The sequence below is a fragment of the Suillus subaureus genome (genome assembly GCF_016647635.1).
Source record: "Suillus subaureus strain MN1 chromosome Unknown BJ212scaffold_45, whole genome shotgun sequence".
NCBI lineage: Eukaryota > Fungi > Basidiomycota > Agaricomycetes > Boletales > Suillaceae > Suillus > Suillus subaureus.
The window spans coordinates 1-115,076 of NW_024538601.1; the positions used below are offsets into that span (position 1 = coordinate 1).

Below are 115,076 nucleotides of genomic sequence, written 5' to 3' on the forward strand. Positions count from 1 at the left end.
TGACAGGGATAGGGACGCTGCTGCTATCGAGAAGGCCGGTAGTACCAATACCTCTCTGACTACCGAAGAACCATCAACAATGCACGCCCAGGTCACTGTTATGCATGCCCAAGTCACTGCTTTGCACGAGTCATCTCTCAAAGTAGCAGTCGATGCTGCAACTATGGCTGCTAAAGCGGAGGCTACTGCCGCTGCTTCCGAAAAATCAATGCAAGCTTCTCTCAAGGCAGCAGCCGACGCTGCTACTGTGGTTACTAAAGCAGGGGCTGCCGCTACTTCCGATAAGTCAATGCAAGCCACTTGCACCAAGGCTTCCATCCTCACTCGTGGTGCAGAGCCCCAAGCTTCATATTTCTCGCAATCGGATGCAGTCGCGACGGATGCGCTACGTACGAATCCTGCCAGCTCAGCCGCGACGCGTCAAGTTGCAACTGCTACTAGTGCAGCATCAGTATCACGTGGGATCCTCAGCATGAGGTCCAGGGTTGTCAGAGCTGCACCGCGTGGCGGACTTTCTATTACTCCTGGTCGGGGCGGCACTCCATCCCATGCTCAGGGTACAACTACCTCCGGTGCAGGGGTGTCTAACTTTGGTACTATTAGCAAGCGGAGTCGAGAAGAAGTGCCAGAGGCTGAGGTTGAGGATGATTCTTTGGTGAAGTGGCTGACCACATCGAAATCGCCGTGTTGTTATCCGTCGTCCTCCATCATATGATTAGCTGGACTCGTGTGATGTGGTATAGGTTTCACATCTCATTATAATTTAAAGTTAATGCATCAATCAATCTTGCTGTCGATTTAATTATGTGCATTGCGTCGTAGTTACAATGGACCTTGTGATATGGGAAGATAACCCTGATGCTCTAGAAAGATAGTCCGACCCTCAAATCGACTCGTCCATAAGTTCTGACTGCTACCGTTATTGTCTTGCTTGCCAGGTCAAATTTATTCCACGACGTTTCTATGCAATTTTCATTGCACGAAAAGTAAAAATACTGACAGAAATTGCTTGTGCGCATAAATGAGCCCAGTAGCCCCAAGCCGTCACAGGCATAGTGTCAGCAACGATTTTGGAAGTGCGGAGAGTGGGAGTGGAGATGTCCAATTGTGGAGAGTCGCCGGGTCTAAAGGCTTTCTTGACTTACCTACCATGAGCAGCAGCTGGCGAATAAGCAGATAGCTTACCAGGCTAGTGGGGGGCGCATTGCTTAGTGGATATGCCACCAATCCGTGGAACTGCTTTGAAGGTTGGCAGTTGCTGGCCTTAATCAGAAGGTCGCGGGTTCGAATCCTGGGTTTTAGTGGGCGTCAGTTGAGTCCCGCAGTATAGTTTACAAGGCCAGATGAAGAACAGCCAATGTTGTAGTTATTCCTCTAGCGTTGTAAGCTATCTTTTTTCGGGGGGTAGAATATTGTGGCCTGAGACCAAGTCAGCTCCGGTGGGCCCGTTAGGTGCGCCGAGAATTGCACCCAGCAATACACAGGGATGTTATTCTTAAGTTCATTAACTCGGATGCAGAGGTGTTGAACGCTTTTCCCTTTTGATAGGCCACCATGATCATTGATGGCAGCCCTTGCGTCACGTACTTCTTTTGAAATTCAACTCGTCGTCCGTCGGACTAGTCCCCGGTCCAGTCTCATTCATCATGGTAAGAAGATCGCTTTGAACGCATAGGTCATCTAATAGAGTAAGGGCGCTCGCGCTGGATGTATCGTGGTCGAGAAACATGATATTGAAAGAATTGAGTATTGCAAGAGGGGTTGCCAACAATCATTTGTGCTTACATAATTCATTGTGTTCATGACCACGAGCCTTTGAAGCACATAGATGAATGCTGTAGACGAAAATCACGAAATGGCGGGCAGTCATAAATAGACCATAGGGGACAGTATAGCATCTATGTCAAAGCTATGTAACGAGTCCTGACCACCAGCCTGGTCAGATGGACGGTATCAGACTGTATAGTCCGGACAGCCCAGCATTCAGATCGCGACTATTATAAAAAAAAGCTCATACCCAATTGGAACCAGTGGACGAGCGATCGTTAAGGCGAGTTACTCGCACCAATACTGGAAATGTATGTGTTTGTGTTTATGAATACAGCTTTTAAGAGGTTGCGACGCTCGAAAAATGATAACCTGACGCACCGCTCTCGTCCGCAGCATTTTCGACTGCCTGTGTAGTTCCAGATGTCCATCGTGAGATGTGCCTGGAACGAACTTATGATATTGATTGCGTCCGGCAGAGCCCTCTGAGTAGTCTGCCCGAGGGACGAAGTGGTACCACTTGATAGAAACTACGATTTCGGGGTATGGCAAGCGTGTTTCTTCCATTATAATTCTTCTGGAGAATATAGGGATATAATCAGCACTGTAAACAGAACAAAGGAATTGATTATGGCGGGCGTTTATGGACAGGCACTGATGGAAGGAGCGAAATGAGTAGCAACATAGTATGAAGCAAACGATATATAGAGCCTACATGGATTGGGTTATAAATCAAGCTCCACTCACGACACATAAGATTAACGACGGCAGCAGAGTGCGCTCCTCGTAAACTTCAAACCCCACTGACCGTCCATCTTCCGTCTAGCAACATGTCAGGATTGCTCAATGTAGCAAAAAAAGCATATCTTACTGTGAAAACGCGTGCGACGCCGGCGCCACCACAAACCATGCGAGTGCACACGAAGAAAGTGTCGGCAGTCGCGTTCCTTAAAGATGGACATCGGATCGTCACTGCTTCAGAGGATAAAACCCTGCGAATCTGGGATGTGGAGAAAAAAATTAGTGGGAGGGCCATTTGAGGAACATAGCGACCATGTGGTTTCAGTTGCTGTATCGCCAGATGATAGGCGAATTGCGAGTGGTGGAGGAGATAATGGAGCCATCATCATCTGGGACATCGACTCTAGCGAGCAGATGGTATTCAAATCATTGGTGAAACATACAGGGCGGGTTTGGTCGGTGTGTTTCTCTCCTGACGGACAGAGACTCGCAAGCGGGTCATTTGATAGAACGGTTATTATATGGGATGCGGAGACTGGCGCTGTTCTCTCAACACTCCAAGGCGGCGGTCCAGTCTTCTGTGTCGCCTTCAGCCCCGATGGGCTAAAATTAGCACACGGAACACGGCGCAGCATTCGGGTTTGGAGCACCGATAACGCCGAGCTTCTTCTCAAGATCCAAGCTCACCAAGATTTCGTTGCAAGTGTTCTGTGGACGCCCGACGGCCAGCAACTTGTCTCTGCATCACACAACAAGACAATCAAGTTTTGGGACTCGTTGAATGGGACCCAGATCGGTCAACCTTGCACTGGTCACACTAAGGAAATCTACTCGCTGGTCATCTCTTCTGATGGTTCCTTCATTGCATCCGCCTCATTCGACAACACTGTGCGCCTGTGGAGCACAAAGTCACACCAGCAAATAGGACAGGCATTCGAACACGCCACATCAGTCATCTTCGTCGCCATCTCTCCCAACGGAGAACTGCTTGCAGGTGGAGACCATCATGGGAATCTTCAGCTCTGATCCATCGAGAACACACTTTCTGCAGCATTCGGGACGGATCCCTCATATGATTTCTACTTTGCGCACCGCAGTAAAGTGAAGTTGGGCCACAACCTCTATGCGGAAGCCCTTTCGGACGCGAACAAGGTGCGGATGATATACGTCGTCGTTTTAACATTTGTGACGATGTTCGTAGGTCATTGAGCTCAACCCTTCATCTTATATCGGGTACGAACTGAAGCATGCAGCTCTTCATGGAGCACAGCACTATGATGATGCATTCGACGCCTTCACAATTATGCTCTCCAGGTTGGATGATGCATCCGACCCGCGGATACGACGTAAGCCCCAAGCAACTCAAGTGCCGACTTAAAGATGAATTCCATTTTCTGCAGAACTACGCCAGAAATACGTCAGTCCATCTGAAGTAGAGGATGCTATTCGACGAGCCATTCATGCTCAACTGGAAAACGCTCCACTTCGTCTAATCGACACCACCACTGGGCATGTATGTGATCGAAATGCCCAGGTCAACGGCTTCACGGAGAGTACAGAGTGCAAAGAACTTTTGTATTCATTAATGATGCATGCGCCCCTCCAAACGGATCTCATCAAGAAGCGGTCATCAAGTGCTTCAGTTGGGTCATGTTGTCCCACAGGTGGGGATCCAAGGAGCCGCTACTGCACGATATTCAGGCCAGGAACATATACGGCTTGAATCCGGTCGGAACCATTGTGAAGTTGCAGAATTTCTGCAAAGTCGTTCGCGACGCGGGGTATCGCTGGGCATGGAGCGATACATGCTGCATCGACCAGTATAACAACGTCGAGCTACAAGAATCAGTCAATTCCATGTTCGTCTGGTATCACTACTCAGCGCTCACCATCGTCTACCTATCAGATGTTCCTCCTTCGTCAGAGTCTGGCGCGCTCGCAAATAGCATTTGGAACACTCGAGGATGGACCGTTCAGGAGTTCCTCGCTCCTAAAATTGTTCTCTTCTACCAAGCAGATTGGACCCTATATCTCGACGACCGCTCACGCAACCACAAGGAGTCTGTCGCTATTACGCAGGAGTTGGAGCGTTCAACTGGCATAAATGCGCGGGCGCTCGTGGCCTTCCGCCCGGGGATGAGAAATGCCCGAGAGAAACTTCGATGGGCATCAACGCGTGTCACTACGTTGCAGGAAGACATCGCGTATTCGCTGTTTGGCATCTTCGGCGTCCACCTTCCTGTGATCTACGGAGAAAAAAGACAGAATGCGCTCGGACGTCTCTTACAGGAGATTATAGCTCACTCAGGCGACATCACAGCCCTAGACTGGGTAGGACAAGCGTCCAAGTTCAACAGTTGTCTCCCAGCCGAGATTTCCTCATACAAGGCTCTACCGTGCATGCTACCATCTCTATCTGAACACGACATACATAATTCGGTCTCCGCACTACGAAACAATATTGTGGCTGTGGAGTCGGCTTCGAAATTGTATACCATTCTTGAGCACCTTGGCGTTCCTCGTTTCGCAAACTCCAGACTGCAACTGCCCTGTATCACATTTCCTCTCACAGAAGTCAGGCGGAGTACTGGCGGAGACGGGGACAAATGTTTCACATATGAAGTCAAGGCAGACGGACTACAAGACCTGCTGGTCACAACGGGAGACAAGCTTGTTCAATTCTCGCCTGCAAGACGTACTCGGCAGACATTCTTGTTCGTCCGTCCGTGGAATCGGTATGATCTCGACTTTACAGACGAGTCGCAAAGCGTGGACGATTGGCCTGACGAGCCTGGAGATGATGAACTGGTCACCAGAGGGTTGAGGTTGCTCGTTCGCCTTTCTCGTCCTTTTGGTGCACTTTTGCTAGCGCAACAGCGTGGTGGGGAGTATAAGAGAATTGCCTCGGATAACAATATCATCGCACAAGTCAGGGACACGACTTCTGTTGATGACATGATGGACGTTAGGACGCTGGAGATATTGTAGCTGCGAAGCTTCACGGGACATTTTCACTTCATACCTTGACAACACTTCCACATGAACGATATCTTTGCGTCGTATCAATCCCGATATCGTATCATATATTGTCTCACACAAACAAGCTAATCCCAAAATCAGACGTCCTGGGGAAGAGGATAAAACTCCAGTGCAGGCGCTTTCTAGAATTGCGCTGTTTGCCTATCTAGATGCTCATCCTCCCTTCCAGTTTTTTGAGAAATAACATCTAAGGGAAAGAGGGCAAGGATCCCATCTTGGATGAAGGAATTGAAAAAAGGTTGAACGCATTGCTGGTGAGAAACATGGCTCGCATGAGCGCTTGAGGCGCATCAAAGTTACTAAGGCTGATCACGTTGGTCCAGCACTGTTACTGCCTTTGCGACCTTCGTTAGTACTTCGACTTGGTTCGATCAAGTAAATAGCAATCAAGTAATTCATTAGCGCTTGTTTCCCGTCTGTGATATTCAATCTAATGCAACTCGAAACTTGCGCTACCATAGGCTTCGCTACCGAGGTCAGTTTGTTGTCAGGCCAGAACACTGGAAAATTCGCAAGTCAGTAGTGCGGCGTAATGTAAGTCGCGTTCTCATCACTGTCGTTATTTTCGAAACTCTTTGTGAGGGCCTCGACTGTTGACAACCATAGAGACTTGAAAACTCCCAAACTGGCAACTGCTGGTGTGTGCATGTGACCAGCAGCGCTGCACCTAGCACCGGTCAGCACTTCCAAGGTGCAGTTTGAGACAGGGATTGATTTACATAACCAGGAAGACAGTGCCAGTGCGGCTCGATAGCCTCATTCAAGTCAGACGGCATACCCTGCCGCTCGAATCTCTCTGTAAGGCTGATGGCAAGGTTATTGAGAGACATGAATTAGTGGACATGACCAGGGGGACGGAGCAATAGCGCCGCACGGTAGAGCTCAATAACCTCATTGAGGTCAGACATCATGCATCATGCCCCGCTGCTGGAATGAGTTTTGAAGGCTGAGGCAAGAGACATGGATCGATCAGTATGGCCAGGGGACAAAGAGAGATATCCGATTGTAGAGAGTGGCCGGGTCTAAAGGCTTTCTTAACTTTCCTACCATGAGCAGCAGCTTGCGAATAAAGCAGATGACTTACAAGGCCAGAGAAAGCACAACAACCAATCTTGTGCCAAATTAGCGCAAAATTGGCTGTTGTTTTGAAGTTGGTTTACTCGGACGTAGAGGAGTTGGACGCTTTTCCCGTTTGATAGGCCACTATGATGGCAGCCGCTGCGTAGCGTATACTGCTTGACAAACCAACTTTCTTTTGAGTCCTCTATCGTTGGGTAGATGCACCGACCCCGTGCACTGAGGCTAGCGTAGATTCCATATTCTGAAGAATGGCCTTTGAACGACACACGTCGTGCCAAGGCGATTCTTCGAGATCAACTGGTCGTTCGTCTCCGGCCCAGTGTCGCCCATCATGGTGAGAGGGTTGCTTTTGAATGCATAATCATCTAACAGGGCAAGAGTGCTCGCGCTGGATGTATCATCAGTCTGAGCGGACGTGATCAACAACGCTGAGGTAGAGGATAACATTAAAAACATCAAATGTGTGAGTGTCCGAGACGGAAAGATGTAACCGGTGACAACAACTTCGATAAAGACGACACATGGTGTCGAAGGTGCCAAGGTTTGATAAGAACTTGAAAGGACAGGAAGGACCAAAATTTTTGGCATTTTTCTTGTCTTAAATGATATTTTGTTCACACTCTAGTAGGGCTAAAATATTCGTCATCACAAATTTATCTTGTGTTTCGGAGCCTCGAGCCTAAATGTATTCCTCCCTAGATCACCGATTAACGATGATGAACGACGAACGATTTTCATTGGCCGGCTATGTTACTGATGCACTAGATGAAAAACATGACTAGTATTTCATCTAGCTACCATCTATCAAGCTTACACCCTTTTAAACATGCTCATAATCCACTGATACTCCCGGCCACGCCTTCAACTGCATTCTTAAGTTTATGTGTCTCACGGACGACACTGTCGTTCTCGTCCTCAGCACACTCACTAATGAATGTAGCGGTTTCTGCTACGAAACCTATCATGGTGTTAGCATTATCCTCCTTGATGGCATGAATGACACGAGTACGAACCAATGAGCTTCCCACCCTGTTCGCGCCAGAGGGCTTCTGAGCAGGATAGAGCGAATATGCGCTCACGAGCATCCTCTGCGCGAGTGTGCATGAGCAGGTCAAGGTTGATGGACTTGAGTAAGGAATCATCCACGGCCACGCTCGTCATGGCAATCAAGCAGTTCGTTAGTGCTTGTTTCCCGTCTGTGATATTCAATCTGATGCAACTCGAAACTTGCGCTGTCAGAGGCTTCGCTACAGAGGTCAGTTTGTCGTCACGCCAGAACACTGGAAAAATCACGAGTGAGTGGTGCGGCGTGATGTGAGTTGTGTGTTCTCACCACCGTCGTCATTTTCGAAACTCTTTGTGAGGGTCTCGACTGTTGACAACCATAGAGACGGATTTTGAATGGACCCTGTGGCCAAAGACTCCAATATGTCGCACAAAGCCTGCAGAAGCATCGTCATGTAAGGGTTCATCAAGCCCTGCACTAGATTAATAATGGCATATTTGAAAGATGTGTTTCGAGCGCACCTTGAAATAGTCCAACAAGGCAGAGTACATGTGACAAAACGTGACCTTACGCTCAATGTTTTCTGTACGATGCTCAGAAAGAGAAAGACGATTCTGATAGGGAGTAACTCACCACTCTCAGCTGCGAATGCCCAGTCATACAAACGACGGAAAAACGGTCTGAAGGCCGTCTCGTTAAGCTTCACAACAAGTTCCAAGAATGCCGAAATAATATGAGGTTCTCCCTGGCACCGGTTAGTCTCACCGCAAGTCACAACAAAGAGACTCACATCTCTGGAACCAGTCGTAGACTTCATATTCACGCCAAAGCCGTCGAGGAATACTGAAAAAATTGAACGGATATGTTCCTGGATGTCAGGACGTCGAGCTACCCGAAGACTGCGTTTGAAAAAGACAAAAAATGCGACGAGTCTATCAACATGTTCCTGTCACAGAACATTAATATTCCAAATCATGTTCATTTCACGAGGTGCATGCCTTTTTCTGAGATTTTTCCAAATTGGGCCACAGATCGCAGAGTACCGGTAGTAGCATGTTGCTGGGATCTTCTTTGCAATAGCTTTCATTAAACCCTGTCATGGGACCACTCAAAGTGACAGAGTATTCCAGATGAAGTTTGACGATGCCTCTGAGTTCTGCAGCACCGTAGAAAGCAGGAAGCGTCGATACCAAGCCCTGTAGGGTAGAAATTGTACTATCCACTGAAGATTGCGCTATTCGAGCAGAACAGTCAACAGCTGTGACGCGAGTTTGCATGGGAGACAAGCCGCTCACCCATTTTGCCACTCAATCCTTCTTGGAGGACTGATGTACACTCTTGTGCAATCTCTCGGAAGTGAGGTATAAGCCGAGGTCCAAGAGAGGATCTACGAATTCTTCAGTAACGTGAAACACAAGGGAAGAAAGGCCCCATACACGTAACACGGTAACACAGCTACAGCAGATTGCAACGATGCACGTGCTTTGATAATTTTGATGACAGAAGGGACAGTAGATACCAATGCTGACTCCTCCCAGGACAAATGGAGGAGCCGATCGCTCTCAAAGCATTGAGTGCTGAATTGACTAGTACACCGGCTGACTGGCGAGAAACGACATCCCGAATGCAATCGATAATCGATATAGCAGTCTTCTGTTGTTCGCGACGGACTGCTTCTGTAACTTTGGGTATCCTCTCTGCGAGGATTTCAAGAGCACCAGCTTTGATCTGGAAACGAGATGAGAAAGAATCTCCTACGGAAAATGTAATCCTACCCTAGTCTCATCTGATTGCAGCATGACTAAAGCTCCGTTCAGGAAGTCTGCTGCCCCGATGGCATTCATCACTTTTGATGTGGTCTGTTGTGTGACCGACACGATGTCTGAAATGTTGCTGTCGCCTTCCATTGTGCCAAGATCGACCAAAAGAGAGACAAGTTCCGTTGTCGCGTTGTCGCCCGTTGATATATCGGTGGAAGGCGTGGGTGTGATGGCATAGCCGACAAACATAATCAGCGCCTGAGCACGTCGCTTGATGATAGAGGACGATCTCGCAGAGTGCTCATCATCGCTGCAATGGATGTATGAGTACGAAAGTGAGAGAAAAGTGATCGGTTCTCGTACTGAACATAATCCAAAAAGGTAGCACCTGCCTCGTCAGGAAATGCGATATTGCGAATAAGCCTTTTCGCTTCCCGCAACACTTCTTTAAGAACCTGTGGGGCGTCAGCCGCATCCAGACTCTCCACGGAAAACTTACATGAAGATGTAGCTCTCGGGGGAAATGGCGTAGCAGTAATATCGGGAGTCCTAACGAGGTTGAAGCCTCATCCTCATGTTGCCGACTCACCCGATTAGCCACCCTGTCCACCAGCGACATGCAAATTGGGGCCAAGAATTCTTGAGGCCCAAGCACATCGGCGAGATGTATGAAAAAGCTAGCTCGTATATCAGCACTAAGTCACGAGCGTCAGATCCTTGATGGACATACTTTTGTCGACGATGACGTGGGATATGGTTGGACGCGTCCGTGAAGATCCGCAAGAACTCCGTAGCACCAATGTAAAGTTCGAGTCCAGGAGGGTGTCGGGATTTGAGCGATGACACCATGACAGGAACAATGTTCTCGATAGTCTGTAGGTGAATATAAATCAAACAATACATCCCACGAGCCACAGATATGCTTACGTTTTGCACCACCTTGAAGCTGTACGAGTCGTCACGATGGAACACATTGGTGCCCATAAATGTGAAGATGGGCATGATGTTATGAAGCACTGAATCGGGCGTGAGTCGAGCCAGACTTGCCATGAGGAGGAGTGCCTGATGGAACGTCTGCGGGTTTTCCGATACTGTGACAAGGTTTCAGTCAGCACAAAAAATCAGAAAGTAAACCAAACCTCTGATGATTTCGACAAGAATGTCTAATCGTATGGGTCTAGCAAGAGGCTCCTTCTCATCGCAGTCAGAGAGTTGCCATTGTACGCGCAATATAATTAAATACCGTGATTTTGCTCGCTGCTTGTTCCACAGCAGCCATTAACATCTGGCAAGGATAGCTCGTATCGGATGGAATCGGCGAGTCGTAATGGATAATTTTGCCAAGAGTGTCAAGGAGCTGTGTTAGAAGGTCAAGTGACCCAGGAAGTTCCTTCGTTCCGAGAACTTCAGCAAGGAAAGTAAATATCGACATTTTTTCCTCGACATTTCCGTGAGACGAGCTGTATCGGAGGAAATATGAGGACAGGACGCAAAGACAAAGTAAGGACGCATACTTATCGAGCTTAGCACGTTTACTAGCAGGAGTATCCGGCTGAGCTCCATTAGGTTGATAAACCACGAGCAGATGATTAATCAGATGGACGTCCTGGAGAAGGTTGCTCAGAAGCTCCTTCGCGCACACATACTATTATTGCAGTTAGCCCTAATTCCGGTTACAGTTGGCACGTCACCATACCACTTCATTGCCCAGCGATCCTGCTGACAAAAGGATGTCGCAAATTTGAGCCTGCCGTGTCATGTCGAGATGCGCAAAAAGTCTCTCTTCTAACGCGCCTGAAAAAAGTTTCCTAACTGCAGCGATTGCATCTACAAGGCATTAAGCTACCGCCATGTGAAAAAGAGAAAAATTCTTACTTGGCTTGAAGTATGTTTGCAACGCCAAACCGAACACCTGCCAAACTGAATTTTCAGGGCCTCCATTCAAATCTCCAACAGGGACGCTGAGGAATGTAGATGCTACGAGAGCGGTGTACCGGTGGAAGTTGACGCCGAATAATTTTGAGATGGGAGCTGGATCCTTGGCCAATGTCTCCATGGCAGATATCACCATGTGCGATCTTGCAGTGTCTGACACGTCCTCGACAGACGACATGATGGATATGCGAGCTTCGGGCACTGGATGAGTGACTGCGTGCGACAGCAAGTAACAGATCACTCGGCGCCTGTATCTGAGTCAAGAAAAAATAAATAAAAAATGAATACATGGTTACGAGGCAAACATACTTTGCACTGGCAGCGGCAAAGTGTTGTTGGTGGAATACTTTGATATAATTACCGTCTTGCGCAAGGAGAGTGCGGCATTCGAGGAGGGCCTTCAAACAAGTCTCGAGATCCTTTGCGTCAAGGTATTGAAGGTGCGCTAAGTAGTGAAATGCCCGTGAGGTCGGGTAGTATGACAGGTATAGGAAACTTACTAGACTCTGCTCCGTATATAGTGTCCAGCCCATAGACATGTTTCCTCTCCGAGGTAGACGCCAACACCGAGATACACTCGAATATCAAAGCACGTCCTTGCTTGTCTGTCCGCGCATCCATGAGCACCGCTATGAACGAAGGCAATACTGTCTGAAAGTCGACGGCATTGTGAGAGTTGTGCCCGCGTAAGAACGCTAAAGCATGCAAGATCGCACGTGTTCGCACGCGCTCCAGGGCTGGAGATCGCGAAAGAAGGACGCCAAGTAAGAACATAAGAGAAGTATCTCTCAGGTTTAGAAAGAGTGCCTGGATGAGATGGGTAGACAACTGCGATGGAGTGGCACTTCCAGAAGCGACAGCGATAACGTATAGGTCCTGCATGAGAGTAACGTAGCGGCCTTCAATGCTCTTCTTTTCAGATGGCAAATCATTCTAGTATGTAAGTGAGCAACTGGTAAACAGTCGGGCTTGAAAACGCACCAATGATGAAGTTGTAATCCAAGTAGGTGTACGTGTGTCAACTAGCCGAACAGCTGGGATCAGCGCCAATATGGACGCCTGAAGAAACATCACGGTGATTCTTCCTCCAGGCTTTGTCGCGACTTTCATGCCCAGCGTACCATCATTGAGTCCCTGTCACATATTCAGCACATTGAAGAAGGGGACGAAGATAGTCATGCCTCTTGTAAGTTCGTGCAGCTATCTGCGAGATCACCGAAACCGTCAACAGATTGCAACTTCATCGCGGCCAGAGCCTGCAAGGCTATGTCGACCTGCTGTCCACATGACGTGTTGAGTAGCAAAACGCGGACGACTAGGTAGGCAAGGGCGCGACCGTGTGGAAGGAGGTCATGTAGCTTGAAGAGAATGAGGGAAATATCGCTTGAACTGTCATTGGAAGTAAGGATGTTCTCTGCGAAAAAAATAAGCAAATGATGACATCACAGGAAAATGAACACGCACCTGCAATTTTGGCTGCCACATCGAGATTGGCCTGGCAAATTTTTTCCATATCCACGTCTGCCTCGTCGCTCTCCTCATCCTTCTTGCCACGTAAAAGGTCAGCCTTTTCCCAGATGTCCACACAACCTCTCAACCATCCAGTCGTAGTACCCCCGACCTCCTTCAGTGCCTTCCACACTCTTCGCGCAGTCCTGAACTTTGATTTGCTGGCAAGCAGGTACGGAAATAGCACACGTTCTTGTACGGCTTGTGATAACTCCGGGTAGGTCTGACTAAAATGACCGGCGAGAAAAGCAACGTGCGCAATAAGAACAGTGCGAGCTGGTGGGTCGGGAACAATCTGCGAGACGACGGTATCCAGGAGTTTTTGAGGGGTGATGCTTGAAGTTACCGTCGAGAGGAATACTTCAGGCGAAGAGTACAGCGCGTGGAGAACTCCAGCGTGCGTATCATAGACACGAGCGAGCAGAGCTGATTGTATTGAGGCCTTAAAATACTGATGTTAGTAAAAAAAAATTAGGGACAGCGACGTCGATAGCACTACCCTATCAGATGCCTCGAGCGTCAACCCCCCTTGTAAAATTTTGTACAGCTGCTCGACAGCTCCGACGCGTGCCTCCTTGGTGGAGCTTGTTGAAGCAACAACAATCTCATTGACGTTGGTACTTTGAGCCCACGGATGACTCTGAAAAGGTGCTTAACCTAATATATGTAATGACACGCTACGGAAACTTACCACTGAAAACGAGATCATCAACTCATCCGCTTTCTTCTTCCGCTCTTTCTTTTTTGTTCGCTGATCGTCGCCTTTATACTCGCTCTCTCCTTCATCGATGATTTCGCCCACGGCATCACGAAGAATATCAACGTGACGTTGATGGACGAGAGACAAGAGTGCACGCGCAGCATTAGTTGTTGAAGTTGCGACAGACTCTTCGTTGCTGCCAGCGAGAATCAATCGTATGAGCGAGGACACCAAACGCTCAAGCAATCTCAGAGGGGTACCCGTGGCACTAAGAATCGCAGCGTAAAGAGAAGATACAGCTGGCTCCTCGAGTCTGGGAGATAATTAGACCTTGTCCTCAGTGGTTGAGCTAGCCTGAACACACCGGGGTTTGAGACATTTAAGGAGCGGCAAGATAAACTTTTCCGCTCCAACAAACTGAACTGCACTTCGAAGTTCTTCCGTAAATGTGCTGCGACCACAATCTCAACATCAAATAAACACCATTCCCAAAGTTGACTTACGGAATCTTTAGACATGAATTTCCTGTGCTGGCGTGAAAAGCTTCAAGCTCTTCTTGAGGTGAGCATACTGCAATTGCGACTTTGATAAATTGTTCGCTAGATCTGTTGTCCTTTGTATTCCGTTTGCCCTTTGAAGCAGCCGAAGTGGCCATTGCTCCAACGATAGCTGCCACGGCAGCAGATGACAGTGAAACTTTATGCGAGAGTGTGGAAAGCAGTACGTAGCTGCCAAGCTAAGGGAAGGCATCATGTTAGTAATACTAAGGCGTCGTACTGGGGAGACTTGCAGTTGCGTTGGCATCACTGTGACTAGTCTGAAACGGCGCGAGGAGAGCCGACAGCAAAAACGCAACAACGCCTTCATCTAGAGTCGGCGAAGATGCGATATAGTCGTGCATTGTGGCTGCATTGAAAGCCACGAGTGTACGATGAGAACATGAGCCTGAAAGCGTTATGTTGGGGCTAAGAGTGAGTTCGGACACATTCTTACCTCTCATCGCAGTTGGAAATAATGATGCAATAAATCTTGCCACCGCCTGGTTGGCAGCCATGGCTTTGACCATCGAACTCCGTGCAAGAGGCGTTGCTGCTGATTTAAATGGTAGCAGAAATGAAAAGATGGAGGAAGAGCTGAGGATGGATGTCAAAAATGAAACTGGCACGAGCGAAGCGAAACGAAACGCACGATATGTGTAAGATTGAGAGCATTTTGACAAAGTGCGGGGATTCATGATAAGGGAAAAAGAGGGAAAGAACTGCATCGACATTGAATTCATTGATGCTTCAAGGACATTGTCAATTGCAGAAGCTCAGAAGATGGTACAAACACATACCGAAATCTCCTGACCAGCCACTCTAATACTTTGCTTGTGGGTGCCTCCATGAGCCACGGTCCTAACAGTGACAGAAATGCATTCAGCGTGCGATCGAGGTTCGCGTTCACTTCCCGAGATTGCATGGTGCGGTCGACATTCCTTGCAGCCTCGGAAAATAAAGTTTGGTCAAAGTCCACAGACAAGGAAGACCCATCTGAAGCCAATTTTATGGTTCGCGCAGTGAAAGCAGGAGACAATGAGGATAATTGCGCGAAGGCATTGCTAGCAAGTGCATGGATCGAGTCGAGGTCATGGATATCGGCATCTCGACCAGTGAAAAGATACGACTCTGTTCGTCTCCGTTTGTTGGTGTGAGCGTCGAGAAGGGATGCATTTAGAGATGCAGACGCGACCAACTGACTCGCAAGCGCAGACGGCATATTACAACACGTCCGAGTTGTCTTAACCAGATCTTACTAGCCCTCCACAAACGCTATGAGTGACTATTATGATCATTCGCAACTGTCTGGATCAAAAAAAATGCTGACGTAACAATAATAGTCCGCTTTCGGTTGAGTAAATTTGTCATGTTCACTCATCAGTCAGAACTGGTGAAGAGATTAGATATATGACTTGAACATCTAAGCCCCTCCAAAACACATTACACAGGGCAGTGGACATTGTGATCGTGATTAGCTTGGCGTATACCTTTCATTGACAAAAAGACTCATGACAGTGGCACGGTGATATATCGGTCTGGTTGACGTGTTTGATTGAAAACACTCGCCCGCCCCGAGGAACAGTCTCACCAACGTGCGTGTATCTCATGAGGTTGGTTGCTAATTGGTGTTTGTTTGTCTTCAGTTCGATCAACGAGAGTCTGATGAGAAAAACTTGCTAAAACGATTTTCAGATGGCGCCGTAGAACATTCATTGAAGGACATATCATAAACCGTGTTGATGACTTCTGCAGCCCCACTGAGGTGTAGGACATGGGGAACTGCACAATGGAGCGCAATGTACGTGGGGCTGGGAAGCGGAATGCCAGTTTGAGAGTAATCCTGGAAATTCCCCATACCCATAGGGACGAGAGTCGGGACGGAACCAGTGCACTGTATATTTGTGCAAGACATCCTTTCAAAGGCATGAGTATCTGGAATTTCACGACAAAACATAGCCATACTGTGAGGTGTGGGCACCACATATAGCTGTTGAATGTATCATGCATTGTCGTATCAAGTAATATTCCATTTTCTGCATTATCGGCGATACCAGCTAGGTCGTCCATGATCTTCTCAAGGAGCTTGGTAAAATGCTTAATGATGTCGATCATGCCCGCGATTCGCTGCAGAAAAATCAGCTGGATGAGTACAGCAGTTTGACAGCTGAAAACATACATTGCATCCGGAATGCTCGTGAACAATACATCTTCAGAGGATGTGAGCAGCATGGAGGAGCCCTTCACGGCCCTAAGTACTGGGGGGATATGGACCCTTCTGTATATTGAAGGTTACAGTGACCACACACTTGTCATCTCGTTCGCTAATCTAGACGGTCTTCAGATGAAGATCCTGCAAAGAACAAGGCGAGACACTGCAGCATACAAAATTCCGGAATTTGGAGCCTCACGATGTTGTGGGCACAGTATCAGCAACGACTTCGGAAGCACGGAGAGCGGGAGTGGACTCAGAGGACTCGGATTGTGGAGAGCCGCCAGGTATGAAGGCTCTCCTGACTTTCGCACCATGAGAAACAGCTTGTGAACAAAGAAGACAACATACAAGGCCAGAGAAAGAAGAAAAACCAATCATGCTCCAACTTCATTAACTCGGGTACAGAGGAGTTGGACACTTCTCCCTTCTGATAGGCCACTACGATGGCAGCCGCTATGTAACGTACACCATTTGGCAAACCAGCTGTCTCTAAGCCCTGCATTATTGCGTCCAATAGGTCAGATGTTCTGACTCCGTGCTACAGGGCCAATTGAGGTTATCACAGATCCCACGTCCAAAAGAATAGCCTTTGCATGAGGCTTCAACTCGATGTTTGTCCCTAGCTCAGTGTTGTTTATCATTGCGAGAGGATCGCTCTTGAACGCATATTCATCTAATAGGGTAAGGGTGCTCGCGCTGTATGTATTATCGTCGAGAGACATATTGGAAGGATTAAGAGATAGGAGAAGTTGTATGTAAGAGGGGTCGCCGACTTAATATGGTATATCATCTGTGCTTATATAATTCACAGCCGACAGTTACCGGAACTTTGTACTTGCTACCAACTTACTTGAAATCTTATGGCGTCTACAGCTTCTGGTCTTCCCCCACTTTCCTCGAAAGGAGTCTTCTCAGTTTCGTCTTCATGTCTCATAAATGCGCCTCGCGAAGTAGTGTGGGAAGTATTAATGGACTGGAAGTCATATAAGGAATGGTAAATGCTGCGCACTTGACGATGACTGGCAGATCTAACTCTCCATGCTATCACCCAACTGGCATTTAGGAATCCGTTCGTGTAAGCTATGCTGTCCATATCCTTTGCATACCAGTTGATGCGAATGACTTGACAAGGCGAGACCAGTGCATCACAGATGCACGGAAGAATTACCTGCCCGACGAGACTCCACGTGAAGGGTGTTACCTCTATATCCACCCGGTGCATATTCCTCCGTCCTTCAACACCAAGTGGTTGCCCAGCTCTTCCTTTGAGCGGATTTCCACGTTGGATCATGAAAATTATCGTACAGCATGGGCGAATATCGAAATGCCACACTGGTTACTCACCGCGGAACGGTGGCAGGCGCTCGTAGAAGTCGAGGGAGGCAAAACACGTTATGAGACGATTGGGGTATTTGGTGGGCTCCTCGCGTATTTGATCAGGGCCTTTGTCAGGAATGGACTGAAGAAGGGATTTATAGCTATGGCTGAAGGGCTTAAAAGCAGAGCAGAAGAAAGGTACGAGGGGCACACCTGATTGCATATTGTTAGTACTGGCACCGATCAGTTTCTCGCCCGATCCGAAACACAGACTGATATCTATAAAATGGGTTTCGCCGTATCACCGCGGACGCGAAAGCATGAATCAAAATATAGTCAGATGACTGTGTCTGCGATTACGGTGAGCCTGAACTTGTAAGCAGTGTCGTGCACACGATGCATGTCGGACCGTTCATGTCAGGACTATTAAGGGGGATGCTGGCAAGAGCCGGCGGCATTAATTTTGCAGATGGAGTCCCTCTTCATTTTTCCCGGCGCCTGCCGGTCCAGATTTTGTGATCCGCGTAAGGCCATGCAACTTTCAGCTTCTTGAGCTCGCTTCAGCTACTAGCTAGTAACATAGGCCTTAGTCCATTTTCCAAGACGTTCGGATCGACTATATAATTGAACGCCGGATCCGATTCGGATAATTCCTACACAAAAATGAATCGGATTCATAAATGAAATTTACGTTGACTAATCCGAGACAGGTTGAACCGCTTCTGGAAAACATTCTAGACCACGATTCATGCCGTCATATATAATCAGAGACAACCCTCGTACACAACTTTCCACCCTTTTCAGATTACCATCACTATCTAGACCGACCCACTCTAGATTTCTACGATGTCCCCATTATATGATGCAGGATACCCTGTGAACGATCTCCTAGTCGCTTCATCACATTCAGCTACGACCCCTGTTTATTCCCCTCCGTATGATGTGCGCGGGAGACAGCAACATTTCATCGAAACCGCGCAGCAGAGGAAGGAACGGATTGAGTTTTTGAAAAAGAGAGAATGGGCGCGTCGCGTTGCTGAGTGGATTCGAGCGACCAGTGCACGGCAGGATGTGGTTGGTTGTCATCACTGCAAATTATCATGGATTATGTCACTAACGCGATTTTCAGATGACCTTTGGCTGTTCCGGTAGTCTTGCAGCATCATCACAGATGCCAGAAAATAGTGATATTACCCGTTTGACTACTTCTGCCTCATCGCTCTCTTTATCATCGGGCGAGGAAGAGGAAGAACCCTACATCATTTATAGTTCATCTCCGTCATCTTCCATGTCGTCCTTATCCGACGACTTGTCTATTTCCTCGGTCTCCACCTCGCATCCGTCAAACAACATTCACTCACTGTCAAGCTCCATACCCCTTCCCTCCAAACGCAGCCACCGCCGTCGTAGGAGCAGCGCGAGTCTCATGACTCCACGTCGCCGACTTTCATTGTCCAGTATTTACGAAGTTCCGGAGGAAGACTGATTCGCATCCAAATGTTGGACCTATCGGAAGTGTTCATGCTGGGATCAAATTGGTTTTGGTTAAACCACTGCCACGTATCCCCGAGGTCTTCGTGGCGTTACGACGTTGCCCTTTGCTGCTTTTCACGTTGTCGTTCTGCAACGACGTTCATGACCATTTTGCGGACATGCTGACCGCTCTCTATACCTGTGCAAGCATACCCCCCCTTCTCCATCGCCAATATGTGGGCGTCCAGTTTCTTTGTACATTACGTGTGATTGTATTACATTAGTGTTTCAGTAGTATTTTTCCAGCTCAACGTATGTGAAAAAATGGAATGCTTCGTGTCTGCTCTATCTTTGACGGCGGTATGAGGCCCAGATGACAAGGTGAAGTTGCATCGCGGAATTATGCCGCCACCATGAGAACAGCTACTAGGGTATCCTATATCTTGAACTCGGGAGCACCTCAGGATGATCTTGAAAGAGTATAAATTTACCAAGAGAGCAATTCTTTTTTTTCGCAGCGTGTCTAGGTTACCATCAGCGATTCGTACTAATGGATCAATCTGCTACAAAATACTGGATGCATGACACGAACTTCAAGTGAGCGGCCCTCAGTGTGCATACCGATACCACCCGGCCGGGAGGCTTTCTCTTCGATTTGCAAGAGCGTAGCATACATCCCCTCGGGCACAGACTTCTGTAATAAATTATTCAACGGACTCGTAAAAACGCAACGGGTAGACTACGTCAAATATTGTCAAAATCGAAGTCTACTGTATGAATATTGATGAGATATTGCGAGGGATTCTCAGATCTACTTCATGAATACGTTGGTAGTATGGCATAATGAGTCTAGGACAAGCTGTATTGATGTCGGAAGGGGGGCTCGGGTCTCTGACCTGCACAGCGGACACAATGTCCCGAAACTTTGCAGCTGACAGTCTTCCTTTTAGTGAAAGAGCGGACGACAGATGCTAAGCCTTGGGACCTTAGTGTACCGTTGATGTTGATGTATCAAGATCATGCGGTGAGTGATCCGGTCGTTATTTGTTGGCCACAAACAAACACGCAAGCGCTTGCAGCTCTGCCTCTTCCGCATTTGGGATGCTCAAAAAATAAGTACCATGAGCGCTTGCACCTTCCCTGCGCGATATCTCTCCTGAGAACTTCTTGCTTCTTCGATGACATAGTGGGTTGAGTATATTCACAGTTCAGTGCAAACCGTAAGGATAGATAAAGAAATACATTTTTAGTACCCAAGAGCATTTCGGACATTGATCACTTGTATTAAATAGTACTGGCGGGAATTGGGGGATGATGGCATGGATAACACAGCTAAGTGTCAGTGTGCACAACATCCGGTTCTTTGACGCTCAGGCCTACAACGAGTAAAAGTCAGTGACGCCTGGGCAAACTCGAATATTGTCACGCACCCATCTCTGCGTCTCGATCCATCCTATATTTGCTGAATGCTGTTTCTTTGGTTTTATCGAGAGACGATAGCACATCCTCTGCTCGATCCCGGAAAGACAATATAGAACGCGTAGCCTTGACGTGTTCTCGGAAGATAAGGCCGATTAGCATGTTGAGACAGCCAATGGAAAAGAGGAGGAAACCAGAGACAAGGGGGAAGACTTTGACAAAGTGAGAAAGAACAGAAGCTCCGATGCTGTTGATGTACCGGATTAGTTGGTAAGAAACCGATTGGAGAGGCTTGTCAACTTACAGACATTGCATCACTCCCAGAGCACCTACTCCAAAGTTGCTCCCGAGAACGGGGAAGTAGTGATCAAAGAACGCGGCGGGCCAGCCTTGAGAGGTTGAGATGACGCATACTCACACATTGTTTCCAATATCATACCTAGTTCTGAGAGAATCAAGACGACGGCTTGTGCAATGATCAACAACCGATTCAATACTGCCCAAAACACGCCAGCTGGCTGATTAGGAACTGTACTATTTCTAGCCAGCAAATTGAGAACACTCGCGATGATACACCCAAAGAACTTACTGGATGTAGGCATAGTTAGTTGTGGAGTTTGAGTTGCTCCCGCCATTGACAAATGCATTGACTGCCTCGATGTCATCAACCATCACCAGGATGCTGCTGGAAAAAACTAAAAGAAGGGCGATAATGCTAAGAGTGCGGACAGCATTAAGACTGATGAAGATATCTAACGGCCACCATGCTGTTAACTGGCAAGCACATTCCTGGATGGCAGCGACTCACAAGCTTTGGCGGGTAGCATCGCGGGCAATGTAGACGCAACAGAAAACTAAAGTGATACTAAACCGCCAATCACTAGAGAAGATTTAAAAGCTACAAAAGTAGAAGATGACCAGCAACAGATAAAGAAAAAAGGGAACGATAATGCTTTCAATGGCAGCTGAAGTGAATAGAAGGACGCGGAGTGAATTAACCTGAAACTTTCACTGGCCACCGGCCTGCTTTTGATAGAATTCGAACACAGGAGAGTAACTGATCTAGAAAATAAAGAGCCATTGTCCTCACAAGGGTCGCCGTCGCTGTGGACACCGTGTGGGTGACTTTTCACATGCACAAGTCGCAACTTCTGCAAACACAAACAACACACCAAGGCTGTGATGAAGTATAACATTCGCTATATAAGGTAGATTTATAATGTTGAAGCGCCGCGATTGTACTACCCGCGATGGTGAGTGAAATTCAAGTGTGATACTTACTCCCAGGAGCACTGGACATCATTTTAGGTACATTGAACAAATACAAGTCACTGAGGAATCCCCAGCTGTACTTTGATTATTTGACACATTACCTCGCCGTGACCGCGACTATGACATTCGAAAAGAACAATGTTGGTTGTATCTTCGAAACAGCCATGTATTCAATGACTAAACACTATCAATGCGTAATTGTCAGTCACCAAAAGGACCCACATCGCATTGATCTCGATGCGTATAGACGGGATGTGCATTACGTTGTACGTCTTGAAATTGCACTTTTTAAATCCAAATCTAGTTTCCGCAGCCTCTCGTACGTCAGTTATTGCAATTGTCCACTGTACTAGAGAGTTCGTAATAATTCAGTTCAAGATGGAAACACAGGTAGGCACGTCGTCCCATCCTGAGATACGTCAACAGATGACACAAAGGGCCTGTAGGGTATACGGTTTGTGATGTACAAAGGCTACGAGGCAGCGGAGGGCAGTGGCGGAACTTCAGGACTTTCCGCCTGCCGCGGTCGTTGAGATCTTCGCTGCTGTTTATCAACTTGTGCGCGTTCGCGCTCAGCTTGCACGGTTGTCATCATTTCAAGCTGCTGAGTAATGAACTCTTGTGTGTTTGGTCTGTGTGTCTCGGTTAGGATTGACGCTCACAGGGATGTGTAACGCATACCTCATGCGAAGGATTCTCATAATAGTTTCACCGTTCGAGACTTCTTTCTCCTCTTTCTTTACCTTCTTGCGCTCCTTGATGGTCCCCAGATTCCGCTGGTTATAGACGCTCTTCACGCGCTTCTTGACAGGAACCGCTTCACGCAAGCTTTGTTGCATGGCACGCACGCACTCTTCCATAAGAGTATCCCTGCAAGGAAAATGAAGCGCCGTTACCAGTACACGAAACGAGATTGCGTACGTATGCCAATCATAGTACAAGCGAATGGAGACAACATCCCGATATTTCTGGTTCTGTAGCTTTTCCAGCGGAATGCCTTCGCCTTCCGCATAGAAATAATCACGGAGGAACTAGTTTGAAGCCATCAAGAATGTACGCGCACGAGAGTATTACACGCACCTTCAACCACTTGAAAACAATGTCTACCTCCTTGTCACTGAGTGGTTTCATGTCACTCGAGAGCTTGGACAATGGCGGTATGAGCAGACCCTCTATTACGACTAAGATCTCCTTCCAGACCCTCATCATCACCATATCTTTTGCAGTCTCGCTAAGATAGGTGTTGAGAATATGAAGGTTGGCGTCGAAATAATCGAACAGAGGAATGATCGCGCGCTCAATCTCCACGTCGGTGAGCTCCTCGGGCCGAACACGAGATTTCTCGTTCTGAGGAAGAGGTATCTGCACCTCACTAGCGTTGGAGCCCAGTGCTGAGCGATAGAGCGCTGTGACATTCCCAAGTGCCCTGTTGTAATCCAGCCCTAGAGATCCGGCTTTGATCAAGGTTTTGAGGATAGGTCGGGACAGTGACTGCCGTATATATGGTGACATCTAGCAACAAACGAGACTTAGAATAAGAACCCAGGCATCATATTCGACGGCTTACTTTGTCGATAAATATCCGCATCATGTCTCCCTCACTTCGCTTCAGGAATCGAAAAGCCCGGCCAAAGTAGAACTGCACGTCATCTTTCTCCCCTTCCATACTTATTCGAAGAAGTATCCTCCCTTGGTGACCATGGTTGGTGTTCTCGAGGTTCAGCCATACATCGTGGGTCAAGAAATCGCCAAATTCCTTAGGATTGAGGCATATGAAGGACCGACCAACAACGTCATGTTGACCCACAAGCGCGCGATCACGTATACTGCACATTAACCATAAAGGCTTGTCGACCGATATGTCATGAGTCTCTTCCCCTTTTTGCCATATAAGCGAGTCATGTCCAAGAGTTTTGACGGAGACTTACAACGCGGGCTCAAGCTCTCATAAATCGTTCTCGTCTTCACAAGGCGATTCCCAGCCTCATCGCTGAGCGTCACGAAGGTGTCCAGTAATGAGGACGGACTACTATCAAGTGGTATCAAATCCTCCGCCATAACAATCTTCACAGCAAACAGGAATCGCGCCCGCTCGTTTTTGTCGGGAACAGGCGGCCCGTGATTAGCAATCGTGTCAGCGACCTTGTCCACCTGTATCTGGTTATACAGGTTATCAAGGAGCTTCCGCGCAGCTTCGACGTTGTTCAGCTTGACGCAAGACTCTGGGCGGAAGTTGAATGGTTCGACTTTCTTCTCGCCTGTCGTTGTAAGCAACTTGGCTTTCTCGAGCCAAGCGGAGGACTTCTGCGGCTGCAAATAGTCCGCTGGGCGCGGAAACATTTCTGTCATGAAAAGCTCTTCAACAGAGCGACAGTATTGCTCGATTGCCTTGGATATCGTCTAGGAATAACGCCGTCAACAAACGCTATGTGACCAAAATGTACTGAATCAGCACCTTGGAGAGACTGGTAAGGAATCTCGCCTCCTGATATTCATCTGACCACTCGAGGTCCTGCAAGAAAGATATTGGACTACGGAGGGAGTCAAAGAGATCGACGATAGATGCACTGTGCCCTTCTGTATTCTCTGCCTCGAACTAAAACAGCTTTAAGTGGAAAATAGGACAATACAAACACAGCACAAACCTTGTCCGCCGCTATTGCCTGATAACTCTCGTTCAGCTTAATCCCAGCGACTGTGAATGAGACTTACAGCTTGCACCCATTGGCCGGTCTTATTGTCTGTGTCGACGAGCCATTGATGAACGTACGGCATGAAAAACTGCCCAAGATCAAACTCCAGTTGTCCCCTTGCAAACATTGAGCTTTTCGCAATAAACCCGTGAAAACACTCACTGAGGAGCAAATGCCTTGTACATTGACAGTAACGCTTGCGTTCGTCGGTAGAGTGAGAATATGTCTTGTATAGGCACGTCTGGAGTTGGACCATTCATCGACGATTCATACAAACGCTTCGAGGAGTTCTGAAGTTCGCTGATAAACAGTGGAACCTGGGCTTCCACCACAAGAGAAACTAGATCTACCACTCTAAGCACATAACATCAGTATCGCGAAGTCAAGCTTCGTGCAAGGTCGTACCCGACAAGGGGATCAGGAAATCGCTTGTCCAGCTGTTTGGCTGCCTTCTCCAGTTCGTCCGTCATCAGCAGCAATGGTAAGGCCCGGTTGACTCCGGGAGTTGCTTGCAAAGTATGCATCTTCTCTTGATAATACTGGACTGAGACATCTTGTATGCGAGTCGTCAAGTCTGCCAAACGGGCACTGATATCTGCCTCAAAACGCTCGATGAGTCCACTCTCCCGTACGTGGTCGAGAATAGTGAGATATGGCTGAACCACGCTGACTTTTAGGTTCGGCAAAGCATCCACTGGCGTGATATAGAGAAGAGAGGAAGATGTTGTAAAGTCCACCATAAATGGATGCCAATAATTCTGACTATGAAGAAACTGAGCGATGGGTTAGATAAATCATGCGGATTAACCACGCACATCATGGATGGGCCACTTGTCAATCTCGAGATCTTGCAATAACTTCGTGATGCCTTGCAGGGCCTCTGGTATGCACTCCATGGGAACGTCGCTACGCTCATATAGCTGTTTGATCTGATCCAAAAAACACGTCACACGATATGTATGGTTTATGCGCCAACGCATCGCACACTCGTTTATAAGTTCCACATGGGGAGGGCTGAGGATACTCAAGGGAACTTCATCAGCGTCGTCCACTTCGGGGCTGAACATAAACTCTAGATCCGTGACGAGACAGTATTCGATGAGACGCCTGTAGAATTTCTTGGGATTTGGCGGAATAAACGTAAAATTGTGGCCAACACGAATCTCTTCGTCATCGTCCCCCTCGTCGCCGTCGTTCTCCTCACTTTCATCTGCAGCTCCGAAGAACGAGTGTCGGCTCCCAATCGAAGTGTGTCGCTTCGCTCCACCAGGAGAGTCGATACGAGTAGAGCTTGGACGAGCCCCCGATGTGGGATAGACGGAACCATTGTCTGAAGGCATGGACTTAGCAAGTTCGGGATTAAGCGACATCATCGCTACCATGAGCTGGGAGAGAATGGAGGTTTCCTGAGTGCGCCAATGATTCCACGCAGTATCACTACTAAAGTCTTCCCTTCTACCGGGGAATGGGGCGCCAGAATTGATATTCTTCAGGCAAGTCTGCGATACGTGCACGGTCAATACATATCTCTTCTTTTACATGGCGTCTCACCTTGAGGTCTGTAACAGCAGCCTACTGATGTTCAGTAGCAAAATATGCTGGGAGGATATCACTTACCTTCTCTGTACATGTTTTCCGCATCCGATCCACCTCGCTCTGCATGGCGCTCTCAGGAATCTTGAACAGGCGTGCCACGATCATCACAAAAGGCATATCTGAAACGCTTTGGCTGATGCTTGGCTGTGTGCTGATAGAATCCCGCGACGCGGATGCAGAGTCGTACCCCGAATCATTCGAAGACTGCGACGGTGCAAGTTTGGCGTGATACATATCCAAGCGTGAATTGAGCTCGGGCGAAACATGGCTGAGAGTCTTCAAGCAATCCCGAAGCATCCTCACGAACTGTGCAATTTGGTTGTTCACCTCAACCTTCCATCCATCATCAGCGAGTGTGGGCTCCTTCCTGAGCACGCTGGTGGCTTGTGAGGCAAACATCAAGATCAACTCCTCTATGCTCCTGTTCTCCTTCATCTGCTTTCTGAAAGGGTCCCCCATGAACTGTCCATAGAAGACGGCCATTGTTCGCCTTGTTAATTGGTCAGAATACCTGCGACCTTAACGTCAGTATATAGTCCTAGAGCACAGCACAGTTATGCCACGGACGCAGCATCTTTCCCCATTGCTATATTCTGCAGTCTCTGCTCCAAGACTTTGAGGAGTTTCTCTGGAAACTTGACACTCTTCGACCCATCCCTGAGGTCCTTGAATATATCACCTATGGATACAATGGAGTTGGATATGGCTCCTGAAAATTTCGAGTGATGTTCCTTCTCCTTTACCTCGGAGGTGTTAGCGTGGTGATTCGATACTTTCGGCTGGATGACATAGCTGAGGATACTGCAGATGACATAAAATACGTGAGATTGGTACTGGTACGCGGGGCAAGGGTACGCACGCTACACGAAGGACATATCTATGTCGCAGATCCGAAGACAGTCAATTACATGAAGTGGCCGATGTTGACTGATTAGCATACGTACTCAAACAAATCAGTCGTCGTTGACACGATACTTGGAGATGCGTTTCTCGTGAGCACTGCTATCGTAGCTCCGCTTGGACATGGGTCACAGCCGATATCGAGTTCTGAACACGGCACAGACGACCAAGTTTGAATAAAGGAGTCGGATTCCGATAGATAGGCAAACGATGATTATCACTCTCAGTGGAAGGAGGAACTGAGATATTCACAAATTGATAAAAGCTGTACCACCAGACGGTTGTATCATAGGCCACTTCGGCCCTTGGCAAGCACCGACAAACACACATACCCGCAGCAGAATGCCCGCTTGAGCACAACTGCACACATACATAGAGATCAGCAGATGTGACGCAAACTCCATCTATTCCATCAATAATTAGTATGAGTATCATCTACAATTCATTGTGTCCTGGCTGTCTATCTCCAGGGGTCTGCGTTGGTTCAGTAGATGACGACCCATTAGCGTCACCAGGCTTCGCGGGCGTCTTTTTGACTTTGGGTACCTTTCTCCTCACCAATCTTTCCAGGTGCTGCTCCAACGTCTTCGCTCGCTGCTGCATCTCCTTAGTGTTTATCGCTGGGTCTTCATTCATCTTTGTCTTCTTTTGCCGCTCAACGCCATCATGAAGCCAACTTTCATGCTCCTTGAGTGCTTTCTCGAGCGCATTAAGCTCCTCGGACGTCCACTTCGAAGGAACACCTGCAATGGCGTCCGCCGTGATGTTCTCCCTGGCTTGGGTAAGGAATAATCTAGTACTCCAGTTCCACTTTTGTGAATTATTCAGTGCCTGTGGGAAAGACTCGATCTCCTTGTAGCGGTGTACGATTGGTTTCTCCACAGTCCTATCCAGAAACGGTAAGCAATTGAATAGTCCTTCCCACCATAAAGGACTCTTACTCGAGAGCTGATCGCTTCTCCCACAGCTGCAATGTATCAGCAGTGTCTCCTTCCTCGTGTAACCATGCAATAGTCTCCGAGAGTTTGTTCGAAAGTGTTTGCCTCTCAGATGGCTGAGAGCATTTCGTGAATGGCGTTTCCGGACCATCATTCAAGAGATCCCGTAGCTTATATAAGTATCCTTCAAGAGTATTATGCGCTTCTTCCCGAAGTTGCCTCGACATCTCCATGTTGTCTAATGCCCTGAGACTGTCGCAGCATGACTTCGATCAGTCTTATGAGCACAGACAATGCAAACGTACCGTTCACGAGCAGCCCGTTTTGCCATAAGACTCAGTGGACCCTGGAAATTGTACACAATTTCGATCTCAAGCGGAATAGTACCTCGGTCCTTCCCAAGCGGCTTCTTGGCCCTATCATTCTTGTCCTTGTCCATCTTCTCGTCCTTTAGGGCTCCTTCATCAACATCAGTGTCTAATGATACCTGGTCACTTCCACCTCCAAATAGGCCTTTCAGTTTCCCTATTCGAGCTTCATGATCAAGAACAGGAATAATAGAAAATACGTACCAGAGATGGAATCGTCTTTAATCTCGCCATAGGCTATGGTGTCTCCGATAGACACAAAACCGGATTCGGAAAGCACGACAGTGGCCTTGATCACTGGATCGATTGCGCCGCGTTCAGTGAGATTATCAATGGCCTCGGGAATGCCAATAATCTTCGCTTCGAGGATCTCGCGGGGGAAGCCACTAGGACTAAGGTTAATAGAATATGAATATTGTATGTACGGAACACGCACGACATGACTTCATTGGGATAGTTCAGCACCACAGAGAAATCTTCTTTACGCTTGAATGTCAGAGTCTTTCTTGCGCCATGCTTCGACCCAGCAGGTAAGACTGCCGTGTGAATCGTTCGTGTGCCTGGATTAGACGCGAGGTAGGATGCCTGGATATCGTGTATTAGGATATCAGTTACACGGATGTCTTTGGTCTTGAATTGACGGGAGAGGGAGGCTCCATAAAGCGCTGCGCCAAGCACGGCAGATTCGTCGGCATTGACATTGAGTGCAATGCGATCTCTAACAAAACACGTAAACTCCATTTGTCCAAAAAGAAAAATGGAATACTCACTCGCCAACAGCTGTTTTTACAGCGGCCTGAACCATGGGCGTGCGTGAATTTCCGCCAGTCAAGATAACGGATGTGATATTTGCCTGTAATTGTGTCAGACAATGTTTGCAAGATAACCCACGAGCATGCATACCAATGAAAGCTCAGCATTCGCAAGCGCATCATAGATGGGTCTTGCAAAGCGCGAGTGGAGGTCTTTACAAGCGTTCTCGAATTCCGAGCGAGTAACCTTGGTTTTAAAGTCAATGTCAAATGCAACACTCTCTACCTGAACACTGTGAGCATGGAAACCACACATTATGTTTAGGCAGCTTGCTTACTGTTGATATCGCATCCGAGTTGGCACTGAGGATAGCCTTGACGCGCCCAGCCTCCTTCCAAAGTTTAGCCATACCACGCTTGTCCTTTCGAATATCCCGCCGGTGCTTTGACATAAAACTGTCTATCAAAATATCCCGCAACCTCAAGTCTAGCTCTGTTCCGCCCGTATTTCGGTCATGCCCGACGCCCAGAACGTTGATCTGCGTGTGTGATGCCTTCGTCTTGGGATCCTCGGCTGCAGCGAACGAAACCACAGTGGCACGTGTCGAAGACGCGCCGGCGTCGTAGATGACATGGTATTCGGGAGTGGTCGAAAAGGTCCTTGTCATAGCATAGTTAACTGCTACAGCCGTACCGTCATTGACCAATGCCAGTGTTCTGAGTCCTGCAATCTCTATCGCGTCTGTAATTGAGTCGCGTTCGAACTGGGAGAAGTACGGTGGAACGGTGAGGATGACCTCGTTTACCGGCTCGCCCGCTAAATCCTCAGCAAGTTTCTTGATATATGATAACTGCATCGCGACAAGTTCCTCCGTACTCCATTCCGTGCCATCACTTTGTTTCAGCGCAACGGTTTTGCGGTCAGTCTCAGAAATCTGAGCAGTGGATATGGAGGTGAAATAAGTGACGATATCAGAGTCGGATGGTGCGCCTTGTAGGTATTTTAGGGATGAGAATGAGTCTTGAGGGAAACGGGACGCCTGTGTCCAGTCAGACCAAGGGCAGAGTGTTGTGGGGAACAGTACTCACGATGTTCGCTGCGTCAGACCCAAATAATCTTTCGTCTTTCTTCCATGCGACTGATGATTGTATCTTCCGCTTGGAGTCCTTATTTAGTAGCACGTCGAAGGGCACACCAGGCTTCATGAGCGAGGCCTTAATCCAGTCTGACCCATAGTCAACTGCCAGTATCGATGCTAATGAACTCTCGAAAATAGCAGCAAAGAGAAAGAAGAACGAAACCGCCCTTCTAAGCGAAAGACAAGGCATGACGAGGAGGACCGAATATCAGAAGCAAATACAGGCAAAGAGCATCGAGCAACTGAGGACTATGAATTTTGTTTCTCGAACTGACAGTAAGACTACCTGAGGTTCCACGTAATTAGTAGACTGAGCCGGCAAGTGCCGAGATACCCCCGCCTATATGTGCTGGTGAGTTGAGCGCTAACTTTGCAAATGAGTCATACTACGATACAAGATTTAGGCTCGCTCCTCCCCCACTGAATTTTGGCGCCATACGATGGAAGGGAACTTCCATGAGCGCTCTTACTGTGATGTAAGATCTCTCAGACAATTATTCTCGATACTAGGTGCTTTTTCGACTCGTCTTCCTCCACGATTGATGAATTGCCGGGATCTTGGGGACCGGGATTCATCTCTGATCACAAACGAGCAGAAATATCCGCTGTCGTACCCCGCTGTCTCGACGATTGAGCTCGCTGCGTGCCATTGTCCTACATGCCTAATCTAGCCACCTATCCAGTCATGAATCATCATCGGCGTCCATGCGAGCACGTCACTAAGCCCTTACTTGCCAGGCGGCAACGTCTTTCGAATTCGCGAAATGACCCACATCTGCATTGCACCATCTTAGGCTATCTTTGGCGCACGGAAACACTACCAGTGATAGTCAGATGTTTCCGGATCTGTATTCAAACGTTTGAACTTTGTTCTTACCCACACGTTAGGAGCGGACCCCGAGGCAACAGATTGGGAAATTTAAGTAGAACTCGAGATTAGGTATAGTCCTAAAATCTGAATTTTTTTCTTGCAACAGGCTGCGTGTAGTGACAGCAGGATGCTACACACGAAGCCGTCAGATCATTTCAAGCAGTCAATAAGGGAGGACGCACGAAGTTGATCATACGCCAATATGCATGAACACGATGTGCTGATCCAAAAGCATGTCCTTGTCACAAGCCAACGACTGGACTGCTCGATGCAGCGATCGGGCAGTTCTTTTCGAGTTCATCGTGCCATTCCCACAAAAAATCTTGTAGAACACCTCGACTAAGCGCTCCACAGTTGTATCGTTGACTTTCCACAATGTCCCAACTACACTCGTCACCCCAGCAAACTGTAAGCCAGCTGCCAGGTGTACCACTTCGTCAGGGGTATATGGGGTACCAACTGCGCTTTCGCAGGCAGATGCAAATTCATGCCGAGACAGATCCATTTGTATGATATCGAGGAGTGAAAGCGGTTGATCGCGCATGAAAAACGCCGACTTGAAGGGTTCATCATGTTTTTGTGTCCCGTGACATGCAAAAGAGACTATGCGGCCATAGCGAACTGCAGGATTCAGCTTGCAGCACCTTCTCGACTTCGACATGTTGGAAAGCTGTGCCAGGGAGCGTCCACAGCCACATCCTCAACGTGGCGCAGTTTGTACATACTCTGTACATCTCTAAGTACCAGGACCTTATCGATTGTGAGGCGAAGTTGTTGAACAAGTCACTTTCTGTCATGGGCCGATGCATGTGCATGATGAGTCGTACCTTGTCGCACTCAACGGGTGTCCAAGTTCCACTGGACCGGCAAGAGCCGAAATACCCGCCATTGAGGTACGAGTCCCGTTTTAGTTGGATCCCAAGAAAGAACACGAACTTTCAAATTTCAGGATTGAATATTGAGCGCTGGGCCCTAGCGACGACGACGAAACATGTTGAACACGGGGCTAATTCAAAAGCTCTTAAAATGTCTATGGCGAGTGTTGGCGGCGCTCGCACAGTCATCTGCCCAGCGACTGCGCGTTCTCGTATTTTGCTTGCGGCGCTGTGTCGCCAAGGTTCACGCTTTACCTGGACACAGTACTGACTCAAAGTCTTCCACTGCAGATCCATGCTGTGCCGCTGGGGCTTCCAATGCACGATGTCCGCAGGCTACCTTGCCATTGCCGCTTCACCACCAAATAACTTCAACTAATACGGCAAGCGGCACTCAAGATGTGTTGTCGTCTTCGATACTTCCGTATGCCATGCCTGCTCCATACGTTCCCAAGCAAATTGTTCCGTCTCATACGTCTTCGCCACCAGGAGTCGGTAATGCTATTCCTTCCAATACTTCCAGTATCACTCCCCCTTTTGTACCATTCGCTGCGAATGATGTTTTGCGATACGAAAATCGTCCTCTTGTGTATGTGCAGCTCCCTCATAATAGTAGATGGTCTTGAGGAATCATTCCAGAGATAAAACTCGTGAGCGCGATCGCATTCCAGCACTCACGAGGCGCTTCCCAAACGAGTGAGTGTGTTAGCCAGGCAATATTTGAATGGGATGACAAACCATGCAGACCATGCAGATCATGTCCATGGTTGAACAGTGATTGGCGGTCTTGTATACATCCCGAAGGCGCACTGTATTTATACAATATGAGTCGAGTAAGCATCCAATCATGAGGGAAATACAGGTATCTCATGGTCCATTGAACATATTGTGTTCCCAGAAAACGTTCACTGAAGCCATCACGGACGAAACTACGTTCGACTTACTTGGCAGATGCGTGGATGGGCTATACGACATGGCACGCGCGAAATTGGCGAGCCTCGAAGCCGATGACATTGAGCTCGTCGTGCAATTATGGCCGATTGAAGGCGAAATGACCTGTCATTACTACTTCGTCGACCACGCAGCTAGAATTCTCTTTTGGCTGCACGATAGCCCTGAAGCAACAACGAAAATTTTCAGCGGGCTTCGGGGCGTCGATAATCTGAGCCATATCCGTGCGTTATGTTGAACTTTACTCAACCTAATATGAACTTGGCAAACAGGATTTGCCTTGGAGTCCGAGTACTGGTTTGTCACTTGCAATTATGTAAGTTTCAGTGACTTCTCCCATCATTTTGATTCCAATGTGCTTCAAGATACTGTATAACCATCAACGCCCAGGATGTACAGGACGCATTGCGAACGCTACCCGAACCACCAGATGGATCGAGTCAAGCTTCTCAAGGAACTGAGGGAGGTTGTCATGCATGCGAGTGCAGGTAGTGATCGCCTATCATCAACCTTCAGTTGTTTTTTAACCCGGCATTCCAGAGATTATCACTTCGGACATGTCCTTGTCGCCTTTTGATGCTGATGAACTCTCCAGGATCCTGGAGCTAATCAACCACCTCCGAGGTGCGAAGGCTCCTTCAGAACCATTCGTATTAAAATCACACATTTCCAGAGAACGCTGATGACAATGATTTTCCTCATTCCACTTGCATCATTGGTGAGAAAAGCCTATACGCGTGGTACAACCTCCCTTGATTGTTCATTATTTTATCAATAGCCAAGTTCATGCATTATTTCTGTACGTTCTTCATTTCACCGTCGGGTTCAGGTTACTCATTCATTCTGAAGATAGAGCCAAGTTTTTCAACTTCTGCGGCCTACCTTGTGCTCGACTTGATGCTGACAGATCCGTGTATGAGGAGGATACTGGCTTTCATCCACTGATCAGCCCTCTTTCTCTGGTCCTGGAAGTCATGCTTTTTTGGGCACCGCAAGCGCACTTGAAAGATATTCGAAGGGTATGGGTGGATGAGTGCATCAACACGCCGCGATGGAAGGACTTCAACAGGAATCTCGTGACGGAGTGGACTGGGATCACCATCTACGTGCGTGTCATCATCAAGTCACCATTATACTCCATAACTTGATTCCTCCCAGTCAACCGTCATGTTAGCCGTAGATGTCAGCTTCCTCGCAGTGCCAAACGTGAACATCGGTCCGTCACACTCGGTCGGGATCATTGCTACCTATCTCTCGATTATCTTCATCACCGGTTCCTTGATCGCCTCAGTCCTGCTGGCACGTCAGAACCAGAGATACGGTTTTGAATCAGCCGACAAAGCGGCAAGTCGTCGCCCTTGCGTCCACTTCTGTCGCGCTAACTAGTCTGCGTAGGCCGAATTTCTATTAAATTTGACAGGCACATTTTTTGGAGTGAGAGCCCTCGCTACCGTTCACAGTCTACCATATGCAATGCTTATGTGGGGGTACGCGGATCGATTCTATCTAACCAGGGCAATTGATTCATGTCCTTCACCAGGATGATCTACTTCGCAATCGGCCTTCTGTACAACGTGTTCAAGTCTACGACGACGGCCATGCTGGCATCAATTGTCGGCGGGTGCGTGGTTGTTATCATGTTCATATCGTGGTTCATCTGGGCAGCGAGAGAGGTTCGTATTTTCCAACGACTGGCTGAGTTTGTTCTTTCGTTCACTAGCGAGAGATAGTGTCCAACCTTGGCACTTTGGAAATTTTTATCATGTTGACCATGCAGTGGCATTGTTATCAGCCGAGTCTTCAGTAAAAGCACATGTAATGCGTGAACTAGCATTAACATTGTTGATGTTTCACAAATCTGACGTCTGCAGGGCGGACTGTAAATTCGGCAAGTGTGACTCTCCGTGACTACGTGTGACATCTATGTGACTCACGAACTAGCGGGCAGGGATGGTATGTCTCTCGACAATGATGCATCCAGCGCGAACACCCTTACCCTATTAGATGACGATGCGTTCAAAACCGATCTTCTAATACTGATGAGCGACACTGAACCGAAGACGAACAACCAGTTGAAGCGTCGTACAAAGGCCGTTCTTCGGGAAACGAAACCTACGTTAATCTCAGTGCATGGGGTCAAGACATTTGGTATATTGGACGGAATGATAGGGACGGCGCAGAGGAAGCTGGTTTGTCAAGCGGTGTACGCTACACAGCACCTGCCATCATAGTGACCGATTAAAAGGGAAAAGAGTCCAACCTGAACCCCCCTGCCTCTGAGTTAATGAGATTGGCGCAAGGCTGGTTATTGTTCTTTATCTGGCCTTGTATGTTATCCTTTTTGTTCGAAGCTGCTGCTCATGGTAGGACAGTCAAAAAAGCCTACAGAGCCGGCCACTCTCCACTCCTATACTCCACACTTCGGAAGTCGTTGCTGACACCGTGCCTGCGACATCGCAACGTTCCATATTCCAAGATTTGGTGTGCTGCAGTGTCTCGCCCTCTTTGCAGGATGTTCATCTAAAGGCCATCTAGATCGTCGAACGGGATGGCGACAAGTGTGTGGTCACCGGGACTTTGAATATAGCTAACGGTCCACATCCCCGCGACACTGAGGCTGGTGAAGGGTACCTCGAAGCTGTTCACATCCTCCGGAGATCGATTGTTCAGAAGCCACGTATGTTCTTCAATTATCAAGTTAATATACCCGTCCAGCTGATTGTTCCGCAGTACATCGCGGAAACGATTGACATAATCAAGCATTATACAAAGCTCCCTGATGAGATTATGGACGACCCAGCCGGTATCATCGATAACCCAGAGAATGGAAGGTCACTTGATATAGCACTGCATCGTGGATTCGACAGCTACACATGGTGTCTACAGACTCTACACCCCACAGTATGGTTAGGTTTTTGTCGTGAAATTTCAGGTACTTATACCCTTGAAAGGACGTCTTGCACAAATACAAAGTGCACTGGCTACGCCATGTCCCTTTGCACAAGGAGATTTTCACGGAAGTGCAATTCCGGGATCACTCTCGAGATGGTATTCCGTTTCCCAACCCTACGTTCATTGCGCTCCATTCTGCGGTTGCTCATGTCCTATACATCAGTGGCGCTGCAGAAGTCATAGACAAGGTTTATGATGTGTTCTCTTATGAAGGTCCTACAGTACCATCTGGAAATCGTGCTAGCGAGTATGATTTCCGTATCAGACTCTCGTTGATTGGCTATTTTTAAAAACAAACACCGATTACCAACGATTCCTCATGAGATGTGTTAGAAGCTGAGACACAAAACATGCTCAGTGGTTGGAGACAATAACTGATCATTATGAGTACCTGAGACACGAAACACGCCAGAGAGAATATAGTGATAAACAACCGGACGATAAGAGGCCAGAAAGCATACCTCAGTGGTTGGATACAATGACTGAGGTAACGAGACGGTGCGTATTACATGCGATAAAGAATGTACTATGCGATGACGATGCACGCATTTCAATCAAACGTGTCAACTAGACCGATATGCCACTGCCATTAGTCTTTTTGCTAAGGAACATTTGGTGTTTTCACGATGTTGATTAGGGATTAGTACACGCCAGTCTGGTCATGATCCTAATGTCCATTATCCTGTGTAGTGTGTTTTGGGATGTTGTATATCTAATTTCTTCACCAGATGGACATGAACAATTTTCATTGACTGACTGCGGTTTGTGTCTCAGTACTCCGAGTCAACGACAAAAGTCTTCTCCCACTAATCGTGGGAGTCGGGCCTGTGCCGCCGTCAGAAGCCGTTGTGGTACAACTTTCTAAGTTGACCAAGGGCCCTGAGTAAAATTTAGTAAGACCAAAAGAGGAAGATAGCGGCTGAAGCTTTGAACCATGCACAGGAAAAATCAACCTTAATTATAGGTATCCTTCTTCTCATCGGGTCACCTTATTCACTCCGAATCACTCGACGTGTCCGACGCCTTTCGCCTATTTTCCATCGTCTCGGTCTGGATGTTTTGATCGAAACCTGTTCAATTTAAAGCCTTCTACAATATTCACGGAAATTCGAAAGGAGAACACTGGATGTACGGACGTCTGTTATGGAAACCTCGAGGATGCAGCTTTAAGTTTAAACGCGCATCGCACTGCCCGGGCCTCTTCCTCATGTTCTTGCTGCGGCTTCTGCCTCGCGGTAACTTTTATCAACATCCTGTGGGGCCTGCCCTGGATAGGTGATTATGACCCGACCGAGCCTTTGAAGATCACCTATCGATCATATCTTGGCACTAGTTAACGGTATATAAGGAAGTCTATACTGCCCATGGTCCTCAAGGATTTCCCCTCCTTCTAGCAACATCGTTGCGATGAAGTACGAGTCACGGAAGTTCATCGACCTCATTCAGGGCGTTACGTCCAAGTGGGTCAACTGGGATCCACCAACACCGATCAATGTATGTAAAGACACCACTCGGTTTCAATTGACCTGACAAGCACAGGTGGGAGACTATGGAATCATCAACAACGAGACTGGAGAATTCGACTGGGAAGGGAGCCTTTACACAACAACGAGCAGGATCGGTATTGACATGAAGGATCCGGCACTATGCCCCACAGAACAGGGAGGGGATGACAAATACATCGTCAAGTCGTGGGGTGTCACTACAAAGGAACTCAACGTATCTGCTGAAGCGTAGGTGTTACAATATGCAGTGTTTGGGAATATATCTGACTGCGTCGCAGCGACGTGCCGGGTGGAGGGAATGTTGCCCTCAAAGTCAATTTTCAGTTCGATGGTAGAAAACCAGCAGCTGCGCTGGTTATGTACAAGCCAAGATACATCAGCCTTCCCAAGGATGAGCGCATCGTCGAGCTGCTCAAGTCTAGGCCTGATGTCCTCAAAGGGAAGTGCGTCGTCACTGAAGTGATCTCTTGCGCAGCATATATGATGTACATGTCTAAACAGAGTAAGTAAGTCCGGCATGTGTAAATTCTTCTACGCTGTTCACACTTGGCACAGCGGCGGAAAATTTTTCCGTGACACTTAAAGCCACAGGACCTGTTACACCGGCTGTCAATGCTGGAGGAGCGGCCAGTTTCACCTGGTCTTCAGAAACTTTTTGTGGTCTTTACCGCGAAGGAAGCGACTCGACCACAAAATATATGCCTTTGTACAGACTAAAAAAGCCTCGTCACAGGTTTTGGTTGCTTCCCAGTCAACGCGGAGATGAGCAAACTGATGATGCAATCGATAGGTGAGTTGAAATCCTCTCGTGGTTCAGCAGTGTGATGACCTCCTTGTAGGTGGGAGGATGTCGACCCACCTTGGGACCCCCTCGACGATGAGGGCGAAGAGGACGAGATCTATGATGCAGTACGTTCTCGGTTTTTTTCATTGGACTTGACTTGATCTATCTCTCTCGAACAGGAGATGCATGGTGACTTTGGCGTTTTCAATGATGGCTATCCTGAGTGAGTGTTGCTCTTGTACGAACTTTGGATATGTCTCAAGTACTTCTCACTCATAGTAACGATGATGACTTATGATCATTCACAAATGGTATTATCGCTACCCCGAAGGCCAATTCGTGCCACTTTGTATATAGACGAGCGTCATTGATGGAAGAGTATCAAGTTAACACGTACGTGTTGCATGAACAATGTATTTTCTCTGCCCAAATTTGAACGTTAGACAACCCCACCAATATCGGCCTTGTACGTGAGTATGCTGTTGCTGCACAGCATGATATCGTAACCCTAGGGACTCGAAGCCTGAATTCAACGTTTCAACAGAGTATGTGGTGCCCTGTTCCAAGCTGTATCTTCATAACAGCATCCATACATCCAGTGTTCTCCTTTCGAATTTTCGTGAATGTCGCAGAAGACTTCAAATCGAACAGGTTCTCGATCAAAACATCCAGACAGAGGCGATGAAAACTAGGCAAAAGGCGTCAGACGCGTCCAGTGAATGAGCACTGCGTTGAGTACATAATTAAATAATTATTTTGTGCCAATCTCTGCACAAAATTCTCTGTTCGGCGATTAGGGAAGTAGTAACTTTTAGGGTCCGGATGTGCTGAAGCTACCGGATCTGGGATCTGAAGCTTCCTATCCCCACTAGTACGTAGCCCTCCCCCAACCGTGAACTACCCAGTGGGTCACAATTACCGTATGCAGCTGGCTGATCACAACGTAGTTGCACTCGTGCCTAGGAATTTTTATTCCCACTGGGCTCAGTAGTATTTACTATCATTCCTCCCGTGACAGAGCAAGACAGTGACCTGGCGCAGTTGGGGTAGCGGTATCCCCCTGACGTCGACGAAAAATTTGGCATGTTTGAACCACTACCATCCCCACCACCTAGCGCCCTTCTTCCCCTAGTTAACAGACCCTTATCCTAGAAGATGTGTGGCTTCAGCGGGTGCTAAGGACGGACATGGTCTACTTTGCAACGCATGCTTCTGGCTTGGGTTTCGCTTCCAAACAGTTCGCCATGGCGGGGTCGACCGTGTGATGAGTTCTGGGTTACTCTGTGACTTTCCGGTCAAATTTCGGTCAAATTTCGGTCTCCATTTCCTTATCTTTGTCCAGCAGGTTCAGTACTCGTGTTCAGTCACGCATTCAACTTCCTGTCCGCGCTCTGGAGTTTCCCAAGGCCTGCATTAACTACTACCTCTCTGTTGGTACGACCATCCTACCCCAGGCGCCGGGAAGCTGCGCGAATTGCGCCGTTCTGCAAGCCTCGTAGGTTACCAGATCCTCCTTCGTGGCCTCACCGATGCCACTGTCTCGGATGACCCTTCGTTTGACACATTTCACCTGGCATCCTGCGTAATACAGCTTATATACACTCCGAACAGTCACGACGGGCTGCCGGCTACCCAATGGGAGGAAAGGCCACGGACAATACTTGGTTGTTCGCGAAAGTCGTAGGGTCGGGCATCTCATGTATGATGCCAGATACTACTGCCCAGATTATCATGATTGGAACAATCTAGGCGTCCAAACCCGTGACAACACACCGTCGAATCGGATCTGCTTGTTTACATTTTTGGCTGCATCAGACGCGCTGCGAGGATATTGGCCTCCAGTCCCGCTTCTCCTCATGACACTTCTGAACAAACATGATTTTTAGGAGACAGGCGACTTCGTCCCCCCTGATGTCAGTTCCGACATAGACCAAACCTAATGATCTAGTGGTATTCAGAGTGGATGATTAGAAATTTATCGAATCGCGCACTCGGACTACCACCATTGATCAAAAATTCTGCACCAGCATGATTGATACAAAGTCCAGCACATGGTACCAGCCAATTTCCGGTGTAGAAAAGATAAATACGCATGTTTACAATAGTTCCATGAAGTTCAAGAGCTCAGCTGCACCACCTCAACCCCGTACACGTTCATGAGGCTCCTGCCATGGCACCCCTATGGCTTCGTTTGTCATCAGTACGATATCCGCATGAGTTGACTCTTACCTAGAATTCTGAATATTTCCTCTTCCGTCTCAGACGCAACAATGTTACCTTGAAAGACAATGAAAATGAGGCAAACTTGGCTGCAGCTGAAGGGCGCACCTGCGGAAATCTTGACACGTCTGTTCCGGGGGTCTCGAACCACGCCTGCATATAGACCTCGTTGGTTGAGAGAATACCCGAGAACATTTGCCTTCATTCTCATCGCCCGATTGAACTGTAATGGTACATATGTCTACTTCATTTATCGCACAGCAATTGTTCAAATTGCTTACGATGTCGTCACCCTGTAATTAAATGAACACGTCATAATATTGAGCCAGACAGACGAGTTACTTACCGTGTAGTAAAGAAGGGCCGCTCCTCTGTTCTCCCAAGAAACACATAAGATATCGATGCGCCGATGCTTTGCGTCCGGTTCGGGACGCTTGCACAATCCACGATAACATAATTCAAGAGCGGAAAAATCATCAGGCAATGCCAAATCCTCTGTCAGGATCTTTGCAGCATGCAGACGGGCGAGCAGCTCCGGAAGGAGACCTAGGGAAATGTTCCTGGTAAAACGACATCAGGTTATGAGAAGGCAAAGGCGTTCACCTGCATGTGTTATCCCATCTGAGGTTGGTCGAGTCACTAGGATATCAATGTCGCCACAAGTAGCTTTGCCCCTATTGAGGAATGTGAGGCTAAGGCAGGCAAAACAAAATTACCGCAAACCTTCTGAAGCTACCCATGATGTCAATATAAAGGTGCTCGTCGAGTTTGAGAGCTGTTTGCGTCACATCAAGATCAATAGCTCGTGAAAACCCGCAACGTAAGACTTTACCAATGGGTTTAATCAAGTTGAAGATACTCTCTGCTTCACTGCGCGGCATTCTATCATTGATATCTGGCAACAAAAAATCAGCGATGTGCCGATACGAGTGATCACGAAGGGCCAACCATCGTAGAAATGTAAACCGATTTCCTGAACGTGAGATAACTTGATGCCACCCTTCCGAGCTCGAATATCATCTAGCGTCCGGCATCCGTTATTGTACCACATGTGAGCTATCTGTCGGCCTGTGCTAACGGCTCAGAAGGTTGACAAACGAAGAGTGGACATTTTCCATACCGACTCCATATATCCCTTGAAATAAGTTAATGGCTTCGACATCATCCGTTTTTTCGTAGCCAATGCGTCTCAAATCGCCAGTTTCGATGATTTCCATGATCTAACAAAACAAGTGTTATGAGAGTATGACGTTACTGTGCTTCAGTGGATACACACCTTTCGGGCAGTCTTCTCACCAACGCCGTTGATTGACAGGGCCTCGTTGAATGATTTGATTTTCTTTGGATAATTGCGCAAGGCACGAATACCTACCAGGGTCGTCAGCACTGATAATTCCGAGGCACAGATATTGCGTACATTTCGAGTAGCTGTGCACTCGCCAACGATCATCTTCACCTAGTTTTGCCTTGTGCAACTCCATAAGCTCCTCTAACTGTTCGTGTGCTCTATCAGCTGCAGAAAACGCGGAATGTAGATGCAAACCTTTTCAATGATATCTTGATTCACGCATTCGCGCTGCTCAGGTTCCTTCCGGTCGCATGTAAAACCCTTCAGGGACGCAATATTCAGGATTAGTTCAGGGACTTCAAATGTAGCCACTCACGCGCCGAGGAACCCGTGGTAGTTTCGAAAACTCTTCTTCTTGATCACTCTCGTCTGTCTCGGTCTGTCCAAGACTTCTCTGAAGATGATTGAGTTGAGAATTTTTTGTTTCACGTTACGGCTCACGGCTCGATCTCGTTCAGCCCTCGCCTTCTCGTAAAACTCAGCCAGAGGGTCTTCTTTATTGGACTGTGGCTTGTGAATGTGACTGCTTTGGTTATTATTATGATAAGCTGTGTTGGAAGCTTTCCCCGCGGGAATGAATGTAAGGGGTGCAGGAGGAAAAACGACTAGCTTTGGCGCTATGCTCTGTTGATTTTCAGTTTGATGGTCTTCAGTGAAAGAGCTAAGAAACGCGACCGCATAAAAATATAGTCGAAGAGAAACCGAGAATGGGCGTACGAAATGCGACTGAAATCTCCACCAAGGTCGTTCGCAGAGGCGCTTACTTGACCCTTTGCTTGAACCAGTTTTCCCTGTCCTCTCTTCTGCCAGCTTCTACCGGCATCGATGCGTTGAGGGAATGCCGCGTGTAGAAATTCAAAATCAAGAAGACCTTCGTCGTCATCTGTGGCATTAGCTTTGCTTTTCGTATCATTTATTTCCCCATCGCGTTTGCCCTTAAGCTTGTTGTAACCCAAACGACCGTACCCGGATATCACCCAACTCCAAGTGACCGTTGGGATATTGTCAGGGATCTCTTTCAACGATTTGAGTCCAAGGGCTTTCAGTGTCGGGCGTGTCGTCGCATCCGTCACGATGTGAGTCACGGTAGAAGGATCGTATGATGGTATCAAGGTGCCACCATGCTTAATGATCTGAAAACCTCGTGTTAGAAACGTATCGTTCAACGGCATTGACTAAATGATGACGATGAGCACGTAGATGATACGTAATGCACGTCAGCGTTGAAGGCGGAATTTCTTCGCCACAAAATGAAGGCGCATAAACAGCGGACCGGGAAACACGGAGGGTCAGGGAGAGCAAAGTATGAGAAACTCACGTAGTCCATGCGACCACGCGTCTGGACGCCTGCATACTGCATGTCCCCACCGACATACAAAATTCGCCTGCCTTTGAGGTAATCGGACTTGCGCTTCTTTGGCAAGGCGAGATTCAACTTCTGCGCATATTCGAGAGGAGTGACAAGCGCTGGCTTTACTTTGCCTTTCTGGTTTTTATTTTGCTTTGAAACATCAGCTTTCTTCCTTGAGCTGCTTACAGTCTTCTGGACTTTTGGGGTTTAACGACTGCCGCTCTAGATGAGGATGCGTTGCCCTCTGGATCTGATGATAATGAAGCTGAGGTACTCGAGCGGCGTGATGCTCCAAGGGGGGAATTTCTGGGGCTTGTGATGTTGCTAGTGTTCGTGGCTGAGGGTTCTAGCAACCCTGACTGTGGACTGGGCATGCCAAGTTCTGGCGCGCAAGACTGCAACCTCTCGTTCCCAACGGAGGCTTCTCCATTATGATCTAAACATGGCATGCGAGCTTCCAAACCTGGACTGCTGTCATCTGTGGGCTGTTGATTGATGGCATCATACGCCACCAACTTAGCAATTCTTGATTTGTGGGTCCGTGCAGTAGAGTCATGGCGCATCAGTCTCGCTGGCGACAAATGTTTGGCATCACCATTGCCTTGGTGTATCGTAGGCTCCGTGATACGAGATCCAGATCCAAGTACTGGTAACTTGGCTGCCCCATATTCATGAGCGCTTGATTCATCATTGGGACTCAGGATTCGGGAAGAGGTCATAACAGATGAGGCTGTCGACCGGCCCGCAGTTAATATGCCGGCCAAGAGGAGTTGATGTAGTTTTGACTGGGGCATCCCCATTTCGGTGGGCCGGGAGCCGCGGAATTTGTCTGGAGCCTTTGCTTCGTAACTCAATTGAAGCTATAGCGCTGTGTGCAAATGTGTCAGTTAAGGGAGGGATCTGATCAATCCGAAATTGAGATAAGGGTCAACACAACGTACTTTGCGGCATGTTCAGTATTGTCACCACGTGAGAAAAAAGTAGGTAGAACAGGTACTCCTGACGTGGTCACGTCAGGAATCTCGTATGGCCTTGGCTTCTTCCCCTGGACTGGAGGTTCGGGTTCTGCGTATTTGCGCTTCAACCTGTGGAATAGATGATCTAAGATCTGCAAGAGCTACGTGAGAAAGCAAGTGAGACGCACTGCCTGGGCAATTCTTTGTCAGAGATCTGCCGCTCTTCCCTTTCCATGTCAGAAGTGAAAAATAGTTCAGGGTGTGTATCCACTTTGCGTGAGTGACCTTGTGCGGGAATAACGTGATCGATAACATGACTTCTGTGATTATCCTACTCAGGGGACTGGCAGAAGGCAACCAGTTGGATGGCGCGCGTACCTGTTCCTATGGCAATCTTCCAATCGTGCACGAATGTATTCATCCACATCCTCGTCAGGAAGGTTCATGCGCTGTTCTTGTTCGGCGAAAAATGCATCGATGTCGTCCATAGTGAATTCAGACGATGATGGTATGGTGGATGGCTAGCGCTTAGCAGACGGAAAAGGACATGAAATACACTCCCTGTGTGGACAGGCGTGGATGTTTATACGCGTCTTTTATAGGAGTCACACCACATGTACGTGCACGTGACTGATGTCTCGCGTCGCGGGGATGCTTCTGCGGAAGTAAATCAAAAAATTATCAGCTTTCTCCCGCAACAAAACAACAATATTCACATGACATCCATCAGACGGGCTTGGCCAGTTCCCAGTGTTGGCAAATTAGGGGGAGTCTTCAAGAAATATTGCGCGCCAAGAGAGCGACAGATAACGCGAACCACTTGCTGGCAAGTGTGCTGTATGCTGCAATGCGGCAACTCGGGGAGGTGGCAAATCCCACGAACTGAATCATCCCGGTGGGGGATGCTCACGGTCAGCAGCTTTTAGCTTGCCAGACAAATATTATCGTGACTCACCAAAAGATGCTTTATTATAATGACTGTAGCCATGTCATCATTATATCCCCAAGCCGGCATGAGCGCCGAGGAAGCTGAATCTGAGTGAATTTGCTTCCCATGTGGCGCTAAAGTAGCCCTGGGCGTCGACTCAGACGACGGCAAATTTACCAAAAAAAAATAAGCGAAAAAGTAGGCGCCGTTCACTAATGAGGCAACTTTTTTTACAGTGAGAAGCGCATCATTGACTTGCCCAATGATAGATATTCAGTAATGAAGGCCTAGTCCAACACGGGCCTAAGGCGCTTTTGTTGTGACTGTATCGATTGCAATTGAAGATTTACGCCGAAGATGGTATGTCATTTTGTTGTTGTAATGGTCAGCTAAGGCGGTTCAGCCTATCACGTAACGGTTATCGTTCTTTTCATCCCTCGAAAATTAGCATCTTTCCTCAGCTGATACTTATGCATCACCTATGCCGCTCTTCGGTCTTTTGCTTTCCTCTCTCGAGCGAGTGTGCCTGCGTGGCCTTTCTACTCCCCATCAACTGGCTAATCTTCTTTTCCCTTCCTGGCAGCCGCTGACTTCAACCTGAGTTCAACCCACCGACCAACTCGCAAATACAGCTTTTGACACTCCCCATTTACCAACGCTGACACGTTGTTATTGTGGATCATTCCCATCTCAACCTGGATTCAAAAGGGCCGCTTGGATTTGACCTCGTGTTTAGTCTTCTACCCTGTTTCGCTGAGTTACTATCGGTATAAAACTCAGGAATTGCAGGCGGGGTCCAATTTCGGCGTCTTGCCAACAACTATCACATCATATCAAGTTGTCGCGCAGTCGTCCCTCATCGCTGCGCCATACCGTTCATGACCGTCGAGTATACTGAGAATATGCTGCACGGTTAGTCCAACGCTTATACCCCCAGATGGCGTTCCCTCACCTATTCCTCCAATTCACAGATGAAGACGATGCCTCTGACGCGTCCTCTGACGTGACCGAACTCGAAGAATATGACTTTCCGGGCCACTTTTTCGAAAGGGACGGAAGGCTCTTCCATTCTCATGGTAGCTTGCCTTATCCATTGCCTGCCGACGGGCCGGAGCAAGCAGTGGGTGCCACGCAGCCCATACAATTAAAATCGCTAACTTTTCATTAGAGATTGAACAGTGTTCATAGAATCTTGCGCGATACCGTCGAATCCCACTACCTTGGACCAGTAACCGAGGTACTCAGCGACGCTCGCACCAGGCAAAAACGTGTGCTCGATTTGTGCACCGGGACTGGCCGCTGGTGCGCGATCTATTGATCAGCTTCCGATCTGTGCTTCTCTTACGCTAACCTTCCTGCAGGCCGATGGATATGGCGAGATTATTTCCCCGTGTCAAGATCTACGGGCTCGATATCGGTGAGCTTGCTTATGCCCGCGTAAGATGAATAGTTCTAAATGACTCCCCGCCCAGTTCCGATTGCCACTAGGCGCCCCTTGCCACATGTGCAATTCGAGATCCATGATATCACAAAACGTCTCAGATGGAACAATGGAGCTATGGACTTTATTCATGCTCGTAATATTGGTCTAGCTGTACGTTGTTCATTGATTTACACGTTATTTTTATTTATTGATCATGAATAGGTTACGGATTACCCAGAATTGCTCCGGGAAGTTGCTCGGTTGCTCCGTCCCGGCGGTCTCTTCTTTTCCGGCGAGATTGGGCGCTCCATCGACTTTGCCCATGGGCCTTCCTTTGACCTGGCTCGCCAGGCACCTCGCGCGCGAAGCTTTTTTCAGGTGGTTAACCGCTCCCTTGAGCTCCGCCACTTGGTCCCCATTGCCGATAGAATCCCCAGCTTCATTCAGCAATCCCATCAGTTCACTGTGCCTACTATCCAGACGTTCCATATCCCCATCGGTGACTGGCACCTGAACCCGGTCATGAGGCGTGTCGGCAGGATGTACTTGGCCGCCCTGAAGGATTTCGCGGAGAGCTTAAAGCCTATGCTTCGTGAAGCAAGGATGACCCAGCACGAGATTGACACCCTTGTGACTGGATTTATTGAGGATATAGAGCACGTCCCCGGTCTGGTTGGGGTCTACCACACCGCGTGGGCGAGGAAGTTGTAGAGGATCTTGGGTGTTTGTTTTTCAAATGTTGTCTTGTGCTTTTCTATGACTGTCGCTTTCTCGTGCTTTTTTGTGAAATGCTGTCTTGTGCTTTCTGGTAACTGCTCTCTTGATTGCTTTCCTGTTTGTTGTGCTTTGATTGTCGAACGTACTCATGTTTTCCTACCTACCTGTTGTCGATTGCTTTCATGAATTGTAATGCATTGTGATGTGTTTGTGGTTCCCAACTACGGCGTACTGAGTTTACCTCTTCCGATTGTGGTCGCGGTGCGGACATAGCAAAGTTTCGGACGAACACGGAATCTACCGTTTGTCGAGCCAACTCCGCTCTGCAACTTGAGTGCAGAGTTATCCGTTCCATTCAAGCACACTCATCTCTACAAATGCTTGCAAGAAGAGCGTCGGCCTTCGCGCGCAGCTTCGCCACTGTCGTCGACAATGCCGGAGTCAAGGTCGCAGCCATCGACAACGGTCAACCCACCACTGCTGTCACCTTCCTCGTTAAGGCCGGCAGCCGATACGAGCCCAAACCTGGTGTCGCGCATACGCTGAAAAACTTTGCTTTCAAGGTGCGTATTATGTTCTACTCTGAATACACGTTCTCGAGCAGTCTTTGCAGAGCACTGCCAAAAGGTCGGCATTGGGCACGGTCAGAGAAAGCGAGTTGTACGGCGGCATCCTCTCTGCAAGTCTGTCCCGTGAATATTTGGCACTCACTTCCGAGTTCTTGCGCGGTGATGAGTCCGTTTCCTTACATGCAACTTTTTATGCGCCGATTTTAATATGACTGTAATGTTTATAGGTCATTCTTTGTCGACGTCATGTCTTCCTTCCTCACGTCTAGCAAGTTCCAGCGACATGAGTTCCAAGAGTACGTCCTCCCTGTAGTCGAAGCCGAGAGCACCGCTGCCTCGCGAAACCCCGCAACGCACGCACTCGAACTTGCACACTCGCTCGCGTTCCGTTCTGGTCTCGGTTCCTCCCTCTTCGCGTCCCCACACAGTCATGTCTCCCTCGATGACGTCAAGGAATTCGCAGCTCGTGCATTCAGCAAGGGCAACATCGCTATTTTGGGTACCGGCATCGACTCAGCTGCGCTTACACAGTTAGTCGAGAGAACGCTTGCGGGCGCGTCTGTAGGCAATGTGGCTGCTGAGAGTAAACCATCGACATACTTTGGTGGTGAGACGCGGGTGGAGTCACATGGGGGTCCTGAGACTGTGTTTATTGGCTTTGGTGCTGCTGGCCCTGTGGACCCTGCACTTGCTATCCTTTCTGCGCACCTCTCGCCTCAGCCATCCGTCAAGTGGTCGCAGGGTCTTTCACCTATTTCTGCTGCTATTCCGCAGGGGACGTCAGTGCAGCCTATTATTATGCCATATTCGGACGCAACACTTTTCGGTCTGCTTGTCCAGGGCTCGACCGCCGAGGGGGTGAAAGAGGCTGCCAAGGTTGCCACCAAGGCATTGAAGGAGTCGGCGGGCCTCAAGGGTGATGCACTTAAAACGGCTGTGGCTAAAGCCAAGTTTGCTGCTGCCAGCTCTCTAGATGGTCGTGATGGGATTTTAGGCGCTCTCAGTACCAAGGTGCGTCGCTGGCATTTGGTCATGGTTTTATATTTCTGAGGTCGTTTTCATGATTATAGGTTTTTGTCAACTCGGACGCTTCAATTGAAGCTACGCTAGCGTCAATAGACAAGGTTGATGCTACTGCATTCTCGAAGGTGTGTACTTTCTTTTTCATTCTGTGTGAAGGATATTGAAGCACGTATTCAGTCTGTCGCTGCGATCACGAAAGCCAAACCTACGTTTGTAGCTATTGGGAGTGTGCAGGCATTACCGTTCGCAGATGAAGTGGGCCTTTGAACTAGATGATAATATTGATAGACCACCGCTTTACATTATGTGCTAGCGAAAAATATCCTTTACTTTGCATTTGGATATGATGTCCGTTGTCCAAGATACCCAACGTTAAATTTTCCGCAGAAGTTTCCAGACTGGGGCAGAAGCACAAAAGCAGAGTCTAGAACTGATGAAGCATGTATACACGTACATTATATACACATGGTTACTTGGTGCACGCGTTGTCACTGTTGTTCGTATCGACAGCTACTTTGCTCATTAGTCTGAGCACCTGAAAGCGGCGCTACATCTCACGCAAAAGCGCAGTAGTACTCTCCTTCGCGCCCTAATTTCCGAGCCTGCCAGTTGCTTCTTGACGTCACATTTCATCAACTCATCAGGCGGTATCTACAATTTGGCTTGCAGCCCTGACTTTTGAGTGGGTCTGGCCTCGGGTCGACGTTGATGTCTGACATCCCGTTGCACTCTCTCGGACGCAAAGGAAAGACACGAGCCGGGTACGTTCCTCTGAACGACGCCCAGGATACCGATATGCACACGAGTGTTCTGAGAACTGCTGCGGCACGCAACGCAAACTTGACCGCAAAGGGAAAGGGCAAGCAGCGCGAACGATACATAGACGCAGACGACTTTGATGAGGAGGCAACTTTGCTTGGAAACAGGGACAGTACGCTGGAAGAGGTTGAAGAAGAAAATGTAGGTGAACAATCGAAAAGGGTGAGTTGTCTATCTATCTGCAAAGCACCACAAGGCTTACGTGGAGATAGCGTTCATCGGGACAGCGTCCGTCGAGTATACATAAGACACAGGACAAGTCCAGGACAATACCATTCAGACCAGCAGGTACGTCTTCTCCGAATTCATGCATGTCCTACGAAGCTATTGACTCAACTTTCCAGAAAAATTGCAATCAAAGTTCCCGCCCAACCTCGTACGGAATCAGAAATACAATATATTCACTTTCTTTCCTATCGTCATCTACGAACAGTTCAAATTCTTTTTCAACCTTTACTTCCTTCTCGTCGCTCTATCCCAGTTTGTTCCAGCACTCAAGATCGGTACGCTCGTTCCTCTCTTACTGGTTCTGTACCACTTCATTTGTGCCCAGGATTTATTGTTACATATGTCGCACCCCTCGCATTTGTGCTCTGCGTCACAATGGGCAAAGAAGCCTACGATGATTACAAGCGCAATCTCCGCGACCGCGAAGCAAACTCCCAGAGATATCTCATCCTCATTCCCTCCTCCGACAGCGGTCCGCATACACGCTCCGTCCCTTCCTCTTCCCTCAAGGTGGGCGACCTCGTCGTACTGGAGAAGAATCAACGTGTGCCGGCAGACATGATCCTCTTGCGCACGAGTGATGCCTCTGGAACGTGTTTCATCCGAACTGACCAGCTCGACGGAGAGACGGACTGGAAGCTCCGTGTCGTAGTTCCCGCTACACAGAAGCTTGTCAGTGATAGGGAACTACTAGATTTGGACGCGGAAGTTTATGGTGTGTGCTTCTACCATCTTTCAGATGTTCATTCAACATTCGAACCTCAGCCGACGCTCCAATCAAGGATATTCACACTTTCATCGGGACGTTTACGATACATACGCCTCGCACGCACTCTGTTGATGATGTGCCCATGGTACAGGTCCCCACTGTTGAGCCCCTGTCTGCGGAGAATGTCTTATGGAGCAACACGGTATTAGCTGCGGGATCTGCTATTGGATTCATCGTATACACGGGGTCTGAGACGCGCGCTGTCATGAACACGAGCCATCCCGAGACCAAGGTCGGCCTGCTGGATCTGGAGATTAATAGACTTGCCAAGGTAGGTACATATGTACTTGTGTTAAGGAACATCCATGACAGTCTACGTATAGATTCTTTGTGCGGTGACGTTCGCGCTATCGTTTGGACTCGTTGCGTCGAACGGGTTCAGGGGCCAGTGGTATATCTATGTATTCCGTTTCCTCATATTGTTTTCGTCTATCATCCCCATAAGGTATGTCTTTCCTCCACAGAAAACGAACGGATATACCCAGTGTTTTTTCTTTCCTTTGTCGCTTCTTTCATGTATCATGCTCACTACAAACTTAGCTTGCGTGTAAACCTTGACATGGGCAAGACGGTCTACGCACAGCAAATAATGAACGACTCCGAGATTCCTGGCACGATCGTCCGCACGAGCACTCTGCCTGAAGAGTTGGGACGCATAGAGTACCTTCTTAGCGACAAAACAGGGACCCTTACGCAGAATGGTGCGTAAAATTGTTTCTTCTTTTTTTCTGCTTATTGCCTCCTTCTACTCATTCTGTTTTATATCTCTTGCTATGTGCACATGGATGACTGACGGATATTCTAGAGATGGAAATGAAGAAGCTGCACATGGGAACTATGTCCTACGGGTTTGATAGCATGGACGAAGTTGCTCACCAGCTTGCGAGTGCATTTGGTGCTGATCAAGGCTCGTATTTCACACATCCATTCCATTCATCACGGATAGACTGACAGTCACGAAATGTAGCTCATGCAAGAAGTAATTCAATAGCTACGGGCGCACAACTTGCCATGAGAGGACGGAGGGATATGTCGTCAAGGCTCCGAGACGTAGTGCTTAGTCTTGCACTTTGCCACAATGTACGCCATCTCCCTTCCTCCTTCTTTCCAGCTGACCCCTCGAAACCTAGGTCACTCCAGTCACCAATGACGATGGCACCTTGACCTACCAAGCCTCCTCCCCAGACGAAGTTGCAATCGTCAAGTGGACAGAAAGCGTCGGCCTCACACTCGTCTTTCGCGACCGCACACGCATGGAACTCCAAACGCCCACTGGCGCACGTCTCACTTATGACATCCTCGACATATTCCCATTCACGAGCGAGTCCAAGCGTATGGGCATCGTCGTGCGAGACGCGCACAGCGGCGAGGTGCTTTTCTTGCAAAAGGGCGCGGATGTCGTTATGGCTCGTATCGTGCAGCGGAATGACTGGCTAGAAGAGGAGACGGGGAATATGGCGCGCGAGGGTTTGCGTACGCTCGTCGTTGCACGTAAGCGGCTGACTTCGCAGCAGTATGCGGCATTTAAGACTGCGCACCATGCTGCCAGTATCCGGCTTGATGGACGCGGCGAGGCGATGATTTCTGTCGTTGCAGAGCACCTAGAGCATGACTTGGAGTTGCTTGGCCTGACAGGTGTCGAGGATAAGCTGCAGGACGAGGTGAAAGGGACGCTAGAACTGCTCAGGAATGGGGGAATCAAGATTTGGATGCTTACGGGCGATAAGATCGAGACGGCGCGTTGTATTGCCATTTCGACGAAACTGGTGGCGCGGAATCAGTATATCCATGAGGTAGCCAAGTGTGAGCTTTCTGACCCGCGTGTTTCTGTTGTGCCACTCATGCTTTAAGTGTGTAGTAAAGACTTCTGATCAAGTCAGGGACGAGCTGGAGTTCTTACAGTCGAAGCTGGATTGCTGTCTAGTAATTGATGGCGAGTCGTTGCAGGTACTGCTTTCTTAGACACGTATTTGTGCTGCACTCATCATATCCACTCAGCTCTGTTTAAACCTGTACAAGAACGAGTTCATTGAGATTACAACAAAGCTATCGGCCGTTGTTGCTTGTCGATGCTCTCCCACCCAGAAAGCAGATGTCGCAAGATTAATCCGGCATCACACCAAGAAACGTGTTTGCTGTATCGGAGACGGTGGTAATGATGTCAGCATGATACAAGCTGCTGACGTTGGTGAGTTCTCCAACACTGATTCCAAGCGGAACTTTCAAACCTTGACGCGTGCAGGCGTCGGTATCGTTGGAAAAGAAGGAAAGCAAGCATCCCTCGCTGCCGACTTCTCCGTCACTCAGTTCAGCCACCTCACGAAGCTCCTCATGTGGCACGGCCGCAACTCATACCGTCGTTCTGCAAAACTCGCTCAATTCGTCATCCACCGCGGCCTCATAATCTCGATCATGCAAGCCGTTTTCTCAGCTATCTTCTACTTTGCCCCGATTGCACTGTACCAGGGGTGGTTGATGGTAGGGTATGCGACGATTTACACCATGGCGCCTGTCTTTTCGCTGGTTCTGGATTGTGATGTGAACGAGGATCTTGCGTTGATATATCCGGAGTTATACAAGGAACTGACCAAGGTTGGTGATTGTGTGAATAGGTTTATAGCTTATTGACAGCTGGGCGTAGGGACGTGCTCTATCATTCAAGACGTTCTTCCAATGGTTGATGATTAGTCTATACCAAGGTCAGTCCACTTATTTTATTCTTGGATTCCCTAAGCTGATCGTCATATTTATAGGCGCAGCCATCATGATCATGTCCCTCCTCTTATTCGAGACCGAATTCTTAAACATCGTGTCCATCTCTTTTACGGCCTTGGTCATCAACGAACTCATCATGGTTGCACTAGAAATCACGACCTGGTAAGAACTACAGTAATTCTCCGGATGGACGCGTGCTAATTTTTGGCGACAGGCATATTTATATGGTCATTTCGGAAGTAGTCACCCTTTTCTTTTATGTTATCAGTATCGCTTTCTTACCGGAGTATTTCGGTGCGTGTTCCTATCATCCATCTCAAGGATTACTCATCGTCCCCTGTAGACCTCGATTTCGTCGTGTCCACTCGTTTTGCATGGAAAGTAGCTGTTATCGTAGCAGTCAGCGCGCTTCCCCTGTACGTCATCAAGCTCATTCGTAGTAGAGTCGCTCCGGCAGCGTCGAGCAAGTTGCTATAATACTTATGCATCATGTAACTTGACGATCACTCCAAATCTGACATCTTTTTATAATGTATTTCTCCTTGTTTGATCGCAAACATCGATGCAAATAGAGCAAAAGAGAAGAGCACTAGGGAGCGTATCAAGAGGAATCAAAATGAAAGACTAGCTGCCCGTCATATCCAAGTTAACCTGTGTGAGGGGGCGGGGATGAGTTAATATGATTCACGAAAGAATTTGGAAAGAATGTCCCAGGTGCCTGCCAATCAGACGTGGGGTTCACACTTCCCCACAATGAAGGTCCGATTGGAGGACGAGGCGAGCCAAACCCTGGGGGCGCGGGTGCGCCCCAAGGAGGCCGGTTATCTCCAACGACAGCCCGTGGACTGGTACTAGCACCCCACGATTGGCCCACTGCACCCGGCGCAATGCGCCGTCCTGGCGGAGGAACAACCTCGTCATCATCAGCTGCTAGAGCAGAAGATCCAAGGATGCCCTTCGGACTTGGAGAACGACGACTAGGAGAACCTGAGCCTGACCCAGATGTCTCCCCTGTCATTGGCCTTGCAATGGGTGCGGGAGGCGCGATAGGTGCAGGGCGGTGCTATTGGAACAATAGAAACCGGCCGTGCAACAGGCCCCGGGTCCGGTATAGACGTTCGCTTCAAAGGCCCTGGTGCCAGTGTGGTTGGTGAACCAAGAAGGTTCTGCGAAACCTTCGAAGGCAGTCCAATGGGTATTGTGGGAGCTAGAGGACGACTAAAGCCTGATTCGAAAGAAGTAGGCGAGCCGAAATTGCGAGGAAGAGCAGATGGACCGAGGTGAGGAGGTCCTGGAGGGGGCATTGACGGTCCTGGACCGAACAGTCCAAATGGAGGTGGAGGTTGCGCAAAGGGTAGACGAGGGGACAACGCGCCGGGAAGCGGAGGTATCATGCTAGGAGCGACAGCATAATGAGGTGTGGTTGGCGGAGGAAAATGATTTTGCACGGAGGGTGCTACAGGAGTTGCAGGTTGAGAATTAGACAACACGGGACGCTGCGGCTGCTGTGGGGTCTGCTGCAGCGACTGCCGTGGTGTACTTCCAGACGAGGTGGGGGTGATGGGGATGGGCTTGCTGAGAATTTTCTTAGATGGGCCGTTGTTACTCTGAGTGCGTTGCGTAGAGCCCGGAGGACGGGGAGAGGTTGATGGACGGGTGTGCTTGCCAGCTCGTTGCTGCTGGGCAATCCGTTCCTTTTCCTTTTCCGCCTTCTCCTTCTCCTCCCTTTCTTTGGCAAGCTTTCTCTCGCGTTCTTCCTTCTCTTGTTGCTCCTTTCGAGCGGCGTCTCGGGCAGCTTTTTCAGCAGTTGCCTTGGCATCCCTCTCCTCCTTGGCTTTGCGCTCCTTTTCTTCTCGCTCACGGCGCTCCTGCTTGACCCTCTCTTCCTTTTCCTTGCGTTTACGTTCCCGCTCGGCCTCTCGTTCCTTTTCCTCTGCAACGCGCTTACGACGCTCCTCCTCTTTACGCTGTTTCTCCTCATCTGCAGCTTTCCGGGTAGCTTCACGACGAGCACGTTCTTCTTCGCGTTTCTTCCGCTGCGCATCCTCTTGAGCTGCCTGTTTAGCCTTTACAGCAGCCTCCTCTGCAGCTTTCTCAGCTGCTTTGGCAGCTCGCTCTTCGTCACGGGCTTGTTTTTGAAGTCTGTATGAATAATCGCTTCGTTTTGAGCACGAGGCAGTAAATCAATGCAGAGACGCACATTTTCTTAGCTTTCTTCTTCTGGTTCTGAGTTTGCTTCTTCGCCTCTCGCTCCCTTGTGAGCTTGTCCTCATCCTCAAGTTCGCGCAAAAGCTGCATTTGACGTTCCTGTGCAACTTTTTCTCGAAACGCTTGAAGGACACGCTGTTCAAACATCCGAGCAGCGAAAATGGAGAACATCCGTTTGCCCTCCTCCATCTTCTGCTCCTCGGTCATCACCTAAGCAAGGTTAAAAAAGAAAGATTCAATGCAAAGGATACTCACTTCCTCATCGTCATCATCATCGTCCTCTTCTTCTTCATCGTCATCATCATCGTCGTCGTCACCCTCCTCATCGTCCTCTTCATCACTGTCATCTTCAACATCGGCAGCCGCTTCCTCTTCTCGCTGCATCCGACGCTCAGCGAGCTGCTCCATCATCTCTAAGAATTTTTGCCCATCATTCTTTAGGAGATCGTCTGCAACTGTCAGAATGTTACCTGGACCTACACAGGAGAGATTAGGAGAAACGATGCAGAGTGGAAAGCGAACTCACCAGTTACAGTCAAGCTACTCCCAAGGTTAAACAGACCGTCGCGACCATTAACCTTCGCGTTATTCACAAGCCTTCGTCCGCGAACACCGGGATTACGTCGATCTCGTGGTTTTACTTCTTCTTCCTCCTCTTCCGGATCTTCATCCTCCTCATCCTCTTCCTCGTCTTCTTCATACTCCTCCTCTTCCTCCTCCTCATATTCGTCCTCATCCCCATCATCATCATCAAACTCACTTTCATGTTTCGGAGGTTTTCGGCCGTTCGTCAGGGCTGGTGTTCTATTAGATGGCGGGGGATTATGGGAAACTTTGTTCGGGGGATGATCGATGACAGCGCCGTTCTTATCGAGTTCGACGCTACCGGGAAACGGACCTGGCCCAGGAGGGGGAGGTATGGTGCCACCAGAGGAGACATAGCGCTGCTGGTAGTTCGCGTACTGTTCTAGCTCCTCGTAATAAGCATCGTACAGTACCTCAAGCTCTTCCTCGATCGCATGTCTATAGGCACCGATGATACATGCGCACGGACGCCAGATATCCAACACCGATGAAAGAACAAGGCACAAAGACAAGTGCGCAGGTCAGTAAATTTTTTTCATGCATGAGATCAAGGAATGAGTACGGACCGCTTCCTGCCGCAAACTGCACAACTGCAACTGTGCTTCTGCTGCTCTTTCATCTTCCGGAGGACGGTATCCTTCTCGATCTTGACCAAATTGCGACGCTCGTCCTCACCCAGACCAAGCCAGAATTCTTTGATACGCTCACGCTCCTCTGTCGAGCTAGTACTCCAGATCTTGGAGTTGTTTTGAGAGGATTTACCTGGAGCAGCGGTTGCCGGAGGACGATGTTTCTGTGGCACGGATGCATTAGATGATGGAGGCGATGGATGATGATGAGAATGATTGTGCTGGTAGGCGTGAGCAGGAATCGGCGCCTTTGATGCCGCACGAGCCGTTCTTGCTGGTTGCTGACCATTGACGGTGGCCGTGGCCGTTGTTGGGGTAGTCGTCGTCGTCGCTGTGGCTGTCGTTGTCGGCGGTGCATACGACATAGGCTGTTTTCCCTGTGCACGGGAGCTCGGTGGAGGATTGGAAGATATATTTTCTTTTGTCGCTGCTCGTGCTGCAGGCATGGCGTTGGCGGTGAGAGGCAGTGAGCGCTTCCTCAATTCTCCACCGGTCCCTCCACTACCCTTTTCCAGCGCCGATCCCGGTGCCGTGCCTCCCGTTCCCACTCGCCGTCCCGGCACTACCGGACTTTCGGCGCTAACCGCCGGCACTTTCATAGATGAGACTTTCTTGTTTTTCTTATGAAATACCAATTCCTCAACAGGCGCTGCTAGCATTGGCATAGCAGGCATTGATAACTTAGTTCTGAAGTCAGTCGAAAGCGGCCCACTTCGCAAAACCGTTTCCTCGTAGCTCAGAACTACCTGCGCAAAGGTCGCAGGCAGCGATCCATGGAAATGTGGCGCATGCGGAACTGATGTTGGTTGTGGCTGCAGATCAGAATCGTTCTCATCCAGGTCTTGATCCTCAATGTCGCCGTCTACAGCATCAACATCTTCGCTGTAGTCATCCTCGATAAACTCCTCTTGGCCGAACTCAGGAGGGTGCGATTGGCCAGGTGATGGCAGAGTAGTCCCCAGAGCAGCTGTTGCTCGGTCTACCGATAACGTGAACTCGGGATCGGAGAAAATTGAGGGATCAAAAGGTAACGATGGATACGTTCCTGGAGGGTACCCTGGAACGTCCATGCTGGCCCTCGCGGTTATCGTGGTAGCTTCAGTCGCGCTGAATCCAGTCTTCAGCACGGCATCGGACTGTACCATCTGTTGCGCAATATTGTACATTTTTTGCGCCTTTGTGCGAGTCAACAAGCCTCGCATGAGACTAAGAGTAGTACTGCGTACAAAATTTTTTATGTGTGGCGGAAACGAAGACCAATAATCCTCATCTGTCAACTCTTGTGTATTTGCCTTAGGGAAGCGCTTTGAAAATGGCGGTAGCGGCATTACTGAAATCCGCTCAGGAGCCTTCCCCGCGCGTCCTTCACCGTGACCATCTATATCCTTGCGGTACAGTTCGTCGGCGGTAGCTAGTAGCTCGGTCTGGAGTCGGATCGTAACGTCCGTTCCAGACGGCACGGCAGCAGGAGAGTGTTCAATTGTAGTAATTTGGACAGATTCCGAAGCAGGTGACAGTCCTGTGACGGATGGGAGAGGCCCATGAGCGTTCAGCTGGAGCGTATTCCCGCGTAGCTCCACTACCGACGAAAGAGGTGTCCCGATAGTTTGTTTGTCCTTTACTTGTGTGCTTGGTTTGTCATTCACTGATAGAGGTGGCAGTTTGGAATGCATCGAAGATAGAGGAGACCGCAAGTACGGGAGGGAGGAAGTAAGGACATCCTGCGCTGTCTCCTCATTCTCGCTTGCGACCATGCTGTAAAGTTGAGGACTTTTTAGTAAAAATTGCGGTGCATAACTATCTGGAGTTATTTACATGAAAAGCGCGTAATTGGGCCAACGATCTGATAGTTGATGTTCAGAAATTCAGATGCCTGACGGTCTTCATACAAGCAGCATCGGCATTTGCCGGTCTAGCTCTTGGCGCGTTCCCAACCAAATTAGACCAAATCCTCTTTAGGCTATCACCGACAGTGACCAACGCCCTTATCGATGGACAGACAAGTCTATCTTGCGTCTACTTGGTTCGTTTGGAGAACAAAACTCTGACTTGATTCCGCCGGTGCAGACAGATCTGGCATCAAGCATTTACCGTCCAACCACAACAATGTCACATCCGATTAGTCGGCGCTTTCACTAAAGATTATTTTTTCGATATTCTGATTCGATATGCAGATTCTGTGCGATTCTCCTCCCCCCGCCAGGGCTTCTTTCATCCTGCCTCGACGCTCGAGATGTACCTTTTGGGGAATATACAGTTTAGGAGGAGCGACTGTCTTCCTTCGTTCCAGGTCTGCCCAATGGAGACCAGTTTTGCCCACGAGACGAGTCTGGTTGATGCCCTACTTGTGGTCAGCCAAGCAAGACGCAGCGACATTCCCGGCCGGGGATCAGTGTCTGCCCATTTCGCTCGATTCATGGGTCAAAGATTCCTATTGCCCACTTTTTAAATCGATCTTGCGATCGCGGTGAATTCTTGCATATGGCAACAACCTCTTTAGACTTTAATGGTACGGGATGTTCCTTGAGATTCGGAATGAAATCCGCTAGGACATGTCATCATCCTCGATGATCGCTGACGACACGTTCCGCGGATGCATCTTGGCCAGCATGGTCTTGATCCGCAGACCATGGTTCGTGAACGCGGGTGTACTGTCTCCACGCCAACCCCAAGGAATCTTTGAAATGAGAGAATCTTGATGTCGGTTCTCTCTCATATGTCTTCGATTCCAGTGGTTTCGCACTTCGGTTTGTCCCGGGCACGAATGAATGTGATATGTAGTCATCGGCGATGTCAAAGGCCGCCAGTCTTTCCCGAGGAACTCTATTCACCGAGGGGCTAGCAGCTCCTGCAGCACCCACCTCCGTACCCGCCAGTCATCGTTACCACAGTCCTCTAGGAACGCGGATTGCGCTAAATATAAATATGCAATGCATACATGGCCGTTGCGATACCACCGGGACCATTAAGTTCAGCGCTATTGCTCTTGTCGATGCAGTAGGTGTCGATCTAGCCAAGAGAGCACCCTATATCCTTCGAACGCAGTGCAGAATCGGGATGGTTTGTCCCACTTCTCACGTTCGGGGGGTGACTGTGAAATACAAATAGAAGTCGGGTTCGCGTGTACATGTCGGTGAAGTATACATCGTCTGGATCATCAGCATGTAATTCTTTGGCTGCAGCCTGCGCGTAGCCATAGCTGGACGCTGCATGCGAAGCCGTCAGATTATCTCGAGAATCAACAACATAGGAAGCCAACCTACTCTCTCCCGAGTATCGTTTTTTGGTGCACCGACAGTCCCCCGCGCCAGGTGCCAGGCTTTTGCGTATAGGAGCCAACTCTCGCCCATCGTCCTCGCCTATGACAGTCATTTCTCAATTGCCAATTGCCGTCAGACTGATCAGTGCGGCGAAACTGGCACGCCCCAAAGTCGATGAGGACCACTCGTTTAGGGTGACATTAAATAGTACGAGAGTGTTGTCTGGCGCATATCGTCATGCATGATACCGTGCTCACGGCCTTTACGAGCTCCTGTTTCGCTGAGATAGGGACTGATTGGGGATCTTGGATGGTTGCGAGGTTCTCGCCTGGGATACATTCCATGAAAAACACCCCGGGAGACATGACGCGACCATCACCGTGGCATGAAACAACAACTCGGCCCAAGCCATGGAGGGATAATGAAACCCTAAAGGTGTTCAAGGCGCGCGCTAGCCCCTGTACCCTCGATTTCATCTCTAGATGCTCGTACTCGCGGTTTTCTACCTACAATGAGCCATCAAAGAGCTTTTTCTCCCATGGAGAGATAGTACTATAGTTGTCGCCTGGTGCAAGTGCACTGTGCCCGGTCAGCTGCGGCTTATTCGTTGACGGTGCACTAGGGGATGGGACATCGTCTTGGGAATGGGTCCGTGAGCTCGTATTAAAACCAGGATCGTGTATTTCAGCCATCCGAGAACTGGGAAGACCCTTGATTTCGACGAGCAAGATCTGGCATTTTATGAAAGGGGTACCTTATAGATGAGAGCAGTGCACATGAACGAGAATCTGTCGTCGTTAACATTTGAAGATGACCTTCTCGTACTTATGTCTCTTCCGCCATGCGTCTAGGCACTTTATGAGGCCTGAAGCTTGAAGTTTCATATCCCTTGATACTCACTAATAGCTAGCGATGTCAGGTAGTTGTCGGCAAGTCGAGAGGGTAATAGAAACCAAGCAAGGTGACATGTAACATTCCCAGCATTTACAAGTTAGTCAAAGGTCGACAGATAAAAGATGTAAAGCATGCAGTAAACCGCAGGGGTCATGATCCGATGATCGACAACCGGGCTGAATTTCGTGCATAACTTGTTCTTCCCCATATTAGTAACTCGCAGCGTCCGTAGCAAAGAAGCGATACGGCGAGCAGTTGTAGGGGCTGTGCGAGGCATGGGCCTGTAGTATGTTGGTTGACAAATGCTCATCATCACTCATGTAAGGGAGCAATTCCACTATTCATTCAGTAGTTTCTATCGAACGAGTTAACAGAAAGGACCAAACAATAAAACAGGACTCACCAAGCGCGCGAAAAGTCGTACATCGGTTTGCGTCTCGTAGTGATCTCTATATCCTTCATTCACCTTCAACACTTCGAAGTCTCCAACGACAGGATTCCAATGAAATATCCTCTTCACACCAAACCACCAACACCAGTGTATGCATCGCCAACAAGGTTTTGCGGCACCCAAGCCATTTTTGATAACGCGCGCAACGTAGATATCTGCACCGTTTACCTTTGAGTCCCTGCGGCGTGCATCCCACCCTCTCGGTGGCTCTACAAACAGCATATCGCAAGGCGGAGACAATTCAGCATCAATCGCGCAACAAGAGTCAAGGCTCCGAAGGGAAGACTGTGCTCTAGTCTCATAAAACGCGCTGCTGTGTGGATGCGTTACGTCCAGCTTGTGTGGGTCGTGTTTCAAACCGCGGCCTTCTTTTGGCTGCAGCGGTACGTTGCAGCGAGAGTTGAACTTGCTGCTTAAATGAAGGAGACATGCCAGTCAAGCTGAAGATAGCATGCATTTCCGCGTGCATGGAAGTGAGCTTGCGATGACCGTGCTTCAGAATGTCGTTTCCGTCATAGTGCGTGCGATGGTGATTGTAACCCGTTGATATGACTTTGCCTCCTTTCACGAGTACAGCGCCAAGATGGTATGTCATGGATGACTGTTGAAAGTATCGATCAATGTATCTTCGATAAAACTGGTGAATTAGTTGGGGTTGATGAACTTACCTTGCTGGCAGCAGTAGCACACTGAGAGAGATAATAATCCGTCTTCTTTGCCATGACAGTAAAGATAATGATGTTTCTGACAGTATTGGTGGACTGGCTGATCAGAGGCGTGTTGGTGAAGGCAAGGTGAAGCTATCAGTGACACGTCCCTTGCAACTCCCACGTTACAGAATTTAGAAAGCCTGGCGATAAACGATAAAATGATTTTCATTGACTACTGATGTAACTTAGGCACTACTAGACGACTCGACGAGGGGATGCTATGCCAATAATTATGTGTGGATGGAGATATCATAGGTGCATGAGTAGATCAAATGCATGCTGACCATCGGAGACACAGTATACCTGCGAGTTCCCCAAATCAACCCCAAATTTGCCATTACGATAATCATAAACAGGTCGTTATGTAACGAAAAACATCCCGGTGCGTGGATATGTAATCAAAATGTACTCGGTAAGAGAGAGAAAGTGAAAATGATGAATCAAGGGCTACACAACCAGCAATTGCTTTGAGACCAATATCCGATTGGCAAGCGCAGTCAGATTAGCATCAGCCATAACCACATCTGGAGCGTATTCGACCCCGAATGCCTGCTTAATGACATAGCATATACGTTTGGCCTGCTGTTCAGACCAGAAGCTGAAATCATCCATGTCACGAGCAACGGCAGGGTCTGTGTCGGCGGGTTCTTGAGTACCTCCACAAGATAGGGGGATCAGGTCGGGATCAGAGTCCAGGCAGAGAGGCACAATGTGAGCCAAGCATTCCCGAACGGAGGTGAGATCGAGCGACGCAGGTTTGCTCACTGCAAAACAATGTTTTTAGATACAAGAGTGTGTTAAGCCGAATACTGGACACATACCGTACACCTCACACGGTCCATCAAGACTTAGCACATTGTACTTGCCATCGTGATGGTAACGGACCTTTGTTCAATATAAGTTGATATCGCATAATGACAATGTAGGCCGCGACTCACCTCGTATTGACCAATAGTCCATGGAAGCGTGGAACCTTCAAACGAAACGACACCAAGCTCTGGCTCTTTTCCCAAAGTGGTAATGCGACTGGTTTCATCGATAGGCGTATCCTGATCCCATTCTTCGCCATGAACCGGAACCCACAGTCCGACAGATGATATCTTTGTCACCAACGTAGACTTGTTGGCACCGACCTACCGGAATTCATGATGAGTGATCTTGTAATAGAGGACAAAAATCACTTACTTTGTATATTCCGATCCAGTCACGACGAGAGTGCCGGGCAGGAGCTTGCCAGTTGACTTTGATAGGCTCGCCTATATGGAAGCGCTTGTCGCCGGATTGACTAGGGACAATCGAGATCTTGTATTTCGTCGTGTCATACGATGATAAGTCACGGGCGACGCGACTGAAACCATAGAATGTTATAAGACAGTTAATATTGAAAACTTCATACTGACGTGATAACCAGTCTTTCCCGTGATTGCTGGAGAAGAACCTTGGTCTCCTGCATCACCTCCGATATCCTGGGTTTCGCTGCAACAGAGTCATAAGTGCCGTGTAACACCACGCCCAATCACTTCACACTTACATCTCGCAAGGAACTCTTCTACCACATCAGCAGTTTCTTCAAAAACCTTGTCGAAAGTGCCTTTAACTTCTTTCGCAACTCTCCTGATCTCGGGTGCATGCCGACCCGCACGTGATTCTAAAAGGCGAGCATTCTTGCTAGCAACACTTTTGATAACTTTGACGAAGCCGGCGTCCTTGCGAAGACTGTCGCCGTATAATTTCCGCATGTGGGGGCTGTCGCGATGCGACTGGTAGTCAGCTTTTCTGTGGAGTATTGGTATTTCGATCGACGCTTACTTTTCGACAGTCTGGAGGAACCACCAGTGGGACATAAACTTGATCACTGCAAGCATGCCAACGAGCTTGCTACCGCTAATTAAAGCAAGGCCCAGAAAGGAGGCACCACTCATAAGTTCGGGGTTGTTAAGGTACCTAGGAAGAATGCAATGAGTAGACGTTAGATATAAGGCGTTTCGTCCAGTCGCACCTGAAGATACCAGTATACTCCAGATGTGCTGGAAAATCCTCCATGAAAAAGTCACCGTAAAACCAACCTTGCATTCAGAATTGCCTTGAGTAAATAAAATAAACAAGAATAGTGACATTAAACATACCGAAAACGCCCAATACTTCAAATGACTCCATAGCTGCCCACACATGGAGTGCGATCAAGAGCTAAAAGCGAATCTGAGCGCATGAAAGAGAATGAGCAAAAATACGGACTGCTCCTAGCGTATGACAGAGAAGGGCATCACCCTCAAACCAGGCAACGGGCGCTGTGTATGACTGCCACGCCAAACTCGTCAGTGAAGCTGGCACGCAATTTTCTGATCAGCAGCTTGCCATGCATAAACCTCGGGCACACACTATATGTCATGCACAAGCTAATATTGTACAAAGCCTTCCAGTTGGTAAATGCTTCCTGCACTGCGCCATCACCATGATCACGAGACGGATAGTGGTAGTGCTTTAAGAAGTGCCGGACGAGGTATTTCGATTTGCTCTGGGCACGAAGGAGAAGCCCAAGACCAAAGCTGTGGAACATACACCAAGCACAAGCATGTGCGAAGTGTAACGCGAGTGTCGCATGATACGATAGTACAGGCAGAGACGACCCCAATACGACATAGATCAACAGAAGTGCAAGCATGGCATCTGAGGAACTGAAAGGGTGTTAGGATAAATATTCACCCACCAGGAGGTGTACTTGCCGGAGTAAATCGATGTTGTGAAGAATGACCACGTCTCGTCTGAAATACTTGTGATGCAGATCATGTTGAGAGATAGTACTCTCCAACAGTATGGGCTGCGTGGAGCGGTAGGAGCTGAGGGTCCCCGAAGCCTTGCCTTCGCATTCCGTCTCAGTTTCGGTATCCGTGGCACTCTCGCCTTCAGTGGCGGCGGGTGTGGACAATTGATCTGCATTGTCCTCAACTGAGGATAGGAATTGGGAAGAACGGTTCACTTTCTGAATCTTCTTGGTTTCAGACACAGATATAGGCTTACGCAGCGCGATAGGCTTGCGTTCCCCATACATCCGTTCGATATCTACCGTACATCAGGAAGCTGTAGGTTGTAGGTCGGAGATTACTTACGAGGGTTTTCGAACAAAACTAGGAATGCGAATTGAGCTGCATGAGCTGCCAGGCTGACATAAAGGACAGGATAGCTTCCGATTATCAGGGAAAGACCGTAGTATCCAGCATAACCTGACTCATTGATTTATGCTCGTTAACAAGAGGAGGCAGCACGACTTACCGACAGAGTACATTGGATGAGGAGCCAACTCGAAGACGCCATCAAATACAAGCGCACCGCGCTGGAAAAATACATCACCCCAGTACCAACCATAATCCTTGACAACATTGTGTGCCTCGGTTTTCACCCAAAGGTTGAATACGACCAACGCAACACCACCGATCCATCTACGAAACGATAAGGAAGATATCAGGTGCTTTGAGGAGAAATACTTGCCTCATAGCATGGACGGGAAAAGAAAGTCCTTCGGGCACTCTGAAACAAGTAAAGGCAAACATGCAGTACGCCAAGAAGTCGCTGATATGCAGTCATATTAGTTACCGAACGCTGACATACTTGATAGAGCTGACTTCAGAAGAATCACATCCACAAGCTGTCTAAACAACAGCCATGTGTTATATTCCAATGGAAGTTCCTGATCGATTAAAATACACTCGTGAGCGATGCATTGGCTGGCATCAGTAGGCTGCTCACATCGAATGAATAGTCCTTTCCCATTTTCCCTTGTAACTGAGCACGAATCCAGTCTCTAGCAGCTGGGTTACGCTTCTCATCGAGCCATCCGAGACGTTGTATTTCGCGAACCATCCACTTTCTCTTGCTCTGTTTAGTGAGGACCCATCCCAACCCAGCATCATAGGCTGCCCTCCAGAATGCAAAATAAAAGAGAAAGAAAACTTTGGCCGTCGGACGTGGTAATATATAGAACAGAACAAGCTGTAATCCAAGCAATGAAAGATTGAGGATGTCCAGATGACTCTTTGGGTAACGCGGATGGAAAAGCCCGGTTAGTACATCGTGCGTGGTTGGAACCCTAAAAACTAGTAGCATATTTTTATCAAATCCAATTCTGAAAGCTTGTTCACTAGCGCCTACCTTCACCGTCTGGTGTCTGGCCCCAAACCACCTCCTCATGTGCCTGTCGACGCGTCTTCTCTGATTGGCCACTTTCACCTTTAAATCGGGCTCCTGAATCTCCCGACTCATCGTTGGCAGCCTTTCGTTGGCGGAGTCCTTGGGGACTCGAGAGGGCCATCTCAAGAATTCAACCAAACGACAAGAACCTAGAATGAAGCTGAGATAGTCTCCCGTACAGACCAACAGAAGGAAGTGAGTTAAAGTCCGCGATCATTTACATACTGCTTTTTTTTCGATTTTATGTAATTTTTTCTTTAGCGAGTTCCTTGAACAACCCAATATTATATATATAAGCGGCTTTCTCTTTTTTTCTTCAATGTTGGCATCTACTCTCGCGACAAGTCCTCTGCTGGTGACCCTGGTCGAGTTTTGAACCCTTCATGTTCCAATAAACCTGCAACCTCCAGCAAACTGGCCCAATTGACAAACTTTCAGGCCTCAGGCTTCGTGTACTACATGCATCACATCATAGCTCGATGAAATTTTTTGCAGGTCGTGCACGTCATCTGAAGTGTATATCCCTTTTTATTCACTTGATGCTCGAACTTTTCCCATCGAGCGTTGAGTTGCTAATGTCAGGGAAGAATGAAGGTGTCCATAATATCGGACCGGGGCATTTTTTTCGGTTGACTTCTAGGTTTGAATAGAAGTTGACCCTACGAGGTGTCTCACATTTTTGCATTTTATCTATGATATACTGTCTACCACCTTCACGATTGATTTCTGGACGGTCCGTACTTACGCGGCCCTGCGTATATTCTTCCTTGATTATCAAGAACCAATGTTTCTCGTCATATGAAACTGTACTTGTACTGCTACCGTGAATGCCATCGTATGGGTGCATGACGTTTAGCCAATGTTGTACTTCGGGTACGAGGTCACCGTGCATAACGTGACTTGTTTGATTACGGATCCCCGCCGATTGCACGTCGATGTCCCCCTCAGGGACACCTTGAATAGCACCAACATGGCACGCGACCCGTGTTCTCCACCCAAATCGCACTTCACTATTCCCGCGGAACGAGATCCTTGAGCTGAAATACCGCAACATCCATTGGAAGGTTCTTCATAGACTTAATGACCTGACAGGTTCACGCGCTGACTGGTTTAGAGGGACCGAAGAAGAAACAAAAAAGCAATTGCAGGAAACCTATCACGGTACCATGTACCACAGTGCTAGTGTTGCCTCTCATCTTTCTAACCAAAAGCGCCATTGATCAGTTGTCAAGCATCTCTTTGAAACCCCTCTCACTCTCGACTTCTCCTGGGATGTCATCGAGCTGGAATCAAGCAAGTCTCATCGTTATGTTATTGACTCCCAGTTAGAGGCACTTACTTGGTCAAGCTCAACAAGACATTGCCCGATGATGTTGATGGCCTTTCGAAGGTCCTCCTCGAGTATCACCAACGGAGGGGCAAAACGAACGCTGCACCGGAAAAAGTTGCAGCAAATAGAAGGAGAAGACATCAAGTCACGTACATGTTGCAATGAGTTGGCTTCGCCAGAACACCTCGGCTCTTCAGTAGCAAGCAGAATTGCCATGCGGTGCGGCCTTTGAGGCTCTTCTCTTCGTCGATAACCACAGCATTAAGAAGGCCTCTGCCCCGAACTTCCCTGACAAGAGGAGAATTGAACGCCAGAATTCCCGCGCGGAATATTTCACCGAGATTCTGGGCACGATCGGCGAGCTTCTCGTCTACAAGGACGCGCAAGGATGTCATAGCGACAGCACACCCCAGGGGGTTCCTAAATGACGACGTATATATGCATCCGAGTAAACCATCAGGATGACGCACCCGCCGTATGTACTGCCATGTTCTCCAGGCTGAATACAATACATGACCTCGCGGTCCGCGAGAACCGCTGAGACGGGGTACACTGGAGTATCAGGGTAGCGTGTGAAAACTCGTAAGGAACGATACCAAGACTGACTCACTTCCGCCTGACAGTGCCTTTCCAAGTAGGACCATATCCGGTCGAATGCCTTCATGCTCACAACACAGCATCTTGCCCGTCCTGCACAGTCCCTAAAGCGTCAATGTGTATATGAGTCATAATTCTCATGAAACCCGTATAAGGAAACAAACCGTCTGGATTTCGTCGCAGATAAGGAGGACATTATGCTTGGTACAGAGTTCCCGAACTTGAGCAAAGTAGCCACTGGGTGGTATGACAATTCTAGATGCGATGCAGAGATTGAGATATATTTTCAAAGTGAACTCGCTGGAGAACGCACCCTGCCTCCCCTTGAATTGGCTCCACCAAGAACGCTGCCACGTGTTTTCCATGGAGTTCGAGAGCGCGTTCCAGATCCGAAATCTCTCCATAGCGGATGACACGGATTTCGTTATTATCCAGGTAAGTTGGTCCGACACCCTTGAGGTAAGGGCCGAAGCCGCCGCGGCTCTCCGGATCGGTGCTCATACTGGCCGCGAATTATGAATAGATTAGGCTCCTGAACGGACTGCAAGGACGCTTAAGCGCCAAACACACCTAATGACCCCCAGGGTTCTTCCGTGGAAATTTCCTTCAACGCTGAGCACAATAGCTTTGCCGTCCGGCACACCCTTCTTTAGGTATGCCCACTTCCTAGCAAGCTTGACGGCTGTCTCGACGGCCTCGGCCCCGGTATTCATCGGGAGGACACTTTCGTATGAAAACATTTGTGTAATCTGCTGCGCAAACCTCCCAAAGACAGAATTGTAGAAGGCACGAGATGACAGAGTGAGTTTCTGTGCCTGCTCTACTAGTGTAGCAACTATCTTTGGGTGACAATGACCCTAAAAATTCGACCATGTTCCAGTCAGCCCATCCCCCCAATGCATCGCCTTTTTGCGGGTGACAAACCTGATTAACAGCCCTGATTAAGATGAGTAAATCAGAATGCCTATGAAAAGCAACAGAGCGCCTACGAGTATGCGGACAACATGTCGATATATTCCTTGCCTTCCGGATCCCATACCCTGTAGTCAGCAATGAGCTAAAAACACCCGATCCGAATGGCACAAGTCCCTCACTTTGCCCCTTGCGCGGAATCAAACACTACCGGTAAGGGATGGTAGCTATAAGAATTAAGCATTGGCCCATCAGTATGTATTCGTGGCGCTTCAACAAATGAAATCGTCATCGAGTTCGGCTTAGGCCGACTCGATGTGATTTTGACCATGGATCGAGGAAGGCGCTCGTTCGCTAGGGAAGCGAGCAAGACTTACTTGTGAGCGCCGTATTCGTGTTCCATACTGATAAGCGTTGCTGAAGTCACTTGGCCATTGGTAGCACTGGAGGTATGAACGCCATTCCCATTGGAGGCGTGGACACCATTCCCATTGTGCTGCTTTATGACCTTGTGAGTCGTCGCTTGGTGAGAATGTCCGTTATCGACAGCAGTTGGAGACATTGTAAGATGTGATTTAGTACTTGTTTGCGGGAAGAAAACCTGACAACAGTACTTGAGATGTGTGTGGGTAGGAAGAAGGAGCCCGACGCATGAGTCATGTCATTTTGGTCCGCCCGAGACGGGACCCCGGTCGGTCCCTGCGATCAAGCTTGTATGTAGCCGACACTTCGTCTTTGAATTGAAATCATTCTTGACCCATTACTCCCATCAATAATTGCACATACTCCATCCCCGTCGGTAGCGCCTCATTTCGAGGCCTCCATTTCGAGGCCCGAGCCTCCGAACAGATCTACAATGTGGAATCCCAGCTGCAGATGTGTGGATTTCATTCTGTCATCCAATTCCACAACTCCAAGTAACGAGTCTGAGCCGTCAACTCGGTCATAGATGCATTTAGCCTGTCCGTGCGTTGTAATGGTGGCGCTGTTCGACAGCCTATGACCATCCATATGATTAACTTTTGACTTATTCGTTCCCACTCACGTCTAACCCCTGACTACACTCATTAGCTTATTCTTTCTACAGTTACTCGATGTCATCCTCGCAACATTCGTACCAGTGCCTTACCACCCGCTCCTTTCCTTCAGTTTCCGCGTCTCCCCGAAGATTACCGTATTGATTGACTCCAATCGGCACACACTAAGGTAGTGCACCTGGTGACCTTGATGTATTTTAACCCTCGATTTGTGAGTATTTAAACTTTTGTCCTGTCATTCTCAGTCCGAACGCCCTTGTATACACCCCAGATACATCCCAGTCCCGTACCATAGCGACGCTCAATTAAATAATAATGTTACTGTCCACAGTCTTATCTTGATAAGATGGAGCCGTACACTCATTTGCAAGTCCCTGCCAAGCCGACATCATATTTTTGCCAGGTGTCAGTATATTTAGCACCCTCAATATAGGCGGGGCAGACGATCGTACAAGATCACTGAACTTTGAAGTCGACAACCAAGAACGATGATAGTTGCCGACTTGCCATTTGGCTCAAGATCGAGCCTAAACGAGTAATTGGCACAGATTATTCGAAATCTGTAGATAAGACACTCCCTGTAGCAGGAATAGTCAACGCACATATATCCACGACTCGAAGTTTTCCTAAGCACTGATTAGCTTTACGTTGTCACAAGTCACGGCGTATTAACATTCCTGCTGGCTAGACATCAGAAGAGGGGCTACGACTAGAGAAGCCTGTTGTGCGGTCCGTGCGGCCGTGCCGTTGTTGCCCGCGTGACTAATTGTCGCTGGCAATTGCAAAGACTCCAAAATGCTACGTACACTCTCGCACCCTCGTTCATCGAAGTCATGTTGAAATTCTTCGCGATGCCGTAGGCAAAATTCGAACCACCAGCGACAGATGACGAGAACAACAGAGCATTGACATGTATTGTACAACAAGATATTGCTGCATAGAAGATATCCAGGAACCCGCATGTCCAAGAGAAACCGGCAACCTAAGCAGGTCCTAAGGTCTAATTTTGTAGCTGTGGTATATCATAGCGTGTAGTGTGTGTGCGTAAATCTGCAGAAAAAATGGATGTACATCATCGTAGGTCAGAAGGCCACTCTCGTCTTCTTCTCCATCTCCCTTGCTTGTCAAATCGTGGGTTTGTGGGAAAGTTCACTCCATCCTCGAGTCCACGACCAACTGGCACTGAAGAACCATACCGCTTATCAGGGACGGAAACATGCGGGATGAATCATAATTTAAACTCACAGAACCACCACCACACGTTCTTGCCCATTACACTTTCCCAGTTTGCCCGACGGCTTCCCAGCCACCAGAGGTTACCCTCTTTGCCGACCCTACCCCATTCCTTATCCCAACGTCTCCGCGTTCGTCTCTTAGCTCTGGGTATTCAGTTCAGAGTGCATAACGAGTAAGCAGGAAATGACCAAAAAGTTGTCACGTAAAACGGTAAACGGATACAGATCAATTACGCACCCACAATCATACCAATGGTGCATACGTGCCAGATTATCCTGCTCACGCTCCTGCATTGATCTGAATCCAAGGGATTCTACCGTTGTTTGGTTCAACATAATTAGTTGCACATGTGTCAGGAACATGAGGAAACAGAAAAGGCCGAAGAGAGCTGTTCTATGAAAAAACATGTCAGTGACGATGCCGACACTATCTGACTGGGACAGACAGGGCTAATAAAACAATATGTTGTGGGTTGATTGCCGGAGCCGAGGATCTCGTCCGTGACTTGATGTTGAGACCTAAGACAGTTGCGAACATCCAAAAGGAGAGTATCGCTGCCCACTGTACAAAATTAACAAAAAACTCCGATGAAATATGTCAGTGAATGACTGGGAGTTGACAGTCCTGTTAAGTATCACCTTGTGATTGTAAGCACCGACGCAATGTCCAACCCCTGAGTTCCGATGTGATTAGCTATCGAATACAAAAAATAACTCTTGCTGACATGGACAGTGGTGATCATACTTTAGGACGCACTAGCACCGCAAAACGTGAGAATACGTTGTCGTGAATAAATCGTTCCACTTACTGTGCCGCAAGCTCGGCAGTGATGTGTGCGAGGAGGCTTGATGATTTTGTCTTTAGTACAAAAACGATACTCGGGGGCAAGGACAGGTGTCGTTGATGGCCGGCGCGAGAACGGTGATGTGGACGCATCTAAGCTGGGGTCGTAGAAGTTTTCGTGGGATGAGAGTGGTGCAGGACCCGGGACGTGCATGGATTCAGGATCAGTGGGTACGTCCACGATGTGTGCTTCACCAGGGGTAGATGTACCGTGGTGGCGAAGAGTCTTGTCTTGATTCGTTGCTGCTGGAACAGCGGGAGGCATCACAGGTATAGTATTTCCTGAATTTGACAATGCTGTGGCATTATTAGATAGGTCGGCCGCAGGGGGCATAAGCTCAAAAGACATTCCACGAGTGTCACTGATAGTAGCGGGCTGTTGCCCATGCGCTGGCAGATGTTCCGGCCGCTCAAGCTCTGTCTTTTCTACAAACTTGAGAAGAAATAATTGGTGAAGATGTATAACGAAAGACTGGACACTGCATACGTTCGCTGCATACCCTGGTGATGTGGTCACGACCTGAGGAAACGCAAAGGTTTAACGAAGCCAATACCATTGAAATCTGCCAACCAACCGCAAAATACGACCATAAAACCATCAACAGAAGGAGGCAGAATACTACCAGAAACACGACTAAAACATATACTCAGCGCTGATGGGATGGAAAGGTAAGGATGTACATACTGCCGGTAGTTGGACTTCCCAATGCACTCTCATTCTTTACAATCATATCCTTACAGAATATACCGACATACACATAACTTGTATACGCAATTAGAGCTAATGTCAGCCCAACGGCGAACTTGAGAACGATCCAAGGCTGTGGTTTGTGGGTTCTTCGGTGGTGTGCTCGCAAGCGTGCCTCTTCTACGACGCCACAACATGTTCGGTCCGAGCTTGACATGGTAAGGATTGATCAAACCAATGGAGTAGAATCAGAAGAGATCCGAGGGGCTTGGACTGGCCCCTGCGTGGTTGAACGTTCAGGCCAAGAATACTGGATGACGTAATCTTTGGCTGAAGACTTACTTGCCCTTGATCAGCCTCTGCAGGTTCTGAACGTTCATACATGCTTTATCTTGTCGTCATCCCAATCTATTAATCTGGGAGTTGGAGTGCGCACGCCGCACACCCACACCACACCACACCACGCCACCATCATGACGCGCCATCCGTTCTCGAAAAAACAATTCTATATTCTTCTTTCCGTCAATCCACCATGTGCAGATGCTTTAAAACTCAGGAAAGCGATGCAGGATGGTTTGACGGAGACTTTTGGCGTCACAGCCTCTGGCACCTATCTTGATATCCTCTGGATTGCTGAAAGTGGCTCAGAGGTCGTCATACGCCTCTCCGAAGAGTCAGTCACGAGCATAACATTTATTTCTCTCGGTAACGGAATTTGACATCAGGGATGCTCCGAAACTGATGGCAGCCGTGGTTATAACACCTGCCTCTCCAAGGCTTTCGGCGATCAAACAAACAAATTTCCTCCCATCCTTAACGCTGTCAAAAGAGAGGTTTACATGATCGCGATCAAATTCTCAAGTCCCGCGGCCTGTTGCCCGCAATGAATCTCTTTTTGCTTTTCATTGCAACGCGCGTCAACGGACCGATGCAACGGTACAGCCCTTTCTTTCCCATCGGTATATATGGCGTACTTTGCACAGGAAATGATACTCTACAGTTTACAAAGACCCACCAGTCTCTCATCTCCCTAATTAACGGTCATGTTGCCTCCGGGGTCGGAACTTTCCCCACTAACCTTGCCCAAGCTACGAAATCGTCTATCGTCGACGGCCATGCAGCTGCATACGTATGTCAGCGTTAACACTCAAGGACAGAATGACCATTCCCACCCTCTGCATCATGTGTCAAAAATTGAGAATCAATCGAGCGGATAAAATCAAACAGCTGTTTTTGATCAGTCAAAGCCTGGATAGTTTTGTTTGACCTCTCACCATCATCCACGTATCTTTGCTCACACCCTTACCTCCCTTCTCCGTCAAGAACTGGAACCACCATTGCGTGTGCTCATCTGTCCACCCGGAACTTTCCCCGCCATCCATATCTACATCTTCACCTGTCAAGTCGTGTTTTAGCGCACCGCCTGTCAGACCTGTTGGAATTAATAGATTCCAAAACGCCAGTGCCGTGTCGATCGCTAAAATAATAATGACTTTCTCTACCGTTCAGCAATCTGATCCGTGCGTACCTAGACTCCGTTGCCCTTCTGTTCGAGCAAAACCGAACGTGTGATCGTACACCTTATGGAAATAGGTCGAGTCAGATCCCAACTTTGCACGCAACCGTGTCAGAGTATCCTTCATGTCATCCACTGTCTCACAACTGCACAGTAAAATTATTTTGGCTGTCAATTGGTGTCCTGCTGTTGAATGCAGGTATACTGACCCAAGTCGTGACCATCCCTCTACCCAACCTTTCTTGTTCCATTCCCCAACTCTTGGGGATTTCAGTTCGTAGGCGACTGCGAGCAAAACGACATTCTCTGGATCTACTTTGAGATCCTGACACAGCTGAATAGTTCCGTCTATTGAGATTTCGTCTCCAGTGGGATCTGCCGCACAGACCTGTGTATTCAGTGATAGCCCAGTAGCGGCATATATAGGCAGTACTCGCCCTTGTATTTCTCGAAAAGGGCATTCAACTTGCTTGTTGAAGCAACAGTAGTTCTACTGCCGCCCTCTTGATAATAGGCATCGATTGCCGCGTCAAGCCGTCTCTGGTGCTTGTCAAGATACCGTCTAGCATCCTTCGGACTGCGCAGAAGAAGATCAACATCGGGAGGTGGTTCGGCCACCAAAAAATTCGATCGATCGGATAGACACAAAACTCACGATGCACCTGTGATAGAGCAGAATTCAGACAGAAGAGCATCCTTTGACGCTTTAGACTAGAAGTACAGCCAACGCATATGATCAGATTCACTGCTATATCATGGTAATCTGAATTGATCCAGCATGGTTGAACACTGACCATTGTAGACCCAGTACTCGCAAGGAGTGACAGCAGTTCTGCGTATCGCGGTCCTATCGATCGTACCGAATTCCACTCGAGGTGTAATTTCGATTCCACAGAACTCGGAAAGATCGTGGTGTTCGTTCGCGGTTGGAGATAAGCGGCGTTTGCCGGGCCGCTGAGTTCACTTACGAAAGCAACGCTTGAGAGTGGCAGGCAGGTGTCCCGTCTGCCGCGGCACACCCGAAGGCATCATAAGAAGATAACGGCCGTCACGGTCAACATTTCCATTTCTCTTTTATTAGCCACTAGGCTCAAGCAACGCGCCCAACGTTACCGATCACACCGGTCCTCCGAGACATCTACGTGCAAATATTTGGTCATATTGCGTCCAAATCAATTACAGCTGGCAGTACTACAGTTCGCCTCGATACGAGTCAGGGAATGTATACATCTTCTTCCATTTGATCGGACGAATGGAATGAGGTCCCGGGCGAATGATGATAATCTCATTTGGTCCACCCCTGCAATCGTACATACTCCCCGTTCAGTCAGGTGGCCGTCAACTCATTAATTAGCCCTTCCAGGGCGCCGCCGCCCATGCAAAGACGTATTCAGTCAAGTTGCAATCGAGGCGAGTAGTTCCGTTACCTCCTAACTCTAGAAGTACCCTAGAATGGTAAACGTCAAGTAGACGTCATGATTTCTTTCCCCGCATTGCACAGCATTCGAGGTCTTGCCATCATATCCGCCGTTCATCGCAAGTACGATGTCACTCATGTGGCCTCTGGCATGCATCCCTGCCAGCTGGCAAGTGGGTCCATGAAACGTACTATTTCAAACTGTTTCCCACCCCCAAGTATATCCTCAACGAGCCACTCCTCATGCATCACCGCCAGCCTAGTCCAGGGGAATCCTGCCTCATGACAGCCTTTCTATCTCCCGCATTCACTACTTCACCTCCATTAGTAGGTGACGTTTGTGAAATGATATCGCCTTGTCACTCGCCTGCTTACTAGTTCCCTGTCACTTATCTCTCTTGTTCCCATTCCAGGTGCCTCGTGGCTTTCCCAGCGCTTATCAGCGAGCCATCTCATTGTAATGTATGTACACATCCATCTTGGCGGATCATAAATAAGTATTAAATGAATCATTGGGCTCAGGCTGGTTCGGTTAAAGTGTCATTTGACACTACTTCCATTCCTCCACCCCTTTTAGAGCTCTTCTTTATCGATCGACGAACATGTGTTGGCGGAGACAGACATCATCGTACGTAGCTTTGCCGCGCTTCTGTTCGAATAAAGAAACATCGGAAGTACTACAAATCCATGTCAAATGCACGCTCTTTCGGCCCATGTCTGAATTTTCACGGACAATGACGGGGGGTCGGGTTCCCCACAATCCCGTTTCGAACGGGTCAATCACTCACGGAATTTTCTCAAGAATATCGTGAGAAGAAGACAGGCACGTGCGGATCTCAATTGATATTCTATTGTTGTCTTCTTCCCTTGGTGTGTCTGATAAAGCGCAGGTGATGCATTGATGGTGGCGAGGCCTGGACACGTCTACGACAGCCAGTCATAGCTTTGTATCCTGGATATTTGAACAGTTGAAACTTGGGATCGGAAATCGGACCGATATCGGGTGCAAGCCGCATATGTAATTCGTCCCCATTTCACAAAGCGGGGAACGTGATGAGCCACAGATATCCATCTCAAGTTAAATAAAAAGAGTCATGTCCGAAACAAGCATGCCATGATCTCATTGCAACCAAATGTCAGATCGCGAACCTAGATCTGAACGGATGAGATTAATAGAAGTCATGGGCATGGCCTTGGCTTTGTTCCTAACGGATCCCCGAGGGAAGTGTCGGATATTTGGCAGAAGTGTGAAACGTTTCGGTTGGGGCGTTCTCCGGATCTCTGACGATTGTCCGGTACCTGCTTTGATTATGTATATGTGTACGTATGTGTATGCTTTCCGGCAATCATCGCAAACCGAGGTGTATACCTGCGTACTTATACTCACTGTAAGAAGCCTACTTGACATCGGGAAGGGCCGGATTTGGCTCGTAAATAATTACAGGACAGATAGACCGTGGGTTTGCGAAACGTCGCCGAGAATAGAAGGGGTTATACTTCGTATAACCTCTCAGTATGTCGTGACTATGGTATGGTGCGACCATGTTGAGCCGGCGGAAGATGGCAAAGAGTCCAGTCATATAATAGGAACTATTATCGGATCAACCGAAGAACCCATGTCACGATCTGAAGACTGAAACGTTAGCCTGGAACGGATATGCTAGGCACGGATAAGTCTTACCCATCAATTCCGAACGACGATACGCTTAGTATGCTTTCCTGCTCGCCGGCGATCTGCATAAGGAGTCGGCCTCCGCCACGCATCATCTGAGTCTTCTCGGTAATCCTCTGTAGGAGGAATTTCTACTTTTGCACCAGGGATGGGATGTACATCATGAGGTGGACTACGTAATCCGACGCCACCATGATGTGACTGTGAGTGGAGATTGAGAGGTGGTTGAGGTGGTTGGCTGTGAGGTGCCACGGGAAACATGGATGGTGGTTGGGTGGGTGTCGGCATCGAACGAGAAGACCGGGGTTGCTTTGGATGGTGGGGATAGGGACCCATCGGTGAATCAATCGGTGAGTGATGCTGAGGATGTGGCGGAAGCTGTGGCCAGGACCGCGGTGCGCCACTTTGTGGCGGCTCCCTAGATTTTGCGCTATTATGAGTATCGTCTTGCTGCGGTACATCGATTTCTACGCGAACACGGACGATCTCCCTTCCGGCTTGAGCGAAGAATGCGCGCTCTTGTCGTTGAAAGAATCCACTGGTAGGGCCAGGTCTCATTTCTGCAAAGTTTGCTGGTGGTGCAGGAGGGAAAAGGGCCATAAGTTCATGACCAGTCGGTGGTGCAGGGTACTTTCTGGGTGTAGAACTACCATCCTGACTTAGGTTGACATCTTGATGCATATCAGATGACGAAGTACTGGAGGTTGAAGTTGGACTTACCGCGAAGTGAACTTGGCGAGAGAGGACGCCTTGGTGCGCCTGATTGTGGTGAAGTATGAATTATTGATGATTTGTGAAGGGGACTATGATCTCCTGCTGTTGTTGTTGAGGCGCTTGATGGTGGGGAGGGAGAGTGCTCTGCGACGGGACGAAGATGGAAAGAAGACATTGCGTGGACAGGTTGAGATGAAGGGAAAAATGGAAGAAGAAGGATCTTATATAGGTTGACGAACCGAAGAGATATGGTGGCCGTAATTGATCGTCCTCTCTAACTTGAAGGAAGAAGGAACGCGGAGGAACTTAATTGGAAGGATCAAGTCCATCCCCAGAAACTTTCAATATTTGATTCCGGGTACGATGTAATAAATTCTAAACGAGTACAAAACGTCACTAACACGATATTTCATTAAATTTTTCTCTTTTCAAGTAATCTTAGATTGATGATATCTTGATGTAATTCCGGACCATACAACGTCGAAGTTTACCTCGTTTTTTATACCTGAAATGGTATCACACGATCCTCACACCCTACCTAGACTTTATCTCACCGTCGGTATCCTGTCCCCATACATTTAATTTCTTCCTTTTTTTTTTCTTTTCCCCCCCTACAGCAGTGCAGGTCGTTATGGCCAAAAGTTACAATGAATTTCCCCCCTAGCACACTAATGATCGTGCGAAACTATGATTCTTCTATGATGCTGGGAATCACTGTTCGCAGCTTGTCGTGGTTATTTATTCTTCCAATTTCATGAAAACAACTCGTTTTAACCCGACATGTCAATTTCCTCTCTCCGACTGACACAAAAGGCAGCATTCATGTCCGTATAGCATATCTCCCGCATCCTTCGAAAAAAAACCAGTGTCCACGAGGGTCCACCATACACTCATACAGTGCCTGGGCCCCACCTCGATACCATGTTACAACCACATCTCTGGGTCGTTGATCGGCGGTCTATTGCGTACCTAAAGAGCACGTCTTATTGGATATCCGGACCTATGAGAACTCAATGTAGCCTGTGATGTCGGCGAATCTGATAACCGTAGCGTTCAAAAATGAACTTTAAGAGATAAAAATCTCACCGTAGATACCGAAGCCCTGCTATCCTTTACGTGCGCAGGCGACCGTTAACCGTTGCTTTCCAATCCACTCCCAGGATTGTCTTCTTTGACGCTGTATTCGCAAGCGGTCGGGAGCACTTGCATGCTCATCGTCACAACTCCTGCAGGCACCTAGTCCAACCGGGGTTTGTCTAGCATCCTACTAGCTTTATCGATGGCACGATCATCGGGTTCAGGGTTTTGATGCGTGCTCGGAGTCGTAGGCAGTGTTTGCGGCTAACCGTAACGACATACATATCATTCTTGCACAGGTGGGAACAACATGTGGCGCTACGAAAAGTAAGGAACTGTATCCGAAATGGATGCGGACTGAGGCGCGACCGCAGTTGTCAGGACCCCCTTCACAAGCGCCAAGACCTCAGCGAGTACTCAGGAGGTTCGACTTCTGCGCAGGCGTGGGGGGAATGAGTCGTTATCTGTGGAGTCCACCGTCGGATATAACACTCTGTAGTGGAAAGGGTTTCATCCAGATGAACGCGAGAGTCCAAGTCCTGAATCATACGTGAAGTCGGCGTCATTATTAATGGCTTCCTTAATGGGCGACTGTGAGTTAAAGTAACCTCCCGAGCTTGGCCAAGGTTCTTCTTTGTTTCTTCATCATGCGTCACTTATCGTTACCTTCTCAGCAGGTCACTCCTAAGCAAGGTTTAAGATCTACCATCCAGACACCAGGGTCCAGGGTGCCGATGTCATTCTCAGTTCCGCTAGCAGCCTGGCTTCTATAGTTCGCTGGCATGCTTCGAAGTTCTAAGTTTGAGGGGGCAGTATTGAGTTGCATCAAAGTCCGATCCCTCAGGCCAGCTTCTTTCTCTATTACGTAAGATTTTCTCAAGGAACCAAAGTTTACCAAAACCAACCAAGCTTATAACCAACCACCATGGTCGTCGAGACTCAGAAAACGCTTAGCACAGGGACTTTGAATCTGCGTTTCATGCAAAATGCTCGGAGGGCACAGCAGTTATCCGGTGTCGATGTCGAGCTCGAGAAAGCGCACGTGAAAGATGAGGCCGAATGGGAAGTGGCGCCTGAAATTCGTAAAGCCTGGGGATTGGCAGATGGTGTTCGAGGGTCTAACTCAGATTCGTGAGTTGCGCGTAGTTGGATTTCGTGTCCTTGTGACTTTAGCGAACTTTTTTGCAATGTACAGAAATGACGATCTGTATGAGAGATCGTATATGCCTTTCCTCTTTCCTTCTGTTTCTGAAACCCCTGGCCCTGAGGAAGAAAACGGAACTTCATCATCGACGTCTCTTGGCAGCGTCAAACCCCACGGCCGTCGCAAATTTAATAAAAACGGGGAAGAGGTGAGTACATATCCGCGATACCCCCAGGGTTATATCCCCTTGAAGCATACAGAACCTTGTTCATTGAAATGTCCCTTATCGTTAGTCATCCAAACCTCCAGAAGTGCGGTCCGCAGTTGTTACAGACGTCCAACCTGATGAGACGCGGAAAATCAAGATCAAATCGATATCCAGCTCAACTAACAGTGTCACATCCGCCAAGCCATCAAAGAAGCTCAAGGATCCGGCGAGTCGGGTGATATACGACAACAACAACGTTGGCGTTGACCTTCGCTCAGGCTCCTTATCTTCAAACCGCACGTCACCTGCATCAGCACCGAAGTCAATCAGTTCTAGTGGCAGTAACGCGTTCATGAAGCCCGCTGGCGTGGATGATCCTTCTCCTTCGAGTAGGGTTGCACCCTCAACTTTAGCTTCTGCCTCTTTCGCACGAAAGGGGAAGAGAAGACAGGAGCAGGATAACGCAGAAGTCGAGACCATGGGACTGAAGAAGAAAAAAACAGTATCGTTCGTCCAGTGATCGGACCGTTGGAAGTACGTGTATGTCATGATCGCCTCCTTGGCACTCGCGCACGCTTTGCTTTGCTGCCACTCCTGGACGCAATTAGTCCGCATGAACTCCCGGTCTATGTGGCTATCCACAGAGTATATGCACAAGTCACCACCATCGTATGTTCTCTCAGAATATCGATATCAATCAGCACCATATTTGCTCGATGTTCCACGCTTTCAATACTAGATTCGGAATGTGGTTATTGTCATGCCTACTTATAAAAAATTCTTATCGCATGCGAATTGCATTGCTGGAGCGATGTCTTACTGCACGATGCCGACATGATCAATCACCAATCAGATAAGTTCGGGAGCTTAGGAATGAATGGGTGAGGAAATTTTCATATGTGAGATGGCTCATCTGATGAGACTCGACATGCTACATGTTGCAGAACCACGTGGACGTGGAACAGTGCCTTGGGTTTGAGAATACTCTCGATTGCTGAGAAAGGTAAGACGTGAGAAGCCCTGCACTTGGCTCCCCTGCGGGCCAGGGACGCAAGCTGGATTGAATTGTTTCATTCGTGACTTCCTTTGCTCGAGTCACGGGTAGATTTCTGATTTTGGACAGTAATCCCTCCGCGGCGTAACGGTATGGCAGAAAGTGTCAGTCCAGTTGCTTCCGGTCGTCGCCTGCGCGATGCGGCAAGTACGTTTACATCAACTAAACTCGAAGTAACTTCTAGTGCTACCGGGAAACAGGACCGGTTAATATTATTATCAAGTCGCGCCAGACTCGAACACAGAAATAGCAGCGGGTGGATATGCCGCTCCCAGATCCTACGTGTACACACTCGTATGGTACGATCCAGTCTCAGTAACCCCGCTCGTTTATACTTGGCTTCTATTCCTTCCGCCGTCGTCGGTGCCGGGAAATTATCGATGATCCACCGTATGGCATTCCCGGAACCGGAACCTTGTCATCTGCTATCTTGAGCCTACGTCCCGTTTCATATCGGTCGAGTGGTTGTACGAGATGGCTCGATGCGGTATAGCTTATCTCATGCTCGTGATTGGTTCAGGGCGCTTTATACCAGACTCCGAGCTCCAGTGTCCAGATGTCCATTGCTCATCATAGGATTACGTTCAAAAATAGATCAACAGCATTAATATCATCGTCGAGACCTCGTTATATTTGTGCTGTTCGTACTTTTGTAGATGAGATGCAGATAGCGATGGTAGATTGTGACAGATTGAGATAATGATGATCCGGTAATGGTATGATGCACGTATCCACATGTGCGCTAGGGTGATAATGTAGTGCGGTTAGCTTCTCGGGTATAGTGATATCGACTGAACGAAGGCGGACTCGTCATCCTCGCCTCCAACTCGCCCCGCTCATTGACTCCGACATCAAGGTCCAGAACTACCTATCCCCATATCACTCGACACAGAAAAATAAGCAGAAGCAGTCCCAAGCGAGTTATTCTTGCTCAATGTAGACGCCATAGACGGCGCCCATTCAATAGACGAACGCGGAGATGCAGGTGCATGCCTCTCGGAAACTGAAACTCTCGAGAAGCGCGAGCGAGCCATCGACAGTGCAGCTTCTCGAGACCCGAATGACTCGATGGTAGGCATCCGCTGTACGAAACCGCCCATTATGGGTATCAGCTCGTCTTCTTCGCTGTCACCTGATTCTATGGTCGTTGGCGATGTTCTGGACTCGATGGTGTCTGCCCGTGCTATGACTGCCGCGGACGATCGGGGTTGTTGGGTAAGGATGTTATTAGCGTTAGCATTAGCCGGCGGCGCAGGGTTGTAGATTTCCAGGTAGGGGTATGCTGGTTCCGAGGCCCCATATCCGTAAGAATAGGCAAAGTTAGAGTCAGAATCTCGGCCACCTAGCTCCGAGTCCATCGCCAGTGGACCCACAGAATCAGTCCTGATCCCGCGGCCCTCCACCGGACACACACCCTGACCTTCAGTGACGCCCACAGAGTGGTCCGACCCTGAAATAACCCGCGACGAGGCATCAGGACCAAGACCAAGACCGGCGGCACACACTTTCGTGCACTCCTCCCAGGCACCGGGTAATAGTATTCGCATTCAGCAAGATAAGTTCACTCGGGATAGTAATGCGGTTCTTGCGGCGGAGCATGCGGGGTGTGGGTGTCTCGGAAAGACTATTGTGCCTTTGATGGTCTTGTATTGATAGCCGCAGATTTGTCCAATTTCGCCATATCGGGTTGGAAGTTCGGGGTGCGGGGTTGGAGGATTGTGTGTGCATGGCTTGGGTGCTTAGATGGGAGTAGGAGTGAGAGTGACAATGGGAGGGGGAAGGGGAGATGGAAGACGCAAGGGTGACACTTGAATTAGTGAGTGCTAACGTTGAGTTAGACCTTCCTAGTGCAGCTTGAGGCTGTATTAGCTTGTTGAAGTACATCCTCGATGGTGATGGGTCGAGAGTCGATATAGGTGAGTCGATAGTGGATACAGGCGAGTTTACAACATCATCCGAGGCCATTAATGGAGGGTAGTACATGTCCCTGGTATATCTCGAAGGGTGCCTCGCTTCAGAATACGCTCTGAGGAAGTAAAGGTACAACAACTACATGAAAAGAACGCTCGTCAATTAGAAACACCATCGAAACTCGACAGCGAGACTTACCACCATGATCAAAGTAGCAATAAGCCTTAAGGACGCAACGATCGTCCAAGCTGCAAGACTCGCAGTACGACATTGGCTCGCTGTCGAATCTCCAGCGATCGCAACCGTCGCCGACCACGAAATATCCATATCCCACCCACATCTATCCACGGGTCTCCACACCAAAACAAACACAAGATTCACGATCGCCGTCGCAAGTATCAACACAACAAAACACCCTCTGAAGACTATCCTCGCAGAACGAACGAGTCCATCTCCACCATCAGGAAGAAGCGGCATAAACAGTGTTACAACCACTCCCGCGACAGTAATCCCAGAAACAACGCATAGCACGAGCGCAAGCGTGCGTATGGGTACATCGCTCGTAAAAGCCGTTTGGAATGCGAGGGAATAGCGAATCGTGCAATATATAGCCCATGTACCTGTTAAACCAAAAGGCCATCAGCATTGGCCTGAGACGCACAGATTAAGGATGGGGTATACCAAAAACAATTTCAAAAACTCCACATATCCACTTTAAACGACGCAGTTTTGCTTTTATGAACCGGTCTTCGAGGCTTTTACATTCTGCTGCTGTTATTGGGTCTCCTGTGAGGTCAAGACCGAGGTCCCAATGTCGTGGACCGTCTGGGTGGAGTGGTTGGCGTGAGAGTAGGTCGTGGTAGGTGGGGGAGTTGTAAGTTGGAGATGTGGGATCGTGTGATTGTTCTTGGACTGTCGTGAGTGAAAGAATACGTGTGTGCGTACGTGTCATGGGAGCGGGCGTAGGCGTAGCATGGAGTCCTTTGTCTGATGTGAAAAGTGCATTATGCAGATCGAGTGCAGTCATGCGTGAAAGTCGCGAACAACAACCAAACTCAGAAATTTCGTCCAAGTTATCAATGAAAAAAAAAAAACAAGGTTGGCTTCTATGGTTTGGTTGAAATCAGGCGTGATTCTGGAGACGCTAAATTAATTGGCCCATTGAGCCTCGCTTTGAGCCTTCCATCATCAGGGTCTAGGCAAATGATTGTGGCACAAGCGACTTACCTAAATTACTTTGCTTATCTGAACTTTCTGAAGGACTCGAGAGCCGACCACATTGTGAATCTGATCGGTTCACTTCGCACGATGGGGAGCATCGCACGACGGACAGGTGGAGGATGCGAACCTTAAAAACAGTCTAAGATCCAGGTTAACGTTCAAGTTCAGAAATGGACGTGCCTTTACTTGTACTAGTACTTACTCTAGCGCTAGTACACGAGGAGGCTCTTCAGAAGCAGAATCAATAAAGGTCATATGCAATCACATTAATAACGTCACCTTTACCAAAAGTGCATTATCAGACAAGCCAATCGTCCGATATCACTAGCACTGTGGTGTGTGGTAAATTCCATTCCGACCATATGTACCGTTACAATTCCCAAACCGCATCGCTCGAATTCACCGCAAGGCCAAAACTATTCGGTTAGCTCGCGTAGGAATCCCTAGAGATTATCTCTGCGAGGAATGTGTGTCCCATACCAAATGGTGATCGGTTCAGCTTCGCACGATGGGCAGTGGAAGTACGGTATCCTTGAGCACAATAGATTCAGGCTCAAGTTCAGAGACAGAGCTGCCGTAACTTACTCAAGCTCCACCTCTTCTGTCAGAAGTTGGTTCGGCCGAATATTCCGTGTCAGCATCGAGGTTGTTGCATTCCCATGCGCTTTGGAAGATTCGGATTCACCTACAAAGTAATATCATCATCGTCCGATGAGGATCTATCCATGGAGGACACACCCCAAAACACGAGCTCCGCTACGTATCTATCCTAAATTTAAATCGGGTACTCCCCTCAACAATCCGCGTCCTCGTCTGGTTCCCCATCTCTCCCGACTTCTCCGCCCGCTCCAACAGCAAACACAGATACTACAAATACTTCTTCACCTCTCACAGACTCGACATATCCCTAATGCAATCAGCTGCAAACAGTCTTGTCGGCGAGTACGACTTCCAAAAATCGTACAACCTAAATCCAGGAAAACAAATCACCAACTTTCAGCGATCCATATATACAGGAGCAGAAAAAAAGACTCACCTGACGACATCCTCAAACTCTTCATCCCTCGCCCCATAAAGTCAGGCTCGAGGTCGAGGCGCTGTTATCAAATTGAATATAAACACAACGTACTGTTAGTTAGCCTAGGATCATGAGAGATTGATTCGTTCGTTCGTGGACTTGGACAAGTCCGACAGTCAATTCGACATTTCCCCCGAAGGGCATAAGGTCACGTGTTCTGACTCTTTCACTGACACCACCCATATGCTCGTCGAGAACGCTTTCCAGCAAACAGTCCATCGTCTTCCCTAGTTGTTGAGAACCAGCCAATCATGGACTGAAGCTGAACGGAATGCGATCGATGCTTGGGCACTTCAACTGCACAGCCTATGGAGCGAACACGATGAAAAACGTACCTGGAAGCAGTGTATTCAACTCTGACTTGACCAAAATAACCATTATTCCTTGCCGTCCATCGCCGTTGAGAGATCTCCTTGTAAGTGATGGCTTTTGAAGTTCGACGGATGAAAGCTGAGAAGGCGCTGCACTCGGTAGTAGGAATTTTGGAGTATGACTTCATCAACCGCTAAAACAAAAGAAACATTAGCGATAACACCTCGTCAGAAATTTGAAGGACACACTGCTGGTGTCTGGGGTGTCATACACCTGCCCGACAGATAGCGGATCATCACTTCTTCGTTGAATGGCTCACTCCGAGTGTGGAACTTGAAGAGCGGGAAACAGACAGGAAAAGAGTGACGGGATGGAGAAAGTCAAACATGGACTATAGCGTTGTCTCCGGACGGGAAGACAATGGCTAGCGTGAGTGAGGATGGTGTTGTAAGGTTGTGGGACATTGACACATGCAAAGTCATCACGAAATGGACGAGACACTTGAAGGAGGTGGTATCTGTCTGCTGGAGTGGAGATGGTCGGAGAGTGTTAAGTAGATCTTCCGATGGAACAGCAAAGCAATGGAACGTGGAAAGCGGAAAGACAATCCTCGAGCCGATCGTGGTCAAGTGTGGGTAGTCGTCTATTTACCAGACACAACCAAGTTTGCGACTGGTGGACTTGAGCTTGATGGGTCCTTGACTGGAAAGCCTGAGTCCTCAGTTCAAATCTGGGCCGCAAAGACAGGCAAGCTTGTTGCAACTCTCAAAGGACACAGATACATAGTGCGTTGCCTAGCTTGGACCAAGGACGGAAAAACGCTCATCTCCGGGTCAGTCAACTACTCCATCAGAATATGGAATACAATCAAATGGGAGTCCCACGAGTTCATGTACGTCACCACTATAACTTCGATTTGGTTTTCCTGACCTCCTTGTTCTCAGTCCTCTGCACGAGCCGTCCCCTCTCCTCCTCGCCGCCAGGCAGCATGTTTCTTCGCCGCTTATTCCACCGCTGCCCCTCCAGTGCCCAGGATACATCACCATCCTCCCCTCTCGACTGGGCTTGAAATTGCAAGGGCACAGACCCGCAGTTATTGAGGTCCCATATGCGAAGGGCAAACGTGTATGTTATTTCTACTTCTTGGACGTTCAACTCGACCTGATATTATATAGAGAAACGCTTCAGCGAGGGAAGTCGTGTTAGCGAAACAGAAACAGAAAGCGAAACTATTGCACTCCGAGAACTCTACTGCAGGCCGCTCACAGCCTCCCCAGTCCAATGTCGTTAAGCCATGTTTGCAACCACAGGCAGCTGACCCCGTCGTCCACCACACCTGCCATCGGCGATGCTACCATAGCTACCAGTACAACTTTAACGCCCTCGCGCCCTGATATAATGATAAGACAGGCTGGACTCTGGACTCGCTTCTGGCTCCTTATCTGCTGTACGTCTATTGAACATACTGATGGTCATCATTAATATATGATTTCCTTCATGGCACATAATTTTGCTAGTTTGATTTGGACATAATCTATGTGCTCTACCAATTCATGCTCATTGCTGCATAAACGATGGTTTGAAACAATTCTTTTGTACGATACCATATACGAGCACTCCATCTCCTTTCATCACACGTACATTTTGCGCACTACTTGACTATTTCAAGAGCTTGTCGTTGCTGTCGCATTGTGCGCTACATTTTTGTCTCTTTTTGCACTGTTCTCCTCAAACTGACATGTCTGACGTGTCTCAGCTGTTTCTATGTTCGAACATTCTTGTGAACTAGCAGGTTCTGGACTTGTCGACTGGAAACGGTTCGAAGAAGCTAAAACTCGAAGATATGCCGCAACATAGAAGCAAGTTTTGCACTATGATGTCCACACCAGTGGCGTTGTGCGTAGGTCTGCAGTGGGTGCCATGTGGAATATGACATTTAATCGATTGAACTTATTGAGTGTAAATACATACCGATTCTGTGGAGGTTGCATTAGTGCACTGACAAACAACCACCATCTTGCTTGTAGCCAGATGCGAAGTATATCATGCGGGAACCAGATTTTCGCTCCAGGCCGCCCTCGCGAGATGCTCTTCCTCTCGAGTGGGTAATGTAACAGAAAGTTTAATATGTGCTCCTACAAGCGTCTCCAGAACTCTCGCACCAACAGGAGGTTTCTGTACTGTGGCTCTGAGACCAGAAATATAAGCACGTAATTATGAAGAGCATTTACGCACAAGAATGAACGCTGTCCCCGGTACACGAATCCAAAGACTTCCTTAAATCTGGATGCTTCTTGGACATGTCAACTACATCAAAGTGTCTCATTATGGATTTCTTTATGATCTGTGGAATGTGATGTGTGAGCGCAACAGAACGACATGAAGAAAGAGAGTTGGAAAGGCGGATTTGTCTATATCACCAACTCCTTCGTCCACTGCACGCACTCCACCTTTAACGTCGCTTACGGGTCCGAAAACGTATGCGTCTGGTGCGTTGCTGGCCCTGTCCGCTGAAAGCGCGGGTGCCTTGGAGATAGTGCTGGGTCTTTCCTCGTTCTGTCCTCGTAGTTTCGAATTCGATAAATGAAGTATCACATCTCTTGCCCGTCTCACTTTCTCTGAATCATCTCCCATAACGATGATCCTCATGTGTGCTGTAAGTTCTCCAATAGATTGTATGCGTGTGAGAAGATACTGAGGCAGTTTTCGGGATGTGGGATCGCCTAGGCGGGGTGCCGCGAGTGGCGGGGGTGATGGGTGTTATGCGGATTGTGGGCGACAAAACGGTCCTTCCGAATATCAGTATTTCTATCGTTGCGGAGCCAACTACAGATGATTATCAGTCCAGATCAAATAAAATATTAAGGAAGTGAATACACTAGTATCTCCCAAGGTGACATGTACACTTATTTCTGTCCAGCCATCAGGGGAAAGATGCGATAGGCATTATCAGAGGTCGTTTTCAGAGGAGACGTAAGAGAGAGTGGTGGATGAATAGACGTACCTGGGGGATTTGAATGGGGTAACTGAAAATGCTGAGGATGGCCCGTATAGGCAAACGACGAAGGCAGAAGATATTATAACGAGATGAAGAATGTAGACCTGAATGCAGGAAATGGATGTGATGAGCATGTCGTGTAGTGGAAATGTCGGCTGAGAGAGTCACGGTGACCCAAGGCGGATGATTCTTGGGCGCTTCAGTTGCACAGCCTATGCTGTGTGTAAGCTGCGAAGCGAACACGCATATACAACGTACCAGGCAGCAGTAGATTCAACTCTAACTTGATCAAAACGTCCATTCTGCCCTCCTGTCTGCCTGTCGTTGTCGTCTTCGTAAGTGATGATTTTGAAATTTGATCCATGAAAGCTGAGATGGCGTTGCACTCTGTAGTAGGAATTCTGGAGTATGACTTCACCCGTCACTAAAACGAAAGAGATATCAGCAAAAATGCCTCGCCAGAAATTTGAAGGACACACTGGTGATGTCTGGGGCGTTATACACCTGCCAGGCGGACAGCGGATTATCACTTGTTCAATGGACCACTCGATGCGAGTGTGGAACTTGAAGAGCGGAAAACAGATAGGAGAAGACTGGAGAGACGGAGAAAGTGCAGTGTACAGGATAGCGTTGTCTCCGGACGGGAAGAAAGTGGTTAGCGGAAGTGAGGATGGTGCAGTGAAGGTGTGGGACATCGACACGTGTGAGGTCATCACTAAGTGGACGGAGCATACAAGGGCAGTGGTGTCTGTCTGCTGGAGTCGAAATGGTCGGAGAGTGTTAAGCGGATCCGAGGATGGGACTGCAAGACAATGGGTCATGGAAAGTGGGGAGACAGCGGACATAGAAAGCGGAGAAACCATACTTGCATCGATCAAGACAGGACACGATGGCGTGTGGGCAGTCGTCTATTCACCAGACATGTCCTTGATTGCGACTGGTGGACGTGATGGGCCCTATACTGGAGAACGCATCGAGTGCTCAATCCAAATCTGGGACACAAAGACAGGCAAGCTTGTCGCAACTCTTAAAGGACACACGAACTGTGTGTGTTCCCTGACTTGGACCAAGGACGGAAAAACGCTTATCTCTGGGTCATGGGATACATCCATTAGGACATGGAATACAACCAAGTGGGAGCAGACCTCGGTTCTGGTTGAGCATACCAACCTTGTCTTGGCCCTTGCGATATCACCGAATGGCCGCATCCTCGCAAGCGCATCGTCCGACAACACAGTGCGATTGTGGAACCTCGATAATGGGCAACCCATCAGTTCGCCCCTCCAGCACACACAGCCAGTGCAGTGGGTGTCATTTTCCACGGGTGGAAAGTTACTAGCAGCTGGCTGCAATGACAAAAATGCGTACTCATGGGATGTTGTTGCGATTGTTAGAGAAGCCGGCCTCGATGAACTTCTATCAGATTCAAAGGTGAGTTGATAGTCTCATTGTATTACATTCTCACAACTGAACTCGCTCTACTAGGCTAACAAATTGGCACTCCATGTATGTAACACCTTCATTCAAAGATCTCGTTGTGCTCAACATACATACTCTAGGCTAATGCTACACGACCTTCGGTCCAACAATGTCCGCCTGCTTATCGGGTACGCCAAGGTTTTTTCGACGGAGTCTCACCAGCTCATGTACGTTATCGCTATCACTTCGATTTTGTTTTGCTGACCTCCGTGTTCTCAGTCCTCTGCACGAAGCCGTTCCTACTCCTCAGCACCACAAGGAAGCACACTTCTTAGGCGGTTATTCCACCGCAACTGCAGCCCCTCCAGTGCTCATGATACGTCACCGTCCTCTCCTCTCGACTGGGCTCGAAACCTTTTGAAATGGCGCAGACACAGCGGTGAAGGTAACGAGTTACAAGAGCGCAGCTCTGCAGTTGTCGACGTTCCGTATGCGAAAGGCAAACGTGTAAGTTATTTCTCCTTCTCGGACGTTCATCTCCACCTAATTCTACGTAGAGAAACGCTTGCGCAAGGGAGAAACGCAAAAAGATACTATTGCCCTCGAAGAACCCCACTGCGGCAAGTAGCTCAAAGCCCAATGTCATCCAGCCATCTTCGCAAGCGCAAGCAGCTGACTCTTTATTGTCTACCACACCAGCTGCCAGTGATGCTACCGCAGCTCCAACTTCAACAACACCGTCACGCCCAGATGCAACGATAAGACAGGCTGGACTCTGGACTCGCTTCTGGCTCTTCATTGGTTGTCTTTCTCCTGAATATACGGACGGTCATCATTAGATCCTCCCATTCTTCACGAGTCGCATGCCTCTATATCTCTCGATGAACTCTTGTTGATGTGCTCTACCTACTCGTCCCACTCCCTCTGATGTATTTCGAATCGTCCACATCTACGATACCGATATTAAACGCCTCGTCATCTTCGTCTACACTGTATACTGCTCATACAATTTTTTGCAACTGAAAACCTGCCATCGGACGAACGTGTCGCAAGTAGCGTGATACCAGCCGTCGAAACCGGTTACCGATCCTCGCCGTCATTGACTAGTGCCACACTCCGAACTCGTACTCTGCCGCTCTCCTAGAATCCAGCGCGTTCTGATTTTCCTCCCCGTCCGTATGTATACACTCAAGTGCCTTCTTCGCACAAGCACTGGAGTTGTTCAGTCGAACACCTTAGGCTTCCAGAAACAAATTCAGCGATCGTGCATTAAATCCTCTTCTCCGACATCAGAAGTAGAGGAACTCTGTTGCAAAGCTCACGTCAGACTTCAGAGACTCTTGGTGAGATCGTACAGATAGCACTGTCCAAATCATCATTCATGGAGGGAAAGTTGTTTGTCCTCCATGCGACATGCGAAACGTGTGCGTCACAGTTATTGAGATACAATATGCAGCCATTACGCGATGCTGACCTGCTTAACAAAACAACGATTTGTGCACCTTTGCCTGCATATCAGATTGATATCTGACGGGTCTGGGATTTGCAACTTATTCAGTCAACGTGAGTGTTTTTGCCCTAGGGTGCTGTCCTGTATAGGCTTGCTTTTTTCTGATGATTCATATGTTGCTCAAGTGATTGTCACGCAAGTGCCAGGTACTCATCGAAGGCATCCGTTGATGGTGCGCACTGTCATTGTTTTGTTTTCTATCAATACTTACACATCAGGAAAACTACATATTACTTAATGTTCCCTTAATAAGGTCAGAGTCGCTGAAATCATGAACAAAGTCCAATTCAAGTCCAGAACAAGTAAGAACACCGCACTTAAAAAAATTAGATCCATTTTCTTATGTTTGAGCTTAGAGTTGTCTTAATGTGCTTTGCAAAACAAATGTCGAGATTATCCAAAATGGTAAGTGTGTAACAAGATGCAATTAAGATGAAGTCAGAAATGTGTAAAGTGCAGGTCAAAAACATGTCAAGCAGGATGAAAGATGTAGCAACAGAAAATTGTGGTGGAAAAAATCAAGCAGCATGCGGCTCAGATGGAAGTCACAATCAACGAGATGTGGAAAAGATGGTATAGAAGCAAGCAGTGATACCAGAACATCATACTAAGCTTGAGAGAATGCAACCAAGAAGTGATGTACCAGCAAGGATCCAGGGAACAGTGATCTGGAAATTAGGATGATGAGTGAATGCCAACAGTTAATACATGCAGTGAAATGAACTTACCTTTAGTGGAAAGCAAGTAAATTGACATATTCTTCATCAATCTCTTCCTCCACAGGCTCGTCAGCACCCTTGGACTGTCCTCCATGAGGGGTAGCTTTCATGTATTGTAACCCCAGAGTGGCTCAGAGAAGCTCTCATTCTCCCCAATCACAGCCTCCCAGATGTTTCCATTAGAAGCAGATGCCTTACCCTTGTGTGTAGTATTAGCAGCTTTCTTCTTTCCCTTCCCAGTAGCCACTGTGATGGTAAAACTCATCAATCCTACAGAAAGGAGGTACAGAGTGCGTTTTACCTGTTGAAAAATTAAAACGAGTAAGGAAAAGTGAAACATAAAGGTAGGATAGTTACTGCCCCTGCTGACAAAGCAAGTGATGCCCACATGATTTCATCTTTGCTGTTGAGTGCTGGAATTTCCATCTGGCCTTGAGTATAGTTTAGGTGTGCAGCGAAAGTCTGCAACATAAATGTAGACTGCCACATCCCTGACCATGCCTGAATTATAAAATTGTGTTAGCACAAAGCAATACAGAAACTACATGAACCTCTGGGTCATCAGAGCTAACATCTGAGAAAAGGAAGCAGTTGTCTTCGAGCCAGAACTTGGCAAACTCGGTATGCTCTTGGTCAGTTTCATATGTAGTGTCAGAAGCCATGAGACTCATAATGATCATGACAGCGGCAGATCCAAACCCTCCGTGCCATTCACTGAGGCATTGTTTAACCTACCATTTGTGAAGTGTTGGTATGAAATTGAAGACACCATTGACATACCACATGATAGACAGCACCACCAGGTACAATTTGGTATTTCATCAGGGATGGATTGTCTGCATAAACGATGTTCCATGCCTTAGTAAGAATTGGGATGAGTACATCATCCTCAATCAACCAAGGGTGGACATTCTTGCCACCAGCTGCATGTGCCACTGTGGGGATAAACACCCCGCACCATAAATTTTGGTCCAAGCAGCCAGGAGGAAGGTCGCTGTTCTTGTATTTTGCCCTCAAGGCCTCTCCAGCAATCACGTCACCTTCTGCCTCTTGTTTGATATGCTTGGGTGGAGGAGTGTTATCCACAACTTCCATGTTGGTCTGGAATATGAATCTTGTTAGTAGTGAAGTCTTACATAATCAGCATAACCTACCAATGTGGTGACTCATTTATTCCCACCTGTGTTCCTTGTTGCAGTGCTGGCATTGTAGTCTTCAAGATCAAAATCACCAGCATCATCCGCAATCATGATAGAGTCCTCCTGGCCCTCAGGGTCCACTGCAACATCCTTTGGTTCAGACCAAGTGATATGGGGATGGGTGCTACCCAAACCATGTTGAAGGAGCCTCATTTGCGAAGGAATTGGTGGAGTTGGAGGTCAGGAAACATCCTTGACTTCAATCATGTCCTAAAAGTAAGTTAGTATTGAACAAATTTAAAACTAGGTAAAAACTTAGCTACCATTGATTCTGGATGTGCTTTGGTTTACCCATCTTTGTGAGAGTATACACTGCTAAGCACTTGGGCCCATCAGCTGAGTCTGGTGTGCGATCTTCAATTTCAACATCATCATTGAACACAGAGCTTTTGGGTGTCACAGGGGGAGCTGTAGCAGTAGTCATTGCATTAGTCATTGCATGAGTGACTTGAGATAGTGCAGATCCAGTGGGACAAGAAAGAGAAGAGGCACTTTCTAAGTACAATGGTGCCTTGAATGGGGTAGACTCAATCTTTGTATTGACTCATTGAGCCCAACCTGAAACTGAAGATATTTTTTTTAGGTTGCTGGTAAATTCATGGAGTAGATTCCAGTAAAATAATGTTGTTTCAGTAAGTAAAAGCATGATGGGCAGTTGAAAAACACCCACATCAGCTTGTTTCCATTCCTGGCAGTGTCTGGTGCATGTGGGTGAGATGGCTGCATTGTGGTTTGGACTGCATTGATAGCATTGCAGTGATCAGTCTTCTGGATGCATTTCCTCCATCCCAGGACTTGAGAGTCTTTATCTTCATTGTCATCAACTGCAACAACATGAGTGTGAGAAGATGTTGCTGCAGCACCTTTGCCAGTTGGGTGGGGTTGTGGCTTCTTTGAAGATACTGTGTTCTCCTGCTGGATGGTGGCTTTCTGCTGAGCAGCAGCCACTTGCGTGATGGCTTGCTTTGCCTTCTGGTCTTGTTCCTCTTGCTCCTTCTCAGTGTGTGCCCAATCTTTTTTAACCTGAGCTGTAGTCTACCTCTTCTGTTTCATGTCCAAAACTACCTGAGCAGGCCTCTTTGATGCATTAGTTGGACATGTGTGAACCATGACCAGCAAGACTCAAGCAAGATGGAAGTGAAGACACCCAAAAGGTGACAATAAGGTCAACTCGCTACTAGTAGGACTCAGAGTTGTTGAAGGGTGTTTTACATGTATTAGTACGTCATGTTTTCATGACATGCACTATCATTACAAAACTCAATTTCTCTGCAGTAATTTTATGATTAAGTCCCTCCCACAATGTCTGCATGCCCTCGTTGCCAGTCCTGAAAGAACACTCATTCATGCAAGATATTTCAGGCTAATCTAATTCCTTGTCCTCATGCTGGCTGCACATGTTCTTTCAGAAACTGATCTGGACTCATGCAACATTGCCATGCCATGCACAACTCTTCTTTCGACATCCCAAATCAGCAGGGAGCCTGAGAACATTCTGAAGAACCAAACCTTGAGACCAGAGAAGGCCTTGAGGCAGGAGAATTTGACTGTGAGGTGGGAGAATTAGGCCTTGAGGTGGGAGAATTCAACTGCAAGGCCGGGGAAGAGAACATTGGGGTGAGAGAATTTGACTTTGAGGCTGAAAACACAAACATTCCAATTCCAGTCCTAAATCCTGAGGAGACCTACTGAGATTATCACTTAGAGCTCAATGGTGCATATCTGACTATTTTATCACTGATGTGTTTCTTATTTTTCTATCAATACAGGGCAAATCTGCGATGAACATGGTCAGTTCATCCACCCAGATGCTCCTGCCACCTCCATTCACATCAAGAGAGCATGGTGACTGGACACTGTTTTGTGATTGCACAGAGTTTGAAACTGCGGAGTTTTTATATATGAAAAATCAAATGTCTGGCAGTGATGTTGACAAGCTTATGTACCTGTGGGGATGAACCCTTGTGCATCACAGAGACACCCCACCATTCACTGACCACAAAGACTTGTATTCAACCATCAATGTAATACCCCTTGGAGAAGTCACATGGGAGAACTTCACAATGAAGTTTAATGGAGAAGGCTTAGTTCCCAGTGATTCTGACTCAGAGGCTCGCACCCCATGGATGGATACTCCTTACACTGCATGGTTCCAAGATCCACATGCTGTGGTCCACAACATGCTTGCCAATCCAGACTTCAAGGACAAGATGGAGTACATGCCTTATCATGAATGGAAGGGAGAGGGAGGTGATGCAAAACGGCAGTGGCACAATGTCATGTTGGGAGACTGGGCATGGAATCAAGCTGTAAGTTCTTAACTACTTGATATTTGACATGACACTGATCTAAATAATCTTAGGATGAAATCGCCAAAGATCCAGCAACACATGGTTCAACTTTCATACCCATCCTTCTTGGAAGTGACAAGACAACGGTCTCGGTCACAACCAGACAAAATGATTATTATCCACTCTATGCATCAATCGGCAATGTGAAGAATAATGTTCACTGCACTCATTGCAATGCTGTCACTGTTGTTGGCTTTTTAGCCATACCAAAGAGTATGTAGTGTTTTTATTTTCTGTGGTGCCCCCTGTATAATGTTTCTACAGCTGTAAAACAATATTCTGAGGATGTGCAATTTAGAAAATTTAAGAAACAATTATTTCATTTGTCTCTCTCATGAATATTATGGTCTTTCAAGACCTTCATGACTGTTCCTGAGGTTGTGCACTTTGGGGACAGTCACTTTCGACGTGTCATTTATGGCTTAGGACCATACATCACAGATTATCCAGAACAGGTCGTACTTTCTTGTATTGTATCAAATTGGTGTGCTAAGTAAGTGTTCTTTTTGCATGAACTTGTCTAAATCTAATGTATTCCTAAGATGTTTTGCTTTGCCAGCAGACCTAGATGGCAAAGATGTCCAACTTCATGCTCAAATAGTCACAAACATCCTTTGTGATAATGTTGACTTCAGTACACTGTGGTATCAGTGGGGTGTTGATGCTGACATTGTAGTAAGTTTCATTTTGATCCAACTGCTCAAAGCTTTCTAACAACAGTAGCTGTTTACGAACAATTATCCACATGCTGACATTCACAAACTTCTGTCCCCCAATATCCTGCATCAACTTATCAAGGGTACCTTCAAAGACCACCTTGTCATCTGGGTCGAGAAGTACTTAGAATGCATACATGGAAAAACTCATGCTAAGGTGGTAATGGATGACATAGATAGAAGGTACCCTTACAATATTTCTTCAGCGACTCTTGCTAACCCACAGACTTGTTTCTCTAGAATTGCTGCAGCACCATCATTTGCAGGCCTTTGCTGGTTTCCTCAAGGCCAGTGGATTCACTCAATGGACCAGCAACAATTCAAAGGCCTTAATGAAGGTCTACTTGCCTGCAATTGAGGGACATGTCCCCAATGACATTGTCCAGTGCTTTCACTGCCTTCCTTGAATTTTGCTACCTCATATGACAGGATATTATCACAGAGAACACACTTGAGGAAATCAAGGAGGCCCTTGACCGGTTTCACTGTTATTGCAAGATTTTTCAAGAGACTGGTGTTTATTTTGACTGGATTCTCACTACCACATCAGCATTCCCTGATGCATTATGTTATGCTTATCTGCATGTTTGGCGCACCAAATGGTGTGTGTTCATCCATAACAGAGTCAAAACACATCAAGGCCATTAAAGAACCATGGCGATAATCAAGTAAATTTAACACACTGGGACAGATGTTACTAACAAATCAGCACCTTGATAAACTTGCTGCTGCACGTACAGACTTCATGGCACATGGAATGTTAGGTCCACATCCTGGTATGTATATCTCTTATTGTATATAATATTGGTACTGAATAAAAAATTGAATAGATATAAGCCAACAAGACCCATCACACAACAACAGAGATGTGGAGGATAGTGGCAAGGCAAACAATAGTGGTGAAGTGGATGACAATGGTGAAATGGACGATGGTGGTGAAGTGGACAACAGTGGTGAGGCAGATGAGAGGGGCAAGGAAGATGAAAGCAATGAGGAAGATGATGGTGCAGTGGAGGGAGCCCAAGTGCAATGTGATGTGAAACTGGCATGCGTACCTCATGCATTATCTTTTCTTTCATATATATTATTATCTGACCCAACAAAAGAACACAAACAAGCACGCACCATTCATGTGCTGGCAGAAGAACTCAATGTACTGAACTTGCCCTGACTGGTCCACCTTTTTCTCTATGACCAACTCCTCGCAGATGATGAACATACATCTGACACCATCCCGCTTAGTGCTTGCCCCAGATTTGAAGGTCACATCAAGGTCTTTGGCTCTGCAGTATCTACTTTCTTTGCACCGAGTGATCCCAGTGGTATTGGGGGAATGCAACACAAACATATCCATTCTGTCCCTTCATGGCACAGAGGTCCAGGATGCTATGACACTGTATTTGTGAACACTGGAAGTGAGGATGGAATACACAGTATGGAAGTTGTCCATGTGCTATGTTTTTTTCCCTTCCATTATGTGATTTAGAGACTTTTCCGTGTGCTCTGGTACACTGGTTTAAGCTTGTCTCTGACAAGCCTGATCCTGGAAATGGAATGTGGATGGTCAAGCCATCCTTTCTTGACTTAGAGCTCAACACTCGGGAGCTCTCAATCATCATTACAATATGCAGCTCACTTGCTGTCCATCTTTGGCGAGGAATTTGTCCCAGAGAAAGCCACATTCCACGAGACTCTAGATACTTACTGTGGGTTCTATGTTAACAAATTTGCAGATCATCATTCTTTTGAAATAGCGTCTTGAATACATTATTTGCAAACTTTGTCACTTAATTACTTGATAGCCTTGCATTTTTTCTCGGTCAGACTAGTAAGTAGTGTTAAGTAAAAACAAAGTAACTTGAAGTCGTCTTAGCTGACTTAGTGCAAATTTTCAAGTGTCAAGCTGAATTAAGTAAAGTGTACATTTCCTGATGCACTTCACACCAGATACTAATCAAAAAGCGTTTGGCCTACAGTCCCCATGCACAATACTGTCAGCTTCACTGACATGTGTCGGGGACACTTCGTGATGGTGACAAAGAGGGAACGTCCGACTTCATTTTTCAAGTACAGTTCATAATACACCACTAACTAGAGTTTCCCCACTCATGGCGCTGCTCAGGCAGAGTCAAACCAGGGCTGAGCTGTCATTATATTTTAAAAGCCTAAGCTGGTCCTCAGGTCATCAAGTTGCTCGGACTAGTGGGCAGCTAAGATGGCCCTTGACGATCTTATAAAGTGCGCCACTTTCGTTTTGTCTCCTCTGACTCCAACAGACTATTATCTGCATGTTATGATGAAGGTATGCATCTACGAACTTTCGATGAATATGTTGCATCAAGCTGGTAAACACATGCCCTGTTGCTACACATGCTAATCTGTATGGTGATTGGTGATTCCACTGTCGATGCACAACCCAGAATGCAACAGCACTGAGTTGCACATTAGATACCGTGCACATTCCACAACAAAATAGCATCAAACCTCGTCATTAGGAACTGCAAACTGTAAGGTGTGATGATGGTATTGTGAGAATGAACCGAGGGCTTTGAATGTTGTTGTACTTGAAGGCTGGGCTTCCAAGCTCCAAGGACTTGATAACAGTACGCGTGACACCGAAGTCCTCCCCCTGCGACGCCTTGAAGACTTCCATATTGTCCAAGCTCCAAAACTTTCTCAAATACCTATGGCATAATTCCATCAGAACCTGAGACTCAGAGAACAACGGGGTTCTGCAGAACGCAGTATTGACACCGATCTAGATGCTTGTCCCTCGCATCCAATAAGTCAACCCAATCCCATTGCCCAATCTCAATTGCTATCCAGGGGGATGGACACTCGACATCATCTCCAGCGTGAAACAGAATACCTCAGACGGCGGAAACGAATTCAAGAACACGGTACATGTTTCCTTCATCTCGTCTGCAGGGTGGCGATCAGTAATCAGGTACCATTACTCATGCCCAATTCTTGATGTACGAAACAGAACCTGTCTGTTCAGAATCGCAGTGACCAGTACCTCATCTTGATCACCAGGCGGAATATGATGCAGTTGGGAGAGAAGAATGAAGTGAGTGGTAGGGATTGTTCCTTGGCCATCTTTTTTTCGTAAACTGTCATTGATCTGATGCATGTGCTTGTTGGAGGCAGAAGATGACTCTAACCGGTAAGCTTGACAGAATGTTCCAGGGCCGATTATTACCAGGTGCTACTAGCATATAGGCAACGCAACTCACTGCAACGCTATTTCATCTTCACACAACTAGCAGTTGATATTGAGAATGCATGAGAGCGCTTCGCAGCGAACTGGCTCTCATCTTCCCTAGTGGTTGAGAACTAGGTGATCATAGATGGAGGCCACATGGAATGTAACCCTGTGAAGCTTGGGCGCTTCAGCTGCACAGCCTATGCTGTATAAGCTATGAAATGAACATGAGGATACAGCATGTACGATAACGTACCAGGAAGCAGTGCATTCGACTCTGACTTGACCCAAATAACCATCATTCCCTGTTGCCTGCCTATTGCTTCTGAGAGACCTCCTCGTAAGTGATGGTTTTGAAATTTGACAGATGCAAAGCTGAGATGGCGTTGTACTCTGTAGTCAGAATTCTGAGGCATGACTTCACCAACCGCTAAAACGAGGGAAACACCAGCGATAACGCCTCGCCAGAAATTTGAAGGACACATTGATCATGTCTGGGGTGTCATACACCTGCCAGGTGGACAGCAGATCATTACTTGTTCAGGCGGCGACTCGCTGTGGGTATGGAACTTAAAGAGCGGGAAACAGATCGGAGAAGACTGGAGAGACAGAGAAAGTAAAGTGAAGAGTATAGCGTTGTCTCCAGACAGGAAGAAAGTGGTTAGCAGGAAGCAGATAGGAGAAGGCTGGCGATACGAAGACACTGCAGTGTGCAGTATAGCGTTGTCTCCGGACGGGAAGAAAGTGGTTAGTGGGGGTGTGGATGATGCAGTAAGGTTGTGGGACATCGACACATGCAAGGTCATTGCTAAATGGACGGAGCACACAAGGGGAGTGGTGTCGGTCTGCTGGAGTCGAGATGGTCGAAGAGTGTTAAGCGGATCTGAGGATGGAACTGCAAGGCAATGGGATGTGGAAAGTGGAGAGATGCGGGACGAGGAAAGCAAAGAAACCATAATTGCATCGATCAAAACAGGACACAATGCCGTGTGGGCAGTCGTCTATTCACCAGACATGTCCTTGATTGCGACTGGTGGACAAGGTGGACTACCTGAATACTCAATTCAAATCTGGGACGCAAAGACAGGCAAGCTTGTCGCAACTCTCAAAGGGCACACGGCGGAAGTGCGTTGCCTGGCTTGGACCAATGACGGAGAAAACGCTCGTCTCCGGGTCATATGATCACTCCATTAGGACGTGGAATACAACCAAGTGGGAGCAAACCGTGGTTCTGGATGAGCACACCAGCTATGTCATGGCCCTTGCAATATCACCGAATGACCGCATCCTCGCAAGTGCATCGATGGACAATACAGCGCGATTGTGGAACCTCGACAATGGACAACCCATTGGTTCGCCCCTCCAGCACGCACAGTCAGTCCGGTGTGTGTCCTTTTCCGCGGGTGGAAAGCTACTAGCAACTGGCTGCTGCGACAAATATGCATACTCATGGGATATTGTTGCGATTGTTAGAGAAGCCGGCCTCGATGAACTTCCATCAGATTTAAAGGTAAGTTGATAGTCTCATTGTATTACATCCTCCCAACTGAACTCGCTCTACCAGGCCAACAAGTCGGCACTCTATGTACGTGCACACACCTTCATTCAAAAATCTCATTTTATTCAACATATACACTCTAGGCTAGTGCTACATGGCGTCCGATCCAGCAACGTCTGCCTGTTCATCGCGTACCCCATGGTTTCTTCGATGGAGTCCCACCAGCTCATGTACGTCATTGCTATCACTTCAAGTATCATTTTGACCTCCACGATTTCAGACCTCAGTGCCACAAGAGACCACACTTTTTGGCCGCTTATTCCATCGCAGCCCCTCCGGTACCCAGGATACGTCATCACCCTCCCCTCTTGACTGGGCTCGAAATCTCTTCAAATGGCGCGGACAAAGTGGTAAAGAAATTGAGTTGCAAGGGCGCAGCTCCGCAGCTATTGAGGTCCCATATGCGAAGGGCAAACGTGTATGTTATTTATGTTTCTCAGACGTTCAACTCGACCTGATATCACGTAGAGAAATGCTTCAAAGAGGGAGGTTGCATTAGCGAAACAGAAACAAAAACAAAAAACAAAAGCATTGCACTCGAAGAATTCTACTGCGGGCAGCTCACAGCCTCCCAAGCCCAATGTCGCCCAGCCATCTTCGCAATCACAGGCACCTGACTCCTCATCATCTACCACACCTGCTGCCGGTGATGCCACAGCTACAACTTCAACACCGCCGTCACGCCGTCATGCAACGATAAAAGATGCTGGACTCTGGACTCGCTTCTGGCTCTTTCTCGGCTGTCTCTCTCCTGAATATATGGACGATCATCATTAGATCTTGTTATCCTTCACGACTCGCATACCTTTACATATCTCGACGCCCGTTGATATGCTCTATCACTCCCTCTGATGTATTTCGAACCGTTCTTTATGTACGATACGGACACCATAGCGAGTATACGCATTCGATCTTGTAGGATCAGCTTTCCCATACCATCAAGTTCGACATGTCATGGCTGTTCTTTTCCTCGTCGGAACAGGACTAGAGGAACTGTCCATTATATCAGCTCTCATAGACGTCTTTCATGCAGGATCAACTTCATTACCTGAGACTCAGTTGCCACTGGTGGATTGCAAACCCGAGTGTCAGATGGCAGATGCTTTCTTTCTCAGTGCTCTGGGACTGTGCACACACAGACTCGGATGTCACATGGCAAACAGATGACGACGGTACAGGGAGCATCACCGCCTCAGACCTCTATTACCAACTTCATTCCATCCATCAACTGCTCCCTCATTTACACTACCCTAGACGAGCACTTTCTCACAGCTGCCGCCCAATATCATTCACTACCTGTCTCAATACTTCCCTTTCAGTCAGACAGGTCTGACACCTCGCACGCTCCCTCATTCGAACTCAGTGCGAGAACCTGTCCTTGGTGTTCCATTCGGTGCAGGGACGTACAAGCACAGTGCAAAGTACGTGCCTTTGTTGGAGAGGAAGAGACTTGATCACGTTGATGTGGTCAACGAACGTCGGCGAATAAGCAAAGCAGGCAAAAGACGCCTGATGACAGAATTGAATGACCGGACGCTTGTGCATGCCATTGTAGACTCCATTGCCTTTGGGTAGGCAGAGCGATTACAAATGTGAGTCTGATCGCTTTATCGCTCACACAACTAACCCAGGCAAAAGCATGAATTAGTCAAGTTCATTCATGCGATATCTCACATACTGCAGTCACTTTACCCTTGATTAATACATACAGCCAAGGTTGAAAAATCCCTGTTCCACACAGGCCAGCCCATGTGGGCCTAGGCATCAGCACGGGTACGGGTAACCTGCATGGGTCATGGGTACAGGTACGGGTACAGCTGCGAGGTACCCAGTACCTGTCCAATCCAAAATGGGTAACGAGCCTATATTTTGACGAAACTTTGAGTTACAGCAGTGTGCGAAACTAGTGGCAATCGCAGAAATTTCGCCACTTCCTTGACCAAAAAGGAAATCAATACAACAACATGTCCTGGACGTGTGTAGTAGGCTTTCTGCACCTTGTACACATTTTCCAGATGCTTTTAGCCCTTACTACTACCTTTACTATGTGTCATACCAATTTATCTGCCATGGAAAAAAGAAAGAAACTTGCCCCAGTTTGGAAAAAGCCCACAATCAAGATCCCAGCCAGACCAGCATGCAAGATGGCAGCCATGCCTATTGACGAGAGCACTGATTGTGATGAACTGCTGGAGTTTCCAGAATTGCCTGCACCCTCTATGAGTGGTAATGCAGAGAGGGTTGGGCAGCTATCCAAGGCTGACTGGGCAGAAGAAAAAGTGCTAGAAGAAGAAGAAGATGGCAAGGAAGAACTTGATCAGCTGGAGGCTGAGCCCAGGCCTGAAGAAGAGTGTGGAAGTGATCAGTCTATAGAAATTACTGATGTGGATGCCATTGCCTCAGGTACTATATTGAAGCTTATCTTTTTCTCACTTGATCACTGAAAATCACATCACTCACAGCCTCAGGTCCTGCACTCACATTCATCAATGTGGATTCAATGTCTTTCAATGCTCCTCATAAGCGGAAGTGGGACTCTCCTGACCAGGCTGACCTTGTCTCAGCTGCTGGTGAAAGTTTGTTAGGGCCATCTCTGAACAAATACAAATACAATAAATTTGTACCACAGGGCTGCCTCACTGATGAAGCCATCAATCGAATGCTGACTGGCAAGAAGAAATCATCTGTGACTGCCAAAGGAAAGGGAAAGTCAACAAAGGCTAGTGTTGCAGTGAGTGATACTAGTGAAGATGAGGAGAGTGATGCACCAAGAAGGTTCACTGTATATGTCCAAGTGTGGTGCAAGATTGCACTGGCAGAAAAAAAATTGGTCAAGGGTGCCAAAGCATCAACTACAATTGTTTCCTGGGGCCCATTCAAAATGGATACAACCCGCACCTTCCAATCATTCAAACAGGACATTGCAAATGTTTTACCCTGTTGACTCACTATGCTTCTTGTCAGCAAGTTCGAGTGGAAGTTTGAAAACCAGGCTCAGAGTGCTCCATGCAAGAAGATAGCGGATGAAGCAGGTTATGAAGCACTTCTTGATGCTGTCAAGGTGAAGTGAGCAGCTGAGAACATTATTGTATGGTTATTCACCCCAAAGCCTGCTAAAGATGAACAAGTAAGTACTATGTTCAAGGTATTTTGGCTTCTTCAGGCTAACATAACATAAGGATTGGGATACAGGTGACCCAGACTATGTCGAGCATCCATTCAACTTTGAAGAAGAAACTGGTGTTGCATCACGTACTATGAAGTCATTGATTGTATGTGATGTTTGTACTAGATGTTGCTCTCACATCTGATAAACACTTTGAAGGATGATATGTCTACCAAATGAAGGAAGGCTGAGGCTGAACTTCATTCACTGTATCCAGTCGGCAGATACCTGCTTTTTCCCAATATGTGTGTTTGGCATGACAAGAGGATGGACACATATTTTGAGTTGACCAAGATGTGTGTGAAGGTTTGGGCAAATTCCATTGTACATCTCTTATTTTCATTGGCGCATGAAGCTAAAAAAACAATGCTTTAGGCAGCAGGAAGAGCTGACATGTCAGCTCCTCCTACAACAAACCACTTTGTGCAGAAGCTGAAGGTGCCACGTCCCCCACCAGATGCCCCAATTTTGACATTTGGTGAATTCTATCATCATCGTCAATGGGAACAAACTCTTGAGGGTGCTGGCCAGGAACCAGTGCCTCCTCAACCCACACATGGGCATGTCATTCCTCCTCTTATGCCTCTACATCCACATGGACAGTATGGTCCTCTGTTTCCTGGCCCACTTCATTTGCCTGGTCCTTCGCATCAATTTTTTCATCCATCCCAGTATATGCTACCACCATACATTGGCAGATACCCATACCCACTACCTTATCATCCAGCTGCGCAAGGTCATGGGCAACTTACTGGTGAGGTACCCTCAGCATCATCATCACCTGGTTTGACAACTTCCCATGACATATCTCTGTCTGAGTTTTGTGTCAAGTATCACATTTTGGACAATGATCAAGCAAAGCTTGCAGCACTCAAATACCAGCCAGGAAATTGAGCAGTTAAGACACTTGATGACAAGGAATGGTGGGATGTGGGTTAATTTATGAGACTCAGCTGGCAGGCCTTTCTTGATGCACACAAGAAATTTTGCAGAGTGATAAAGTCTGGCACATGGGTAAAATGATTCTGTATTTCTCACATCACCTCTTGCAGATGTTCAAATAGCATTCATTTGCACCCAGTTGTATCACATAGAGGCATTCAAACTTGTACAATCACAAGCATTCTTGATCACACTCTTGTAGACTTTTTGGACATTCAAATGGCATTCATTTGCACCCAGTTTTATCATGTAAAACATTCAAAATTGTACAATTATGAGCATTCTTGATCATGTGACAATGTACCCTGCATTCTTGAACCATCCATATGCCTTCTCTGCTGTAATACAACTTGTTGCTTTGAGAAGGGCCTCAACCAGATCTTCAAGATAGTGCAACTGATGACCATGACATCAAAGATGAGCTTTGACTGTCAACCGTGATGGATTAGATACAGAGATAACATGAATTTTTGTAACTTACAGGCACTGAATGACTCCTTGATTGGTGTCAAATCAGGTGAGTACGGAGGTAGGTAGAGTATCAGACAACCTATCCAATGTTAGTTTTATGAAGGGAGAAATAGTCACAAAAATGAACCAGCACTTTCAACAAGGTCAACAAGATCTTCATTATGATGGATCCTGCAATTATCAAGGACAATGATGGAATGCTCTCCAGGGAAGGGATGCATATGTGGAAGCTAGAAAAATTCATATCTTCAAGCTAAACAGGCACAGAAAGGATACATAATCACCACATCCTCAGTGATGAAGTCATAGAATTCCTGTGCATTAAATGAGCCTTTGACTACTTGAGCAGCAATGTATCCTTGCATGGTCATGGCAGCACACAATGAGTAATGATCGCCTTGAACAAAAACATCTGTAAGCTGTGCACAATCTCCACTCAGTGCTCATCCATAATGTCATGCATATGTCCGGTTATTCTTGCTTGTTTCATCAATGACAATGAATTCAGAGCCATCTCTGATAAAGTCCTCATGAAGACTAGCTTTGAATTCCTCATGATGGACCTCATCACATTCAGAAGCTAGTTTTTGAAGGATTTTTTGAGTGAGACCAGCATCCTTGAGATTGCATGACAGGGTGGAAGTGCTGACAGTGATATTATGCTTGATTGTGAGCCATGTACAGACCTTGTCAAGAAAAAGGTCAGAGTCCTCAGTGAAGAGATCCTTAACAGCCATCAGCAGGGCTCATGTTATTGTTTGAGTACATTCCCATGAGTGGAGAAGGGGGCTTTGTGGCAGTACCACACTCCTCAAAGATCTGTCACCAGCGGTAGCAGCTCCTCTGACTAACACCAAATGCTTCACAGATATCTTCCAATTCCCATCCATGGTCCCACAGTTGAAGTGCACACTCCTTGAGATCATTGCTGATTCTTCAGTTAACCATAGCATTTACATAGCTAGCTGGTGTCACCAACATTGTCTGAAAAGTTTATAAATACTTGTGAGTGTCATGACGCATTGTTGTATCAATTTCCTTTTTGGTCAAGGAAGTGGCAAAATTTCTGCAATTGCCATTAGTTTTGCACACTGCTGTAATATAGCTGTACAGTAGCCAATCTTAGATATCAAACCAATCACAACTAATAGAACCTCTGGAATCTCACACACTACCTCCCTCAACAGCCATGTTTGGCAAGCGTATCACCAAGCTCACAGAGAAAGCAGCCCAGGCCATTGCAGATAGAAGCACAAAGCTGAAAAGCCTAGGAAGGCCAGCAGTTTCAGCCATAAGGAACAACCAAAGAAATCCAAGAAGGCACCTTCAACATTAAATGAATCTATCATCACCTTATCTCTGAGTCCCCCACCTGATGCTCCCAATGGTCAGCTAAAACTTCACCATTGAGCCAGTGTTTATACCAAAGAGGAAGAGCAATCATTGCATGAGGACACTATTGTCATTGACTTGGACATTGAGTCAGTAAACTCAAAGCACAGTGGTGCAGAATCACAAGCCAACTCATTAGACACAGAGCTTGGTGCATGGTGAATTACCATATTAACTAAAATAATCATTATTTGATGCAGAGCGGCTGAAAAAAGGATGGTCCTCACCTGTGTATGCCTTTTTCAAACCCATTCTGAGTATCAAGTATACTGGTGGCTGCTGTTCACATGTGTTCAAGTGTATGGCCAAAGGGTGCAAGCAGCATGTCTGCTGCTACCTTGATAAGGGAGACACCAAGTCCATGAGTAACATGGCCAAGCATGCTAAAAACTGTTGGGGTGAGGCTGCATATCAAGCTGCACAGGGTTCTGGGACTGCAGAGTCAGCATGCAAAACTGTAGTGCAAAGCATACTCCAAACAGGCTCAATAACTTCAGCATTTGAGAGAAAAGGTAAAGGGAAGGTAACCTACTCCCACAGGCAGCACTCAAAGACAGAGGCCTGTGCTGCAATCATTCAATGGGTTGTGGAGAGCTTGTGACCATTCGAAACTGTTAATGATCATGGTTTTCAGGCACTGATGAAGACCAGAAGGCCAGAATACTATATCCCATCACCACCGACAGTCTCTTGCAATGTGAAGCTGTTAAGGTCATACTCAAGGGATAACTGGATCTGAGGGGCTTCAGCCTCAGCTCGTGCACTGTGCCCCTTACCTGAGTATTGCCCCTTATTTCAGGAAGGCAAGACTAATGCATCTGGAAGGTTGGACAAGTAGCATAGCAGATCCAGATGACTTCCAGATGAGGGATAAGTATCATAGGGCTAATATGGACAAGTCCAGACTAGAAACTAATGGTAGTGGACTGTCAGAGACAGAGGCGGATATGGATAGACTATAGGAATCAATCCTAAGTCTTGGAGGGTGATGAGAGCAGAGATACTCAAGTCTGGAGGACGGGAATGAGTAGAACTAAGATGATATTTGAACTGAGGTACTACAGAAAGTTACAGGAGGTTATATACTATAGGTATCTAACGGAATGATCAATCAGCAGAGTCCGAGGCTATGTATGAAGCATATGGATGGTCTATTGGTAAGTAGAAATGGATCACAAATCATGAAATGGAAATGAAACATAGGTAATGGGTCAGGGAGCAGGACGGATATACAGATAGCCAATATACCAGAGTTAGGGGATTTACTGACAAGAGACAAGTGTTGGTTGTGGATTCAGATGAATTGTGGACTGGACTGGACAAGTGGACAGGATGGATGATGAGATGTTGGAGGGAGATAAGATGTGGATTGGATCTGAGATGAGATAAGGATTGGATCTGAGATCCGGATATGTGGATATGACAGTATCCCCCCTTTAGGGCTGATCCCTAGAGGCACAAGATCTGATGATCTGGACTGGACGATATGAGGGTGAGAATTGATGGAGAAGCTGATGGATGGAGTTTGTGAGTTTGGGTTTCCACAGATATATGGATGCCAAAGCATCCTAGGTCTTCCTTCCTTTCCCTTCTTCACCCACATATACTAGCTTTTGAAATATCATGTCTGGCAACAAATCCAGTGGTCAGAAATCCACTAGGGAGACTCTTGCAGAGCTTCAGCGCCAGATGGCACTCATGGAGGCTGCAGCTCAGAGAGAGGAAGAGGAAGAGGAGCAGAAGCGTCAGGAAGTGGAGCAGATGTGTCAGGAAGTGAAACAGAAACATGAGGAGGAGAGGAAGCGGATAGAGCAGTCTGAGCTCCAGGTAGCACAGGAAGAGAAGAGGTGGAGGGCTGAGGTGGCCAGGAGGGTGAGTGATGCTACCTCTATCAGATCTGGAACTGAGGGGTATGCTAGTTCCAGTCCACTTCTATGTCCGGAGCTCAGGATGCACCCTGCACTCATTGTGTCAATAAGAGTAAGGTGTGCTCCTGGGAGGATGCTAAGTCTAATGCACTGGTGAGATATTCCTTGTCTCAGACATCTGGAACTGGGTGTACTGATGTCTGGATAGATCAAGTCATGCAATGTCTGCAGGATCAATAGGGCCTCCTGTCCCAGAAGTGTGGACAAGCCCAGGGAACTGAGGTGGAAGAGGCAGCATGCTGTGGTGACTCTGTCTCCAACATCCAAGGGTAAGAGACATCAGGGGAGCCCTACCCCTGAGGAACTGGAAGTGGAGGAAGCCTCCAATCCATGGACCAGAATAGAGACGGATGAGGGGAGTGTGGAGTATGATGACCAGGCCTGGGTTGCTACTGCCAACAGCATAGTAGTGGAATTGGCCCAGACCAATGGACTTCTCTAGGAGAGTATTGGAGCTGTGGAAGGGAGTAGGTTGGTGATGGAGCAGATGAATACTAACATGGAGGACTTCATCCAGCAGCAGAGGGACTTCCAGTCCATCCTCCTGGAGGGGATCCAGAACAGATTCCAGATTGTGGACGTCTCTACTCTGGATGATGCTGACAAAGATGTTGAGGAGGAGGCTGGAGGATCCAGAGGGGACATGGAGACTGATGGATGAGGAGCTCTGGATTTCCGCTTCTGCCCCTAATGTACTTGTATCTGATTTTGTACTCATTGTAACGCAATTGGACTGGGTTTGTCTGGATATGAAGAGTGAAATACTGAAACTAGGTCTGATGCATTTCCAAGTTCCATGGCTAGTAACCAGGACATCTCTTTGTCTGTCCCTTCATATCTGGACCACTGGACGAGGTAGAGAAGCTGACATTGTTGTCTCTGGCAGTCCAACTTAGAGTCTAGGATCTCGGATACCTCATATTCTGGTTCTCTGTTGACTTCTATTGGAGGTGGGGGTGGTTGGATATGATTAGGGATGGTGTTTGGAACTGTGGGTTCCAGTTGGGAGACATGGAAGACTGGATGTACTGAACACATGGAATCTGGGAGTTGGATGGTGAAGGAATGCAATCCGGGATGGGATATAATGTCAAAAGGACCTAAGTTCTTTTCCAAGAGCTTCTTGGAAGGGCGAGTGGAACGGAAGTACTTTGCTTTGACAAAGACTTGATCTCCAACCTTGAAGTCTGGGGCTGGTATCTGCCTTGTGTCCGCAGGTCCTTGATAACATTCTTGTGCATGGGTCATTTCTTCTTGGAGGAATTGGTGAAGCTCATTTAGGTCTATGGCATATTCCTGTGCATGGACGGAGGAAAGGTCATGTTCCGGGTGGATGGATATGTTTGGATGGTATCCCTTGTTGGCAAAGAAGGGTGAGACTCCAGTGGTAGCACTCAGAGCATTGTTGTATGCAAATTCAGCCAAGGGGAGTAGTTCCGACCAGTTATCCTGCTGATAGTTACAGTAGATCCAGAGGTATTGTTCTAGGGTTTGATTGGCATGCTTGGTTTGTTTGTCCCCTTCCGGATGGTATCTGGACGTGAAGTGGAGGATCATATCTAATGCTTTTCCTAAGGACCAGAAGAAGTGGGATATGAACTCTGTTCCCTGGTCCGAGGTCACATGAGATGGAACACCATGCTTGGAGAACACATGGAGTAGGAACAAGCGAGTGAGGTCCAGAGAGGTGATAGTATCATGGATCGGAATGAATATTGCTTGCTTGGATAGATGATCTATGATGACAAGGATGGCTGTGAAGCCAGAGGAGTCCGGAAGTTGCTCAATGAAATCCATGGAGATGGAGTTCCAAGGCTTGTCCAGAACAGGGAGTTGTTTGAGCAATCCACATGGCTTATGTCTTGGAACCTTGGCTTGGGCGCAGGTGGTGCATGATTTGACATAGTCTTTGACATAGGTGTGTATTCTGGGCCAAGTATATTCGCGTTGGATGAGTTCTAATGTCTGGTTCTGGCCAAAGTGTCCAGACAGGGGATGGTCATGTGTGTTCTGGAGGATGTGAAGTTGGAGGTCATTGGAATCAGGGACATATATACAATTGTCGCAATGGAGGAAACCACTATCATCTGTGGTCCATCTGGGATCTGGAGGACTGGACATTTGAGTGGACGCGATAGGGTTGTTAGGGAGAGTGGATAGGATATTGTTTCAGAGTTGGTCAGCATCCATGAGTACAGCTGCTTGGAGCACTGGATATGCTAAGGTTGAAGCTTGTAGGGACAAAGCTAACTGTTTAGACTGTAAATACTGGACAGAAGTTATGAGGGTTAACTTGAGTGTAGTCCTTATCCCCCTCTTTGGGGTAGACATCCCAGCAGTCTAGTGAGGGAATCTGGTTTTGCTCCAAGTTTTCTGGGATGGAAACAGATGATGAGATTGAATTGGTGGAGGAACTCTAACCAATGTGCCTGATGGTGAGAGAGGAGTTTGGTGGTTGCAAAGTACTCAAGATTCTTGTGGTCTGTGACAATGTCAATAGGCTCAGACTGAGCCTTCTAGGTAGTGTCGCCAGGTCCGGAAAGCTTCATATACAGTGGCTCAAAAAACTGTCTGCATGTTTTGACATTTTTCACTATCTATGATATTGTGTGAGAATAAACAAATGGCTCAAGGACATGGTTATACCACATTGTAGTATGGCTTCAGGGCTTTCATTTGAGCCCTACACCGTGGGAATCGGTGGAGATATGGTGGAGACATAAGGCTTATAAAATGATGACTCATGTGGACAGTTTTTTGAGTGTATATTAAAACTATATAAATCATTATTTATGACATCACAAAAATCATGCCACTATTATATAAATTATGAAGTGGTGTCATTATGTTATTTTATGACTATATCTAACTATATAAACCAGAATATCTCATGTATCATAGTCATAATCACCATGAAAGCCATCTCCTCTGCTCAAAGAGATAATATCCTCTCTCTGTCTTATGCTGGCCTCTCTGCTTGCCAAATTTCCTCTAGAACTGGAGTATGCAAGTACACTGTGGCCAAGTTTATCAAAGAAAGCCACCTAGATAAGGAAAACTCTTGTGGAGGACATCCATCCAAGCTTACCTCTACTGACAAAAGGGCTATTATCCAACATATCACTACAGGAAAGGCTGATAATGCTGTCCAAGCCACCCATTATATCAATTCCACCATCACTACCCCTGTCTCTTCACAAACTGTGAGGAATGTTCTCAAGGCAGCTCATCTCAAGGCAGTAACAAAGAAGAAAAAGCCTCTTCTCTCCATCAAACATAGGCAGAGAAGACTAGCCTTTGCCTTAGCTCATCAACACTGGACTGTAGAGGACTGGAAGCATGTTATATGGTCAGATGAGACCAAAATCAATAGGATTGGGTCAGATGGGAAGGTATATGTATGGAAAAAGAAGGGAGATGGCCTAACAGACAGAGAGGTTAATGGGACTGTCAAGTTTGGAGGAGGTTCTTTAATGGTATGGGGCTGTATGGGATGGAATGGTGTGGGAATGCTTGCTGAGGTTGAGGGAAAGATGAATGCTGAGCAGTATGTGGACATTTTAAATGACCACTTGCTGCCTAGCTTGGCAGAATCAGGGATTGATGAAGAAGATATTATTTTCCAACAGGATAATGATCCCAAGCACACATCCAGAAGAGCTAAGGAATGGTTTGAAGAACATAACATCAATGTTCTTGACTGGCCAGCACAGTCTCCTGATGTCAATGTCATTGAACATCTCTGGGGAATACTCAAGAAAAAGCTTCAAGCCTATGAAAACCCCCCTAAAGGAGTATGGGAGCTTTGGGAGAGAGTAGCAGTGGAATGGGGGAAGATCACAGCTGAGGATTGCCAGAAATTAATTGAGAGTATGCCTAGAAGGATAGAGGCAGTAATTAAAGCCAAGGGAGGTCATACAAAATACTAGAATACCTGGTTATTATTGTAAAATACTTGAGTCAAAAAACTGTCCACATGAGTCACCATTTTGTGAGCCTTGTATCTCCACCATATCTCCACCGATTCCCACGGTGTAGGGCTCAAATGAAAGCCCTGAAGCCATACTACAATGTGGTATAACCATGTCCTTGAGCCATTTGTTTGTTCTCACACAATATCATAGATAGTGAAAAATGTCAAAACATGTGGACAGTTTTTTGAGCCACTGTATGCATACTATCTATCAATTTGAGGCATTCCTCATCAACAATCTTGCCCCACTCTGCTGCAACTCTCTCCCACAGCTAAAATAACCCATATTATTATTATCATCAGCTTTTCTAATCTGTATACCAGGCAGATTGCTACCAAAACTGGTCTGAGCAGGATTACTATCATTAGGATCATAAAAAAAGTCATGCCAGATAAGAAAAATATCAAACTAGATTGTCCTTTCAAGCTTACACCATATAACAAAAAATCTCTTGTTCATAATATTCCAACTGGGCAGGCTGCCAATGCTACTCAAGTCACCAAATTTATTAATTACATCATCTACACTGCTCTCTCCACTCAAAAAGTCAAGAATACTCCTAAGGCAGCCAATCTTAAAGCTGTAAACAGGCAGACAAAACCTTTCCTGTCTTCAGCCTATAGGAGAAGGAGACCAGCCTTGGCTTTAAAGCCTAAATATTGGATTGTTGAGGACTGGAATAGGGCTACCTGGTCAGATGAGACAAAAATCAATAGGATGGGGTCAGATGGCTAGGAATATATGTGATGAAAGGTAGAAAAACTACTAGAACAAAAAAAATTGAGAAAACACTAAAGTATGTGAAGTAGGAGACTTGATGGTATGGTGTTGTATGAGGTGGAATGGAGTAGGAATTCCCTGTGAGGTGGGGGGAGGATGAATGCAGAGTAGCACATTTCAATTTTGGAAAATTATCTGCTCAGAAGCATGCAAGAATCAAGAATTATTGAATAAGACATTACCTTCTATCAAGACAATGTCCCTATGCATACTTCAAGTTGACCATAAAATGGTTTGAAAACTATGGTATCAGTGTGCTATTATGGCAAGTCTAGTCCTCAGACCTCAACCCTATTGAACAGCCCTGGTAATTACTCAAGATGTCACTTGCAGTCTATCAAGATCCTCAATAGGGGTTATTTTAGCTGTGGGAGAGAGTTGCAGCAGAGTGGGGCAAGATTGTTGATGAGGAATGCCTCAAATTGATAGATAGTATGCATAGAAGAGTGGTGGAAGTAATTAGAGCAACAGAAGGAAGCACCAAGTACTAGAATTATAGAGATTGTGTTAGCCAAACTGAAAGTCAAAAAAGTGTCTCAATGAGTCACCAAATTAAATTAACCATATCTTCACTTGATGACATAATATTCCCACGCTATATGGATCAAACATAAAGCTTAGAAGCAGAGCTTTCCCACACTTCCCTATGGCTTAGTCATATTCTCACGCCCTGGCTCATAATACAGCAATTACATGAAAA

At 47.6% G+C, this 115,076-nt stretch overlaps 37 protein-coding genes across 37 annotated transcripts; 19 read left to right on the forward strand and 18 right to left on the reverse strand.

Annotated features, from left to right (window-relative positions):
• Positions 1–79: 79 nt before the first annotated feature.
• BJ212DRAFT_1387861 (uncharacterized protein) lies at positions 80–684 on the forward strand (the record flags this gene model as incomplete). The annotated part of the gene is made up of 1 exon (XM_041336899.1): positions 80–684. A coding segment is annotated over one exon (605 nt), but the record flags the coding sequence as incomplete, so codon positions are not given.
• A 1,101-nt stretch (positions 685–1,785) lies between these two features.
• On the reverse strand, positions 1,786–2,700 carry BJ212DRAFT_1387877 (uncharacterized protein; the record flags this gene model as incomplete). Its single annotated transcript, XM_041336900.1, has 4 exons — positions 1,786–1,935; positions 2,018–2,070; positions 2,149–2,478; positions 2,639–2,700. Coding segments are annotated over 2 exons (345 nt in total), but the record flags the coding sequence as incomplete, so codon positions are not given.
• Positions 2,701–2,721: 21 nt separating this feature from the next.
• BJ212DRAFT_1485748 (uncharacterized protein) lies at positions 2,722–5,496 on the forward strand (the record flags this gene model as incomplete). Its single annotated transcript, XM_041341027.1, has 5 exons — positions 2,722–3,502; positions 3,560–3,660; positions 3,710–3,854; positions 3,909–4,150; positions 4,210–5,496. 5 exons carry the CDS (start codon positions 2,722–2,724, stop codon positions 5,494–5,496), a joined length of 2,556 nt encoding a protein of 851 aa, XP_041187823.1.
• Positions 5,497–6,055: 559 nt separating this feature from the next.
• On the reverse strand, positions 6,056–6,807 carry BJ212DRAFT_1387894 (uncharacterized protein). Its single transcript, XM_041336901.1, has 3 exons — positions 6,632–6,807; positions 6,267–6,585; positions 6,056–6,214 (listed from the first exon to the last, which is right to left on the reverse strand). The coding sequence occupies exons 2-3, from the start codon at positions 6,375–6,377 to the stop codon at positions 6,107–6,109; spliced, it is 219 nt and encodes a 72-aa protein (XP_041187824.1). The 5' UTR covers positions 6,378–6,585; positions 6,632–6,807; the 3' UTR covers positions 6,056–6,106.
• Positions 6,808–7,388: 581 nt separating this feature from the next.
• On the reverse strand, positions 7,389–15,387 carry BJ212DRAFT_1387903 (uncharacterized protein). The gene is made up of 33 exons (XM_041336902.1): positions 14,874–15,387; positions 14,726–14,821; positions 14,531–14,670; positions 14,302–14,482; positions 14,041–14,265; positions 13,902–13,988; positions 13,529–13,850; positions 13,337–13,477; positions 12,793–13,279; positions 12,510–12,742; positions 12,310–12,462; positions 11,829–12,261; positions 11,638–11,773; positions 11,269–11,582; positions 11,090–11,220; positions 10,908–11,038; positions 10,637–10,853; positions 10,533–10,584; positions 10,321–10,484; positions 10,124–10,266; positions 9,893–10,070; positions 9,757–9,848; positions 9,409–9,703; positions 9,221–9,361; positions 9,070–9,164; positions 8,929–9,020; positions 8,632–8,867; positions 8,424–8,579; positions 8,267–8,378; positions 8,155–8,216; positions 7,961–8,105; positions 7,641–7,907; positions 7,389–7,585 (listed from the first exon to the last, which is right to left on the reverse strand). The coding sequence occupies exons 1-33, from the start codon at positions 15,293–15,295 to the stop codon at positions 7,458–7,460; spliced, it is 6,207 nt and encodes a 2,068-aa protein (XP_041187825.1). The 5' UTR covers positions 15,296–15,387; the 3' UTR covers positions 7,389–7,457.
• A 337-nt stretch (positions 15,388–15,724) lies between these two features.
• Positions 15,725–17,010, reverse strand: BJ212DRAFT_1485751 (uncharacterized protein; the record flags this gene model as incomplete). The annotated part of the gene is made up of 6 exons (XM_041341028.1): positions 15,725–15,967; positions 16,039–16,200; positions 16,253–16,283; positions 16,485–16,590; positions 16,637–16,784; positions 16,852–17,010. 6 exons carry the CDS (start codon positions 17,008–17,010, stop codon positions 15,725–15,727), a joined length of 849 nt encoding a protein of 282 aa, XP_041187826.1.
• Positions 17,011–17,109: 99 nt separating this feature from the next.
• On the forward strand, positions 17,110–18,278 carry BJ212DRAFT_1387910 (uncharacterized protein). The gene is made up of 3 exons (XM_041336903.1): positions 17,110–17,282; positions 17,352–17,363; positions 17,420–18,278. Exons 1-3 carry the CDS (start codon positions 17,149–17,151, stop codon positions 17,820–17,822), a joined length of 549 nt encoding a protein of 182 aa, XP_041187827.1. The 5' UTR covers positions 17,110–17,148; the 3' UTR covers positions 17,823–18,278.
• Positions 18,279–18,330: 52 nt separating this feature from the next.
• BJ212DRAFT_1387913 (uncharacterized protein) lies at positions 18,331–19,480 on the forward strand. The gene is made up of 2 exons (XM_041336904.1): positions 18,331–18,679; positions 18,735–19,480. Exons 1-2 carry the CDS (start codon positions 18,452–18,454, stop codon positions 19,089–19,091), a joined length of 585 nt encoding a protein of 194 aa, XP_041187828.1. The 5' UTR covers positions 18,331–18,451; the 3' UTR covers positions 19,092–19,480.
• Positions 19,481–20,111: 631 nt separating this feature from the next.
• On the reverse strand, positions 20,112–21,746 carry BJ212DRAFT_1387915 (uncharacterized protein). The gene is made up of 6 exons (XM_041336905.1): positions 21,306–21,746; positions 21,087–21,249; positions 20,937–21,037; positions 20,802–20,886; positions 20,509–20,744; positions 20,112–20,454 (listed from the first exon to the last, which is right to left on the reverse strand). Exons 1-6 carry the CDS (start codon positions 21,322–21,324, stop codon positions 20,411–20,413), a joined length of 648 nt encoding a protein of 215 aa, XP_041187829.1. The 5' UTR covers positions 21,325–21,746; the 3' UTR covers positions 20,112–20,410.
• A 495-nt stretch (positions 21,747–22,241) lies between these two features.
• On the reverse strand, positions 22,242–27,083 carry BJ212DRAFT_1449371 (uncharacterized protein; the record flags this gene model as incomplete). Its single annotated transcript, XM_041338680.1, has 17 exons — positions 22,242–22,401; positions 22,451–22,639; positions 22,691–22,800; positions 22,850–23,281; positions 23,337–23,647; positions 23,698–24,169; positions 24,225–24,365; positions 24,415–24,432; positions 24,482–24,578; positions 24,625–24,816; positions 24,868–25,156; positions 25,200–25,224; positions 25,278–25,961; positions 26,014–26,034; positions 26,080–26,569; positions 26,626–26,723; positions 27,027–27,083. 17 exons carry the CDS (start codon positions 27,081–27,083, stop codon positions 22,242–22,244), a joined length of 3,786 nt encoding a protein of 1,261 aa, XP_041187830.1.
• Positions 27,084–27,275: 192 nt separating this feature from the next.
• BJ212DRAFT_764540 (Hsp70 protein-domain-containing protein) lies at positions 27,276–30,474 on the reverse strand. The gene is made up of 9 exons (XM_041344015.1): positions 30,106–30,474; positions 29,355–30,056; positions 29,168–29,302; positions 29,035–29,117; positions 28,701–28,982; positions 28,469–28,650; positions 28,202–28,409; positions 27,900–28,142; positions 27,276–27,844 (listed from the first exon to the last, which is right to left on the reverse strand). The coding sequence occupies exons 1-9, from the start codon at positions 30,343–30,345 to the stop codon at positions 27,394–27,396; spliced, it is 2,526 nt and encodes an 841-aa protein (XP_041187831.1). The 5' UTR covers positions 30,346–30,474; the 3' UTR covers positions 27,276–27,393.
• Positions 30,475–31,099: 625 nt separating this feature from the next.
• On the reverse strand, positions 31,100–31,560 carry BJ212DRAFT_1387931 (uncharacterized protein). The gene is made up of 2 exons (XM_041336906.1): positions 31,209–31,560; positions 31,100–31,156 (listed from the first exon to the last, which is right to left on the reverse strand). The coding sequence occupies exon 1, from the start codon at positions 31,529–31,531 to the stop codon at positions 31,217–31,219; it is 315 nt and encodes a 104-aa protein (XP_041187832.1). The 5' UTR covers positions 31,532–31,560; the 3' UTR covers positions 31,100–31,156; positions 31,209–31,216.
• A 385-nt stretch (positions 31,561–31,945) lies between these two features.
• On the forward strand, positions 31,946–32,721 carry BJ212DRAFT_764746 (uncharacterized protein). Its single transcript, XM_041344016.1, has 2 exons — positions 31,946–32,597; positions 32,647–32,721. Exon 1 carries the CDS (start codon positions 32,018–32,020, stop codon positions 32,525–32,527), a length of 510 nt encoding a protein of 169 aa, XP_041187833.1. The 5' UTR covers positions 31,946–32,017; the 3' UTR covers positions 32,528–32,597; positions 32,647–32,721.
• On the forward strand, positions 32,665–33,158 carry BJ212DRAFT_764932 (uncharacterized protein). Its single transcript, XM_041344018.1, has one exon. It carries the CDS (start codon positions 32,749–32,751, stop codon positions 33,088–33,090), a length of 342 nt encoding a protein of 113 aa, XP_041187834.1. The 5' UTR covers positions 32,665–32,748; the 3' UTR covers positions 33,091–33,158.
• Positions 33,159–33,510: 352 nt separating this feature from the next.
• Positions 33,511–34,665, forward strand: BJ212DRAFT_764519 (uncharacterized protein). The gene is made up of 5 exons (XM_041344014.1): positions 33,511–33,651; positions 33,702–33,958; positions 34,011–34,196; positions 34,248–34,339; positions 34,393–34,665. The coding sequence occupies exons 1-5, from the start codon at positions 33,639–33,641 to the stop codon at positions 34,580–34,582; spliced, it is 738 nt and encodes a 245-aa protein (XP_041187835.1). The 5' UTR covers positions 33,511–33,638; the 3' UTR covers positions 34,583–34,665.
• Positions 34,666–35,303: 638 nt separating this feature from the next.
• BJ212DRAFT_764750 (uncharacterized protein) lies at positions 35,304–36,145 on the forward strand. The gene is made up of 3 exons (XM_041344017.1): positions 35,304–35,333; positions 35,388–35,753; positions 35,804–36,145. Exons 2-3 carry the CDS (start codon positions 35,532–35,534, stop codon positions 36,092–36,094), a joined length of 513 nt encoding a protein of 170 aa, XP_041187836.1. The 5' UTR covers positions 35,304–35,333; positions 35,388–35,531; the 3' UTR covers positions 36,095–36,145.
• Positions 36,146–36,756: 611 nt separating this feature from the next.
• Positions 36,757–38,486, forward strand: BJ212DRAFT_1387950 (uncharacterized protein). Its single transcript, XM_041336907.1, has 6 exons — positions 36,757–37,298; positions 37,344–37,537; positions 37,588–37,811; positions 37,865–38,099; positions 38,149–38,316; positions 38,373–38,486. The coding sequence occupies exons 1-5, from the start codon at positions 37,212–37,214 to the stop codon at positions 38,252–38,254; spliced, it is 846 nt and encodes a 281-aa protein (XP_041187837.1). The 5' UTR covers positions 36,757–37,211; the 3' UTR covers positions 38,255–38,316; positions 38,373–38,486.
• A 1,525-nt stretch (positions 38,487–40,011) lies between these two features.
• On the reverse strand, positions 40,012–43,107 carry BJ212DRAFT_765242 (uncharacterized protein). Its single transcript, XM_041344020.1, has 16 exons — positions 42,980–43,107; positions 42,379–42,794; positions 42,103–42,322; positions 41,978–42,055; positions 41,857–41,922; positions 41,731–41,806; positions 41,590–41,681; positions 41,434–41,533; positions 41,262–41,381; positions 41,037–41,208; positions 40,917–40,987; positions 40,660–40,859; positions 40,595–40,606; positions 40,422–40,536; positions 40,323–40,370; positions 40,012–40,272 (listed from the first exon to the last, which is right to left on the reverse strand). The coding sequence occupies exons 1-16, from the start codon at positions 43,019–43,021 to the stop codon at positions 40,232–40,234; spliced, it is 1,869 nt and encodes a 622-aa protein (XP_041187838.1). The 5' UTR covers positions 43,022–43,107; the 3' UTR covers positions 40,012–40,231.
• Positions 43,108–45,527: 2,420 nt separating this feature from the next.
• BJ212DRAFT_764946 (S-adenosyl-L-methionine-dependent methyltransferase) lies at positions 45,528–47,264 on the forward strand. The gene is made up of 6 exons (XM_041344019.1): positions 45,528–45,808; positions 45,868–46,016; positions 46,065–46,198; positions 46,258–46,313; positions 46,369–46,490; positions 46,542–47,264. The coding sequence occupies exons 1-6, from the start codon at positions 45,775–45,777 to the stop codon at positions 47,028–47,030; spliced, it is 984 nt and encodes a 327-aa protein (XP_041187839.1). The 5' UTR covers positions 45,528–45,774; the 3' UTR covers positions 47,031–47,264.
• A 149-nt stretch (positions 47,265–47,413) lies between these two features.
• Positions 47,414–48,895, forward strand: BJ212DRAFT_1449375 (Metalloenzyme, LuxS/M16 peptidase-like protein; the record flags this gene model as incomplete). The annotated part of the gene is made up of 5 exons (XM_041338681.1): positions 47,414–47,599; positions 47,650–47,771; positions 47,833–48,616; positions 48,676–48,753; positions 48,806–48,895. The coding sequence occupies 5 exons, from the start codon at positions 47,414–47,416 to the stop codon at positions 48,893–48,895; spliced, it is 1,260 nt and encodes a 419-aa protein (XP_041187840.1).
• A 214-nt stretch (positions 48,896–49,109) lies between these two features.
• On the forward strand, positions 49,110–53,694 carry BJ212DRAFT_1387983 (aminophospholipid-transporting P-type ATPase). Its single transcript, XM_041336908.1, has 17 exons — positions 49,110–49,609; positions 49,660–49,735; positions 49,792–49,950; positions 50,001–50,390; positions 50,441–50,715; positions 50,768–50,889; positions 50,985–51,145; positions 51,250–51,351; positions 51,412–51,524; positions 51,575–52,247; positions 52,303–52,391; positions 52,443–52,632; positions 52,687–53,036; positions 53,086–53,143; positions 53,198–53,321; positions 53,374–53,453; positions 53,503–53,694. Exons 1-17 carry the CDS (start codon positions 49,337–49,339, stop codon positions 53,634–53,636), a joined length of 3,369 nt encoding a protein of 1,122 aa, XP_041187841.1. The 5' UTR covers positions 49,110–49,336; the 3' UTR covers positions 53,637–53,694.
• On the reverse strand, positions 53,644–58,486 carry BJ212DRAFT_1387989 (salt tolerance down-regulator-domain-containing protein). The gene is given in 9 exon segments (XM_041336909.1): positions 53,644–54,222; positions 54,242–55,301; positions 55,360–55,577; positions 55,623–55,654; positions 55,685–55,843; positions 55,894–56,390; positions 56,519–57,756; positions 57,808–58,336; positions 58,397–58,486. 8 exon segments carry the CDS (start codon positions 58,333–58,335, stop codon positions 53,806–53,808), a joined length of 4,149 nt encoding a protein of 1,382 aa, XP_041187842.1. The 5' UTR covers position 58,336; positions 58,397–58,486; the 3' UTR covers positions 53,644–53,805.
• Positions 58,487–61,102: 2,616 nt separating this feature from the next.
• BJ212DRAFT_1282465 (uncharacterized protein) lies at positions 61,103–61,908 on the reverse strand (the record flags this gene model as incomplete). Its single annotated transcript, XM_041331685.1, has 3 exons — positions 61,103–61,354; positions 61,494–61,787; positions 61,855–61,908. 3 exons carry the CDS (start codon positions 61,906–61,908, stop codon positions 61,103–61,105), a joined length of 600 nt encoding a protein of 199 aa, XP_041187843.1.
• A 132-nt stretch (positions 61,909–62,040) lies between these two features.
• Positions 62,041–66,407, reverse strand: BJ212DRAFT_765787 (phospholipid methyltransferase-domain-containing protein). The gene is made up of 18 exons (XM_041344021.1): positions 66,043–66,407; positions 65,641–65,987; positions 65,517–65,581; positions 65,383–65,463; positions 65,167–65,333; positions 65,004–65,117; positions 64,620–64,956; positions 64,276–64,571; positions 64,132–64,220; positions 64,023–64,083; positions 63,896–63,962; positions 63,706–63,840; positions 63,428–63,642; positions 63,297–63,372; positions 63,082–63,244; positions 62,835–63,029; positions 62,718–62,781; positions 62,041–62,660 (listed from the first exon to the last, which is right to left on the reverse strand). The coding sequence occupies exons 1-18, from the start codon at positions 66,200–66,202 to the stop codon at positions 62,344–62,346; spliced, it is 2,949 nt and encodes a 982-aa protein (XP_041187844.1). The 5' UTR covers positions 66,203–66,407; the 3' UTR covers positions 62,041–62,343.
• An 894-nt stretch (positions 66,408–67,301) lies between these two features.
• Positions 67,302–69,482, reverse strand: BJ212DRAFT_1580446 (ornithine-oxo-acid aminotransferase; the record flags this gene model as incomplete). Its single annotated transcript, XM_041342278.1, has 12 exons — positions 67,302–67,364; positions 67,421–67,511; positions 67,565–67,831; positions 67,882–67,963; positions 68,022–68,112; positions 68,173–68,263; positions 68,322–68,510; positions 68,579–68,865; positions 68,933–68,945; positions 68,998–69,048; positions 69,103–69,147; positions 69,298–69,482. 12 exons carry the CDS (start codon positions 69,480–69,482, stop codon positions 67,302–67,304), a joined length of 1,455 nt encoding a protein of 484 aa, XP_041187845.1.
• Positions 69,483–71,029: 1,547 nt separating this feature from the next.
• Positions 71,030–72,941, reverse strand: BJ212DRAFT_1449382 (DHHC palmitoyltransferase-domain-containing protein; the record flags this gene model as incomplete). The annotated part of the gene is made up of 10 exons (XM_041338682.1): positions 71,030–71,139; positions 71,203–71,336; positions 71,431–71,586; positions 71,639–71,775; positions 71,832–71,866; positions 71,918–71,948; positions 72,002–72,469; positions 72,524–72,556; positions 72,612–72,670; positions 72,722–72,941. 10 exons carry the CDS (start codon positions 72,939–72,941, stop codon positions 71,030–71,032), a joined length of 1,383 nt encoding a protein of 460 aa, XP_041187846.1.
• A 256-nt stretch (positions 72,942–73,197) lies between these two features.
• BJ212DRAFT_1282378 (uncharacterized protein) lies at positions 73,198–73,567 on the forward strand (the record flags this gene model as incomplete). Its single annotated transcript, XM_041331680.1, has 2 exons — positions 73,198–73,397; positions 73,450–73,567. 2 exons carry the CDS (start codon positions 73,198–73,200, stop codon positions 73,565–73,567), a joined length of 318 nt encoding a protein of 105 aa, XP_041187847.1.
• Positions 73,568–73,604: 37 nt separating this feature from the next.
• Positions 73,605–75,376, reverse strand: BJ212DRAFT_766523 (defective in Cullin neddylation protein 1). The gene is made up of 8 exons (XM_041344023.1): positions 75,035–75,376; positions 74,896–74,936; positions 74,678–74,817; positions 74,450–74,615; positions 74,253–74,386; positions 73,999–74,201; positions 73,897–73,951; positions 73,605–73,845 (listed from the first exon to the last, which is right to left on the reverse strand). The coding sequence occupies exons 1-8, from the start codon at positions 75,035–75,037 to the stop codon at positions 73,766–73,768; spliced, it is 822 nt and encodes a 273-aa protein (XP_041187848.1). The 5' UTR covers positions 75,038–75,376; the 3' UTR covers positions 73,605–73,765.
• A 1,965-nt stretch (positions 75,377–77,341) lies between these two features.
• BJ212DRAFT_1449384 (uncharacterized protein) lies at positions 77,342–78,218 on the reverse strand (the record flags this gene model as incomplete). The annotated part of the gene is made up of 2 exons (XM_041338683.1): positions 77,342–78,060; positions 78,134–78,218. The coding sequence occupies 2 exons, from the start codon at positions 78,216–78,218 to the stop codon at positions 77,342–77,344; spliced, it is 804 nt and encodes a 267-aa protein (XP_041187849.1).
• Positions 78,219–80,045: 1,827 nt separating this feature from the next.
• On the forward strand, positions 80,046–80,992 carry BJ212DRAFT_1303578 (uncharacterized protein; the record flags this gene model as incomplete). The annotated part of the gene is made up of 3 exons (XM_041333440.1): positions 80,046–80,251; positions 80,316–80,472; positions 80,558–80,992. The coding sequence occupies 3 exons, from the start codon at positions 80,046–80,048 to the stop codon at positions 80,990–80,992; spliced, it is 798 nt and encodes a 265-aa protein (XP_041187850.1).
• A 1,902-nt stretch (positions 80,993–82,894) lies between these two features.
• Positions 82,895–84,580, reverse strand: BJ212DRAFT_766142 (uncharacterized protein). The gene is made up of 3 exons (XM_041344022.1): positions 84,119–84,580; positions 83,636–84,057; positions 82,895–83,575 (listed from the first exon to the last, which is right to left on the reverse strand). Exons 1-3 carry the CDS (start codon positions 84,462–84,464, stop codon positions 83,000–83,002), a joined length of 1,344 nt encoding a protein of 447 aa, XP_041187851.1. The 5' UTR covers positions 84,465–84,580; the 3' UTR covers positions 82,895–82,999.
• An 829-nt stretch (positions 84,581–85,409) lies between these two features.
• BJ212DRAFT_1388074 (uncharacterized protein) lies at positions 85,410–86,021 on the forward strand. The gene has a single exon (XM_041336910.1). The coding sequence runs from the start codon at positions 85,569–85,571 to the stop codon at positions 85,731–85,733; it is 165 nt and encodes a 54-aa protein (XP_041187852.1). The 5' UTR covers positions 85,410–85,568; the 3' UTR covers positions 85,734–86,021.
• A 3,475-nt stretch (positions 86,022–89,496) lies between these two features.
• BJ212DRAFT_1282450 (quinon protein alcohol dehydrogenase-like superfamily) lies at positions 89,497–90,486 on the forward strand (the record flags this gene model as incomplete). Its single annotated transcript, XM_041331684.1, has 1 exon — positions 89,497–90,486. The coding sequence occupies one exon, from the start codon at positions 89,497–89,499 to the stop codon at positions 90,484–90,486; it is 990 nt and encodes a 329-aa protein (XP_041187853.1).
• Positions 90,487–92,800: 2,314 nt separating this feature from the next.
• BJ212DRAFT_1485773 (uncharacterized protein) lies at positions 92,801–93,789 on the reverse strand (the record flags this gene model as incomplete). Its single annotated transcript, XM_041341029.1, has 4 exons — positions 92,801–92,995; positions 93,052–93,195; positions 93,246–93,425; positions 93,475–93,789. 4 exons carry the CDS (start codon positions 93,787–93,789, stop codon positions 92,801–92,803), a joined length of 834 nt encoding a protein of 277 aa, XP_041187854.1.
• A 1,912-nt stretch (positions 93,790–95,701) lies between these two features.
• On the forward strand, positions 95,702–98,722 carry BJ212DRAFT_1449385 (uncharacterized protein; the record flags this gene model as incomplete). The annotated part of the gene is made up of 16 exons (XM_041338684.1): positions 95,702–95,835; positions 95,869–96,202; positions 96,256–96,457; positions 96,509–96,531; positions 96,601–96,737; positions 96,787–96,919; positions 96,968–97,143; positions 97,201–97,251; positions 97,274–97,340; positions 97,390–97,476; positions 97,511–97,584; positions 97,630–97,724; positions 97,866–97,991; positions 98,169–98,437; positions 98,482–98,523; positions 98,549–98,722. The coding sequence occupies 16 exons, from the start codon at positions 95,702–95,704 to the stop codon at positions 98,720–98,722; spliced, it is 2,124 nt and encodes a 707-aa protein (XP_041187855.1).
• Positions 98,723–102,363: 3,641 nt separating this feature from the next.
• On the forward strand, positions 102,364–103,047 carry BJ212DRAFT_1388108 (uncharacterized protein; the record flags this gene model as incomplete). The annotated part of the gene is made up of 1 exon (XM_041336911.1): positions 102,364–103,047. A coding segment is annotated over exon 1 (227 nt), but the record flags the coding sequence as incomplete, so codon positions are not given.
• A 745-nt stretch (positions 103,048–103,792) lies between these two features.
• BJ212DRAFT_1485777 (uncharacterized protein) lies at positions 103,793–105,783 on the forward strand (the record flags this gene model as incomplete). Its single annotated transcript, XM_041341030.1, has 6 exons — positions 103,793–104,126; positions 104,186–104,652; positions 104,692–104,784; positions 104,833–104,850; positions 104,903–104,995; positions 105,265–105,783. 6 exons carry the CDS (start codon positions 103,793–103,795, stop codon positions 105,781–105,783), a joined length of 1,524 nt encoding a protein of 507 aa, XP_041187857.1.
• Between the last annotated feature and the right edge of the window lie 9,293 nt (positions 105,784–115,076).

Bases quoted from the DNA above. Each gene is read 5' to 3' on its own strand.
- BJ212DRAFT_764540 (XM_041344015.1), bottom strand. From the start codon at position 30,345: ATGCCTTGTCTTTCGCTTAGAAGGGCGGTTTCGTTCTTCTTTCTCTTT. The intron at 29,118-29,167 runs GTATGCATGCTC...ACACAATTACAG, and splicing joins CGAATGCTGAGCTTTCATTG to GCAAATATCACATCCGTTAT. The intron at 28,651-28,700 runs GTGCGTGTTCCG...CCTTAGTCCTAG, and splicing joins TATCCCAATGAAGTCATGTC to TGGCTTCCCCCGCGAGATCC.
- BJ212DRAFT_1387910 (XM_041336903.1), top strand. From the start codon at position 17,149: ATGGCGTCTACAGCTTCTGGTCTTCCCCCACTTTCCTCGAAAGGAGTC.
- BJ212DRAFT_1387931 (XM_041336906.1), bottom strand. From the start codon at position 31,531: ATGGATCTGTCTCGGCATGAATTTGCATCTGCCTGCGAAAGCGCAGTT.
- BJ212DRAFT_1387950 (XM_041336907.1), top strand. From the start codon at position 37,212: ATGAAGTACGAGTCACGGAAGTTCATCGACCTCATTCAGGGCGTTACG. The intron at 37,538-37,587 runs GTAGGTGTTACA...ACTGCGTCGCAG, and splicing joins CTCAACGTATCTGCTGAAGC to CGACGTGCCGGGTGGAGGGA. The intron at 37,812-37,864 runs GTAAGTAAGTCC...CACTTGGCACAG, and splicing joins GATGTACATGTCTAAACAGA to CGGCGGAAAATTTTTCCGTG.
- BJ212DRAFT_765242 (XM_041344020.1), bottom strand. From the start codon at position 43,021: ATGCAGTATGCAGGCGTCCAGACGCGTGGTCGCATGGACTAC. The intron at 42,323-42,378 runs GTACGCCCATTC...CGCGTTTCTTAG, and splicing joins GGAGATTTCAGTCGCATTTC to CTCTTTCACTGAAGACCATC. The intron at 41,923-41,977 runs GTGAGTGGCTAC...GCGTCCCTGAAG, and splicing joins TACCACGGGTTCCTCGGCGC to GGTTTTACATGCGACCGGAA.
- BJ212DRAFT_1387915 (XM_041336905.1), bottom strand. The intron at 21,038-21,086 runs GTAAGTTCTTTG...TTTGCTGGCTAG, and splicing joins ACTAACTATGCCTACATCCA to AAATAGTACAGTTCCTAATC. The intron at 20,455-20,508 runs GTGCGTGACAAT...TACTCGTTGTAG, and splicing joins GGATCGAGACGCAGAGATGG to GCCTGAGCGTCAAAGAACCG.
- BJ212DRAFT_766142 (XM_041344022.1), bottom strand. From the start codon at position 84,464: ATGACTGCACTCGATCTGCATAATGCACTTTTCACATCAGACAAAGGA. The intron at 84,058-84,118 runs GTATACCCCATC...TTGGTTTAACAG, and splicing joins AGTTTTTGAAATTGTTTTTG to GTACATGGGCTATATATTGC. The intron at 83,576-83,635 runs GTAAGTCTCGCT...CTTTTCATGTAG, and splicing joins TTGCTACTTTGATCATGGTG to TTGTTGTACCTTTACTTCCT.
- BJ212DRAFT_1387894 (XM_041336901.1), bottom strand. From the start codon at position 6,377: ATGTCTCTCAATAACCTTGCCATCAGCCTTACAGAGAGATTCGAGCGG. The intron at 6,215-6,266 runs GTAAATCAATCC...GACCGGTGCTAG, and splicing joins GGCACTGTCTTCCTGGTTAT to GTGCAGCGCTGCTGGTCACA.
- BJ212DRAFT_765787 (XM_041344021.1), bottom strand. From the start codon at position 66,202: ATGGCCCTCTCGAGTCCCCAAGGACTCCGCCAACGAAAGGCTGCCAAC. The intron at 65,582-65,640 runs GTGAGCAGCCTA...TTAATCGATCAG, and splicing joins GAAAGGACTATTCATTCGAT to GAACTTCCATTGGAATATAA. The intron at 63,373-63,427 runs GTAAGTGTGAAG...ACTCTGTTGCAG, and splicing joins AGAAGAGTTCCTTGCGAGAT to CGAAACCCAGGATATCGGAG.
- BJ212DRAFT_1387903 (XM_041336902.1), bottom strand. From the start codon at position 15,295: ATGCCGTCTGCGCTTGCGAGTCAGTTGGTCGCGTCTGCATCTCTAAAT. The intron at 13,851-13,901 runs GTGTGTTCAGGC...ATTATCTCCCAG, and splicing joins CTTAAATGTCTCAAACCCCG to ACTCGAGGAGCCAGCTGTAT. The intron at 10,485-10,532 runs GTTTGGTTTACT...ACCTTGTCACAG, and splicing joins TCTTGTCGAAATCATCAGAG to TATCGGAAAACCCGCAGACG.
- BJ212DRAFT_764746 (XM_041344016.1), top strand. From the start codon at position 32,018: ATGTTGAACACGGGGCTAATTCAAAAGCTCTTAAAATGTCTATGGCGA.
- BJ212DRAFT_1388074 (XM_041336910.1), top strand. From the start codon at position 85,569: ATGCAATCAGCTGCAAACAGTCTTGTCGGCGAGTACGACTTCCAAAAA.
- BJ212DRAFT_764519 (XM_041344014.1), top strand. The intron at 34,197-34,247 runs GCAAGTCGTCGC...TAGTCTGCGTAG, and splicing joins TTGAATCAGCCGACAAAGCG to GCCGAATTTCTATTAAATTT. The intron at 34,340-34,392 runs GTACGCGGATCG...GTCCTTCACCAG, and splicing joins TATGCAATGCTTATGTGGGG to GATGATCTACTTCGCAATCG.
- BJ212DRAFT_766523 (XM_041344023.1), bottom strand. The intron at 73,952-73,998 runs GTGAGAGGTCAA...GATCAAAAACAG, and splicing joins GCAAAGATACGTGGATGATG to CTGTTTGATTTTATCCGCTC. The intron at 73,846-73,896 runs GTGGGAATGGTC...ATACGTATGCAG, and splicing joins TTTGACACATGATGCAGAGG to CTGCATGGCCGTCGACGATA.
- BJ212DRAFT_1387983 (XM_041336908.1), top strand. From the start codon at position 49,337: ATGTCTGACATCCCGTTGCACTCTCTCGGACGCAAAGGAAAGACACGA. The intron at 50,890-50,984 runs GTATGTCTTTCC...CTACAAACTTAG, and splicing joins TCGTCTATCATCCCCATAAG to CTTGCGTGTAAACCTTGACA. The intron at 53,322-53,373 runs GTAAGAACTACA...TTTTGGCGACAG, and splicing joins GCACTAGAAATCACGACCTG to GCATATTTATATGGTCATTT.
- BJ212DRAFT_764946 (XM_041344019.1), top strand. From the start codon at position 45,775: ATGACCGTCGAGTATACTGAGAATATGCTGCACG. The intron at 46,017-46,064 runs GTGGGTGCCACG...ACTTTTCATTAG, and splicing joins CCGACGGGCCGGAGCAAGCA to AGATTGAACAGTGTTCATAG. The intron at 46,491-46,541 runs GTACGTTGTTCA...GATCATGAATAG, and splicing joins CTCGTAATATTGGTCTAGCT to GTTACGGATTACCCAGAATT.
- BJ212DRAFT_1387989 (XM_041336909.1), bottom strand. From the start codon at position 58,335: ATGGTCGCAAGCGAGAATGAGGAGACAGCGCAGGATGTCCTTACTTCC. The intron at 57,757-57,807 runs GTACGCAGTACT...ACTCGCACAAAG, and splicing joins CGCCACACATAAAAAATTTT to GCGCAAAAAATGTACAATAT. The intron at 56,391-56,518 runs GTCCGTACTCAT...CGGTGCCTATAG, and splicing joins GCAGTTTGCGGCAGGAAGCG to ACATGCGATCGAGGAAGAGC.
- BJ212DRAFT_1387913 (XM_041336904.1), top strand. From the start codon at position 18,452: ATGTCCCCATTATATGATGCAGGATACCCTGTGAACGATCTCCTAGTC. The intron at 18,680-18,734 runs GTTGGTTGTCAT...CGCGATTTTCAG, and splicing joins CCAGTGCACGGCAGGATGTG to ATGACCTTTGGCTGTTCCGG.
- BJ212DRAFT_764932 (XM_041344018.1), top strand. From the start codon at position 32,749: ATGAGGGAAATACAGGTATCTCATGGTCCATTGAACATATTGTGTTCC.
- BJ212DRAFT_764750 (XM_041344017.1), top strand. From the start codon at position 35,532: ATGTTCTTCAATTATCAAGTTAATATACCCGTCCAGCTGATTGTTCCG. The intron at 35,754-35,803 runs GTATGGTTAGGT...TACCCTTGAAAG, and splicing joins TACAGACTCTACACCCCACA to GACGTCTTGCACAAATACAA.